At 34.9% G+C, this 138,810-nt stretch overlaps 2 long non-coding RNA genes and 2 pseudogenes across 3 annotated transcripts, besides 2 other annotated features; 2 read left to right on the forward strand and 2 right to left on the reverse strand.

Annotated features, from left to right (window-relative positions):
• Nucleotides 5,065–5,359: a silencer, noted in NCBI's record as "tiled region #9294; K562 Repressive non-DNase unmatched - State 24:Quies". NCBI's record gives its function as "represses a minimal TATA promoter and a strong SV40 promoter by Sharpr-MPRA in K562 cells {active_cell/tissue: K562}" and the evidence as "EXISTENCE:reporter gene assay evidence [ECO:0000049][PMID:27701403]".
• On the forward strand, nt 29,525–42,442 carry LOC124903238 (uncharacterized). Its single transcript, XR_007063924.1, has 2 exons — nt 29,525–29,893; nt 40,655–42,442. It is a non-coding gene; the product is annotated as an uncharacterized LOC124903238 (long non-coding RNA).
• Nucleotides 34,018–108,402, reverse strand: LOC105370251 (uncharacterized). Of its 2 annotated transcripts, none has more exons than XR_942050.2 (6): nt 108,220–108,402; nt 50,223–50,298; nt 48,355–48,467; nt 38,557–38,759; nt 38,024–38,435; nt 34,018–34,271 (listed from the first exon to the last, which is right to left on the reverse strand). It is a non-coding gene; the product is annotated as an uncharacterized LOC105370251 (long non-coding RNA). The 2 variants fall into 2 exon arrangements; XR_942049.3 differs by having other exon boundaries at nt 50,217–50,298.
• On the forward strand, nt 40,655–41,042 carry BCRP9 (BCR pseudogene 9; annotated as a pseudogene).
• On the reverse strand, nt 81,812–83,010 carry NPM1P22 (nucleophosmin 1 pseudogene 22; annotated as a pseudogene).
• Nucleotides 105,233–106,642: an enhancer, noted in NCBI's record as "VISTA enhancer hs575". NCBI's record gives its function as "enhancer in: midbrain (mesencephalon)[7/8]" and the evidence as "EXISTENCE:transgenic organism evidence [ECO:0001131][PMID:17130149]".
• Nucleotides 108,403–138,810: the final 30,408 nt, after the last annotated feature.

Consider the following 138,810-nt stretch of genomic DNA (forward strand, 5'->3'; position numbering starts at 1 on the left):
AAATGACTATCAAGTTAGTGCCAAAAGACTAAACTTGCCATATGAAAAGTATTTTGGAAGTTGGAAAACCTGAAACCTTGAAATCTATTTGAGCAATAACTTTAGTCTTTTGGGATACAATTATTTTGTGTGCTTATGTCACTATTCTGAAACTACTTTCATCTATTGCTCTCCAAAATTAACTTTCCATTAGGAGCTAAAAAAAAAGTTTATGTACCAATTCATTGAAAATAAAATTATAAAAAGTGGCAAAGCCAATATGTATTAATACTTTTCCAAAAATGGATATCTGTTTATCATTTTAGGAACTAATTACTTATGAATTGTATGCACCAAATTAATCAAAGATACCACTAAGCCATGTAATGATAATTTCACATTTGTGGGGCAAGATTAGCTTTTATGTAATTTAGTATGTTCTGGAAAGTAGAACTGGAAACTAAATTGAGATAAGCCCTCTAGCATATTCTTGGGAATTTCTAGTTTGTAGCAATGATGTTGAGTTAATATTTCTGTGAAAGTCATATACATTCAGTGTTAAGTAATTTGGGGACCACCTACATTTTTTAAATGAAATTCACTTTTTAAAAATATCTTTCTTATAACTCTATTTGACTCCATCATTAACTTCTCCTTTAAGAGGTAAGTATTGCATGACAAAACTCATCATTCCTGAAGTCAGGTTCCTAATTCTTCTAGACAAGTGGACTATCTCTTAAAAATAGAATAACCTGATGGGATGTATGACCATGAAAAGTTAGGACATTAGGCAGGTTCACAGGGGAGCGGGCTTATTCAGTACAGCCTCAGTCAAACGACTGAACAATGGCGTGAAATTGTGCAAGATTTATCATCATTATTACGTTTTACAGCAGGATAAGTCTATCTGTGGCTCAAAAAAATTAAAGACGCTTGCAGGAGAAGAGGTAGGTAGAACCCAGAGAGAGACAGAAGGTTGGCGCAAAATGAGAAAAGCACAATTCAGTTGTTTTTAATGCAAAGTTGATGTAAGTGAGAATGTTTCAATATAAAGGCATCCATGTTATCTGCCACACAAACTCATTTAAGTAAAAGTCAGCTAACCATGCTTACTGACAGTTTTATTTTTAAAGAAAATGATTTGTAAGGAATTCTATGTGGAAATAAAACTAAAAGGAAAGGAAATATCATATGCAAAAGAAAACTAACTACGAAAGTGGAAATTGAGAATTCAGGAACAGCTTGAACATAAAAACAGGTGGTGAGGGTAAATGTCAATCATTCTAGAATTCCCGTATTTATTTGTAAGGATAGCAAATTTCCTTTCAATGTACTGGATGGAGCTGATGTAATTGTACTTTAATCTTAAAAGACAAGGTGACCCCAATCATATTGAAGAACTTTGGGCTGATATTTGAATTTTTTTCATAAAATGATAACTTTTCCCAAATCCAGTTCTGCAGAAAATCATTATACCTGTTTCTAGCATATATGATTTTTCTGCTTACAGTGTTAAAAATATTATTTTTTTCATAAAATATTAGTACTTGCTAGTTGAATGTCTGGTTGGATAATATGAGAATAAAATTTGGCATCTGTTAATCTATTCACTTTCTTATTTTGTCATTTATTAAAAATAAAAATAAGTGCATATTTTATATTAAAGTATTGAAGAAATAATACAACAAATATTAAGGACTTACTAAACACAAAGAACTGCTGATAAAATTTTGAAGAAAATAGGCATCATTTTTGGTTTCATAGAGATCTTATTTGCTGAAAGAAACATTAGCCATATAGTAGAGAATAAACTAGAAAAATGCAACCTCGCTGAAAGCCACAAAGAAAATACTTATGTGATATGAAAGAATCCAATTTACAAAGTCAGAGAAAGCGTCTTCAAGTAAATTTTGCCTGAATTTCAATCTGACTGTTACATGAGAGGTAACTTATAAAGAAGAAAAAGAAGCACATTTGCAAAGGAAGGGACTGATAAGCATAAAGTTTTTGCTACAAGAAGGAACAGGTAGAATTTTCAGGACTATAAGACACACTGTATCGCTAGAATAGACACTGAAATAGGGCATGCGGTATGATGTATGACTATTGCTGCAGGGTAGTGGTAGAGAGCTCCATGCTGGGTCTTTCTGATCTTTTAAAATAATTTTGGCTTTATTTTAGGAGCAACTATGTATCATTAAAAGATAGATGTAGGAAAAAGATGTAAGGAAATGAATATGACTATATTTTTATTTTAAAAAAGCAATGACTATTTCCTACAGAATGCAAACTGGAAGTGTGAAACAGTGAAATCATCTAAGTGTCTATGACAGAAATCCAAATGAGTAAAAATAGTAACTTGATTATGATGCCTATTTACGCAAATAGCCATGGTAAATACACTCGAGGTAAATAGTTCAACTTCAAAACACAAAAGTAGATATTTGGAGGATTGGGTAAAAGAATGGGACTAGTGTAGAAAGACTTCATCTCTTCTTTCATAGGGTAGTCCATAGGTGTTAAAATCATTCAAATAACACAGGCATCTCTGCAAAAAGACAGACTGGGAAGGAAAGAACATAAATTTAGTTGGCACAGGTAGAATAACTGGTGGCTTTCAGCTATTTAAGAAGAGTTATTAGTTGGCAGTTGAACCTAATTATTTTATATGGAAGAAAGAGTCTTAGCTACCTGCCATGACTTCTGATGCCAACTACACGGATTTAGGCCAAACTTCACAGTTTAAGGGCACAGTCCTCCACAAGACTACTGTTCATCCAGTTGCTAGTTCAGTGGTCCACACTCCACTCTCACTTTGGACCAGCTGGCTACTAACTTGGGGTAAACCATGTCTCCTCAGGTCCAATAATTTAGTATCAGAGTTCACAGAACTCAGGAAAGTTCTAAATTTATAATTACAGTTTTGTTACAGGAAAACTATTCAAATCAGAATGTGCCAAGGGGAAAGGCACACAGAGCAAGGTCTTGGAAGTTTCCAAATATGAAGTTTCTGTTGTCTCTCCTCATGGGATCAGGACACATTAACCTCCCAGCACACTGATGTGTGACAATACAGAGTACTGCCAACCAGGGAAACTCTTCCAAGCTTCAGGATCCGGAGTTGTTATTGCAGTTTTATTACATAGGTAATGTTGATTGAATCATTTGTCACAGGGCTCAAACTCCAGCTCTCCTCTCCTCTCCAGAGGTGAGACTGATGACTCTTGTCTCAATGTCTCAATCCTCTAATCACATGGCTGGTCTTTCTGGTATGGCCAGGTCTCATCCTGAGTTATCTAATTTGCATAAACTATTTAAGGATCCACCCTGATTTGCATTAACCATCAAGTGTCTTCCAAACAGCTCATAATGAATAATAAAGTCACAACTATCAGTCAGGAAATTTCAAAGATTTTGAGGATGCCATCCAGGAACCAGGCACAATGGTCAGCCAGATATTTTATTACACACTAGCAACATGTCTGTGAAAAATCTACATCTAGGCAGTTGTTGCAGCTGTGGGTATAAATTTTCTTAAGTATTTGCATGCTGAGCTTGGGAATGGTGTTAAAACATATACTTGGAGACATCCAAAATTTAATGTTTAGGTTGAGGAAGGTGAGTAAATAAGAAAATGGGTTAGAGAAATAATGAGAACCCAGGGTGGATATCTCCAAATTGGAAGAGATCAGACACGGAACATTGCTGAGAGGTCTTATAAGAGAAGGCCTATTTTTTTTTTTAACTGACAGGTGTAATAATTATTTTAGCAATGTTGTTTTTATAGCTAGATGGGAACTGGATATTCAATGAGCAGATGGCTAAGTGGGATTCAGCAAATGCAGGCAGCTCCCTACAGGTATGTGGCTGTGAAAGAAAAGAACAGTGCTGGACAAGTGTAAAGAATCTGGGGTTTAGATTTAGTTGAGCTTGGTTTGGTTTTACTGAGGGCCAACTGAAAAGATTTAAAAGTTAATAGGAAAGAGTTAGTAAAGGAAAAGAGATTATTTTTAAAAGAAAAATTGTGTAGTTCCCAAGGATTTGGAAGAAAAAGAAGCAAAGCGCAGATGGAAGAAAAGCTTTACATAAGAGGGGAATGGAGTAGGATAGGCAAAGATAGAATCACTACATGCCAAGGCTTCATCTGAGCATTGGCACAGAGCAATAAACAAATCAGAATAACTATACCTTAATGGAGCCTATGGTCTAGTGAGGCAACTAACATTAGTTAAATTCACACATAATTACCAATGAGAACAGTGTTATTGAGGAGATAACGGTATCTGGATTTAGAAAACCAACAAATAAACTAAATCAATAAATGATTCACCTTACATAGAATATTTTGAGAAATGCTGAAAATTGATATTTAGATCAAAAGTTGGAAATGCTGTTACCATACCTAATGGGTTCACTCACCCAGCACAGTAAAGCCAGGCACTGACTGGAAGATTTGCAGTGAGAACAAAGGTCACTTATTCCAGTGTACTGAGCAAGAAGAATGGACAGCTAAGGCTTAAGACCCAAACTCCCCAGTGTTTACAAGCAAGAGATTTTAAAGGCAGGGATACATCTCAGGAAAGCCAAAGTTGTAGGCAAAGTATTAAACCAATACACAGGATACATAGGTTGAACATTGGTTTGGTCTATGGGTGTGACCCTCTTTAGGGCCCTTAGAAAGAAATGTAGAACAAAGAACTGCAATCAGAGTTGAGTAGTCAGTTCTCAGTTATCTGTGGTCTATGATATGGCAGTCAGCATTTTCCATCTGGTGAAAGTTTCTGAAAAACAGCTCAAGAAAACATGTTAAGAAAAAATTTTTTATTGCTGTGTTTTGCTTGGGAGACTATTGTTATGTGAACTCCCAAAATCTTAAATTTGAGATCAGTCTCAGTTAATTTAGAAAGTTTATTTTGCCAAGGTTTAGGACGTGCATGTGCCACAGCCTCAGGAAGTCCTGAGGACATGTGCCCAAGGTTGTTGGGCCACAGCTTAGTTTTTATACATTTTAGGGAGACATGAGACATCAATCAATATAGGTAGGAAGTACATTGGTTCAGTTTGGAAAGGCAAGGCAACTTGAAGCAAAGGCAGGAAGACTCCAAGCAGGGAGGGGGCTTCCAGGTCACAGATAGGTGAGAGATGAAGCGTTGTGTTCCTTTGAGTTTCTGATTAGCCTTTCCAAAGGAAGCAATCAGATATGCATCTATTTCAGTGAACAGAGGGGTGACTGAGTACAATGGGAGGCAGGTTTGCCCTAAGCAGTTCCCAACTTGACTTTTTTGTTTAGCTCAGTGATTTGGGGGCCCCAAGATTTATTTTCTTTTCCCAGTTACTATCTTCATTCTTATCAGATTGCTCATTTACTTTTCAAGACTAGTTAGGGGCCTGAAATTTCCCTGGAAGGGACTCAAGATCTTTCCTTTATTCGATGACTGGGGGACCTGGAAGCCCTTAATAGGAGTCTCTGCTCCATCTCAAGGCCTGGTTTGCAGAGGGATAGGAGTGGACAAAAGAGAAGGAAGAGTTCCTCACACAGTATTTACACCTTGTGCAAAAGCCCTACCCAGGGTACGAATGAGGTTGACATAGTTAAGAAAGGAAAGAGAACCAAGGATACTAAATTATAGTGAACAGAGGTGAGGTGGAGCAGTAGAGTGAGGTTATTTAAAATGCAGAAAGAAAAAAACAGTCTGTTTTATATACCCATGTATCTGTTCTTTTTATAATTTCTCCTTTCTTCCTGATGCTCCAAAATTATCATTTCCTGCCTGTTTGATATGGTTTGGTTCTGTCTCCACCCAAATCTTATCTTGAATTGTAGCTCCCATAATTCCCACACGTCATGGGAAGGACCCAGTGGGAGACAACTGAATCATGGGAGTGGGTCTTTCCCATGCTGTTCTCCTGATAGTGAATAAATTTCATGAGATCTGATGGTTTTATAAATGGGAGTTCCCCTGCACACACACTCTGTTTCCTGCCACCATGTAAAACGTGACTTTGCTCCTCATTCGCCTTCCACCATGGTTGTGAAGCCTCCCCAGCCATGTGGAACTGTAAATCAATTAAACCTCTTTCCTTTGTAAATTACCCAGTCTCAGGTATGTCTTTATGAGCAGCATAAAAACAGACTAATACACTGCTCAAACAACTTCCTTTAGCCACTCTATAAGAGTAGATCTGCTGGCAACAAAGTTTTAAAAATTTCCTTAAGTTGAGATATATTTATTTCCCCTTCATTCCTGAAGGTTAAACTAATATAAAATTTGTGGTTGACAGGGCTGGTTTTTCCTGTTTGTTTGTTTGGTTTGTTTTCTTTTTATTCCAGCACTTGAAAAATGTGGACTTCTTCTGGACTCCATGGTTTCAGATGAGAAATCTGCTGACATTACATTCTATATTCCTCTTTGAGTTGTTTCTCTCTGGCTGCTTTCAAGATTTATTTCTTTGTCTTTCAAAATGTTCAGAAGTTTGACTATGTTATCTCTTGGTATAAATTTCTTTGCCTGTAATGCCTTTGAATTTCACTAAGTTTCTTGTAGCTGTAACTCTGTGTGTGTGTGTGTGTGTGTGTGTGTGTGTATGTGTGTGTTGTAACCAAACTTGAAAAGTTTCCAAGCCATTATTTCTTCCAGTATTCTTTTGTCTCACACTCTTTCCATGTTCTTCAGGAAGCTGATGAAACAAATGTTATATCTTTTGTTGTCCCACATGTTTGTGCAGTTTTGTTCATCTTTTTCCTGATCTATTTCCTTCCTTTTGTTCAGGTTGGGTAAATTCTGAACTGGGTATATTCGATCAAGTTCACTGATTCTATTCTCTGTCTTTTCTAATCTATTCCTGAGTTGATCCAGCAAATTTTAAAAATTTGGTTAATGTATCATTCAGTTCCATAATTTCCACTTGGCTCTAAAAATTAACTTCTATTTCTTTGCTGAGATTCTCTATTTTTTCATTTATTTCAAGAAAATGTGCAATTGATTGTTGGATCATTTTATAATGGCATATAATTCCAAACATCTAATCTATCACAGTGTTCATGACAGTTTATCTTTTCTTATTTAAAGGATAATTTTCTTTGTTCTTGGTATGACAGGAGATTTAATTGCATATGGCGCATTTTGTCTATTATGTTAGGAGACTCTACGTCCTATTTCTTTCCTTTTAGAAGGCAGTTATTCTGTTAGGTTTAGCATTTAGATCCTGGCTTACTTTTGTGGATTCTGGTTCAAATGGCAGTTTAGTTTTCCAGTCTTTGTGGTATTATTTTGTGTGGCTTGGTTTATCTGATGCCTTTAGGGCATCTATTGTTCCCTGTTTGCTCCCTGACAGAGCAGAAGGAGTTTTTCTGAGCTGGACTTCTGGGTGTTTCTCTGTTGGGGAAGAGAGTCTCAGGTCCTGGGAGATGAAGATATTTCTTTAGTCAGAGGCTTGCTGTGTGGAATTTTCATACAAATGGCCCACTGTTGCCCCAGGTGTCTAGACAGAGGAGAGGATTCTCAGACTCAAAGAAACAAGGGGACTCTCTGGCCCAGCCTACCAGCTATGCCAGTTCCTCATACTCATGCCATTGACTCCCCATTAGAGGAGGGAGTATCAGGCCTAAGAAGACTCTCTCCAGGTATTTATTATAGGATTCCCTCTGCTTAGGAGGGATGAGAGCTAGGCTACTTGTTCCAACTGGTTCCTTCCCAGGCTTCATCCTGCTCACCCCAATATCACTAGTGAAGGGTGGGAAGGGAGGCTCAGGGGGCCACTGAGGCTTCTCAGCAAGGCTGTTGTTGTGGCCTCTCTTGGCAGTCCCATCTGCCTTGGTATTTGTTCCCGTACCATAGAGTCTCAGGCTTTGTAGTGAAGAAGAACGCTTCCCCTGGCCCCTTATAGTTACAAAGTTTCCCGATGTGTTTACAAACAAGTCTAGTGTTTTTGGAAGGGCTCCCATTCTCTCTGGGAAAAATAATGGACCTACATGGACTGCCTTCTATTTCAAAGTTGGGGTAGAGAAACACTGGCTCTGGTTAGCCTTCTTCTGGTGGATGAATGTATATGTATATAATACCTCCAGTCACTCCGTCGTTCCTCTAGTTTTGGGATGCAAAACCAGTTAATCCTCTTCCTATTAGCATTCCAACTTTTTTCTTTTCTTTCTTTCTTTTCTTTTTTTTTTTTTTTTTTTGGCTTGCCTGTAGTATTATTTCAAAGGTTTATAATTGTAGTTAGTTGGAAGAAAGGGCAAGTAAAAAAACAGAGGGCAAGTACCATCTTCTCTCTACTGAAAATTCCAACAAGGTTATTTACTATTTCTTGCTAGCAATATGAATCATAAATTGATTCATAAACATTCATAAAATTGATAAACATTTTACTCTCAAACTATGCCTGCCTGGACTATTTCAAGTTTTCATGTGGTCGCTTCTTTATCTATAAGAGTACAATGAAAGAATATAAACATTTTTTTCATATAGGTAAGAAAATTAATGACAGTATCAACAAGGTACTTTTAGCATTTGGAAGAGACTCATTTAAACTATGGTTCAAACCACATGAATACAGATGCTATTCAAATGTATTCACGATCTAAGGCATCTAAATCTGTTTGAAAATTTTTTTACATTAAATGAGTTAAGTAATTAGAGAAATACTTTAGAGCCTAACATGTGCTGGTCTCTAGTCTATAATAGAGATAAAACAATGAATTAAACAAATAAAACTCTTTCCCTCATTGAGGGTGTATTTTTGATAGAGGTACAGTTTTCAATCTCTGTTCATATTAATACAATTTTTGAACCTTCAGTCACATTTTAAAGTTATTTTAAACCAATAGAGCAAACTAGTCAAGTTTATATAAAAAATTTATTTAGATTATTTCATATTTTTTATGTTAGCTGCCTATTTATCAATCTCTAATTTAAAATTCTATTGTATACACACACAGATCTTAACTTTATCTTGAATAAACTTATTTTAAGTTTCCTGGTGGGATTACTCAACCAAAGGCATTTTAGGATGATTTCCTACTAAATTTGAAAATAATGAACTAGTCACTTGAGGTATCGTTGGTGCCACATTTATGCTTAAATAAGTAGAAGAGACAATTTTGCAGAATTTTTTTCATAGATATTCCAAATTCTTCTGTACTTTATCTTCAGATAAAATTGTTTGTGTTTTTCATTGGTAATAAAGCATATGTGAGTCTTCCTTATAAATAATATAATTTATAGAGGATGTATAAGCAATTAATAGTAGTTGAATTATCAAGACAAACTTAATTTTGCCCTTGGGCACTAAACGTTATTAGCAAAGATGCAAATGTGACATTTTTAAATTAAAAAAAAGTTCTAAGGAATTTGATTTTGTATTGGCACATCTACTTGCTGCCTCATAGGTTATGACACGCTCTAGCTACCGCCTTCTACACCATAATTTAACACTGGGAACTCACTCTTTCCTAATGACACCATCCTTTGAGCAATACACTAATAGATCATGGGCCGATGATGTTCATTAATGATGAATCACACTAATATATCATTTTCTCTGTCACACAGGTGTTTTATCAGATTAATTTCATCGGTGCAATGACCTGTGATGATGATGCATTGCTTAAGGATAGTGCAATTTAGAAAGAAATGAAATTTGGAATTAAACCTGTATTCAGCAGCTTTGAGGCCGTGTTGGAAAACTTGATAGAAACAATAGATGTGAATGAAATATGCATTCAAATGTTGAGCAGATATTCTAGTACTTATAATGCACAGAGCAAAGCCACTCATATATTTTGCCTTATAAATTTTAAAAATAAAAAACAACACATTAAAATTCTAATACCATATTTTCTAACTTCTTGACTGGTAGTTTCTATTTGAGTATGAAACCATCAAACTCATATCAAATAGCTTTTGTGTACTATTAAAATACTATGGCTTTCTCTTTTTCTATACTTAAGCAAAATTACTAAAGTCAGAAATTTATTTATTTTATTTTCCTCAATTGGGACATTTAGCAAAGTATGTACATTGTGCTTTACATATTAAATAAATAACAAAATATTCTACATAATAGATTTAGGTCAATGTGAAGAGGCCTTTGAAAATTCATTATAAATATCTAGTTTAAAAAATATATTCAAATGGTATTTTCTTTTCTTACTCTTTTCTATTCTACATGAATAAAAGTTTAAAAAATCATCAAGAGAGAATTTTAATTAGACATCTCATGGTGATAATGAAAAAAGTGTTAACTATATTCTTAATATTACATTTTTATTTTCAATTATAAAATTGAATCTCAATTAGTATCCTATTAAATTACTTTTATATGATTATTACCTACATGGTATTGAAGACATTTTTAGGATCTATTTAATCATGTATTTTAAAATTTTCTTTTACAGAACAACTGTTTTTCTTTTCTTCCAATTAAACTCTAGTACTCAAAGTATCATTTAAATGTATCTTTGTACATTACCATTCCTGAATTCAATTTTAACCCTTCAGTATTTGTCATAATGATCCAACTGATGTAGATTTATGCCTGATATCCATGACTTCTCTAACATCAGTTTACAAGAAAAGCCATCCATTTGTCCTATGCCTATTTAACATAAAAGATCCCTGCATAGTTAAATTATGAAAATGGAAAGGGAAAAAAGAAAACAATAACATTGATGATGTGTTAAGCCATCTGGTTGCGTTCTTAATTCATTTATTTCTTAATTAAAGAAATTGTTTGGGCTCCCTACAATGGGGTCAATATTCTTAAGAGGAAAGGGGACATCCCTGGCAGTAATAGTCTTCCCATCTGTATGTTCCTTCATTTGCTGTATCCTATAACTCGCTTTCAGATCACGTACCCACAGTACATTTTCACAACAATACTTTTGTTAACCAAATGGTTGCAAATGTTTGATCAATTGGCATGGTAGATCATACAATGATTCAGAGTAAGGGGTTCATTTTGCTGCAAAGAAGATGTGACTATGACCACATGATCATGGTTTCCACTGATCCTACCACAGTTCCCACACATCTGAAGGAACTAGCATAATATAATAGTGAAACAGCCTTTTAAAGGCTCAAATGAGACACCAGCTTAGGAATATCAATTTATGGATGTGTGGTATTTTGTCAATTGCTCATAAATGGTGATGGGTCCCTAAGGGCTAGAATACAAGAGTCTTAGAAATGGTATGTTCATTTGCATTACTGTAAAGGAATACTGCGACTGGGAAATTTATAAAGAAAAGAGGTCTATTTTGGTTCATGGTTCTGCAGGTTGTACAAGCATGGTACCAATATCTGCCTGGCTTCTGGTGAGGCATCAGGAATCTTACAACCATGGCAGGAGGTGAAGGAGGAAGCAGACATATCACATAATGACAAAAGGAGCAAGAGACAGAGGGGGAAGTTCCAGGCTTTTTTAAACAACCAGATCTTAGGTAAACTCAAAGAGGGAGAATCCACTCATTACCATGAGAACAGCACCAAGCCATTCATGAGGGATCTGCCCCCATGATACAAACACCTCCCAGCAGTTCCCACCTCCAGCATCGGGGATTACATTTCAACATGAGATTTGGAGGGGAAAAATATTCAAACTCTATCAACTGGATTATGGAAACATTATTGGCCCCTCTCACAATAACTTTTAATAACTAACTTAGGAAATGCTTTCTTCCCGCATTACATTAGGCTCTGCTAATTAGATAAAGGTCCTTGCTACTACTGGCAAGGACCAGTAAGAGTTCCACAGAAATTGAAGTTACATTATACTTGGCCACTTTGTGTTTCTCCTTCCAGTTAACTATTAGATAAAAAAAAGAGTTGCTACATAGAGGAAGATAATGGCCATTTACCAGAGGATCCATAAACTATATTGTTTGGGAGGGTAACAGCGAATGGGCAGTTGCAACAACCACAGAAAGACAAGGACAAGGCAAACAAAAGTCCATAAATTTTGGGGGAGAAGATCTAGGTCAACTCACCTAGTAAGCAACCTAGATCAGCCAAAATACAAGCCAAGAATGAAGAAAATCTATTATGAGTGATGAAAGAAGAGGACGATGACTATTAATTACATCCTTGGGGTTGTTTGCGGCTGCTGGAGAAGAAATTGTTGTTTTTTCCTATTAGTTGACTTGTATTATGCCCTTTAACAGATTGAGCTACAACCAAGAAGAGGCTCCATTGCTGACTGGCTTTAATGTAAGTATCTGAGTGGTGGACTAGATGACTTCATTGGACAGCTTTTGTCACTACTGTAAAGTCTGAGGGCCTTTTCTTGCCCCAGGCATTGATGAAGCCACAATTTCCAAGTAGTCTCCCGAAAAGTTTTGCAGATAAAATAGTTTCTCAACCTGAGATTCCTCCTGCCTTTTGCTTTAAGCCCTATAAATTCTCACTTCTCTGATGTATCTGTGTGGAATGTCTGTGGGAATCCACTTAGCACCTGTACATATGCAATCTTAGAGGTTAGGGGCTTAAAATGTGTAGGGTTTTCATTAACCGATAACGGAATAAAGGTAGAAGATAAAATATTTCCCCTCATGTCCTCACCTGGGATAATTATGAAGTGAATTTCAAAGATCCTAAAAAGGTCAAGCCTCTGTCACCCATTGCAATGGACAATAATAAGATATTTCTAAATGGTTTGTTTCTCTTTCCCAGTTCCTATCATCCAAATCCTCCTTGCAGCTCCCTGGGACTATGTACTAAATTATTTACTAAACTGGGGGCCTTTGTCTCAGGTTCTCCTGCAGGGGGTAATCCAGGATGAGAACATTATGAACAAGGTAATTCACTACTTTCTCCTTTGAAGAATATTCGGTTAGATGGTGTAAATAGGTTAAGGGTTTTTAACTGAATGATGGAAACACAAAGTCAGGGAGAAGATGTTTCCGCACTCACCTTAAATTTTTAACACAAACTAGGAGCAACTCAAATACAATACAATGTAACAAAACAAAACTAGGAATGAAGTGTTGGTTTAATATTAAATATCTTTTAAAACACTATTAAGTTACTGAATTTTTAAAAAGTCATTTAATTATCATGCCAGAAAGACATTTGGTAATATTCAGTATAATTCTTTATAAAGTATATTCCAGAGGTATAAAAGATTAAACCAAAAGCGTATCAAGAATGTACTAAGAAAGAATGTTTTTAATTGGGCATAAGCCTAGAAATGTTTTTCTAAGAGTGACCCAATTCAAGATGAAAAGCAACATAAATATTGATAAATTCAACTACATTTTAAAAATTACACATGAAAAAGGATACCGTGTACAAATAAAAAAAGACAATAATAATGTAGTGTATCTTATGACAAGATGCTAATTTGTATATGTGCACGTATATATACAAGTGTGCATATATATATATATACACACACACACACATGCAGTATAAATCAATTAAGACTAGAATAAAAATCCCTAGGAGAAATAGGCAATGAACAAGAATTAAATGGTTAAAGAAAAGAATATAGAAAATTAAAAAAATGGTTCAGATGAAAATACATGCACATTCTTACTAATTATAAGTTATATAAAAAAGAAAAGAACAATGAAATGCCATTTTGAAATATTAGGTTGGTCCCAGTGTTAGAGTACTATGGTATAATAAAAAATAAATCTGGTCTTTAACCCCATTCCTTGGCTCAGAAAGTCAAAAAAAAATTGGGAATTTCCTGAATGATTGAAGTTTATTTGTTAGGCTAATGAGGTGACTCATAGTGGACCCCTAAATAGTTTCAGAATAGGGACTGGTCTCCAGAAAGACAGCCTGTGATTAGAGGATTGAAACTTTCAGCTGCCTGACCTCAAGGTAGAGAAAGTGGTGTGCAGATGGAGTTCAATCACATGGACAGTGATTTAATCATTCATGCCTACGTAATAAAAGTCCATTAAAAATTATGGACCCAGAGCTCAGTGTAGCTTCCTGGTTTGTGAACACATTGATGGCTTGTGAACACTCCAACTCCAAGGGAGACAACACGGAAGCTCTGCAATATGGACCTTTTTAGCCCTTGCCTACGTGTATCTTTTACAATAAAACTGTAAAGTATTTCTAAGTATAGGGCTTTCCTGGGCTCTCTGAGTTGTTCTAGCAAATTATTGAAATTTCTGGATTTATGGCCACTCAGGACTCCATATTTTTATTTAACATTTTTAATAATAATTTTTCTGTGATACTTAACTAAATTCATTGCATTTAATTGGCTAAAATATCATACACTTATATTTAAATTTTATTCTATCTGTCATACAAAAGAAATTACACATATTATTTACTTTTTAAATATCTGTGACTTATACTTTGAGTTACTGTGCATATTTTTATATCATTTATATAGCCTGCAAGAATAATACCTATGGGAATAATTGTTAACTGTCAGATCATGGTGTATTGCTAATCATATTCCATCAGTGACACGTGTTTTACATTGTTAAGACATCCTGCCTGAAAAACAAAACTCTAAAATGGAATGTAAAAAGCCCATTCTTTTAGGTGATTTGAATTATTCATGAACACAGTACCTTGTCGGCACTTAGAAAGTAATCAAAATATAAATGATGCATGTGCATGTCACGTCCAAACTCCATACTGGGTGTTTCTAGGTTAAACACAAGTGTCACTATCTTTTAAAATAGCAAAGTAAACTTGCAACCATGTAAAATAGTTCTGTCAAATCCAATTAATTAAAATATTTTTTAGATTTAAATCCATCTATCATCTTAACTATGAACTATTCCCAGTGTCTCCACTAAAATGCAAATACGTTACCTAGTACTTAGTGAACTATTTAATATTCTTGTTTTATATCCTTTTTTAAAAAGTTTACAACACTTACAAAATAAAACTCGTGTCATTTAGAGGAAGAAAAATTGAGATACCTAAGCTGATTTCGTGAAATACCAAGGTATTGTAAACTGTAAACATATATGACTTCTTAAGTCATCCAGACATGAGTACCATAAAAAGCAATTATTGAGCTATCCGATGACTTAAATATCTGTGTAGGATAAATATAAGTTTTGATGTGCTGTCTTTTTATTTCTTTGGGGAGCTCTCATGAGGTTTTCTTCAATTTCACTTTATAACAATTGATTATCCAAAAGAAAATGCTATTCTATTTTACTATGTCTAGGAAATTTAAACAAAGAAACCCAACATTTAGATTGTAAAATATGAAGGCATAATTTCATATTAATTTATTCTATAAGTAATACATAGGATATGCTATATAGGTATAATGTATAGTAAAATTAGTAACTATATTTTATGAATATATGAACCTAAACTTTACATCCTCATTCTGGTATTAATTTTGGAACTAGATAGGGGTCTGTAATAGAAAATGTGATATGCACATATTCCAGTACATGGATATATATGTGTGTGTAATATGTATATGTGCAGATAGATAGAGAGATACAGAGATAGAATTGAGCTAAATGTTATATAGGAAAGAGAAGAATTCTGTGGCAAAATGGTTGTCATTAGGTAGTTTAGGACACATGCAGAGAACTGATTATCATCCTGGGAGGAAAAAAAAAGAAATACTGTAACAAGGAAAGTGATAATTGATGCTAAGATAACTGAAATAGGAGTTCATTATTTATTTACCTATTAATTGAATGTCTTTTATTAGCATTTCTTATATGCCAAATATACTGCTAGACAACTGGGTATGTCATGAAGAAGACAGAGAAAATCTCTGACCTTATAAAGATACTTCATGGCTAATGTTGTACTGGGTTACATAATAAATAGGTTGAATACAAGACACATGCATTAAACATAAGTACACAGGAATGTGAAAAGTATAATGCTAGAAAAAAGCAATAAATAAATAAATCTAAATTTGTATGTAGCCAATGTGACACTTTTACAATATTAATATATCAGGCAAAAAGAGCAATAACTGAAATATAGAGAAATACACAATCATTGTGAGATGTTTTTAGCACTATTCTAAAAACTGATAGAATAAGCAGACATAAAATTATTAGACATAGATGAGTTGAATAACATGATTAGCAAACTGTACCCTAATTGACACGTATAGAGCAATCCATCCAACAATTGGGGAATACATATTTTTTCAAGTACACATGAACTGTTACCAAAATTGACCATACACTGAGTCATAAAACAGCATTTCAACACCTTTCTAAGGATTTATATTATGTAGAGTTAGATCTCTAATTACAGTGAACCTAAGTAGGAAATTTATTACAAAACATATAATGAGAAATGTTTGAAAATTAGGTAAAATGTTTCTAATCTAACGATGGTTTAAAAAACAAATTTGAATGGAAATTATTTTAAGTTTAGCGATACTACAAACTTATTAATGATGAAATTATTAACAATAAAATACAACATGGAGTCAGCTGTGCCGGAATTCACCATTTTTACCATGCTCTCTCATTCCTCAACTGATAGCCCAGTTATGTACAGTTTCCCTCTTTTTGAGTCTCTTTCATCTGCTCCATTGTTTCCAAGGTCACTACCAACAAATCAGCTCAAGCTCTAATTATTTCTGGCATAGAAGATTTCAACTATTACTCAAAAGAATTTTTCCTTACGCTTATCTATCCTTAAAATCACTGCCAATAAAACCTTTCTAAAGCTGTGTTTGCATGTGGCTTTTCCATTTGCCTATACAAGTCCATTTAAACTGCTCTTGATTGATGTGTAACAAAGGTGTCAAACATACTGTGCAAGTATTCTGTGTTTATTTCTTTCAAATGTTTTGACTTATCCCAATACCCAATTGCCACTGTTTTCTTCCCAGCATTCTTCCTGGCCTCCTCTGAATGCCTCCTCTTCTCTCTGTTAACATCCTATCTGTATCATAGTTCTATTTCATATGTTACTTTCTCAAGAAACCCTGATTATTCACCTGAAAACATCTGTGATCTACCAATTTTTTGACCTCCTTCTACAGAGTGTATTTTATACTTCTCTGACAACACTTGTATGCTACCACAAAGTGAATTGATCATTCCTCTCATATATTTACTTCACTGTTCTTTGACATGAATAAATGATGTCTTACTTATCTTTGTGTCAATATAGTATAATACATAAGAAATAGATGAAAATATCTAAGTAAAAAACAGTGCACTAAGATTTATCCTCTATTGGCTTGACATATTGAAGGTCTTTTTTTGTTTTTTATGTCATGTAGGTTTTTAAATTGAAGCTGAACTTAGCACTGACTAATGTATGTATAAAGAAGAAAATATTATGTAATAAGTGAATTATTATTATTTGGAAATACAATAAATTAGTTTTAATTTTGATTCATTAGACACAAATGTTACATTATTTTTTCTTAAACTTTTTGATTATATAATTATAATTTTTATTTTCTTACCAAAAGTGTTTTGAAATTTATATTCTTAGGTTATGTTTGATCAAGCAAGCAAATTTCTTGCATAAAGTCTAAGTTAATGAAATTAAAGCTTCCACGAGAATACTGTTTTTTCAGTGAATTTCCGGTGAATTTGATAAACTGCCCATGTAACAATCATACTGTCCTGATTTAACTTCATGACAACTTAATGGAGTGTAGGTGGATACCAGAAGTTTGAAATAGGTTGGAAATTGCACATTTCCCAGGGATTCAAAATATATCTAAATGACTTAAATGAATTATAATTTCATTGTAGAACAATAAAATTCAAGTATTGAACATTTTCCCAGTTTGTACTTAATAAAAGTGGCTATAAATTTTAGCCTTTAATTTTAAGGCACTGCAAGTGTAATTTATGTAGCATATATTTACAAAAAATCAGTTTTAATAACGCACTTGCACATATTCATTAGTTTCCTCAAAAGGCTGGTAGGAATATTTTCTTATTAATTCTTGAATTGTCAACCTGAAAATATTATTACAAAAAAATTCACCATAAAAAATAAAATACAGGGTTTTAATGACAAAAATTATAGAATACCACAGTGACAGAATTTAGAATCAAAAGGACCTAAGTCAATACATTTGTTTAATTTTTATTTTTAAGTGACTAAAAGTAATTCTTGCTATTATTGTAGAAACACTGAAAATTTATTCTTAAGTAAATTTTTGTCAGTTATAATAAAATGACTGTTCTGTTTTTCTGCTAAGTAATCTACTTTAATTAATCTTATTTATTCCATTTAGGGGTGGTCCTCCATGAAACTATTAAAATGTTATTTATAAAGCAAAATAACCAATATCAGGCATTAGAATATTTTAATGGAGGTGATTCATTAAAAATATGTCTAAATAATTTTGTTTTTTTAAATTCACTTTTAATGCCATCAAAATACCTTGAGATTTCAACTTTGTTTTAATTCTATCAGAAAAAAAGTTGGGAATTTTCCCCCAGAATAAATTTTAATTACATTGAAAAAAATCAATTAAATTGAAAGCACACATTTGGTTCAAACTCTATTCTACTTCACAAGGGGATAGTACATCATCATGGAACATGAGACAAGAATAAAAGAAAAGAAAACACGAAGAGCATTAAACTAATGTCTCCCAATTTAGGTAGATAAGGTCTGTTTCCATGGGAAATGAGAGCTACAATACATAGCTGTAACAAATCTGGAAGAGAATTGACTTTTCAAAATCTTTCTACTGTGTTTTCTTATCAGATTTCTCTAGAGTTGCATACACTCAATTGAGTGATAAAGAAAAAAATGTCCCATGATCAAGAGAGACAAGGTGTAGATCTGAACATAGATGATGAGAAACATTACCAGTAATCTCCAAGTTGCCCTTCTTAAGTGTGGTAAAGAAGAAGAAACCCAAGTTAAACATACATGAAAAAATTATGAATGTGCTTGCCAAGTATAGCCAGGATCTGCTAGGATTTCCCGCAGTTACCAGTTCCTTTACTTAAGTGACTTGTTCATCCTTCCTACACCATGGAACAAACTGAAACTTGAGCAGTATCCCTCAAGAGGACAGTTTACTTCCCATGCCTTTAACTGGAAACTGTTTACTCATGCAGGTAACACCTAGAGGTAAAGTAGGTGTCCAAGGTCCTTGTGCTCTTTCAGATAACTGAAGGCCTAAACTTATAAAATAAAGAGAGAATTTAAATGTTGCCTAAACAAGAGTTTCCAGTGCACTCAGACAATTATAAGCATGCTAAAGCAGTAGGAAAACTATAACATCAATCAAAAATACCAAAGTGCCACTAAAAGGAAGATTAATACACAATAATTGAAAACTGGATGAAATTTTCTACCTCATAAGGGTTTATATAATGACATTATTATAATCTGAATAAACTTAAAGCATTTATTCTGAATTTCATAAAATGAAACAAACAATTACTAATAAAATTAATTTAACAGAAAATGAAGCTGGGTGCAGTGGCTCACATCTGTAATTCCAACAATTTTGGAGATTGAGGCAGGAGAATCTCTTGAGGCCAGGAGTTCAAGAGCAGCCTGGGCAATAAAGCAAGACCCCCTGTCTAAATGAAATGAAATGAAGTAAAATAAAATAAAATTAAATTAAAATAAAATAAAATTAAATAAAATTAAATTAAAATAAAATAAAATAGCTAGGTGTGGTGACACATGCCTGTGATCCTAGCTGCTTAGGAAGCTGAGGCGAGAGAATTGCTTGAGCCCAGAAGTTCCAGAATGCAGTAAGCTAAGACTGCACCACTGTACAAGCTGAGATTGTCCCTGGATGACAAAGTGTTATAGGATTCCTTCGGTGCCCCTTCGCCAGCTGAAAATCTCTGTGGCTGCCATTACCTCTGCCTGGGTTCTCACGCTGACCGACCAGGGTTGCTCTCCTCGCTCGGCCCTGCAGGCTGCACTCGACTCGTGCCACCAACCCAGATCCTGTGCCTGCTGTGGCTCTGCACTCAGCCCACGGGCTGGACCAGGCGTGCCGCCAGCGGCTTCCACCTTGGGCACCCGCATCTAGATGAGCGGAAGTTGGTGGTGCCTGAAAACAGGGATGCCAGCAACCGTGAAGCCTGGGGAGTCCTGAGAGCTGAGCCCCTAAGAAATGTTATGGCTGCTGTAGTTCAGCGAGCAGCAGGGAATGGCGCCCAGTGGCTTTTTCTCTCCTACTGCTTGGCGAGCGGGAGGGCGTGGTACCCGCAGCTTGGCGAATGGGCGCGTGTTACAGCTTTCCTGCTCCCGCTGCCCCACAGCTCGGTGAGTTCCAGGTTCTTGCCGCGTGACTAAGAAATATAAGATGAGCAGAGACCGGAGAGTAAGTAAGGCAAAGAATTTTACTGAGCGACAGAAGGAAAGCTCTGAACTGTGAGAGGGGACCCTGAAAGCAGATTGTCCTTGGCAGTGAGAGGGGGACCGAAAGTGGGTAGCCTCCTGTGAGGCTAATTCCAAGTTTTTTATGGGCTCTGAATGGTGGCGTGCATGCTCATTGGTCCATAGGTGGTCTTTGGAAAAGCAGCATTCTATTGGTTAAAAGGCGTCATCCAGAATAAACCAATAGGGAGAGAGAGGGTAAGATCGGGATAGAAGTTCTCATTCCGGTCATGGGCTCTATCTGGACCTGGCCCCTCTGTTTTCAGGCTGTAAACTGTCTTTGGCTTGAAGGTCGGGTTTCACCAGGGACCTGCCTTTGTCTGCCTAGGAATTTGTCTGTCTCCTGTTGCTATCAAAAGCATGCCCCTATCTCCTAATAATATAAAAAATAAAAATTTGAAAATAAAGCGGATGGTAATTTAAAAAGGGGAAAATGAACCCTCAAAGCTTCATCTAAAGAGAAAAATAGGAAACAAGTCCCCAGAATACACACGAAAGTAGCGAACAGATGAATAGGTAGATGATATATAGACATATACTAATTAAAATGTTTTTAAAAGGAATAGAATACATGGAAGAGAAACCACATTCAAAGGTGTTTTTAGAAGAAAATAACACTCTAAACTGAAAAAAAGCCAAGCTGTGAGAAACCCTTGAAAAACTGAAAAGTCTCATCATTAACTATGCTAATTAATAAAATCCAGTAAAGCTTAAGTATAGATTTTCAAAAGTCTCTTTACTATTAAGAATTAGCAATGAATCCTAATTGGCATATCTGAAAAAATGGGACAAAGTAAAAATTAGAATAAGTGAATACCAAATTAATAAAAGAAAAATATTCTTAAACTGAAGAAAGATATAAACAATAAATAAAATACCTAGCAGATTGCAAGCCAAAACTAATTTAAAGAAACAAATCATTGAAACATTTACATGAAAGGTATTGGTTAATTTGGATGCTTTTTCCTCCTGCTACAAACCTATACAAATATCTTATTAAAGGGAAAATCTAATATATAGCTGAACTCTGAAGAAAGGGAAATTCACAAGTGCCATTTTTACACATGAAGATGCAAATTAAAGCCTTACCAGTTGTCAGCTGATGAGGAGATGCCACAGCAGCCTAAGTAAATTTGGTATCTTGATATAGGCTTTATTAAATATACTTGAGGCACATATTAGTGAAACTGTAGACTCTCTGGCAGTATGTACAGATTTGCTCACTTAACCTTACTCTAACCCCTTTTGAATGACTTAATTCAGAGCAGAAGCAGGCATGCTAAAGTCTACTCTTTCCATTTTATCAGCTCAGGTTTGCAAGTGTTCTGGCTTTTACCAAACATTAGATCCACATGATATTTGGAAAGCAGGAATGAGTAAGAAATGTGCTTTTTCTCTTCCAGTTGTTTTTTTCTGGCAAGCACAGCCATGGATGAATTTGAGTTATCTGCAGCAGCAATGCATAGGACTCAATGTTTAGTTCTTACCTTGAGGTGGAGGGCATAAAGCAACTATTTTAATAGCATGGATTGTGTCTGTGATAGTGTGGCCCTGGAGCCAACAGTTAAAGTGGCCTCTTCCTCATCTCTAGCTCAGAGGGTTGCCATCTGTAAGTCAGAATATTAGAAAACAGATCTTCTGGTTTTCCACCTTTCCAAAATTCAATAGAAGTCTACAGTGAAAGAGGCTGAAGTACTGAACATTCTTGTGTTAAAAATATGATAAACAGATGTAATAAATCATGATGAGTGATCACGTTATAAGATCTTCACCCCACAGTTTACAGGTCATACTCCCCTATCAAGGCCCTGAAAATTACATGGGCAAAGGGATTGGTAAAAATAGTCAATAGGGTAAGTGCTATAATCAGAACAAATAAACACAGCAGCATTCCAACATCACATAGAAGTGGCGTACAGTCAAGTAGATGTTGAAGACACAATGTGTCCGGAATTGGTGGGTTCTTGGTCTGACTGACTTCAAGAATGAAGCCGCAGACCCTCGTGGTGAGTGTTACAGTTCTTAAACATGGTGTGTCCAGAGTTTGTTCCTTCTGATGTTTGGACGTGTTCAGAGTTTCTTTCTTCTGGTGGATTTGTGGTCTCTGGCTTCAGGAGTGAAGCTGCAGACCTTCGCAGTGAGTGTTACATCTCATAAAAGCAGTGTGGACCCAAAGAGTGAGCAGCAGCAAGATTTATTGCAAAGAGCAAAAGAACAAAGCTTCCACAGTATGGAAGGGGACCCCAGTGGGTTACCGCTTCTGGCTCCAGCAGCCTTCTTTTATTCCCTTATCTGGCTGCACCCACATCCTGCTGATTGGTCCATTTTACAGAGAGCTGATTGGTCCGTTTCAACAGGGTGCTGATTGGTGTGTTTACAATCCCTGAGCTGGACACAGAGTGCTGATTGGTGTATTTACAATCCTCTAGCTAGAGGTAAAAGTTTTCCAAGTCCCTGTTAGATTAACTAGACACATAGCACTGATTGATGCATTTACAAACCTTGAACTAGACGCAGGGTGCTGATTGGTGTATTTACAATCCCTGAGCTAGACACAGAGTGCTGACTGGTGCGTTTACAATCCTTTAGCTAGACACAAAAGTTCTCCAAGTCCCCACTAGATTAGCTAGACACAGAGCACTGATTGGTGTGTTTACAAACCTTGAGCTAGACACAGGGTGCTGATTGGTGCATTTATAAACCTTGAGCTAGACACAGAGTGCTTATTGGTGCATTTACAATCCCTGAGCTAGACACAGCTGTGCTGACTGGTAAATATACAATCTTCCAGCTAGATATAAAAGTTCTCCAAGTCTCCACCAGACTGAGGAGCCCAGCTGGGTTCACCTAGTGGATCCAGCACCAGGTCCGCGGGTGGAGCTACCCGCCAGTCCCGCGCTGTGCCACCGCACTCCTCAGCCCTTGGGTGGTTGATAGGACCGGGCTCTGCAGAGCAGGGGGTGGCACCTGTAGGGGATGCTCGGGCAGTGCGCGGGAGCCCACCGCGGGGCGGGGGCTCAGGCATGGCTGGCTGCAGGTCCTCAGCCCTGTGCTGCCGGGAGGCGGCTGAGGCCCGGCGAGAATTTGAGCGTGGCACGGGTGGCTGGCAGTGCTGGGGCACCCAGCGCCCCCTCCGCAGCTGCTGGCCGGGGTGCTAAGCCCCTCACTGCCTGGGCGGCCGGTCTAAGTGCAGGGGCTGCCAAGCTCACACCCACCCGGAACTCGAGCTGGCCTGCAAGCGCTGCACGCAGCCCCGGTTCCCGTGCCTCTCCCTCCTCACTTCCCTGCAAGCAGAGGGAGCCAGCTCCGGCCTCGGCCAGCCCAGAGAAGGGCTCCCACAGTGCAGTGGCGGGCTGAAGGGCTCCCCAAGCGTGGCCAGAGCAGATGCCGAGGCCCAGGAGGTGCTGAGAGCAAGCGAGGGCCGCCAGTACGTTGTCACCTCTCAACAAGAAAGTTGGGTGAGCTGGTGACTTAATTCTCAGCATGCCTTCTCTTGCTACATCATCATCCTGCTGAAACCACCATGCCTGCAAACCTATGGGAAGCCTCTGTGACAAGCTGACTGAAGCAAAAACATTGAATGAGGTTAAAAAACAAATAGTTCTGCGTGACATATTGGGACCAGCCAGAAGTAGACTACAATCACGCTCAGAAGTGATCCTGTAGAAAAGCAGGGGAAGAAATTTTTTGCTAGAGGACAAAAATGTTGAGAAATAATTTCATAGCTTACTTTACTTGATAATGGTGATTGCCTGAAGTCATATACATACTGCTCTTTCAACATGATTATGACTCTCTAAGTGGTCAAAAACTTGGGAAAAGCAAAAGTGGAAGATTTAGGAGAGCTAAATGAAGGTATGTGGATGGGCCTTTCAGATTAATGGATTTTGCTGCTCCTGTACCCACTGAAAAGGCTGTCAACAATAAGGTAGGCATTATGACCCACCCAGAGGATTTTGGTCAGCCTCTTTTCTCAGACACATTTGTGTTTGCTCAATAGGCTGATGAACCAAGTGGTTATGCATGGATGCAACAGCATACCTACCTCTTCTCAAGGCTATGGCTAAAACTGAGTGCCAAACTGGTTGTTAGCAGTGAACTATCTTTTGTACCTTGCAGATATTATTTTACAGGGTACAAATCTGCCACTAAATCATCTATTGGAGACAACAGTTTTTCTTCAGTACTAGAGATACAAATTTTGGAAATACATTTATCTTCTTCATAAGCCATTCTTTTCCAGCAAAATCATTCTTTGACTTACCTAATACCTCATTCTTCACTTTGGTATGCCAAACAATTTTGCTTCTAACTCTACAGCGAATGAAGTAAGGCAATATATACTAACACACACTGTATTCCCTGATTGTATCATGTTCCATATTGCCCAGAAATACTTGGACTTACTGAGTGTGAAATGGCTTTTTGAAAACTGAGTTAAGAGCCAGATTGGACATAAATCTTATGGTGCTTTCTTATAGGATGGTATATGCATTGAACCAGAATCCCATATGTGCTGCTGTTTCTTTTAACAGCCAAAATGTATTGTTAAGAGAATAAAAAAGTAAAAGATGCATTCCCAAATGTTTTCGTTGATTCCTGTAACATACATTACTTATATTCTTTGTTGAACATGCCTCAGGGATGCAATGGCTATCTTTAAATTTAGATAAAAAGAAAACATGTATGTACTTACATAAAATTTTAGTATGACAATTTTAAATGTGTGACAATAGAACTGAGACTTTATGTATAATTATAATGGTTGTCAGCTCTTTATATAAATGTGACATGTATAGAGTATAGGTCTATGATTCATCTAATTTGGATTAACTAATGAGGTAATATAAGTAATATTTACATTTCAATAACATAGAAAACAGTTACAATTTTGGCCTTGGGCTTACTGAATCATTTTATTTCTTCCTATTTATTTTTATTAATATAAAGTGCCTTTTTTTCTATAAAAATAATGTGGTTGGGAATACATAACTTTTTTGTGTAAATATTTTCCCACATCATGATGGACCTACCTTGTAGATTTATAAATCATTGCTTAGTGAAGTCTAATCTAAAGATGTTTACCTCCAACTTTCATAAATTTTGTGATCATTTCTTCAGCATTGATGCATGAGATCACAAAAGATCCTAGCTCTTTCATTCGATTACAGGACTTATCATAGTCTTTAGAATATTGGAAATAAAATTATATTTGCTTTAGTCTCTTCCTTCCCATAATCAATTGGTTTTCCTTTCTAAATATCATTGCAGTGTCCAAGGATTTTCTACTAAAGCTAATCTTTTTAATTCTGAAAGTAAGAGTACAAAGGACCTGTAGTATATAGCATTTTTCTTACATAATAAATTATATAATAAATGTATATATTACAGTCATTCTCTATACACATATCACACACACATATAAAGAATTAAAAACAAAGTGCAGCTGTTTCTTTTTTTGTTCAGATATTTTATAGCATTTTGATTATGTCCTTCAGAGAGGTTGCTAGATCTGTGTGTTGTTTTGCTTAATCATCACATTTTTTTGAAAGAGGCTCAGTTGCCATCACTGAGATAACTTAGATTTAGAAATTTTTGTTGAATGCCTTAGTGACAACCATTACAGGCTGCCCATGAATTTAGCATCTAGTACATTTTCTTGCTGGAAAAAAATTCATGAAGAAGAGGGATAGAATTGGACACCAATTGAAAATAGGAAAAGAGGAAGGTACTATGCCCGGCTAAGTGAACAGCCTTAGCAAATTCATGAATTGACATGAAATTTGCATGAGCACAGTACAATCCGGGGAAAATAAAACAATTTCCAATGGTGCATTTTTTTTTTCTAATTTCAGGGAAAGAGTATTTTTGGTCCTGTTTTTGAGGTTTGGGACAGTAACAAGAAAAGAAGCAATTTTTACATTTAAATGGGATGAGAAGTTCAACACAAATATCTGTAGCAACAAGGAAACATCTCGAAAAATTCTTATTAAAATTTATACTTACCGTTGAAACTACAGACATATGACAACTCAAAAATAAACCCAATTTGGACGTGGAATGTTTCTTTCAAGTAAGATAGAATGCAATTATATGAAAATTTTTTCCACCCTTGACCCTGTATCAAAGATCAGCCCAAATAATTTGTGAAGCATCCCAGAAGTGTAAATGAAGCCGGAGTTTCAGTGTTACAATCACAGAATAGGGTCTTTCATCTATAATTAAATTATGGATTATGATAACTTTATTACCCATCAACTTGGCATTAAACAGCGTGAATCACAGCATGGGGTCTCTCTTAGCTAAAACTCCTGGGATGCAGATTCAGATGAGACCATTAGAGCTGAAAATAAATGCTAGCTTCCAGATCTCTGCCAAGGAGATAATGTCCTTCTGCATTGTTTAAAGAAGATGAGAAGACCCAGAATACAGGAAATAATTTTCCCAGGGGAACAAACGTATTTGAAAACATCTATCAACTTCCTTAGATGCTAAAAAGAAAAAGTTTAATTATTAGATGTTAAATGTCTCATATTATTAGATATATTCAACATGAAACTTTCCCCTAAAGAGGAGGGTAATAAATGATGAACAAGAAGAGAACTTTCCTCAGGTTTTATGTCTGATATATTTGTAAAATAAATTAAATAACATAAATACAACAAACATGTCTCTGAAAGCCAACCACCAGAATTTTTTTCTATTAAATGCCATCCTCATTGGTTGTTAGTGAAACTCACCAATTTACTAAGTTATTAAAATAAAAACATTAAATGCTAATGATATCTTGAGACTTCTGCCTAAGCATGGATTTACTATTAATGACTTTTGAATAGTTTATGCCATAATTTATTAATGTTAAATAAGACTTCCTGAGAAATACTTTTTTTCAATAGATTAATATAGCTATAGGCTTTATGATTTACTTAGCGGTTTTGACTGAAGGGGGGAGAAGTGTTGCCATTTTACAGATAGGGAACTTAGAAGAGGAAATTGAGAATTTGAACACACAAAAGACATAAAAATAGTAGGCATTGAGAATGGAGCTCATCTGGCAATCCCGCAGCTGGGTATATATTCAAAAGAAAGGAAATCAGTATATGGAAGATATATCTGCACTTCCATGTTTATTGTGGCACTTTTTGCAACAGCCAAGGTATGGAATCAACCTAAGTGTTCATCAACAGATGAATGAATACAAAAATGTGCTATATATACACAGTGGAATATTACTCAGCCATAAAAAGAATGAAATTTTGTCATTTGCAGCAATATGGATGGTACTGGAGGTCATTAGATTAAGTGAAATTGGCCAGAAATAGAAAAACAAATATTGCATGTTCTTACTCATCTATGGGAGCTACAAAGGTAGATTTCATGGAGATAGAGTAGAATGGTGGTTACCAGAGGCTAGACAGGAAATGGGGAATGGTGGGCATGAACATAAGTTGATTAAGGGATACAAAAATAAAGTTAGATACAAAGAGTTTATTCTAGTATTTGATAGTACAGTAGGGAAATACAGTGATTTCTGTAAATAATCATTTATTTTGTATTTCAAAATAGTTGGAAGAATTGTAATGTTCCCAATACAAAGAAAAGAAAAATTTTTGAGATAGTGGATATTACAATTACCCTGATTTGATCAGTACACATTCTATGCATATATCAAAATATCAATGTACCCCCAAAATATATATGATTAGTATATATCAATGAAAATATACCAAAAATGGAGCTCAAACTAAAGTCTACAGATTAGTATCTGTGTAGTATTTTCTCTGTAATGCTGTTCATTTCTTCACTGATCAGTTTTTCTTGATTTGTAATAATCATGGGTAAATAATGATGCAAATAATTCAAAAGCCTAGGTTTCCTTTTTGTTGTTGTTGCTATTTTGTTTTTGACAAGAAAATGTTCACTGTGCATTTATTTTAAATATCTGTGTATGTGAGAGAGGCAAATGTTTGAGAAAGGAAAAAATCATAGTGTTTGATCTTTCTCAGGTAAGAACAGCATCAAAATTACTTTATCTTTTGACAAGCACAATTTTAAAATAATAATCACACAATATGCAAAACTTGAGGAAAATGTCAGTGGATAAGGAATGTAAGCTATAGTCAGTGCTGCTTCTGTATTTCTACATGTTTCATTTGCACAGGATTCAGATCCTTCACATGTGATCCAAGGTGATTAAGGCATCCTAATATCCCCACAGTGACTGGCGCCACAAAGGGAAGTTGCAGAAGGTCAAGTGAGAATTAGAACTTGTTAAGATTTATTACAATCCAGAGTTATCTGCATGCAAACAAATTACTTCCTATCCAGCACTTTCACCGATGTGCTTTGCCACAGCAAGAAACTAAAGAGCTCTAATAGCCAATTGGTATTAATAATTAATCCAAACATTTCTATATGCCTTACCTTTATCCTGTGATTGACATGTGACCCTGCAGTTTATGAAAATATACCACAGGCAATTAGGAGATGTCACTTTGATGCACCTTCAATTGCCCAGACACCACTTAATAAAGCCCTTTTAATACCTTTAATACCTTAAGTCTATGTAAGTTACACAAAACCCCACACCTTACTCTAAAAGGGTGGGGGAGAGTAATGTATCTAGAGTAGTTCAGTGTCCTTTAACTGCAAATGCCCTAACCACTTAACAAGAGCTGTAAAATGGAGGGAGGACAGTGAAGGATAAGTCCATTTCTGGTGCACAACTCATTAAGATTTAAAGACCCTGGGAACAGGAGTGGTGCATTTGTCTTCTACTCCTAGAGACTCAAGTTTTAAATTTACCTCAAGCAAAATGATTTTGCTAACCTCAGGCTTTCACAAAATCTGACGAGATCTGCTTCATATGAGGTAGAAGGAAATCTCAAGGAAGTGAATGAGTCATAGGAAAAATGAACTCTACAAATGCAAAAAACTCTGTGAAAAAATATGATTAATATTTAAGTTAAAAATAATAAATCACTTTATTATCAAGGTTAATGCATTGTTATATTGACTAGAACAGGATATACACATATATGTATATAGCTTTTCCCTATTTCACTGAGATTAATCATTTTATATTAAATAATATAAGCAATTGTTAGAATAATCTCTTTTGTCTTAATTGTCAAAGTAAGTTTTGCATTGTGATGGCTTATTCAGGATTAATTTATATCATAGAGATCTCATAACTGCTTACATAATCCTATGTAAAAAAGAAATGTCAAAAAGAAAAATTCATTTTTGAAAGGTACGTTATCTGACAGAAATAGCATGAGACAGTTTTTAATGCTTTTAATTTAATGATTTCATGGCACTAAAATTGCAGCTTCACTCAAACATATTTAATTTATTCCATAATTCCACACAATTATTGCTATTGCTTTTGATTAGGTAATGAAAACTGCAAAATTACTTGCATTATTAAACATTACAATTACAAACTAGTTAAACTGTTTATTGATGTCAAATCATACCTATTTAGAGATTTGGGTTCAAAATATATTTCAATTAGTTATTTTACTCCATATTTTCTGTGCAATTTATACTCAACACAGACTTTTCCAATTGTCCTTCAGGGGTCAAGCATCCTGTTCTGGTTCATTTTGATGAAGGTGAGTTACTCTACATCATCTGGAAGGAAACTTGTGCTATTCTTTGGTGCTATAACCAGCTGCATTACTGAAAGCAGGCTCTGTCCTTACACATTATAGATGGATAGCTTCAGATAAGAAAAAGCTATCTTAGTGAATGTTGGCCGGAATTTTGATGTTTCTGTCTAGTAGGTGATAGGGTTATCATTCACATCTCTAGGTGATTTGAGAAGATGGCTGTCTGGAGCAATAGATAAAGACTCATTGGACTGTTGCAGAGGAAAAGAAATTCAAGAGAAGCGTGTGAATTTATTACTAAGAAACAAGTGCCATAGTTTACAGGCTAAGGAAAAAAAGGATAGAACATGTGTGAAAAATCAGCTGCATTTTCTTTTTGATAGCATGATCTGTGCTATTGGATTATATAAAAGAAGTTAGCAGGTGAGGGATATATCCAGTTTATTGGTTATTTTCTTTTAATCAAGCAACATGATGACAAATTTGGAGTAAAGTTGTAAAATAGCTCAGGTCAAATGGCAAGATTATAGAGCATATACAATTATATGAATTATATAATATATACAACATGCCTTACAGTAAGTAGAATGAAAGAGGTTGCAGGTGCTAGGACCAGTTTTATGCTGAGAGAATTCTTTTCTCTTTCAATATATATTTAATTTTTAGTAGAATTATCTTAAAGAAATTATTTAATGGCTTTGGGAGATATGAATATTACATATATAACAGATAAGTGTAAGTTTTATTTATTTAGCACATATTTACTAAAATATAGAGAGGAGTTTATTAAATAAGAATACAAAATCTAATCTATATTGTGAATTCTAACAAGAAAACTTCTATGAATGTAATTGAGTTAAAAGGATATGAACTTTGAATTGGAAAAACATGGACTTTTCTGAGGACTCTTACTGGGTGTTTATGTTGGAAAATATACTTAATCTGCAACTCTTAGACTGTTTAGCAATATATGTATATTATACATATTATATATATATATATAAAATCTCTCCTTGACTCAATGTACTCATTTTCAAAAGGGGATTACACTACCTACCGCATAAGATTACAGAAAGGAATAAGGTGAATGAAAACCATCTATTGCAATATCCAAAGTAGCAGGCATTCAGTAACTGCCGGTTATATTCTTTTTTCTTTCTGGAAATTTTGTAATAATTTCTCCTCACATGTTTACTTACTATAGCAGGGAGAAGTTCCTAAAGTAAGCTTTGGGGGCATGTCAGATTCCAGTTAATTATCACTTCAAAGAATCAAAAAGTAGGTAATTGTAACCTCCTTGTTTTCTTAAAATCCTACTTCTGAAAATCTTGGTGACGTTTATATACAGTGAATTAGCTAATCTGTTCTTATGGTTAAATAAGCCTCAGGTTTTTCTTTTGGGGAGACCATTGCTTAAATTGTCTCTAATATTTATCCCCATTTTGGCTAATTCACAGTTTATCGATTATGGCTTTCTGGCATTTTTCTTGAATACTTACGCAATGCCAACCCTTCTCTACAGCAGTGGTCCCCAATCTTTTTGGAGACCAGAGACCAGTTTCATGGAGGAGACTTTTTTTACGGATGAGAAGGATAGTTTCAGGATGAAACCATTCCACCTCAGATCATCATAAGGAGGGTGCAGTGTAGATCCTTCACACGTGTAGTTCACGATAGGGTTCTTGCTCCCATGAGAATTTAATGCTGCCACTGATCTGACAGAGATGGAGCTCAGGTGGTAATGTTAGCACAAGCATTTCTCTCCACCTGCCTTGCAGTCCAGTTCCTAACAGGCCACGGACTGGCCCACGACATAGGGATTGGATACCCCTGCCTATAGTATTGTCTTCAATAGGATGACTTTACATTTGCCATTAATCATCTTCATTCTCTTTTTTCTTTCTGACTCTACTCTTGTAAGGTTGATTTAGAATTCTGTTCCTGTTCCCTTAGATTAATGAATGACTGGAGGATTATCATTATCACAGTCATTTCAAGGTGAAGATTAGGAGATTGTTAAAAATGTATGTTTTCACCTAGGCCTACTGAATTAATACCTCTAGGGACAGGTCCAAGTAATTTATATCTGTTTGTCTCTCAGGTGATTGGTGACCATTCAGTTTGAGAATTCTGTTCTAAGTGAAAATTTTCTGGGGTGTTTTCCCTACCATCAGCCAATTTTCCTATTCTCTAGATACCAACTGTGTCTTCAATAATTTAATTCAATTCTGATACTAACTACCTAGAGTTAGAGTCAGACTCCACAGGTTTAAAGGCTCAGTTCCATAAGACTGTCCTCACTCCAGAGGCCAGTCTAAAGTATCAGGCCCCCAGCTTACACACATTTCTGTTCAACTTGGCTACAAATCTGTAGGTTCTCAACTACCTCAAGTTTGCTAGAAACATTTTACTTAATGTTTACTGGTTGATTATAAAAGACACAAATGCAGGCCTGCCACTCTCCCAGCGTCTCATTGTGGTCATCTTAAGTATGAGTTAACACATAACTATTAGAGCATTGTGTATTGTTATTAAAAAGTCCTGTGCTTTCAAATACATTTTAATAATTTTTCTGTTTGTCCTAATGTGATAAGTGAAGAATTCTAAATGGATGAAGATTTATAACTACATACATTTAAAATTAGGAAGCATATTTCCCTTCTCATTTCTAGAGATTTGCTATATCCTCCCTTTTACTGGCGAGTTTCTTCAGGGCAGGAAAAATTGTGTATAATTGAATTAGCTAAAACCTCCATATTTACTTATATAGGCTGTAGTCTAAGAAAATGTGACTTCCCCCCCCAAATCAACTCATCATTTGTAATATGTAATTACTAGTGAGTTATCATTAAAAGACAGACACTTAATTGAACAGCATGTTAAAATAATGAAACTATATTCCCAAATTGGACTAAAAAGTAATATACTTTCCAGACATTCTCTGGAATCTTATAATCCCTCAGAATACCATTATAATCCATTCTATCTACTTTGAATTTTTGTTTTTTGTTTTTGTTTTTGTTTTGAGACCGAGTCTTGCTCTGTTGCCCAGGCTAGAATGCACTGGTGCGATCTTGGCTCACTGCAACCTTGGCCTCCAGGGTTCAAGCAATTCTCATGCCTCAGCTTCCTGAGTAGCTGAGACTACAGGTGCCCACCACCACGCCCGGCTAATTTTTGTATTTTTAGTAGAGACGGGGTTTCACCACATTGCCCAAGCTGGCCTCCAACTCCTGGCCTCAAGTCACCTGCCCGCCTCAGCCTTCCAGAATGCTTGGATTACAGATGTGAGCCACCACAACTGGCCATTCTATCTACTTTGTAGGTCACTTGCAGAACAAATGTCAGCTTTCTATAATGGATTCCCTGGAATGTGACTTAAAGTTAGTGGTATAATGTTCTAAGCTGTTAAATATTTGGAAATGAACTGGGAAAAATAGCACATACATTCTATCTACAATTTCTCTTTCCCGTACAGCTGATCTATTGAGTTTATCTCTATGAGAATTTTGAACAAGTCACACTACTTTTCTACTACGGCAATTCTTGCCAGATTTGAAATAAGGCTACAATGTTTACAATGTGTACTATATTATAAAAACAATATATATTCTCTATAAAAATGTAAAATGAATGTCTTACCATAAAGATATATCTACTCCAACCAAGCAAATCAGTTTTAATTTATATATTTGTGATTATTCTAGACCTAGTAATTTTGAAGTTAATTTTATAATACAAATACTTCCAGCCAATAAATTATTTTAGCCTCATATTTAAAGGTGCATAATATTTAAGGTGACCTTATGTTTTAGTTTGCCTGTCAGTTCCGGTTTATACCTGTTGCATAGGCTCTCTTGAAATTATCCTCATTAAAATTGTCTCCAATTGAACAAAAATTTTATATGGTCATTTAAAAAATATTCTTTAGAAAGAACCCCTATAGTATTTTAATTTTGTTCTATATTATCCATTTAGATTGTTTTCTAAAATACCAATTGTAAAAAAAATGCTAATATTTTAACATAGAATTTATTTTTCTTATCTACAATTATTATTTGATAAAATTTCTAATTATTATTTGGTAAAAGTTCTAAGTTAGTAGAATACAATATGCTATTTTCACACTTTTGTTGCATATTGCTGGTTACTGGTGCAATTTATTTTCCCAAGATGGAAGTGAGATCTTTTTCAACCAGTTTACTGCTGCATGTACTCTGTGTTCTCATGGCATCATCCTCTCAGCAAACACAAAACTCAGCACAAATACTTAACCATAAAAAAATTGAAGAGTATCTAAATTGCTTTCTCTTTTGTAGATGACAAGAACAATGTGGTTCTTCATCAAACCTCTGCAGCTCAGACATGAGTTAGAGATGTTCTTTAAAAAATGGAGATCAAAATAAATTTTAATATTTGTGTATGTGTAATGTGTTACACACACACATACTAACATGCATACACACACTTATGCCCGTGCACACACTCACCATCACCCACCCATATGTGTGTGTGTGTGTATAAATTGTAAGCTTTCCAAAGTGGCATAAGTAACTTTAGAGCAGAGATTACATTGTATTGTATCCAGTGTCAGATAACTAGAATAAATACAATTTAATTGTACGCTTTTGCCATAGTTCTGAGAAGGATCAGACAATACGTATGAATAGTTCCCCTTTTAAAGTAAATAATGTATAGATTTTTTATATTTTGATCAATGAGTTAAATACTATAAATAAATCAGCATGTGCTTAAAACTTTTCTTGGTGCTGAAAAGCTTGCTTTTCTTTATTAAAATAACAATTTTGTTTTTAAAAATTATTATGCTGAGCACGGTGGCTTGAACCTGTAATCCTAGCACTTTGGGAGGCCGAGGTGGGCAGATCACAAGGTCAGGAGTTCAAGACCAGCTTGGCCAACATGGGGAAACCCCATCTCCACTAAAAATACAGAAAATTAGCCAGGCATGATGGTGTTTGTCTGTAATCCCAGCTACTCAGGAGGCTGAGGCAAGAGAATCACTTGAACCTGAGAGGCGGAGGTTGCAGTGAGCCAAGATTACAACATTGCACTCCAGACTTGGTGACAGATCGAGACTCTCTCTATATCTATATCTATATCTATATCTATATCTATATCTATATCTATATCTATATCTATATCTATCTATATCTTTTTCTGTTCATTCTGAATTCTATGAATATCCAAAGCTCAATGTTAGTGACCTGATTCCTGATTAAAATTTTGATGATAGGTCATGTAGACATATTACTTTATTCCTTTGAATGTTTCTAAATTTTGTTTGTCTTCTATTATGATCTTACATATTTTATTTTGAAGTACAGCTATCTCTAAAAAGCCTCATTTTTTTGTTTACAAAATTCAATTCCTTCCATATCCCACTCATGTTCATTTACTTTGTATCATCTCATTTAGCTCTTTATGTAGTAGAGCCAATAGTGGCTTCTTGCACAAATAAATGGAACTAATAAAGTGATTATCAGTATTTACTGAGTGATAAGCATGCATTTAACAGATAATCCTTGATGAAAAGGAGACAAGAAGGTTCGAATGTGTAAGTAGAGAGACAGGACAAATAGGCAAAAAGAGCAATAGTCCAAATACCAGATGACTGAGACTTACTGCTTTTTCTACAATAGCCTATCTACATAAAATTGGAAGAGGCTTGAAGATCTTTTGGTGTCAGTTTCCTCATGTTTACAGTAGTAGGAGGCTACAGATATCTCTAAAATACTTCTGTTCTAAAAGACTCTGCAATTTTAAATGTGGATATATTTTATCACAAACATGTTAATGCATTTGCAATTTGGAGTAAAAAAAAAAAAAATCCTGAATGCTTTAGTCCCTAATAGTTAAGTAACTTTTCACGGAGCTTTGTCTATACATTTTTTTCGATATAATGTCTTCGGAAGATATATTTTATCTACTAAATAAACTAGATTCCATAAAATGTTTCTTATTAGAATTTGGTGTCACAGTATTTTTATCAATTATGTGTACTACTAAATAAAACAACAATAATCTTTGATGGAATTATTTTCAGTTTATCCACTAATTTGAGAAAGCCAGGTCCAAGAGAGTTATTTTATTTTGAAAAACTCTGATAGGAAAGAAGAATCTGTTCTTTTTCTGAGTATTAGAGAAGTCTGCAAAGACTGCAAAGTTAATCACAGATTGAAATCAGTAGTGATGACTTAAGGTTTTTCCTTTGTGTAAAAATACATAATTTCGGCCGGGCGCAGTGGCTCACGCCTGTAATCCCAGCACTTTGGGAGGCTGAGGTGGGTGGATCATGAGATCAGGAGATCGAGACCATCCTGGCTAACACAGTGAAACCCCATCTCTACTAAAAACACAAAAATTAGCCGGGCCAGGCATGGTGGCAGGCGCCTGTAGTCCCAGCTACTCGAGAGACTGAGGCAGGAGAATGGTGTGAACCTGGGAGGCAGAGCTTGCAGTAAGCTGAGATCATGCCACTGCACTCCAGCCTGGGCAACAGAGCGAGACTCTGTCTCAAAAAAAAAAAAAACATATATATATATATATATATATATACACACACCACACATATATATATATATATATATATATATATATATATATATATATATATATATAATTTCTACAAGAGTGAGTAGAGGAGGAAGGCATTTCAGAATGAGTTGCTTTACTAGGTTTCCTTCAATGTCAATAGAATGAAACCCATAGCAAACTTATTTCAGAAAATGTTGCATTTGTTCTGAGTGTATAACTTAGGTCAGAGAGCAAAACATGATATTAAGACAAAGTTATTACATTTTTAAAATACTATATAAGAATTGTTTTTAAATATTTATATTAAACACTATAAATGTTTAAACCAAATTGTATATATTATATAGACATCAAATTCTACACTAGGCATGTGAATCCCTCTGTTTAACTGTGTGTAAAAATTTACCTGCAAAATAATATTAAGTTCTGCACTTCTTCGTGTTAAAGCGTTTACAAATGAATTTTGTATTATAACCATCAGTACACTAGGGTTATAATGATCTATTTTTCAAATTTAAAATGCTAGTGTATGTATCTATGTATCACTATACATTTTAATGGAACAATTTGGCCACATTGATTTTACTCTGTTCACATTGGAAAAGTTGATTTTTTTATGTGTTGACTACTCTAGGAAACCTCTCTATTTAATTTTATATCCTTATCATGGATTTTGTATTTAAAAATTCCAAAGATTTGCAAGTCATGATGTATATTTCATAAGAGACCATTTCTGTCATGGTTTTGTTACACAAAGTTCTTTAGAAATCTTGTCAAAGTTAAGTTATAATTATGTTTTGTGTCTTTATCAATTGCATGGGTCTATAACTCTATTTGTGATAGGTTAAACAGATGAAAAATATTGGCTTGCAACAAAGCTTCGTTTTATCTTTTGACATATTCCCATAATTAATTAGTGGCTTTTGGGGAGCTAAAAAGATGATCCCAACTTGTTACAGTGTTATAATTTACTGAATATTATGATTGCCACCTTTAATGACACAACGTACAAAGGCTAATGATACATTAGACAGTATAAGAGTGCCAATTAAAGGGTAATGGTCATTCCAAAGGTTAATGCTTGTAACTCTTGAAAGAGAATAAATTGATCTAATACAATTTATTTTAAGAGAAAACTTCCCTTCTATGATGCTGTGACTAATTATCCTATTGGCAATTCAGTAGACATACATAATCATTCAATCCACTACTATCAATGTCTTAATAAAAGCTTTGGAATGTGGAAAGTGTGAAGCTTTTCACACGCAAAAAGGAACTTTACATAGATGATGATTATTTGACTGAGAGAAAAGGCAAGCTGTTTGAAAGTTTGAGAGAATTTAGAACATACCCCGTAAAAATGCCACAACCATATGATGATATTAAAATGTTAAGCAAATGCTATCACTATACGTGCTGTTCACATACATGCACATATTTATATATGAACACCAGTCAGAATTTAGTTTCCTTTTGAAAAGCTCAAGAGTTTGTAGAGTGACACAGAACAAAATTAATAGCTCTCTAAATAATAGGCTAGAAGAAAGAACTATCGTATCTGAGCATTATGAACCTTACCTCGTTCTGAAAAGGAGCTGAAGTAAAGTGAGAGAAATGGTCTGCTGGCTCCTAATTCGTGAAGTGACAATGATGAATGAATGGGAGTTAGCTCCAGCTGTAGCTGCATTTTAGCTCTTGCATACTTTCAGCTGCTAGAGACACTGAAAACACACACACACACACACACACACACACACACACACACACACACAATTTCCTAGTAGCAACACCAAAAAAAATGCCTTTTCTAAAGTAGTGTCTAAACAGTCTCCATGAAGAAGTCCGTTCATTCATCTGTGAGGGAACCCTTTTTTGTTAGCAGCTACAAAAACATCCAATGGCATGTAGCTCTTTCAAATATATATCACATAGATTGGAAACATTCTAATTAGTCATTTCAGTTTTTCCAAAGTTAAACAAGTTAGCCATTCTGTGGAGAGATAGAATACAAAAAATTGTTAGTTTATCTCTGCTCAAGATTGTTTGAAACAGAAAACATGCAAAACACAAGGCTAAATTTAAGGAGAAGAAAATAAACTCGTGATTTTTACCTGTTACCTTACTTTTCTCAGGTCCAACTTTAGCCCCAATTTTATATAAAAATCATTCCTTAAAAATAAGTCACCAAAATCTTACTGGAAAACCAAAAGTCTTTTCTCCATTTCTCCTCATTCATTTACTCAAGATTAAAGTTAAACTGTTTCCATATCCAGGAATCAATGTGCCCACAGTCACTCCGCTAGATCCATCACACCTGTGCAGTAGATAATCATAGAGACATGCAGAAGGGCAGAACAGGAGAACATTGCTTAATTTCTCTGAATTCAAATTATGCATCTAAAACATGGAAATTAAAATAACTACCACAAATTTAATTATGACTATTAAGTGAAAACATTTGAGAGTTGATAAACCTTAGCTACTCTTAATCTATATATAAATTTTTATCTGGCTTATTTCTTTAACTTTTTCTTCTCCTGGATATTAATTAATTTTGAATGCTTGTAATAATTCTGATACAGTCATGCACTGCATAACAACATTTTGGTCAATGACAGACCACATATATGAAAGTAGTCTCATAAAATTTTAATGGAGCTGAAAAATTCCTATCACCTAGTGACATTGTAACCACAATAATGTCCTAAAAAATGCGTCACGATGTATTCGTGATGATGCTGGTGTAAACAAACATATTTGGATACCAATCATATAGAAATATAAGCCCATATAATTATGCACAGTACCGAATACTTGATAATAATAATAAATGACTGTTACTGATTTATGTATTTATTATACTATACTTTTTATCATTATTTTAGAATGGAATTCTTCTATTTATGAAAAAAACAGCCTCAGGCAAGTCCTTCAGGAGGTCTTCCGGAAGAAGGCATTGTTATCATAAGAGGTGACAGCTCCACGCATGTTACCGCCCTTAAAGACCTTCCAGTAGGACAAGATGTGAAAGTAGGAGACAGAGACACTGATGAACCTGAGCTTGTGTAGGCCTAGGCTAATGTGTGTGTCTGTGTGTTAATTTTTAACAAAAAGCTTTAAAAGGAAAAATATAATTAAATATAAAACAGCCTTATAGAATAATGATATAAAGAAGAAAAATATTTTTGTACAGCTGTACAATGTGTCTGCCTTTTCAGCTACATGTTATTACAGAGTCAAAAAGTTAGAAAAAAATAAAAATTTATAAAATAGAGAAATTACAGTAAGTTAAGGTTAACTTATTGAAAAAAATTCTTATAAATTTATTGTAGCCTAAATGTACAGTGCTTATAAAGTCTATGGTAATGTACAATAATGTCCTAAGCCTTCACATTAACTCACCACTCACTCACTGAATCATGGAGAGCAACTGTCAAACTGGAAAGCTTCATTCATGATAAATGCCTTATATAGGTACACCATTTATTATCTTTTATATTGTATTTTTGCTGTACCTTTTGTATGTTTAGATTCACAAATACATACCATTGCATTACAATTGCCTACAGTATTTAGTAAAGTAACATATGGTACAGGTTTGTAGCCTCAAAGCAATAGGCTAGAACAGATAGCCTAGGTGTGTCGTGGGCTATCACATCTAGGTTTGTGTAAGTACACTCTATGATATTTACACAAGAACAGAATTAACTGACACATTTCTTAGAATTTATCCTCCATCATGGCTGGGCGCATTGGCTCATGCCTGTAATCCCAGCACTTTGGGAGGCAAAGGCAGACGGATCACTGGAGGTCAGGAGTTCGAGACCAGCATGACCAACATGGTGACACCCCGTCTCTACTAAAAATACAAAAATTAGCCAGGTGTGGTGGTGGGTGTCTGTAATCCCGGCTACTTGGGAGGCTGAGGCATGAGAATTGCTTGAACCCAGGAAGCGGAGGTTGCAGTGAGCCAAGATTGCACCACACCATTGCACTCCAGCCTGGGCAACAAGAATCAGACTCAGTCTCAAAAAAAAAAAAAAAAAGGAAAGAAAAGAAAGAACTTATCCCCCATATCATTAAGCAACATATGACTGCAGTTATAAATTAAATTATGCATATGTACGTTTTAATAACCTCTTTTTAAATATCTACCTATTTATAACCTTTTCAAATACATCTTGCTTTCCCTCTCTCTCTTGAACATAGACAATGGCAGCAAGGCCATTGAGAGTCTAAAGAAGAATATCTCCAAGCAGGAGTCGCTCCTCAGGGCACATAACCTCAACGACAAGAGTTACACATTCCTGATTTCCTCTGACTATGAATATGTCTAACAGAGGGAGAACTTGTGGAAGCAGCAGCAGAAGTATTTCAAAAGCTTTTCTCTGATGTTTGTGGAGCTACAGATGTTGATCAACATGTCTGTCAAACTTCAGACTGCTCACAACATTCTAATGACTGTCAACAAAGAAGATGGTGAATCTCCTGAGTATTACAGGTTTCTGAATATTGTAGTCCACTCCACCACCAGACTAAAGCAGAGCTTATGTCTGTACTGAACCCTGGAGATAGATTTCTATTGGTGTTTTGTCAATTATATATACTTAAAAATTTGAGAAAGGTAATATTTCAAATAAACAACAAATATATTGCCTATTGAAGATGCAACATGCATGCATATACATTACTTAATATAAGAAATAAAATATATTGTGATCTTTCTACTCCTTAGCTCAGCTGGGTCCAAGTTTTTGTCTCATGACCCGGAAGAATTAGGCACATGGACACTGGAGTGAGTGGAGTAGAATTTTTTAAGCAAAAGGAAAGCTCTCAGCAGAGAGAGTGGTCCTGAAAGCAGGTTGCCAGTTACCCCCTTCACGGTTGAATACAGGGAATTTTTTTTATAAGCTGATGAGGCTGGGTTCGTTGTTTGTAACAAGGTGCAAATTCCTGGCAGCTCCACCCCATCCTTCCAGTGCACATGCGGGCTCTTAGTCTGAGCCTGTCCATATTTATTTATTTCCCTTACTGCTCATGTGCTAAGGAATGAAATTTTCCACTGTAGGCCTGTTTAGGCAAGCCTCTTGTGCAAGTTCCCTTAGCTGCATAAAGCATCTGGTATAGGCTAGGCATGGTGGCTCACATCTGTAATCCCAGAACTTTGGGAGGAGGAGGCCAGTGGATCATGAGGTCAGGAGATCGAGACCATACTGGCTAACATGGTGAAACCCTGTCTCTATTAAAAATACAAAAAATTAGCCAGGCATGGTGGCACGTGCCTGTAGTTCCACGTACTTGGGAAGCTGAGGCCAGAGAATTGCTTGAACCCGGGAGAGGGAGACTACAGTGAGCCTAGATCACACCACAGAACTCCAGCCTGGGCGACAGGGTGAGACTCCATCCCCCAAAAAAAAAAAAAAATATCTGGTGTAAGACTTGTGGGGTGCATCAGAGGTTCTCCAGGGACCCTTCTTTTACTTTCTGCATAAAACAAGTTATTTAACTCTCCACAATACTTTATCAATAAAATTGTCTTCTGTACATGCCTCTCAATTCCATTACTTTCTTCCTCCACCTTAGCTCCAAAAGAAATTGCTAATCTTAGTTTAAAAATAATTTCCTTTTTAAATTTTTTTCATCCACGATATATATTCATAACACATATCCATAATATTTTATTATTTGTTTTAAACTTAAATAGTATTATAACATAGACATTTGTCTAGGGATTTTGTTTTCACTTGGTATTATGTTGCTGAGATTCATTCATATTGCCATATGACATTACACATCTTCCAATTATCTCTGAAATTTCTCTCTTCCTTCCTTAAACCTACTTAAGCCATGTTTATCACCAAATACTCTTTAGCTAAATCTCTTGTACAATGTACAATACATATAACTACTTATATGTACACTAATATATGCATTTCCAAGAACACGGGAAAGCTATACTCATTTTACAAATTCTGTAAATAAAAATAATACTAGCAACTTCTCTGTCTAGTGTGTTCTCTATTCTTTTGTTAATTGACCATAAAATAGTAGTGAAGATGGAGTAATGGAATATGATAATTTGTGGTGGTATTTAATATGAGAACATATTTTCTTATTGTTATATAAATAAGTTTGAGACATAAAATGTTATTTACATATTCAATGAGAAAACTAATTCTAAGCCTTTGGCTTTTAAATGTTTTCTGTGACCTTTGTTGCATTGTGACAGTTGTAGCAGATATTTCACACATCATACAATGTAATTGGCATTCTGCCACAATCACTAAGCTCAGCAACAATTGTTAGCTCTAGGGAACTGCCAGGATGGAGTAAAGCTTTTTTAAACTCCATGTAATTAACAGAAATGTTTACACAGGAGAAAAAGTGGCATACTGTATCAAACTTTCCTTTTAAACATTAGTAGTTAGATTTTGAACTTGCTCTACATTTTAATATCTTAACAGTTGTAAAAAGATTCTATGTTAAAAGTATGTTCTTGTTTTATAAACCCTGTCAGCACTTAATCATTTAGCAAGATCATGTAAGTTATATCTATACACAGAATGACATTTAAGAAAATATTATTATACCCTGCATAAGTGTATATGGAGATGTGAAGGGCCAGAATGATTGAATTAAGTATAACTGGGTCAATTTAGAAGTTTAAAGTCATGTATGGAAGAAATTGTTGGTGACAAGACTGACTTTTTCAAATCTGGGTTTGGATTACTGCCTAAGATAAAATGGGCAAAAGCACATTGTAACTGTTCAATTGGGTAGAGGTTTCAGGGCACAAAGATTATGCCTGATCTCTTCAACCTCATATATCATTTCTATCTTCCTCAATTCCTAGAAAAATAAAAGATACCTGACAGTTCTGATTGCTATCTGATGTAGGTTGACTACAATTAGACTCAATAAAGAAACTCTGCTCAAAATTTAATAGATGCAACCTACTAAGTAAAAAAAGTGCTTCATTATTTAAAAATTCTTCAATTTTGTATAAATTAAAATCTATAGAAGTTTGAAAGTATTCACTAAGATTCCAAAGTATTTGAAATGCCTATGAACTTTCCAGTGAACTAAATGTGTCTTCTTTGTTTAAAGAAACATTTCTTATAAAAAGCTTAAATCTGTTTGAGTCTACATAGGTAAAGTATAAAAGAATACTTTGTTCATTAAATAGAACTACTTTATAAATGAGCATGTAATTAATAAGGAAACTTTATTTTTCTTTTTGCTTAAAATAGATGAATATAGTGAGCATTTCTGAATTTAGTTTCTAGTTGAGAATTCTATTTTATATATTTATATATCCGTATCTATCTCTCTATTAATTAATTGATATAGAGACACATGTGCTATTGTACCAAAATATTTATATGTGGAGATAAAGTGAATCCTTATTCATCTACTAAGATTTCTTTCTCTAGTTAATGTTTCTCTCAAGTATAGACTAAAAACTTGATCAAAATTGATTGCCTGGTCATAGTTTCCCACATAAATAACACACTTGTTTGTCTTCAGCATATTTTAGAAGGCACTTCTTTGGTTTAGACTCTTAAAGGACATTGAATATAAAATTACATACCACTGAAAAAAGATTGCCGAAAATGTTGAGTTCTCTGTGCTCCCAGTATAAAGAATACCATTATAGAGAGGATGTCATATTTTTACAGGGCAAATTACCAAGGCAGACACTAAACATTCAAATCATTATGTTTAAAATGCCTATCTTTTATCAGAGAAGCAGTAAAGAAATATTAGAGGCCAGTTCTCTTATTTATTTATATATTTTATCATAAATTAATCAATTATCAATTGTCAGGAACTGTTCTGGCCTGTCCTCCTTCCAGGAACATTAACAAAAATTAATTTTTCTGAGTCTATTATCATTTTGGTAATTTGGAAGCACCAATAATAATATAGTACAATGCAATATAATACAATATAATATGGCATAAGGCAACAGAATAATTTAAAGGAAAGTTTACATTCCAGGGGAACAAAGAACTTGGATGTGCAGAGGACATTAAGGAATGTAGGGTCAAGTAGAATCAGTTTTGTTGATAGCTGACAGAGGTGAGCGACCAAGAGTAACGGTAATCTGTAAGTTGATATAGGCATTGCATTGTATGTTTGGAATAGACAGATAGAGGACAGCTCCGTTATTGTTGCTTTCACTGTCTTATATCTGATTCCAGCATTCTTTGCTATCTTCAGAGAAAGACTATTTATCAGAGGAAGCCTAGAACTTCACTGGGCATTGTCATTTTGTCAAGAACTAAGGCAAATTCTACTAGGCTCCTGGAACAGAATGTTAAATCATTAGGAAAAATTTATTTGACACACAGAATAAACTACAACTGTATAGCAAAAGTCTGGTACACAATATGAGACTATTTTGAGAATGTTTATCCAAGGAAAATAAGACACATTTTTAGATGAGGCTTAATTTTTTCACATTGAATCACTTAAAAATATTCTTAATTCAATGTACTATATTAGCTGCAATTTGTGGACTGCTTAATTTAAAGGGAGTGGTCCAGGTTAGGGAAGTTGAGATAGCAGAAATTTTCTATGTAAGAGAAAACAAAATTATTGGGATGCAGGAATGCTACCTTGAAGTTAGAATGCTTGAGTTAAGTTCCTTTTTGGCTCTGCCAAGTACAAACTTGATAATATAGTTAGCTATGATTGGAAATCATGTGAAATGGTGCTTGATAAACTTTAGTGTGATTAAAAATGTCCTGGAAAAGATTGTCAAATGTGTTAATCATTGGTCTGTATCACCACACCTTGCTTCGCTAGGTCAAGATGATTGTGATGCAGTGGAGAGCCATATCAAAATTTGAAGATTAGTTTTTTTATGCTATACTTATTTTTTTTCTCTTTTGAGGAAGCAGATCCATTTTGAATTATTTAAATATCTACTAAGTCAGCTGCTGAAGGAATTGCTCTTGGGAAAAGTAGATTTATACTAAAAATATAGTAATGCTTCCATCAGCAAATAGTAATAAAGCAAAAAAATTATCTTGGACGATTTGTATTGTATGAGTTCTGCATACAAGAAACTCAAAATCTATGGTTTGGGAGTATACCTTAGCCTTTTTAGATTAAATTTTCAATCAGTATTTAATAGAATATTCTCTATGTGGAATGCACATTATTAGGCATGATGGGAGATATAACAGTGAGGCAAACTCATTATTCTTGAGGGGTTTTACAATTATGTTATTTTTATTAAGAGCTCAGAAATATGTTCTAGGTTTGGGATTTTGAAGTGGTACCTTTATTCAGTAGCCTAGAGCAGTAAACTACGAATTAGATTCTTGTATCCCCAAGGTAGAGCAGGAAACTATACATTGTGATACCAAAACAAAATCTCTCTCTCTCACACACACACACACACATACATTTAATAACATGAGGATATTAAGATTTACTAACATTTTGCTCATAGATTTATATTGGTACCCTCTCATATCCTATCAATAGAATATGATATATCACTTACGGTAAGCATAAAAGGGAAAAATTTTCACATTGTCGAGGCGTTTATTCATTGGCTTTCAAAATTTTAGACTTGTTATGTTTCTGAGAATTTACAGATATAACATGTAATTAATCTAATTTATAAAATCGGCAAAAGATTTATAGAACTTTTCCAATAAAACCATCTTTGAAGATAAGCACGAAAAATAGCAAAGCCTGACAATCTTGAAATTTTCATGACTGTATCATTGGCAAAATTATAGGATAAAAGTACTGAAAATTTATACTGTGCTACTCAATAAATGTTTTTAAAATGTTTTATCTTCATAAGATTTAGATAGTATTTCAAAATATGAATAACGTAATAACAAGATTTTTAAGGAAAAAATACATTTTATGAAGAGAGAGAACTTCGAATAGAGTTGCTTAGACTTTTTTTTTGCTATTTCACTTTGTTTTCTACAATGATATTTGTGTCACTTATAATGGCTCTCTGATATTCACATATTTAACAATTATCAACAAAAGATTTTCCATTTATTTAAAAATCTTCCAAAGAATGGTGTACTCTAAATGTAAAAACAAAAAAGCATTGTATTTTAATTAGTTTAAAAGAATAATTGAATGGCATTAGGGAGAATAAAAATTTACAAGCTGAACTTTAACCAAAGCCTTGGCATAATGGGTGGATTGATTTGGAATGTGATCATCGCAATTCAGGAAGAACAGCTAATCATGTACTTTCATTTGGATATATTATCTTTGAAATATGTTTTTCAAGTATGGTAGTCATCAAATAGAATTATCCAAACAAACCTCTGAAGTGTAAAGTTTTATACCCAAACTTTAAAAAATAGTAAAGTATATTTAATCATATTTTCATTATTTATTTATAAAATCCACATACATTTGGAGATAAATTGGAATATATGTACAGAATGATATGTGGAGTATAATAAATCACATCTTAATCCAAAGCTTTAAAATTCAATAAAATTTTTATGATTGGAAAACAAGCAACTTATATAATAGAAAATATTTAAAAGTTCTATTACTTTTATCTCATCCACCTTAATTTCTATTTTTGATTATCTTTAATAACGTAAAAAATACTTTAGCATAGCATTCAAAGTATAGGGTAAAAAAATTTGAAAAATAAGCAAATGAGTAGGCATATTTTACTGTTGTAGCTTAAGAAATTTTATGGATTAAAGATAAAAGTTTGAAGTCCATTGATTTTTGGTATGAACTTCTTTAGTTTGTGACAATGATTCAATAATCAAAAGTTATTTTCTAGGTTTTCAACTAACAGACATGACTATATAAAAACACACAAATTATCAGTATACAGGATTTGGTTTGCTTTTGTGATCATAAACCCTGAAGGTACACACAATATAAAATAAATGTTCAAAAGTGAAATAGACATGCTTCTGAACTAAATTAGCCTGTTTAAGTACGAGCATTAAGAACATAATTGAGAAACTGTTTTCATGCATTGGTACCTATTTTGAATATTGGTAGACAATGATTAAAAGGCACTGGAGCATTCAGTGTGAAATATCACTGTTAAAATAAAGTGATTCTAATATTTGGCTATTTCCTACAGCATACTGAAACATAAAGAGACTTTGGCTAAATTTCTTTATCTTAATGCCACCATAAACTAATTAATATGAATACAAATAGATACAGCAATATGCAGAGTATCTGTGAATGTGTAATCTGTGTTTTACATGTAAGATATTTTGACTGATTTACTTTTCTACATATCTGTATTCCTATATGAAATCTACTGATTTCTTTACGTCAGCTCAAACCTTTAAGATAAGCTAAAGGACAAACAATATATTCTGTTGACTGCATTTATTTCATGAACATTAGTTTGTGTTTTCATGTGAAGCCTCTTAAATTACTCATTGATGACATTTTTCTTTTTGTGGAAAAGTAGCAGAAGTTTTTACATCATTTGCAACAAACTTTTTCTCCAAAGTAAAGGCTGAATAGCTGCTTAGGCAATGGGGGTATCATACAGGGACATTCCCCTGTTATTGGTCAAGTGGGGTGAAATAAAGAGTGAAGGAGGGAAAGTTTTCCCAGGTAGCTCAGAAAAATCCCAAGAAGAGAAACTTGCTGCAAGTGTGGTTGTCAAGTTATAAATATGGTAAAGGCCTATTTCAACTCTACCTAGGTGTGTAGTTATAATATCCTTACAATTTATTTCTTTCACTTTAACACTTTTCCAAATCCATGAGAAAGTGACTCTTAATTAGTACAGAAAGGATATAGGATGAGGTGAAAAAAGTATCCACTCTGAAGATGTATACCCTTAAGTTTGAATGCCATTTATTAGCTACAGGGCCTTAAATAACACATTAAACCTCAATAAGTTCCTATTTTATTACCACACCTACTTTTCAGGTTGTATTGTTATGATAATGATGTGAAGTCTCTGCACCCCTCAGTGTTGATAAGGATCCTTGATGAATACTTGTCTTCTCCCAAAGAGGAAGGCTTATTTAGATGCCTATAAAAACTCAGATTTTAAAACAATGCACATTTAAATACTATTAGGACATATATACAAATATAGATATTGGGAACAAATAGTCAAATTTTCTATGTGACCAAGATAGAAATGTAAATGATGAGAACATACTCTGTTTACTTACTCTCATTCATTGTTCCCGTGAATGTAGAATCCTACAGCCACTGTTGAAGACAGTTTGTCAGTTTCTTAAAAAAGTAGACATAATCTTACCATAATGATGCAGTATTATGCTCTTAGATTTTACCCAACTGAATTGCAAGTTTATGTCCACAAAAAAACTTGCAAACATATGTTTATAGTAGTTTTATTTATAATATCCCCAAATTGGAAGCAACCAAGATATTATTCAATAGGTGAATGAATAAATAAAGTGTAGTGCATTCATACAAGTGTACTATTCAGTAATAAAAAAAAAAATGAGCTCTCAGCCCATGAAAAGACATGGAGGAAACTTAACTATATGTTACTAAGTGAAGGAAGCCTATCTGAAAAGTCTACGTACTGTAACGTTTTAACAATATGCCGTTTTGGAAGAGGCAAAACTCTACAGACAGTAAATTTTTCATTGATTGCCAGGTGGAAGGGAGCGGGAAAGAGAATTGAATAGGTGAATTCATAAAGTGTATAATGCCATTTTGGGATGTTTTACTGCTGACAGTATTTAGGCTTCACCCCACCTTCTTCCCCTTCTGCCCCACATCTGGGTACACTGATAAGAAAATGCAGATGTTTTCTCTTTGACATCAGGGAGAATTTCATACAACGAAATCCTTGCTTTTGGGAAATACTCATTCCTGCCCCATCGTCTAACCACCATAAAAACCTCAATGCGGGCCGGGCGCGGTGGCTCACGCCTGTAATCCCAGCACTTTGGGAGGCCGAGGCGGGTGGATCATGAGGTCAGGAGATCGAGACCATCCTGGCTAACAAGGTGAAACCCCGTCTCTACTAAAAATACAAAAAAAATTAGCCGGGCGCGGTGGCGGGCGCCTGTAGTCCCAGCTACTCGGGAGGCTGAGGCAGGAGAATGGCGTGAACCCGGGAAGCGGAGCTTGCAGTGAGCCGAGATTGCGCCACTGCAGTCCGCAGTCTGGCCTGGGCGACAGAGCGAGACTCCGTCTCAAAAAAAAAAAAAAAAAAAAACCTCAATGCATTTTCCTTATCCCTCTCTCTCAAGCCATTTTTTGGCCTGCTTGGGAGCCTACCTTCTCTCCCTAGAAAGCCTCATCATGTGAGTAATGAACCTTTTTATAATCTATTGTTATGTGTATGGCATCATCAGTCTCAACATCCAAACCAAATTTTGGGTGGCAGTGAATTCTATATTTGAGAAATGTTCACAATAATTGTTGCTACAAGCAAGATGTATAGACAATGACCACCACTATTTACAAAAAGTCTTTCTTATTTGTTTGTCTTGTTAAATGGTCTGCTGCCTGATGGCAAACATGCTTTCTGAGCTACCGCTTGATAGCTATCTTGTCTTTTGGGCTGTGCTGCTTTATTCTGCATTTTCTAAGTTTTGTCTAGATTCTGTTTTAACTGAAATAAGTTGAAAGTTCAAAAATTGGCATTTAGCAACAGTTGTATAGAGTTTTGGTCCTCCTTAAAGCGGTCTAGCATTGTGTGTCTTGCCCAAGACCTATCTGTGTCTTAGATTGAACCAGGTCTGCTGGTTCATGGATAAACCATGACTGAGGCTGGGTTCAAGAAAATAAGTCTCACCTTTACCTTGTGACTGCTGGTGAGCAAGTCGACCATTGTCATAGGGTTGTCCTAAGCCCTGATAATACTTAGTTGAGTTTTTCTGGAAGAAAAAAAAAAAAAACCCTGTAAATATGAGGAAGGTGGAGAAGAATCCCCAAAGTCTATTTAGTAAATGCCAAAAATAAAAAGAAAAAAGTAAAGAAAACTGAATATGAAAATTCAGGTTAAAAAACTACCTTAGCAGAAATCCATAATTTTACCCAATAGATTATCCAAAATTTGCTAAAATAATTTATGTAGCAAAAAGAAAATGGGGCACAACAGAATATTGGTAAAATAGACACTATGTGGTATAGCAGACCTCTAGATCTTGCCATTTCATTTAACTGAAACTTTATACTGTACTCACTGAACAACTCCTCATTTCCCCCTCCCTCAACCCCTTACTTTGTGTTTCTGTGGGTTTGACTATTTTAGACACCTCAAATAAGTGGAGTCATGCAGTAATAATCCTTCTGTGACTGGCTTATTTCACTGTATAATGTCTCCTAGCTTCAGGATAAATCTCATGTTGTGTTCTTACAAAAAAAAAAGTGTGGCACAAGGAAACTTTTGGAAGCTATGAATATTTTTATTACCTTGATTGTGGTTATGATTTCATGGGTTTGTTTATATGTTCAAATTCATCAAATTGTATACATTAAATGTATGCAGGTCTTTATATGTCAGTATCTCAATAAAACTTTAAAAAAGGATGAAAGAGTGCTCATTGGTTTTTTCCTCCTCTACAACCCAGGTTCTGAATTAATTTTAAATCTGTTAACGTTTACCAAATTGCAAACTTTCATTGCCTTATTTAAAACTGAAGCTCCAGTCACTGTTATGTCTGGGGATCTCACAAAATGTAACCAAAGTAACTTCCATAGTATTAAGAGATTTAGTGAACCAAAATAGAGGATAAAATGGTCTGCCTCAATTTAACCATGCAAACAATTTCCTTGTTTAAATTTTCCCATGGTCATAGCACCCATTACCTTAAAAAAATGGGCAGGAACCTTCTGATCCAATGAATAATACGTTAAAACAAAATTATATCTTTGATGTTTATATAATGGATTTTTTTTTTAAAAAGTGACCAATAGACATTATTTTCTTCTGCCTCCACAGTTAAAATAGGAGTTTTTATGAGTTAATGCAGTCATATATAATTTAAAACGGGTCTTCAAAGACTGAAATCTATATACAAGACCTATTTAATAGAAGCAGTGATAATCTCCACTGCTTTAGCCTGTTCTTAAACTGGGAAAGAATGAAGGGTGCTTTACTGTGGTTTATCACACCTTAATGCTATTATTTCAATCATTCAGGCCTATACACACAGTGTTTTTAAATGAATGTCTTCATGCAATCATCCCCTGACTAATATTTTGAGATTATAGAGTTGGCTAACATGCTATGACCAGTGCCTATTTTAACAACCTCTTAGCTGCAGTTTTGCCTTTACGTTCAAAGAGCACAATACACCTTTTTTAGACACCCTAACTGCCATACCATCACACACGAACTTTTCAGGCAAAATCTTATTCTGACTCAACTCTTTACAGAGGTATAGATGTGACATCACACTGATAGTATCTTCCTCAGAAGAGACACATTTGACATTTATTCAAGACATGCAAATACTTACAAAGGACCTTACTAAAAGTGACCCTTTATGTCCTAAAACTTAAGAGGAGCACCGATGGTCTGTATACAGCATGACCTATTTTCCAATAAAGAGTTCCAGTCAAAGTGATGCTCTACATATTTAATGAACAGAAGGCAGGATATATTTTCAGTGTATGTAGCTGTGGAAGCACCTTGGTTAGTGGTGCAACTTTCTTAAAAAGAGGAGTGTCTTGGCAACATAGTTACTGGCACTAACTTCTTTTTTTGTTAAGCAAATTCAGACCTGCTCAGCTACTAAAAGAAAAAGGATATGGATCTCCAACTATAGCATTACTCAGTTCACCCTATAGCTTTTGAGAACTCTGTGTATATAAACATCTGATTTAATTGATCATCAGGTTGTAAAATGGTTTTTGTGTCCTAATAGAGAAGGCTGTGCAGACTTTCTGAGAGTTAAACATCAATAAGATCCTCAAAATGCTAGAGTTAACATTATGAATCAATGTTGAAACAGTTGTGGGAGGCTGTTTTTGGTAGCTCCTCCACACCTGTGAAATAGGGAAAGTGGGACTTATTTGCTCCTTCAATCTCACCCTCCCTCATGGTCTGTCATGTTTATGTTTAACCTGTTGAAGTCTGTTATCCTCCCTAGTGGAGGATATCCCTCTCAAGGATAAGCCAGGCCTTGCTTTTCCATTAATTTTTTTTTCTAGAGTGTAGAGCCTCACAGGGAGCCGGGAGTCTCAAATTCATCATCATAAACAACTTCTGGGTGCAGAAGAAGGGCCTCTAGCACCATCAGAAGAAAAGTCAGTGTCCAAACTCGTATTTTTCCAGGACTTCCTGATCTGAGCAATGTGAGCTACCCAATATTCCATAAGGTTATATGAATGACAATCCATATGCTCAGGTCAATGCAATGAAGGTCAGGTGGGGGTGGTGGAAAGAAAGAGAGAGAAAGAGAGACAGAGAGACTTTCAGTTACCTGAAAGTTCATCCAAGGCAAGAAGGCAGGGTCATATCCAGTACAAAAATAAATACTGTTAAAATTGGGGTTCCGATGAAGGTCATTGCTAGAGAAGCTTGTATGGTTGTCAAAAAGTGCAGTCTGTGGGATAACATGGCTCCCACACACGTAAAAATAATTTTCCACTGGGCATTAGAGTCCCTTAATATAGTTGGTTTTATTATTAATCCAGTGGGCTATAGAGATAATGGTCACAAATATTTGATTTAGCTTTGTCAATCCAAATATTTTTCTTTAAGTGTGCTCAAGTTATAAGAGAATGTACGGCCCAGCGTGGTGGCTCAAGCCTGTAATCCTAGCACTTTGGGAGCCGAGGCGAATGGATCACTTGAGGTCAGGAGTTCAAAACCAGTCTGGCCAATATGGTGAAATCCTGTCTCTACTAAAAAAAAAAAAAAAAAAATAGCCAGGTGTGGTGGTCACCTGTAAACCAGGTGTGGTGGTCACCTGTAATCCCAGCTACTTGGGAGGCTGAGGAAGGTGAATCACTTGAACCCAGGAGGCAGAGGTTGCAGCGGAGATTCGGCATATGAATAGGCTGTTTATCTGTTTTCATAGGGAGAAACCTCATGTGGGTGTGTCTTGGTAATTCAATGCCTGTAGATCCATTGGCCTTTTTGTGCAGTTAAGCTACTTGTCAATCTGTCTTGGGTCATGTGTTCCAAAGATAAGAAGAACAGGTGATATTCAGCCGACTAAAGAATTCAGTGTTTGCTCTCAGCAATTATTATGACGGATGGCTGCAGCACGCCATTGTTTTGTCTGCCTCGGAGGTGGTCGTGGCAAGACTGTCTCTGCTCCGGAGGGGTGTTTAGCTACATGTTTACAAAAGTGGCTAAGGCCTTAGGGATTAGATTTATCTCACAGTTAAAGGCAGCTTTTTCTTTACAAAGTAGAAACTTTAGGGATTTGTCCTAGACTATGCGATTTTAAACAAGAGAAGCCTAATTTCAGGATAAGATAGTTAGGTTGAAAAAATTATGATTTTTTTTTTTAAAGGAGGCACCAGGTCTCCATTGAAATCATCTAACATCCCAGTTAGTAACTACTTAGCAAAGTTAGGAAGGCCTGGATTCCACAGACACAAAGGCTGGACAAATACCAGTTGGGTCTTAGTGGCAAAAGTTCTAGTCAACTGTGGGGTTGGCAACTAATAATATCTGCAATTCCACAGAGACTAAAACAAGTTAATATACTGCAAAAAAAGAGCTTAATTTACGTTGTCTGGACTGTATTTAAAGGTTCTTGGTCTCAAGATTTCATTCGATTTGGACATGTGTCTGTTTATTTGATATAATGTTTGTAGTGCATTCCCAGATGTACAATATGCTATCTTCAGTTTTCAAAGAGGCTAATTGGTCTTGGGCCAGTTTATCCGTAGTTGGTTCTGAAGGTTCAGCAGTTTATCTTCAATAGAATATCCTTACTTCTACCAGTAGTTTATGTGGTACTAGGGTTTGCACAACCCACTGATGACAATTGTTGGCATGCTAAACCAAATACAGGGAATCTTCTTTTTGCTTCCTTTTTTCAGGAGGGTTATAAAAAATAAAGCATTGGAAATACCCCTCCCCCAAACTAAATGCTAATTGCAGCAGTGATAGCATACTCACAAGTCACAAGGGTCAATACTGTCTAATCCTCTACAGTCTACAGAATGTGCCAACAACCACTGGCCTTCAAGGGCCAGCCAGTTATTACACTTGGATAATATATTGAATAGCATTATAGCTTTAATACATATTTTATGTGAAGATCAAGGTCTTTATCTTCTGTCTATGGTACTGTTTCAATCGTGCAGTTTTGGGAGGTTTTATGGATACCAAACATTCTTGGCTGAGGATAAGATTGACTTTTGTGGAAGCCAAAGATATGGGTAACAATGCATGTATTCAATCAGCATGTCCAGATGGATGGCCTGGAAGGTTCTCTCTCCTTTTTCTGTGGCTTCACAGAGAGCTGGTTCAGCAGGTCTAAGTTAGTTCAACAAACAAATAGGTTAGTTTAAAATACTGAGCTCCTGAGTCTTCCCAGTTTTAACAAGGCCAATTCTCTGACTAGGCAATTTCCATTCTTACATGGTTACATGGATAGTCTCTGCTCCCAACACTAAAAATATATACTGCATTATGTGTATGGAAAGCCTAGGTACTGAAACTTGGCCATGACTTTTTATAGACCATCTGTGCTCAGCCTAAACAGAGGATAATGAGAATTTGGAAGATTAGGTGAGCTTTGCTTGGACTTTTTTCTTATAAAGTCCTATATTTTTATATCTGCACTACTTGGTACTAGAGGAATGTGCCCATGAACGTTTTACATGAAAGTATGGCAAGCTCTGATAACCTGAGGCAACATTTAAGTCAGGTGTATACTAGGAAATTTTTCTCAGTATGGGAATAACTGCTTGCCACTGTTTTGTTTGTTTGTTTGTTTGTTTTTTGTATTTTGTTTTGTTTGTTTTTCCAGAAGTAAACTCCATGGTTCTCTTATGTAGTCTTTTTCTCTAGTATTTCACACATGGATCAACTGTTTTAAAAGATGAGTCCACATGTTAAGGACTTTTAGTAGCCCATATTTGAATGTTAGTTTTATAGGCTTTATCCTCTTATTCACTGCCAATCCCTGCTATTTGTTTTCTGTATTGTCTAGAGTAGCGCTTCTCTAAAATCTTGGTAGGAGCTAATTTTGCATGTTATAAAAGAAACATTTGCAATGTGTAAAGCCTTGATCTAGTTAACATATGCTGATTTATAGCTAACATACACTGAGAACTTTTTTACCAGTTGTATTAAACTCATTACAAGGAACAATTCAGTAAGTCATTCAATAGCTCTATGAGATTTAATATATAAATGATATGCCTATAGTACACAAAAATCTAGCTAAATGAATTTAAAAGTTTGATGGAAAAAGTTAATATATGATGATAAAAATATTAATGTATATGTATTTAATCTTTGAAACAGTCCTTTCTAAGTATAAGAATTTTAAAAGTATATACATTAAAAGAATAGCATATTTGGACAAATATTTAAAAATTCTATGTATAATAATACTGTGAAGAAGGTAAATGTTGAACAGGAAGAATCATTGTTATACATATGACAAAGAAATTATAAGCTTATCATAAAAATCTCTATTATGTTGAGAAGAAAATTAGAAACATCATAACAGAAAGATATTTAAAATACTTGAATATCTAACTCATGAGAGATAAAACAAATAAATGTATTATTAATGATATTAAATAAAAATATCAAACACTTTTTGAGCATTTGCTTTGAGCCTGACAACACACTCAGCATTTTACAAATCTCACTGCACTTAATCCTCACTAAAACTTTCTAGGAATTAGAGTCACACAAACTTTAAAGATGAGTTAACTGAAGCAGAGAAAGGCAGAATGATTTGACAAAAGATATACAACTAGTAACAATTGTATTCCATGGCAATAAAAAAAGAAAAAAATTGACTTTTGTTTTGGCGAATTTAATTACCATGTTTTTTTTGGGAGTGAAGGGTCTGTATTTTCTGACACTGGTGATGGAAGAGTAAATTGTAAAGCATTTTAAAGGGCAGTATGAGATCAAATGTTAAGGGCTTTATCAGCATTTATAGTTTTGATCCAATAATCCATTTGAATTAATGTATTGAATTAAAGAAGGGTTTCAATAATTTTTAACTATATGGGAAAATGTCTGTAAAAAGACAATAGATACATATGCATTTATATATATATGCTTGTGTGTGTATGTTCACACATATTTATATAACATATAACATTAAATATGTATATATATGAATTATATACATATAAATGCAGCATAACCATGATCTTTATATAAAATGTATTTCCAATTTTGTTTATAAAATGTAATCACACACCCATACATAATTAAAGAAATTTCTAAAATATTTTAAGGTTTGCAACATTGTGAATGTGGATTTATTTAAAAAAATTTACATTCTTAATTTTTTAAAAATAAGTAATTATTAATATGAGAAAATATAAAGTGACTATAATGACTTTATCCTCTTGCATTGGATACTAATTTAAAATAATTAAGCTTGTCAAAGCACATGTAACTCTGAAAATTCATATAATTCAAAATGAACTTTCAGGATTTTTTTTACAGTTTGGCATTAATGATGCCAATTAATGGCCTCCCTGACTGTAACTCTGCAGTGCCCTTTTATTCTATGGGCTCATGAACATGACTTGTTTTGGCCAACCACATATTATCAGCAAGCATGACACAGCAGAGGCTTAAGAAGTATGTGTATGTGTTCTCTTGATCCCTACTGCATGACTTGGCTTGCTTCCTCTTGGGTCCCTGCCACAAGGATGAGAATATGGCAAGAGTGCTATAGGAATATGAGGAATACATGGAAGAGGGCCCAGTTGTCCCAGCTGAGACCATTCTAGAGCAGCCAGCCATATCCAAGTGCCAACCAACCTAAAATGCATGAACAAGCCCAGCTGAGTTCTATCAAAAATGACCCAAATCATCACAACTACTCTTCTCTCCTATTGTCTCCAAAAATATAATAAATTACTTTTTTAAAGTCATTATGTTTGGGTGGTTTTCTATGCAGCATTATTTTAGTAATAGATAACTGATCTTCCTTGTATGGGAAGTTTACATTGGTCAATACAGCTGATACATTGGATTTTTCTGTTTACAGAAATCAGGCAGAGAAACTAAAAATCTTGAACACTGAAGTTACATAAATGGGAATATTAACATCTAGAATAGATACGTCATCTCATTTTCAAATAGCTAGATAGTGTTCATGTTTTTAATTTCCAACACAGTTTTCCATAGCTTATTATATACGTGTGTATATATATATCCCTTTCATGAGAAATGTAAATATTATATATATTATTTGAATATTTTGATATGTTGCATCGTTATTTTAGATTCTGACATAATACTTGGTAGGAGCAAACTTTTTAGTATTTAAGGTAGATAATTGGCTCAAAAAACTATACATAGCTTTCACAAATTTATGTTGACAAAAGATTGTTACATAATCTCCTAAGATAAAAACCTGTGAAATCATTTTAAGTCATTGCTAAAACACAACATCATGGTGAAAACTCAGGATAACGTTTAATGTAAGATGCAGGAAAAAAAAAACAACTTTAAAAACAACACATGACTGAACGTAAAAGCTTTTAACTTACGTCTATACGTTTCAGGACTTATATTATTTGTCTGATAACAAAAGCACACAGTCGGGTTAATAATATACCATGTACTTTTTGAAGCAGTAATAAAAATTATATTTTACTTCACTAACAAGAATCCATAGGCAATAGGAATAGCATTGCTAATTCATCAAAAATATTGAATCCTGAAACACCTGGAGATATTTAATTCAATCTGTTTTACATTTGATGTAATATGCCTGATGTCACACTGCTGGTTTTTGGCAGAGCTTGGATTACTCCTCGGGTCTCTTGGTTACTTATTTAGTGATCCTTGTGCTAATCTCTGTTTAGTGATATATAAGAGCTAAACCTAAGGCAATGAAGTAAAATTATGAATACCCCCTTAACAATGGGCTATGGCCACATCTATATGTTAATGTACCACCAATCAAACAGGAAAATAAATTCTATATGCAGACAGGTATAATTGGTGCATATAGCTATGCTCATTTTACTAAGATCTGCCTAAAAATCACTTTTTTCCCAAAATGACCACTGTGAGGGGCTATCTCTTCATATTATTTAACTGGTGAAGAGGGTGTACCTCTAATATTACTTCCCTACTCCTACCTTAGTTGTCTGTTTATAATAAATGTTTGAATCCATTTGCCCAACATCATTTTCTGTAAGGGATAAAATGTTCAGTTCATTGAAATGTTTGGATACTGGATGGTGATTCACGTACCATGTGTTTTCAGGGCATGTGTTTTCAGGTGATAGTGAAATGCATGTTTGAATCAATGGATGAATAAATGATTACAGCAGTAAATAGCTACTAAGTTCCCTAGTGGTATAAAATTCATCTAGAGGGCCATGTGTTATGATTTCTCAATGGCAGCTGTTTTCAAAGGTATAATTATGACATTAAATTTACTTTTAATAGGACTTGCGGAGTTGACAAATTCCTAGTGTGTTTCTTTTGAAAAGACACTGCTGTTTTTCCTTTTATTATTGTCTGAGAGAACACTGAATTCTGCCTCTACCAACTCCCTGCTATTGATCTCTCTTCCCCTACTTTTCCTCAGAGCTTAAAGAGCATCTTAATTACTCACAGCTGCTAATTAACTTACTAGTTTAGTTTGAGATCCAATTTTCTAAAACTACAAAGGGCAAATGGAATTATTTATATAATTGTGCATTTGATGAAATGTTGCATTTAATTTTTTTTTAAAAACCATGTAACAAATACTTACACAGTACTTACTATGTGCCAGCTCCTGTTCACGTGCTTAAAAACTGTTAACTCATTTAATTCTTACAACAACCATATGAAGGAGGTACTGCTTTTATCCTAATTTGACTTATGTGAAAATTGAGGCATAAAGAGATTAAATAATTTGCCCAAGATCATGCAACTAATAAATAGCAGAGCTTGGAGAAATCCAGGCTGTCTATCTCCAGAGACTGAGCTTTTATGTTTCTTCTCAGCGACCTCTGAAATCTTACTCATCTTACCCAACTTTTGGCCTGTTCATATTTCTCTAGAGCATCACTTTGAATTGTACTTCAAGGGCTTCAGAATTTAAGATTATTTTTCAAAATTGTTTGGCCAGGTAAATATTTTCATTCGAAGTCAAGTTTGAAATGGTTATATAATGCATGTTCTTAATTTTCTGTTATGGTTCTTTTTAATGAATGGGCATTTTAATAATTTGCTGCAGATTTTATTTTCGTCTCTACTTACCATTACATTGCAATTTATTAATTAGTTACGTTAGAACATTTGTAGAAGTTCAAAGGTTAATAAAGCGTAACAGCTGTTTAGAATATTAGAATAATATACTGGTATCACTGTGCAGATTATTAGTAACATTTGTTGCAACTTAACAGACAAAAAAAAATCTTTCTGAAACTTTGACCACTATGGTAAACTCTAAAATTGTCATTGTCACCATCTTAGATCAAACCCATTCTGAAGATGACACTGCCTCTGGAGTCTATTAATGTTTCTGTACAATAAAAGGTGAATAGAAACTTACTCATCACTCTTGGGAAGTTATGTGTTTTTCAAATAATCTTACATTTATAGGAAGAGAGAAGAGCAAGAGTAAGACAGAGAGAGGAGAGAAATAAAGCAGATATACTCTTTCATATTTATAAAGCAACTATGGTAAGATGAAAACAGTGAATTGATAAAACATCTCACTTTGGTTTTATAGAGTATCTGTCTTAGGCTGGCACCAAGGTTATTTAGAAAAGAAGCTTTCCATTTCTTAGCAGAAATAACTTGTATTTTTTTGTGGATGCTTCTTTAGGGTTTATGGTAATAGAGACTATAAGTGCTACCACAGGTTACTAGAAGTTATAGCTGTATTGGAAGTATGTTATGGCAAGAATATCATAAATATGATAAGAACAATGAAATGTTCTTGATTTACATTTACATAGTATATTGCAAATGCATTCAAATGCATTTTACTGAATTTAATGTTGGTTGGGGAAAGACTGGAAAAATGCAGAAGTCATTTGGAAATTTAAATGACTATAAATTCTTCCCAATAGGAAGTTGGCATTCTATTTAGGTTTACCTAGTGAAAAATTTCTATCTGTTAAAGTAGAAAGGAAGGAATGAGCAGAAACAGAATTAAATGAAATAATCATTGAGACAGCCAACTTTACCTTGTCTGGAAACATAATGCATTATTTTTCAATAAAATAAACATAATATCTGTCAAATTTATAAAACCATAGCTATTGAGCATATAAATACAACTTACATTAGTTGCTTTTATTTAAAAAACATTTTTACCTACTTTTTATACTCAAAAATTGTGTTAGTACTCTGGTACTAAATCTGGATGCTTTAGTGTTAGGTGAGAAAAGGGTACTCTTACATTTCTGTGTTGGTACTCAGGGTTATATTAAAAATAGCTTATGAGATTTAATTTGGAGTCAATTGCAATTATATATCATATATTGTTACATCGTATTCCAATAATTGTCTTACAAATCTTTGTATTGACAACTTTGGCATAACATATTTACAGAGCTCCAACTACTTCAAGACAATGGTAATTTATAATGAACAATATCTTTCAAAAGATAAAACAAAACCCTTTTGCTCTATTATTTTAATTGTCATAAAGAACATATAATATTAGAAGACCAAGAAAAGTGTATGAAACTCTGCTTTAATATGTTTAGATTTTTTTGAGAAAAAATTTAAAAAAATTTAGAAATTGGGTTATTTCTTTGATTTTTGTATACTTTTTTTATTAGGTTTTTTTTACTGTGGCTTTAAATTTAATCTTTTGTTTTAGGGATTTCTTTTGTTTGGTCTTTTGATAGATGCTGTAAGGATCACATGCTGTAAGCCTACCATATAGAGTTAATAGAAGCCTACTTTACTCAAAGTATAAGGTATTTGAAATGGTATAACCCATTTGCCTCACATCCTTGTGCTCTTATTTCCATATACATTATATCTATCTACTAACTTTAAACCACAATGTAGTTATTGATTCAATTAGTCTTATGCTTTTAAAGAGGAAAGTGACAGTATTTTATAGTTTAAACACAAACTATATCATTTCTTGTGCTTGATATTTCTTCCTTTATATTTGACATTCAATTTGCCTTCAATTCCCTTCAACTTGAAGAAATTACTTTAATATTTTGTATCATATATTTGCTGCTGATAAATTTCTCCAAGACTTAATTTTTTCTGAAAATATCAGAATTTCATTCTTGTATTAGTCTGTTCCCATACTGCTAATAAAGACATACCTGAGACTAACTAATTTATAAAGGAAAGAGGTTTAATTGACTCACAGTTCTACATGGCTGGGAAAGCCTCACAATCATGGCAGAAGGTGAATGAGGAGCAAAGTCATGTCTCATATGGTAGCAGGCAAGAGAGTTTCTGCAGGGGAATTCCTATTTATAAAACCATCAGCTCTCATGAGACTTATTCACTACCACAAGAACAGTATGGAGAAAATGGCCACCATAATTTAATTATCTCCACCTGGCCCCACTTTTGACATGTGGGGATTATTACAATTCAAGGTAATATTTGGATGAGGACACAGCCAAACCATATCATTCTGCCCCTGCCCCCTCCCAAATCTCATGTCCTCACGTTTAAAAACCAATCATACCTACCCAACAGTCCCCCAAAGTCTTAACTCATTTCAGCATTAACTCAAAAGTCCATAGTCCAAAGTCTCATCTGAGACAAGGCAAGTCCCTTCTGCCTATGAGCCTGTAAAATCAAAAGCAAGTTAGTTACTTCCTAGATAGAATGGGGGTACAGGCAGTTGGTATATACACCCATTCCAAATGGGAGAAATTGGCCAAAATGAAGGTGTTGCAGTCCCCATGCAAGTCTGAAATCCAGTGGAACAGTCAAATCTTAAAGCTCAAAAATGATCTCTTTTGATTCTTTGTCTCACATTCAGGTCACACTGATGTAAGAGGTGGGTTCCTATGGCCTTGGACAGCTCTGCCACTGGTCTTGTGATGGGAAGGGCTGCCATGAAGCTTTCTGACATGCTCTGGAGACATTTCCTCATTGTCTTGATGATTAACCTTCAGCTCCTTGCTACTCATGCAAATTTCTACAGCAAGTTTGAATTTCTTCCCAGAAAATGGGTTTTTCTTTTCTATTGTATCATCAGGCTGCAAATTTTTCAAATTTTATGTTCTTCTTCCCTTTTAAACATAAGTTCCAATTCCAAACCATATATTTGTGAATCTATAAAACTGAATGCTTTTAACAGCACCCAAGTCACATCTTGAATGCTTTGCTGCTTAGAAATTTCTTCTGCCAGATACCTTAAATCACCTCTCTCAAGTTCAAATTTCCACAAATGTCTAGGGCAGGGGCAAAATGCTACCAATCTCTTTGCTAAAGTACAACAAAAGCCATTTTTGCTCCAGTTCCCAATAAGTTTCTCATCACCATCTGAGACCACTCAGCTTGGACTTTATTGTCCATATCACTATCAGCATTTTGGTCAAAACCATTCAACAAGTCTCTAGGAAGTTCCAGACTTTCCCGTATTTTCCTGTCTTCTTCTGAGCCCTACAAACTGTTCCAACCTCTGCCTATTACCCAGTTCCAAAGTTGCTCCCACATTTTCAGGTATCTTTACACCAACACCTCACTCTTGGTACCAATTTACTGTATTAGTTTGTTCCCACGCTACTAATACAGACATACCCCATACTGGGTAATTTATAAAGAAAAAAGGTTTACTTGATTCAGTTTTATGTGGCTGGGGAAACCTCACAACCATGGTGGAAGGCAAATAGGAGCAAAGTCACATCTTACATGGCAGCAGGCAAGAGAGCTTGTGAAGGGGAACTTCGATTTATAAAACCATCACATCTTGTGAGACTTATTCACTATGAGGAGAAAAGTATGGGGAAACGGCCCCCATGATTCAATTATCTCTACCAGGCCCCACGCTTGACATGTGGAGTTTATTGCAATTCAAGGTGAGATTTGGGTGGAGACACAGCCAAACCATATCAAGTCTTATTTTTAAAACATTTTTAGTTGGGCACAGAATTTGGCATTAACCGTTTATTTCAGCATTTTTTATTGTCATTTGATCCCATGTCCCTAGTGAAAATTCGACCATCTTTCTTACCATTTTTCCCATTTGTGTAATGTTGCATTTTTTTTTTGGTTCCTTTCAATATCTTCTCCTTTTCATCTGTGGTTATCAGTAATTTGGTTATTATGCCTAGATGGGACTTTCTTTTCTTTTTTTTTTTTTTTTTCTTAATTCGGCTTGGGGTTAACTGAGCTTATTGAGTTTGTAAATTGATTTTTTTTTTTTAACCATACGTGAAGAAATTTTCATCATTATTTTTTCAGATATATTTCTATCTCAGTTTAACTCTCTTTCTGATAATCAAATTACATATAAGTTAGATACATTTATATTGTCTTATAGGAGCTTGAGTCTCTACTTAAAATTATTTTCCTCTTTGTTCTTCAGATCCAGTAACAACTATATGTCTATTCAAACTCACTAAAAATGTCTTCTGTCTTTCTGTACAGTTACAGCTGTTTATTGATTTTAGGTTTATTTCAGCTACTATAATTTTTATTTATAAAATTTTTATTATATATATACTTTTTTTTGAGACGGAGTCTCGGTCTGTCACTAGGCAGGCGTGCAGTGGCACAATCTTGGCTCACTGCAACCTCCACTTCCCAGGTTCAGGCAATTCTCCTGACTCAGCCTCCTGAGTAGCTGGAACTACAGGCTTCTGCCACCAAGACCAGCTATTTTTTGTATTTTTAGTAGAGACAGGGTTTCACCATGTTGGCCAAGATGGTCTCAATCTCTTGACCTCGTGATCCACCTGCCTTGGCCTCCCAAAGTGCTGGGATTACAGGCATGAGCCACCGGACCTGGCCATTTTTATATCTTATTTTGCTCACAGAAACATGCACATGATTTTTTATAGTGGTTTTATTCATAGTTGCTCAAAACTGGAGGCAACCAAAATATCCCTCATATATAGACGAATGAATAAGCACACTGTGGTACATTCACAAAATAGAAATGAGCTATCAATGATAAAAGGATAAAAAGATGATAAAAAGAAATGAACTATCAATGTACAAGAAGATGTGGAGGAACCAAAAATGCATATTGCTAAGTTAAAAGAAAAGGTCTGAAAAGGCTATATAATGTATGATTTTATCTATATGACATCCTGGAAAAGGAAAAATACATATGGATCAACAAAAAGATTAGTGGTTGCTAGGAGTTGTAGGGAGAAAAAGGAAGGGATAAATAGGTAAAATTCAAGAAATTTGGGGACACTGAAACTATTCTGTGTGAGACTTTAGTGGTGAATATATGAAATTATGCATTTGTCAAAACCAATAGACCTGTACAACAGAGCGAACCCTAGTGTAAGCTACGTACTTTAGTTAATAATAGTGTATCAATATGGGTTCATCAATTTTAACAAATGTACTACAATAACACAAGATGTTAAGAAAATGGGGGGTATTGTGAGAGGGGTAAGGTGGTATGTGGGAAATCTCTGTACTATATTCTCAATTTTCCTATAAATGTAATACTGCTTTAAAAGTTGAAGTCTATTAAAGTGAGAGGATCATTTTCTTTTTTTGTTTGCATTTTTCTGCAGAGATTCCAAATATGTTTATTCAAATAAACATTTTTCAAGTCCTTGAGTATAATAGTTATTTTTAATTTATGCTAATCTCTATGAATGATTATATTCCATATTTTTAAACTCTTTTTCTTTGAAAAGGACACATCATAGAGATTCTGGATTTGTTCCTTCTCTGAGGAGTGCTGATTTCTTTTCTAGCTAGTAGTTTACTTGACCTAATTTCTCCACTCCAAATTGTCTTGCTTAATATGGGCAGCAGTTGAAACTATTCAATTCTTTTAAATTCTGGCTGTAGCTGTTTTGCCTGGACGATTGGAGTCTCTCCCATGCTTGCACACTTCTGATGTTAACAAAGGACTAGAGAAATGTTTGAAGGCAGAACATGGGGTTTCTTCCTCTTGTTTCAATTTCTTCCTTAGTTTTTTCTCTTACTTTTTAGATTCCCTGGGAATCTTAAATTTCATCCTTTGGATCTTTAAACAAGTAATAATGTTGTACTTTCTTCATCTATACATCTTGTATTGCTTGGTTTGGAGAGCGCCTTCAAGCAAAGTGCTGTGTAAAAATTTTACCCCGTGCAGTTTTCTTTCTGTCACGGTGGAGTCCTTTCTGGTTTCTCCTGCATTAATTTACTCTTAGTCACTTCAAATAGTTGTTTCTATCCAGAATTTGCAATTGTGTTTGGCAAAACACAATTGGTCTGATATAAAATGTACCCTCATTATTGGGAGTAGAAATTTTTATTTTTTCTACTTTTATTTTTTCTGGATTTATTAGAGGAGTTTATTATTTGATGACTTTTATTAGTAGTATGTTATTATTTTATTATTACTAGTATTAATACAACTTTATTGGCAATCCTTAAAATTTGGCTTTCTGAGACCAGACAAAAATATCAATCTATAAATAATTTTGGAACTAAAAATCACAAGCAAGATAAAAAATGTGGTGTATCAAATCTGCCTCACAGTTATACATTTTGACCATGATATATTTAGGTCATAGTAACTTCCCTCTACCAATAATTTTTTTAATGAACTCCCAATTTCAACCCACAAGGTCATGTCTGCGCACAGGTTAAAACAGGAGAAATGGTGTTGATTGAGCCATTAGAAGAGACAGAAACAATCAGCATATAATTGCAGGCACTAACTTTTGCTCTGAGGGTTTCCTTCCTGCTTCAAAAGTAAGCTCCTGGCATTTGGTCCTTGCAACTCCACAATGAAAAGTTTTAAAAATATATAACTGGGTTGAGTAATTATTCTTCTATTTATTAGCTATGTAAACTTTGAAATATTGACTCCTGTTAGTCTCAATTTCTTCTGACCTGGGATTTTGTGAGAAGAAAATACTATAATTTAAATAAAATTCTGTGAAATAAGCGCTCAGTCAGTAAAACTTGAAAACTTTTTAAGTATCCAGGGATGTTTCTAACACATAATGGAAAGTATTTGTTTATTCTCTCCCTTCCCCAGAGATGATTGCTGACCACATGCTATCCTATAATTTGGAGACTACGACGTGGATTTCTTCATGTTAGCACTAAAATAGAAAAAAAATTCCCATAAAAAGTTTCCCCTTGCCTTTCCTTTAGTAACAATTGTATTACTAAAGATCTGCTTTTTAGCTAAGACTTGAGGACTAGAAAGTAATTAATTTCATCTTATTTGCATTGCTCTCTTATTTTTCTCTCTTATATTTTGGATAATATCATGTCATTATGTCTCTTTTCCCCCCATTTCATTTTCAAATCATTTGCTACAAGCCATTCTGCACCTATTCTTTGACAATTATTTTAAGACACTTTCAGGGCCTCTGAAGCTAGTTTTTGAAGTATATTATAGACTAAAATATGGCAAGCTAGGTAAGGAAAGCCAAGAAGATATGTGTTAGTCCTTATCTATTTCCAATTTATATGGTAAACTTTGACAACAAAGCCCTAGTTTGACATCATCACATGTTCTCATAAAAATGCCTGTCTCACTGGATACATAAAGAATAATTATAAGCCAGTAAAATTATTAGACTCTTCTGCTGTAGATACAACAAATTATCAAGTATTTTGAGAAAATATCTATTTCACTATTACTTTTCCACTTGTAACCTTTTCATTGGTATCAAAATTAATAATAAATTCTGTATTAAGAACATAAAATGTCACAACTTTAACACAATTCTTCATTTTGGGGTTGAGTTTAGTTGAATATTATGTTTTTAATTTTTATTGTATGTTTTTTAATTTTATTTTTTATTGATGAATAGTAATTTTACATATTTGTGGGGTACGTGTGCTATTTTGATACACGTATACAATGTGTAATCATCAAATAACCTCAAATATTCATTATATCTTTGTGTTGGGAACATTTCAAATCTTCTGTTTTAGCTATTTTGAAAAGAAATGACTGTTAACTATAGTCACCCTACTGTGCTGTCAAACACTAGAACATATGTGCCAAGAGAAAAGCCGCATCATAATTGGAGTTTGGAATTTTTTTATTTGCACTTTGGAGAGCTTTTGCCAGAGCAGTTAATCAGATATTGTATCTGGCAGGAAGCAAATGTTATGGAAGAAAGAAAAAAAACTATAAAAAAATTTTTAAAATAAAAAAACTGATCAAGATATTGTTTTAAAATTAAAAAATATAAATACTTTTATTCCATATAAACTAAATAAATTATATAAATACAAAAATGACTGAATAATATTATAATCCACCAAACTTCTTTCTCTTCTTTACTGTAATTGCCACAATACTGTCAGCTACATATCTCCTTCAAAACACTCACATCAAACATGGAGGTTTCAACTTGGTTAAACCCAATAATTTCCAAAGAAAAATATCACATTTAATTGATTTTATTGTAATGTACTTTGAGTTCCGTGTGATGTTATGACCTTCAGCTATAGTCTTATTGCTGTTCCCTATTATCAGTTTGAGGCACTAGGTTAAAATATGACCTTTAACAATTACCAAAAGGAATCATCTGTGTTTTCTCAACTTGAGAAGTTATGGGTTCTTTTAACCTTTTGAGGAAAGCTTTTATTCATCTAGCGTTATTTAAAAACCCAAATGACTTTTTGAGACACTTTCAATTCTGAAGAAAGAAGACATTTAAAGAAGGACAAGATAAGTATTAAAATTAAGCATTTAGTAATCAGGGTGTGGATTCTTTCCTGTGATGTATTCAAAAGCATGTGAACATTCAGTATTATTGCAACTTGATGTCAACCCTATTTAGAGAACCAAAAACCTTGAAAATCTTTTGAGCTTCTGAATATGACTGAAGAAGTCTCTGGTGATATTGCAGTTTGTCTGACAGTGTATAAATTCAAAAATTTTGAAGTTTTACTTTCCACATAAGTTGTCAGAGACTTTGATTTAACATTTATTTATTTAACATTTTCCACAGATTAAGAGCATTAATTAACAATTAATTAATAAAATGTGAAAAATATTGTCATAGGGAATGCTTGGATTCCATCTCAAATTAACTGGTGAGTTGAAAGAACTGAGTCACTACCATAAGGATCTAGTCATGTATTTCGGTATATTTTATGTTGACTGTAATTTTAAGGCAGAGGACAATTTAAGTTTGACAGAAGGGGGCAAGTTCTTAAAAATAAGAGGAGGCATATAGACATATCTTGTAGCTCTGGAAGACAAAATTATGTAAGAAATTGTCCCCTACTTTTACCTATGTATAATAGATGGAAATACAGTGTTAGCTATCCTAAATAATATAGCAAAAGAAGATAGTTAAGTGCTACATCAGACATAATTGACAATGTTTTAAAATATATAAATGAAGAAATTAAAAGATATGTGAATACGAAAGATAATTGTGAAATCAATATCAGAGTGAAATTAAAGTTAAAAATATCAAATAGTATAAATAATAATATGTTGTGATAAGAGATGTAGATTTTGAGGATATTAGAACACACATAATATAATATATGTAGAAAAACACAGATGCTAAATATCTAAAATAAAAATTTTATAAATGCAAGATTTTGATACATTTTTCTAAGAATTTAAGAAACACTGTACACAAAAAGAAAAGAAATGGAAGGATTTGACAATATAGTTAACTGATTGTTTCCTCTAGTTACTTTCTTATGGAGAAATTACTTGAACAGAATAATCAACTTCATCAAAAACCCATGGGAGATTTATGATAAGTCAATTAGATAGTTATAAAAAATGCAACAAAATTAAAAGAGAGAAAAATAGTGAAAGAGTCATCTAGTATTCTAAGGTGTTTCTCTTTGACTATAATCCAACATAATTAATAATAAACCAAAACATAATAGATGTATGTAAAAGATGCCAATAGAATTTCATGAAGATAGAAAAATCTTTATAAAAACATTTAAATGAAACAACTGGATCATATGGTTAAGAAAATGTACCTCAACCCATACTTCAGGAAAAATGCTATAATTTCTAGAAGAAAATAGAGGAAGAAATCTTCACCACATATGGCAGACAAAGATTATTTAGACAGAATACAACATTAACGTTTTAAAATGATAAACTGAACTAACATAAACATTCAAACCACCTGCTTTTCAAAAGATACAATTTTAAAATAAATGAAAAGACAAGTCACAGCCAGTGATAAACCTTCTCCATACATATATCTGTTAAAGGACTTGTGTCCAGAGTACATGAAACATTTTTATGGCTAAATATCAGTAAGTGAAAAAAAAACTAGGAATGAATGAAAGACTTGAACCAATAACTACAAAAAATACATTACGAATAAATGTCCAGTAACCAAATGAATGAATGTGTAATATAAATTATATAAGGGAAATGCAAATTAAAAAGCAATAAAATATCATCTTCATTCATTAGATGGCAAAAATTAAAAATTCTGATGATAATTGTTTGCTTGCATGTGGAGCAACTAGAACTCTCACCAATGTAAAAGTAAGTAGACAATGACATGAGTACTTTGGGAAACAGTTTGGCAGATAGGACCCAGCAATTGCACTCCTAGGAATAATTTTTAAAATGAAAACATTTGGCCAAACTATACCTATGCATAATTATTTATAAGTTTTATATTTAACAGTTGAAACTGGAAACAACCTAAATAACAAAAATAACAAAGGAATACATAAGCCATGGTATATTAATATTGAGGGATGCTAATAAGCCATGAATAAAAAAAACGAACTACTGATACACAAAACTAAGTGTCTGAATTCCAAAAGGAATACGCTGTGTAAAATCTACCAAGATTTTATCTTGGTAGGATTATCTTTTCTGAATTTCTGTAAGTAGATTTACTTAACTATGGTAGAGATCCAGTCAATGGTGTTTGAAGTAGAGATTGGGGATGAAGATTTACTACCAAAATGTAAATGAAAACTTAATGTGTTGATGGAAAAGTGTTATAACTTGATATAATATAACCCTGGTAAATAAATTTTTTCAAGCCCACTGAACTGTTACACACAATATGTGTGAATTTTATTTTAGGTAAATTGTACCTCAATAAAGTCAATAAAAATGAACCAAAATGAGTACAATTTCCTGATTATTAAGAAACCAGTACAGGTAACGCAAGACAGCATGTAATATACTAGTTTCAAGCAGAATTTATTATCTGAGTATAATTTGGTTACCTATCAGAAATCTATCTGTTTATCTATTTCTCTCCAACAATTAAAGATGAAAATTCATATGATAATAAACTCAATAATGCAATTTGACAAAGATAAGCTTTCTCAATGAATGAACTATGAAAAATAGGAATAGAAGATTATCTTCCATAAGAGTAAAAAATATTTATTGTAAAAAGCAAAACAATAAAATGATCTGTTACAATCAGAAACGTTTGAAGGTTGCCTCTAGTCACAATAACAGTAAACAGGTTCGTCAGTATTATAACAACTTTGGAAAGGCTAAAAAAAAAACTATCTCATGCATACATTAACAAAATAATCATTTATGCTAATATTAGAATCATATAACTACACAACTCAGCAGACAAAGTTTTTTTTTTTAAATAAAGCAATAAAATATTTCATAATATGGTTAGGTAATTATGAAATATATATAAAAAACAGGTAATACATTTCTATTACAGGAATAATTATCTTAAAGACAAGGAGGTAATATTGATACCAGTATATTATCAACGGCAAAGCTAAATAATTTCAAGTAATAAAGTAAACACAAAGTCAAAGGAAAAATAGTTTATAAAATTATATTTAGGTACATAAATGGCACTCAAAATTCTGTAATGTTTCTCCAAGGAGTGTATGTGAAAGAGGAGAAAAAGACACACACACACACACACACACACACACACACACTGGGGTGCTGTTTGGAGGAACATAACAGAATCTTATGACTCTCCAAAATATCATAAACAAAATCCAGATACAATTGACAGAACTCAAATTGCAAACTCCTGACCCTTGTGAAGTGAGTGGCAGCAAAAATCTGTTTTGTTAATTAGCCTTAGCTTTATCTGGGTTGCTTGAAACTGCCATAAACATGTGTGACTGATTCATAATCTCAGGGATGGACTGAATTTATGCTCAGAATTTGGAGTGCCCCTCTCTGTTTACCTCCTATCTGGCATTTCTCTCTTATGTTTCAGTGAGAAACTCAACTTTGTTCTCTAGTACTCCAAAAGCAAGACCGCTGATTTTATATCCAAGTTTTAGCCACCCACATGACATATTCTGGGTTGTAGTTTAAGACTAAAAGCCATTAAAAAAATAAAAACCACACAAAAATATATCCAGTGATGTTTTCCTTCTTCGAGGTTTCAACTTCCTTCCAGTATCTGCCTTCCCTTGGTTGCTGTCCAATGCCCTTAGACAGCTGTTTGTTTGTCTGGAGTTGAGATGTTATCTACAGAATGATTGGTTTGAAAGGAGATACTTGTGTAACACTAGGGGCAGAAACTTCTTTTTTTAATGTTTCCAGAAAAAAATATTATTTGAGCAAAAAAAAAAAAAGTCCAAATTTACCAGTTCTTGAAATGTTAATTTTAGAGGTACTTACATGATTGTATGAATTGAATTCAAGTTCATATAGAATTAATGTAACTTATTTATTGTGAAATTGAAAGAGAATGAGAGTAAAAAAAGTTAAAAACCAATGGAGAGAAGACTTGATTTGCAAGATACTAGAATGTTTGGAAATGTAATCAAATAAATATGAATTTGTTATATGAATAGATTATCAGAACAGAAAATTCAGAAATTAATTATAGTACTAAAATAAGATACTACAAACAAGGCATTTCAATACAATGAGAAAATAATGTGTGATTTATTTAGTGATTTTTTTGCACAACTTAATATTTACCCAGAAAAAGGTAAAATTTTACCTATCTATATATATAGTTTTTAAAATACAATTTTAAATGTATAACATAAATATTTTAATAAATCTATGAGTGGTTGTTTGAGGGTGGTGTAAGAAGGAAGATCTCTTATCCAAAACCTGAAGCCTAAAAACTGTAAAATAAGAAGAAAAAAATATTTATTGTGTACAAATTTCAACTTTAGTTTGGTAAAAGATAGCATAAACAAAAGCAGTATGTGAGTAATAAACTTGGATTAAAAAATTACATATAGTACATATTCATGCAAAGAGGACAAAATCTATAATATACAGAAAGCACTTACAAGTTAATAAAAGAGAAGACAAAATTAAACATAGAATGGGCAGCGCTATGACTAAGATACAGAAAGGCAATCCATCTGGCCATCAAACATAAGAATAGAAAATTTAAAACATTTAGACAAGAAAACAGTCAGATTAGCAGATTATAAGAATGAATAACAAACTTTATTTTGCATAGTGTGAAGATGGTAGGGGGTATATTTATACATTGCTACAGGGAAACTAAGTGTTGGAAAGCAATTTATTAAAATCAATTAAAATATAACAAGTTTAATTTACTGATCCCACTTGTAGAAATCTACATCATGGAAATAACAGACAAGGCCTCTCTTTGCAAAATAGTTTAGAAGTAGTATAAGAATATGACTGAGTGACCATCCACACAGAGAAACTATTCTTTTCTTTTTTTTTTTTTTTTGAGACAGGTTCTGGCTCTGTTGCCCAGGCTGGAGTGCACTGGTGCAATCTTGGCTCACTGCAACCTTTGCCCCCTCAGTTCAAGTGGTTCTCTTGCCTCAGCCTCCCAAGTAGCTGGGATTACAGGTATGTGACACCACACCTGGCTAATTTTTGTATTTTTTGCCATGTTGGCCAGACTGGTCTTGAACTCCTAGACTCAAGCCATCTGCCTGATTCGGCCTCCCAAAGTGTTGGGATTACAGGCATGAGCCAGCTTGCCTGGCCTCTTATTAATATATTTTTTTCCCTTGATATGTATCAAAACCAAGTATTGACTTTTTTTTTTTAGTTAAGTGTTTTATTTCATACAAATGTTGATTCACACACACTCGTGAAAAATGTACAAAGGTCCTTTGTACTCTTTACCCCATTTCCTCCATGGTAACTTCTTTCATAAGCATAATACAAGATTACAACCATGATACTAACATAGAAACAACAAAGATACAGAACATTTCCTTCACCAGAAAGATCAGATATGTTGTAGTTTCTTAGTCACACCTGCTTAACTCCCATCCACACACCTTGTTTGACCCCTAGCTGCTGTAATTGGTTTCTAATTTTTATAATTTTGCCATTTAAATTTTTTTCTTTCTTTTTTTCTTTTTTGAGGTGGAGTTTTCCCCTAGTAGCCTAGGCTGGAGTGCAGTAGTGCGATCTCAGCTCACTGCAACCTCTGCCTCCCGGGTTCAAGCCATTCTCCTGCCTCAGCCTCCCGCGTAGCTGGGACTACAGGCATGTGCCACCACGCCCAGCTAATTTTTGTATTTTTAGTAGAGACGGGGTTTCACCATGTTGGCCAGGATGGTCTCAATCTCTTGACCTCGTGATCCGCCCTCCTCGGCCTCCCAAAGTGCTGGGATTACAGGCATGAGCCACCGCACCCGGCCTAAAAATATTTTATATTCATGGAATCGTATAGTTGTTAAACTTTTGGGGTTGATTTTTTTTTCTGTCAGCATAATTCTCTGAAGATCCATGCAAGTTGTCGTATCACTAATTCCTTTTAAAGCTGAGTAGTATTCCGTGATATGGATGTACCACAGTTTATTGGAAAGACATTTGGGTTGTTGCTAGTTTTTGAACTACCTTTGTTATAAATGAAGCTTCTATAAGCACTCAGGTACAAGTGTTTAGGTAAATATAAGCCTTCATTTCTTTGGGATAAATGCTCAGGAGTACAAATGCTGTATTACATGGTAGTTGCATGTTTAATGTCAAACTGTTTCCCAGAATAATTATAACATTTTACATTCCCATCAGCAATATCTGCGTGATCAGTGTCTCCATATAGATGCTGGCATTTAGTATTGTCGTTGTTTTTTACTTTATCTGTTTAGGTAGGTGTGTTGTGATATTAAATTTTGGTTTTAATTTGCAATTTTCTAATGATTAATGATATTGAAGACCATTACCTGTGCTTGTCAGAATATCCACTTCTAAAATATCTGTTCATGTTTTTTCTCATTTTCTAACTTAAGTTTTGCATAGTAAGAATTTGTAAAATATATACTAGATACTAGTCTTTTGTTGGCCATGCGGTTTCTATGTCTCTAGGTAGTCTTTTCATTTTATTAAAAGGGATTTTGCAGAGCAGAGTATATAATTTTGATGTTCAATTTGCCATTTTTTTCTTTTTATGAATCATGTTTTTGACATGATGTCTAACAGCATTGCCTGACTTTAGATCCTAAAAATGCTCTCCTATTTATTCCTAATAGATATAATTTTAAAATTTTATTTCTCTCTACCAGTATCCAATTTTAGTTTTTTAATTTTAATTTTAGGTTCATGGATACATGTGCAGGTTTGTTATACAGGTAAATTATGTGTCATGGGAGTTTGGTGTACAGATTATTTCATCACCCAGGTAATAAGCATAGTATCTGATAGGTAGTTTTTTTGATTCTCCCTCTCCTCCCATCCTCAACCCTCAAGTAGATCCCAGTGTCTGTAGTATCCCCCTGTGTCCATATGTACTCAATGTTTAGCTCCCACTTATAAGTGAGAACATGTGGTATTCGTTTTTTTGTTTTTTGTTCCTGTGTTAGTTCACTTAGGATAATGGACTCCAACTCCATCCATGTTGCCGCAAAAGACATATTTCTGTTTGTGGTCAATTTTGAGTTAAATTTTGTATAAATCATAAAAATTAGGTTGAGGTTGTTGCTGTTATTATTGTTGCGCTTGGATATTCAATTGCTGTAGCATCAATTTTTGAAAAGATTGTCCTTTCTCCATTACATTGCTTTGGCCTATTTGTCTGGTCCATTTTCGGGTTCATCCTGCCTTGCTCCCTGTCTTAGGGAGAAAGCATTCAGTTTTTCACCATTAAGAATAATCTTAGCCAGTTTTCCCAGCACCATTTATTAAATAGGGAATCCTTTCCCCATTTCTTGTTTTTGTCAGGTTTGTCAAAGATCAGATGGTTGTAGATGTGTGGTATTAAATGGGATCTAATTAAACTAAAGAGCTTCTGCACAGCAAAAGAAACTCTACCATCAGAGTGAACAGGCAACCTACATAATGGGAGAAAATTTTTACAATCTACCCTTCTGACGAAGGGCTAATATCCAGAATTAAACAAATTTACAAGAAAAATTCAAACAACCCCATAAAAAAGTGGGCGAAGGATATGAACAGACACTTCTCAAAAGAAGACATTTATGCAGCCAACAGACACATGAAAAAATGCTCATCATCACTGGCCATCAGAGAAATGCAAATCAAAACCACAATGAGATACCATCTCACACCAGTTAGAATGGCAATCATTAAAAAGTCAGGAAAGAACAGGTGCTGGAGAGGATGTGGAGAAATAGGAACACTTTTACACTGTTGGTGGGACTGTAAACTAGTTCAACCATTGTGGAAGACAGTGTGACGATTCCTCAAGGATCTAGAATTAGACCCAGCCGTCCCATTACTGGTTATATACCCAAAGGATTATAAATCATGCTGTTATAAAGACACATGCACACATATGTTTATTGCGGCACTATTCACAATAGCAAAGACTTGGAACCAACCCAAATGTCCATCAATGATAGACTGGATTAAGAAAATGTGGCACATATACGCCATGGAATACTATGCAGCCATAAAAAAGGGTGAGTTCATGTCCTTTGTAGGGACATGGATGAAGCTGGAAAGCAATATTGTGAGCAAACTGTCACAAGGACAGAAAACCAAGCACCACATGTTCTCACTCATAGGTGGGAATTGAACAATGAGAACACTTGGTCACAGGGTGGGGAACATCACGCACCGGGGCCTGCCGTGGGGTGGGGGGGAGGGGGGAGGGATGGCATTAGGAGATATACCTAATGTTAAATGACGAGTTAATGGGTGCAGCACACCAACATGGCACATGTATACATATGTAACAAACCTGTACATTGTGCACATGTACCCTAGAACTTAAAGTATAATTAAAAAAAGAAAAAAAAAGAATAATCTTAGCTGTATGTTTTTGTAGGTGCTTTTCATTAATTTGGAAAAGTTATCCTCTATAGTTCACTGAGTTTTATCATGAATGTGTGTTGAATTATGGTTTTCTTTATCTTAGAATTTCTTGATTTTCTCTTTATTCCTGAAAGATATTTTCGCTGCATATAGGATCTGGGTTGACAGTTATTTCCTTTCATCATTTAAAAAATGTCATGCCATTTCCTTCTAGCCTCCATGGTTTCTGATGAGAAATCCTCTGTAATTTAACTTATTTTTTTCCACTAAAGGTAAGCTGTCATTTCTCCCTTGCTACTTTCACGATTTTTTCTTTGTTTTTAGTTTTCAGAAGTTTGACTAATAAGTGCGTTGGTGTGGATTTCTTTAGGTTTATTCTGTTTGGGTTTTGTTCTGATTTTTGAAACTATAGGTCTATGTCTCTTTCAAATGTGTGAAATTTTTAGCTGTGATTTCTTCCTATGCTTTATTGTCCCTGCTCTTTTTCTCCTCTCCTTTAAGAACTGGGATGACACAGAAGTTGGTTTTTTTTTTTTTTTGGTTGTAGTCCCAAAGGTCCAAGTGTCACTGTTAATTTTTTTTTTGGCAGCAGAGCAGGGGATGGGGGAAGTGAAAGGTGGTACTGTGTTATGAGACTCTGGATCTTAAGTAAAATTTTAATTTTAGCTGCCTTCTTTTGATAGCACATTGGTAGCAGGTAGAGGGTGGTGCTTTGTTAATGCTGAGGACAGGTGGAATTCCTGGTTCCCTACTCAGCTTCTGTTGACATTATAAGTGATGGACTTTTCATTATTTCTGGCACAGTGTGAGTACTCCTCTCCATGAAGACTTCACTGATACCTCCCTGCCTGGAAGACACCTTGTTACTATTTCCCATGTGGTCTCCACTGATTCCACAGTGGGGGGCTTCATTACACATTTGGATGATAGTCCTGACTCCCTACTTGATTTTCTCAGATAACGCCTTGGTTTGGGAGGTAGGGCGAGGAGTGGTTGAGTGTCTCCTTGAAATGTGGCATGGCTGGAAATCTAGCCTCAACACTTGACATTTTGTGGTGAAATTGAGTGTAGGACCACTGTTATTTCTGTGGGCTTTGGCTGCTGGAAAGCAATTATGGTCTAAAGGTTTTGTATCTTGTTAGATTACCCGTTTTCTGTTCTTTTGGCTGGAAAGAGTAGACTTATGTTTAGTTGGCTGTTTGTGTGTGTGTTTGTGTGTGTGTGTGTGTGTGTGTGTATGAGTGTGTCTGTAGCTATTATTGTTCCAGGTTACTGGCTTCTCCAGCATTTATTCTATGATATAGTAGTAAAAAGAAAACTCAGAGGCTTCTCTGCCATGCCCATCTTCAGATTTTAAAGCTCCTAGCTAGTTTTATTTTTTTTACCTTTCAAAACACTACTACATCTCCCCAGCAACAGAGTTAGGCAGTGGGATATTTTGAGAGTAAAAAAATGCAACTTCCACTGTAAAATTAGGCTAGCATGTACACACAAATACATACAGCCACCCTAGTAATGTGGAATAATAGAAAATAATGTCAATGCTAATCAATGGAGGAATGTATGTTTTTAAAAGTATGACACATTTCACAAAAGGCAGCCATAGAGAGATAATGGACCCCTTAAAACCATGACTAAAAGGTTTTAGAATTGACTTGGAAGGATTCCAAAGGTGTTACTAAGAGAGAAAAAGTAGGATTCAGAATAGTGTGCATACTTCTCATTTTTTAAAAACAATGACATAAAATGAACCTTGTATATGTAGATGAGCATCCATCTTTGTATGCTTATGTGTGTATATGCATATTTACATTTTGAAAATTGTTAAATAGGTTAAGGGACAGGTGTAGGGAAAGTGATGATTTGCTTGAGAGGAGAGTGAGAAATGGGAGAGTCAAATAAAAATATAAAGATAAAACTACAATTAAAAGAAACTCATTTTGTATGATATGATCATATTTATGCATTTTTACAAAATTGAAGGGGCACATAAACCTGCAACCATGAAGGCTTAAAGATAATGATATCATCATTCTCTGCCTGAGGTACTATTTCTTAATACTATCATTTAAAAGAAATGAATATTAGTTATTTTTTTCTCTTCCATTAATTCCTTAATTTTTTTCTCAGTCCAATTAGCGACAAGACAAATACAGTCATTTGTCGCTTAATGATGGGGATACATTCTGAGGAATGCATCCTTAGGTGATTTTGTCACTGTGCACACATCACAGAGTGCACTTACACAATCCTAGATGGTATAGTTTGTCACTCATCTAGGCTATATTGTACAACCCATTGCTCTTAGCCTGCAAACCTGTTCCACATGTACTGCATGGAATATTGAAGCAATTATAATACAATTTGTGTTTGTGTATCTAAATATGTATAAACATAGAAAAGATACAATAAAAATACAATACAAAAGATACAAAATGGTACTACTTTATAGGACACCTACCATGAATGGAGCTTGCAGGACTAGAAGCTGCTCTAGGTGAGTCAGTGAGTGAGTGGGGAGTGAAGGTGAAGGCCTAGCACATTGCTATACACTACTTCATTTTGCCTACACTAAATTTATTTTTTTAAATTTCTTTCTCCAATAGTAAATTAACCTTAGCTTACTTTAATTTTTTTTTCTTTATAAATTTGTTTTCTGTAACTTTATTTATTTATTTATTTATTTATTTTGTGACAGAGTCTCATCCTGTTGTCCAGGCTGGAATGAAGTGGCATGATCATGGCTCACTGCAACCTCCACCTCCCAGTTTCAAGCGATCCTCCTGTCTCAGCCTCCCAAGTACCTGGGACAGGCATGCAACACCAGGCCTGGCTAATGTTTGTGTTTTTTATATTTATTTATTTATTTATTTATTTTTGAGATGGAGTCTTGCTCTGTCAAAAGTCTCACTCTGTTGCCCAGGCTGGAGTGCAATGGTGTGGTCTCAGCTCACTGCAACCTCCACCTCACAAGTTCAAGTGATTCTCCTGTCTCAGCCTCCCCAGTAGCTGGGATTGCAGGCATGTGTCACCGTGCCTGGATGGTTTTTCTATGCTTGGTGGAGATAGGGTTTCACCATGTTGGCCAGGCTGGACTCAAACTCCTGACCACAAGTGATCTGCCAGCCTCAGCCTCCCAAAATGCTGCGATTACAGGCATGAGCCACCGGGTCTGGCTTTTTTGTGTTCTTTAGCAGAGACAGGGTTTAGCCATGTTGCCCAGGCCAGTCTTGAATTCCTGAGCTCAAGTCTTCTACCCACCTCAGCATCCCAAAGTGCTGGGATTATAGGCATGAATGAGTCACCGTGCCTGGCCTTTTTTTTTTTTTTCTCTAACTTTTTTGGCTCTGTTATAATAATACTTCACTTAAAACACAAATACATTGTACAGCTGTACTAAAATACTTCATTTCTTTATATTCTTATTTTATAAGGTTTTGTCTTTCTAAATTTTTATTTCTTTTTAATTTTAAACTTTTTTGTTAAAAACAAAGACACAAACACATCTTAGCCTAGGACTACACAGTATCAAGATAATCAATGTCACTGTTTTCTAATTCCACGTCTTGTGTCACTGGAAAGTCTTCAGGGCCAATAATATGCATGAAGCTGTCATGTCCTATGATAACAATGCCTTCTTCTGGAATACCTCCCAAAGGACCTGCCTGAGACTGTTTTAAGTTAACTTTAAAAAAAAAAATAGTACAAGGAATACCCATAAAATAAAAACATAAAATATGACAAATATATAAACCAATAACATAGTCTCATTATCATCAAGCATTATGAATTGTACATAATTGTATGTGCTATATATTTTATAGGACTGGTATCAAAGTAGGTTTGTTTACAACAGCATGATCACAAACATGAGTGATGCATTGTATTAGGACATTATGGCTGTTACAGTATCACTAGGTGATAGGAATTTTCCAGCTCCATTATAATTTTAGGGACCACCATAGTATATACAATCTGTTGTTGACTGAAAAATCATTATGTGGTGCATTCCTCTGTAGAAAAATGTCTCTATAGACTCCCTCTGGGCACGAATGTATATATTTTTCTCTAAGTCACCCTCTAAAAATATAATTCAGGCTTTGTTCATTTCTCATCCACATAGTTACATGTTTAGAACTTGTGTGTCAATTTTGTGACACACAAGGTCACAAACGTGACCTAGAGAAAAAAATATATACCCTTCACCTCTACCACAATCTCCATACTCTAAAACCTCTTAAATATCTCATGAAATACATGGAAAAAATCTAATTACTTGCCATGAAATAGGAGACCTTTCATGGCATTATTCTTGTTTATTTAAGTCCTAAATTTATCATATATTTATGAATTAATAAACACTGCATACACGTGTTGGTAAAACTTACCACACTTAAATATAGTTTTAAACAAATATTCAGATTTGTGCATTAAGCCCAGAGAATGATGGGTCCCAGAGGCTGGAAAGGAGTGTGGAGAGCAGGGAAAAAAGAGAGGATGGTTAATGGGTACCAGGATTCAGTCAGATAGAATGAATACCTAGTGTTTGGTAGCACAATAGACTATGGTTAACAATAATTCATTGCATATTTTAAAATAACTAATAGAGTGGAATTACAATGTTCCTAACACAAAGAAAAGAAATGGTAATACTTGAGGTGATAGATACTCCAATTATCCTGATTTGGTTATTACACATTGTTTGCTTGTATCAAAATTTCACAAATACCCCATAACTACATAAAACTATTATACACCCATAATAATTACAAATAATTTGCATATCTTTTGACTCTGGCAATAACTTTTCAGCAAGTTAAAACCAACATCTAGTTGAAACAAATAATTCTGCCATCACACTTTCTTTCCTTCATTGCTTACTGCCAATTTACTTGTGGCTTCATTTCTCATCTGTGACAAAATTTTCATTTTCAAATAATTTATGTTGTTTCTTTGAATTGTTTGGCATGGTGATTAAATTTTAAAGGTAATACATTGAGTTTTTCTTTTTAATACTGAGTTTTATTTCACATGTATATTTTTGTCTCCCCACCATTTCCATGTTTGACTACCACTACTACTATGTCCTATCATACCACTCCATACATACTTAAAACCAAGCAAAGGGTGGAGTTCCATCTTTAAAAACTAAACAGGCATTTTGGACAACACATCCTTGGCAGTAGAATCTGGACAACATTTATCAAACATGGTAGGGAAAATTCTCACTCTGCATTATAAAAAGGACAGCCAGATATCAACTGTTACAGAAATAAAATAAGAGGGAAAACTTTAACAAATTGTTTGAACTATTTTCTTAAAGAGACTTCCTCCACTGCCAGAGATCTTGAACAGCCTCCTCCTCAGTCATCCGGAAGCAATTCTTCACATAAATCATGAACTTGGCTTCCACTTTGGGAAGGGAACCACTTTTTCTATACTTGCTTGCATTTTTGCTTTAATGTCCTCTACAGCACTTGGTTCTTTTGGTGTTTTAGGAGTTCTTTCCCGTTTTTTGTAGGATTTTTGTTCTTTGATCTTGGTGTCGATGCTGGTTTTGAGTCTTTTCCATTCTGATTTGAATTTTGTGCATTTTTGGCTGGAGTATCTCATATAGATTTCTTCACTGGCGCTTTTTCTTCAGTTTCCTCATCATCAAAATCATCACCATCATCTTCATCATCATCAGCTTCATCATCATCTTCATCACTAGCAAGTTTTACTTTTTTCTGTGGAAACTTGCTACCACCTCCAGGGGGAGAAGGCTTTCCAGATATACTTAAGAGTTTCAAATCCTCCTCCTCTTCATCTTCTGACTCTGCATTTTCCTCCCCAGCTACTAAGTGCTGTCCACTAATATGCACTGGCCCTGAACCCCACTTCAACCGTAAGAGCACTGGTGGTGTTATTTCAAAGCCCCCAAGGGAAACCATTGGATGTACAGGCATTGTCAAAGTTGTCAGCGTTACTTTAATTGGAATCCCTTCGTAATTCATGGCCTCTGCTTCAACAACGTGCAATTCGTCCTTTGCACCAGCTGCTAAACTCACCGTTCTTAAAGATAACTGGTGCTCATTTTCATCATTATCCACCTTAAAGTGATCATCTTTGTTGGCCTTTAGTTCACTACTGAAAAGATAATTCTAGGGCCTCAGGGGGGACATGTCCATGTCCATCGAATCTTCCATCGCGTGGCGGCACGCACTTAGGTAGGGGAGAAGGCAGATGGAGATAAACGACCACTGCTCAGGAGAACAGTCGCTCAGGACAGAATCACATCAGGGACATTGAGTTTTTAATATCGCATATTTTAATCTTATATAAGCTTATAAAAATTGATTTTTAAATTGTTTCTTTCCAAGTGTCTGAATTAGTTCTAAGAAATGTGTGAACAGTTTTGTCCTTTTTCATCAAAGCAGAAGAATTTCAATTGTTTAAATACATGCTTTCAGCTCTAATTACTCATTAGAGAAAATAAGTTAAAAATGTGTGGTTTTAATATTTATGTTAAAGAACAAAATCAAAACTTTCCCTAATATATGGATTAACTGGTACAATTAACTAGTAATGAATGTAAATTACTCTGTGGCATATCTCATTATGGTGTTAGTCTAAATTTAAATTTACAATTTAAATTTATAATTATATATATGCATATATAAAATGAAAGAATTGCATGTAAATCACTTATAAAAAAAGACTTTATGAAATGAGGTTAAAAAAATCCAAAGATAAATCAAGCTACTTCCCTTGGAAAGCTGACACCTTTCATATGATTTTATTAAATTTTGACCCATTTAAGTCATACAAAATAGTGGACTCATATTAAATGAAGCACAAATAAAGAAATATCCAAACAACAATTTTATCAAGGGGATATGTCAAATTACCTAGAAATTACACTACCCTTTTGCAAGCACTATCCTAAATAATTTGAGAACAGAGATGACATTTAAAAGTAAAGAAGAAAATAGGAAGAGAAGATTGTAGGAGGAAAGATGTATTTCCTTTGCTGATATTTAACACTATCATTTTTCTTAATTATTCTTGACATTTCACACATTTCACCCATTATTCCCTGAGCTCCCCTAAAGCACAGCTTTTTTTAAAATGTAGGGCTACTTACTTTTGAGGACAAATTGTACATTGCTGTTCTTTAATAAATTCAACCTTTTATTCTTGATCCTATTCCTCATATATAAGCAGATAGCACCACCTGTCTTATAAGCTGGTGCCTTTATAGCATGGATTTCTGTAAACATGCTGCTAAAAGTAGAATTAATTTCTTAGATTGAATGAAGTAGGGAGGCATTTGAATATCTAGCATTTAGAATAAGTAAACTATTGATAATTAAAATTATATACTCTTTAGATATTTACATTATATATTTTGAATTTTAAAGAACATCAAAAGCAATGCAAATTCTTAATTAACATTGATAGTATAAATATCTTTCATATCTTGAACCTACAAATTCAAGAGTCTAGCTATATTCTGTTATTCTTTAAGCAAAATAACCGTGTTTATTACTTTACTTCTTTTAGTGTTTGTCCTTTAGCCACATATATCCATATTAATTATTTAAAGTACGTGTATTACTTTAAAATTTGTTGTGATACCTTAGATTTCATGTTTGCCTATATAATATGCAAAATCATATACTGACATCATATTGTAAATGAGAGCTTTATCTTATTCTCCTTTATATAATTTGTATTTCAAGAAGTATAGATATTTTAATTAAAATTAGTCTACTTTAATATCCATAATCTTATCTGTATTATATGAAATTTACTGAAGAAAAGCTAAAACCAAGTAATTGGCCATTTTTACCTATTTGAGATTTCAGAAAATCATGCTTTCTAAAACTTAGTAGGATTTTGGTAAAACAAACCAAAACTATAGATTAAGACATTGTCTAGCTGAACTGGATTAAAGAAAAATACAAATATTTGTATTGGTACATCTTCAGTATTCACAAGGAGAGAAAGCATAACAGCAAGTAAAAAGAAAAATTAAAAGAAACTAATGTTATCACCTATTTAATGTTACATAGTAATACTGTTGATGAATAAATATTTCTATAAAGTATCAGAAATTAAGATTCCAGCATATAGCTAGAAGAATTACTTTTAATAATACATATCTATGTGTATATCAAGCACACTTTTTTTTAAAAAAAACTAAAGATATTAAAAGTAAAGTGTCCCTTAATTTATACTCAAATATTTTTGGGAAAAAAATATAAAAATCTACTTTTTTCTTAAATGATTGCTTGTCTTTAAACTTTTTATTTTATAAGTTAATTTCTTAAGCATAGAAAACTTTTTAGTAGCATGCATTGCATTAAGTCTTACAAGTACATGCAACAAAACTAGTGGATTTCAAGATTCCATTTTCGAGGCTTGAATGCTATGTTTAGTAGTGTAATGACACTCACTACTGAGTGAGTGTCAGAAATCTGGTGTTGTTTTCTCTAAAGCATAGGGACAATGGGCAAAACAAAACTAATGATTCTGTGACAATGTAATTGTATTACCATTATTATACATAAAGGTGTATTTTAAACTGTAATATATCACAAGCAAGTTTTTACACTTCTATCCATTATTTGATCGGTACTTTCATTGAAATTTGTAACATTTACAAAACTTATTAATTTGAAAATATGTTCATGTACTTACAATTGCATTAAATTATAAATTAAATAATACTTCAACATTTGAATTATAATATTCAAATGAAAGTTGTGAAGAAAGCAAATGCCACGTATAATTGCCATGTATATTGATATGTGAATAGAAATACATAAGCACAAATACTCAAAAAGAATAACATACTAAATTAATTTCATACAATACTGCAGTTTTAAGTTGTATGTTTGCTGATTCATTAAAGGAACTTTTGAATAAATATACAAAAATCGCTAGCATCCCTTGACACCAACAGCAGTCAAGCTGCGAACCAAATCAAGAATGCAATCCCATTCACAGTAGCCACAAAAAGAATAAAATACCTAGGAATACAGTTCACCAGGAAGGTGAAAGATTTCTACAGTGAGAATTACAAAACATTGCCCAAAGAAATCAGAGATGACACAAACAAATGGAGAAACATTCCATGCTCATGGATATGCAGAATCAATATGAATAAAATGGCCATACTGCCCAAAGCATATTACAGATTCAATGCTATTCCTATCAAACTACCAATAACATTCTTCACAAAACTAAAAAGATAAAACTATTTTAAAATTTATATGGAACCAGATAAAGAGCCCAAATAGGCAAGGCAATCCTAAGCCAAAAGTATAAGCTGAAAGCATTATGTTACCCAAGTTCAAACTATACTACAGTGCTACAGTAACCAAAACAGTATGGTACTGGTACAAAAACAGGCACATAGACCAATACAACCGAATAAGAGCCCAGAAATAATTCTGCACATCTACAGTCATCAGATCTTTGACAAAGCTATCAAAAACAATAGGCCAGTTATCCCAGCACCATTAAAAAATGTGATGTGATTAGTGCTCAACATCACTAATTATCAGAGAAATGCAAATCAAAACCAAATTGAGATATTACCCCACAGCTGTTAGAATGGCTATTATCAAAAAGAAAAAAAGTTGGAGAAAACTGGACAAAAAGGAACCCTTGTTACTGTAGATGAGAATGCACAACCATTATGGAAAACAGTATTAAAGTCCTTTAAAAATTAAGACTAGAACTACCCTATGATCTAGCAATTCCACTTCTAGGTATATATCCAAAAAGGGAAAAGGAATCACATACTTGCAGAGTTATCTGCACTCTCGTGTTCATTGCAACATTATTCACAATAGCTAAAATATAGAAACAAGCTATGTGTCACACAACAAATGAATGGATAAAGAACACAATGCATTGTTATTCAGCCTTAAAAAAGGAAATACTGCCATTTGCCAACAACATGGATAAACCCATAGAACATTATGTTAAGTGAAATAAGCTAGACATAGAAAGAGAGATACAGCATGATATCATTTGCACATAAAATCTAAAAAAGTGTTAAATGCATAAGTAACAGAGAGTAGAATTTGGGTTGTTAGGGCCTGGGATGTGGCAGAAAAGAGAAGATATTGGTCAAAGAGTCAAAGAAACTTTCAATTATAAAATGAATAAGTTCTGGAGGCCTAACCTACAGTGTAATAACTATAGTTAATACTGTATTGTATACTTAAAATATGCTAAGAGAGTAGATCTCAAGTGTTCTTACTCCCCACTCCCCAAACATACACATACATACAAAATAGTAATTATTGAATTGATGGATGTTAATTAACTTTATTGTGTTAATCATTTTGCAATGTATATGTATATCAAAACATTGTTATACATCATAAATATATTCAATTTTTATTTTTCAATCATACCTCAGTAATACTGGGAAAAAAGCACTCCAGAAGGAAACAATGAGGGGAAAAAGAAATAGCTGATATGTTTTTCCATTAAAAAAATCCAACAGTGAATAAATTTGCTAAGCAAAAAAATAAAATGTTCATTCTGTGGTATACCTGTTGGCTTTTTGTTAGTCTTTGGAGAAATGTCTATTCAGGTCCTTTGCTATTTTTAAATAAGTTTTTTTATTTTTTTTTATTTTTTTTGCTATTCAGTTGTATGAGTCCTTTGTATATTTTTGTTATTAACTCATCAGATATATAGTTTACAAATAGTTTCTTCCCATTCTGAAGATTGCCTTTTCATTTTATTAACTGTTTTCTGTGCAGTAGCTTTTGAGTTTGATGTAAGCCCATTGATTAATTTTGCTTTTGTTCCTTGCGCTACTGGTGTCATACAAAAAAATCAGTATCAAGATCAATATCAGGGGGACTTTTCCATATGTCTTCCAGGGCTTTTATGATTCAAGCCTTTAATTCATTTTTAGTTGATTTTTGAGTGTGGTGCAAACTAAGATTCCAGTTTTACTCTTTTGCTTATGGACATCCAGTTGTCCAAACACTATTTCTTGAAGTGACTATCTTTACCTACTATATGTTTTCAGCACCTTTGTAAATGATTAGTTGACCTTATGAGTGAGTTTATTTCTAAATGCTCTATTTTGTTTCATTCATATATGTGCCTGTTTTTATGCCAGTAATATATTGTTTTGAGTGCCATAGCTTTAAAGTATAGTTTCAAATCAGGAAATGTGATGTCCTTAGCTTTATTCTATGTGTCTAAAGATTAATTTTCCTATTTGGATTTTTTTTGTAGTTCCAAATTAATTTTAGGATTATTTTATTCTGCTTTGTGAAAAATGCCATGGGAATTCTGAAAGGGATTGCATTTAATCTGTAGATTTATTTGGGTAGTACATCTTATAGTTTTTAGAGTACAGATCTTTTATTTCCTTGGTTAAATATATTTCTAAATATTGTATTGCATTTTATGCTGTTTGCAATGGGATTGTTTTCCTTATCTCTCAGAGAGGTCACTATTAGTGTTATTAGTGTATAGAAATACAACTGATTTTTGCACACTGATTTTGTATTCTGCAATTTTATTGAATTATTTTATTAGTTCAAACAGATTTTATTGTGGAGTTTTTAGAGGATTCTATATATGAGATCAGGTCATCTGCAAATGGAATAACTTTACCTTTGCTCTTCTCTTTTTGATGTCTGTTACTTCTTTTTCCCACCTAATTTATTTGGCTAGGTTGTCTTGTTGAATAAAAATGGCTACAGTGGGCATCCTTGTCTTGTTTGGGATCTTAGAGGAAAACCTTTCAGCGAACTTTTCACTATTAAGTATGCTGTTAGCTGTGTGCTTGTCGTATATGGCCTTTACTGTGTTGACGTACATTTACATTCCTTCTGTAACTAATTTGTTGATAACTTTTATTATGAAAGGATGTTAAATTTGCACATTAAGATGATCATACAATTTTTATTCTTCAATATTTTAATGTAGTCTATTACATTTTCTGATTAGCATATGTTAAAGCATCTTTGCATCCCTGGGATAAATCCCACTTGATCTTTCTGGATGATCCTGTTAATGTGCTACTGAATTCACTTTATAGTATTTGTTGAGAATTTTTGCATCTATGTTCATCAACGATATACGTCTGCAATTTTCTTTTCTTGTAGTTTCCTTGTCTGGCTTTGTTATCAGGATAATGCTAGCCTTGAAAAATAAGTTTGAAAGTATTCCCTCCTCTTCAATTATTTGGAAGAACTTGAGAATTAATATCTGTTTCTTTAAAGAATTGGTAGACTTCATAAGTGAAGCCATCTGGTCCTGGGCTTTACTTTGTTGAGAGATTTTTTCATTTCTGATTCTATCTCCTTAGTCACTATTGGTCTATTCAGATTTTCTACTTCATTATGATTTAGTCTGGTTAGGTTAAATGGGTCTAGGAATTCATTCATTTCTACTAGGCTATCCAATTTTACGTGTATTGTTCACAGCAGTTGCCTATGATTCCTTGTATTTCTGTGGTATCATTCATGATGTCTCCTCTTTCATTTCTGATTTTATTTATGTGAGTTTTTTCAATTTTTTTCTTAGTTTAGCTAAAAGTTTGCCATTTTTGTTTATATTTTTAAACACCAATTTGTAGTTTCATTGACAGTTTGTATTGTCTTTTTAGTCTCTATTAATTTCTGTTCCTATGTTGATCATTTTCTTCCTTCTGCTAACTTTGAGCTTAGTTTTGCTCTCCTTTGTTTTGTTTCTTGCAATGTAAAGCTAGGTTTTTCATTTTTTTGAGTACTTTCTTTTTTCTTCACTTAGGTGTTTTTCACTATGAACCTAGCTTTTAGTAATATATCTGCTTTTCCTGCATCTCATAAGTTTTGGTATGTTATGTTTCCATTTTCATTTGTCTCAAGACTTCTGTTTATTTCCATTTTGATTCCTTTTTGACACATTAGCCTTTTGAAGCATGTGGTTTAATTTCCACATATTTGCTTATTTTTCAATTTTTCTGTCTGCTATTGATTTCTAGTTTCATACCATTTTATTTAGAAAGATGCTTGATATGATTTCAATATTCTCAGATTTCATAAGACTTGTTTTGTGGCCTAACATATGATCTATCTGGGAAAATATTCTCTTGCTTTTGGAATATTCTGTATACGCCTGTTAGGTTCATTTGGTCTGTGGTGTAGGGTAAATCAAGTGTTTTCTATTGATTTTCTGTCTGGATGATCTATCTATTGTTGAAAGTAGGGTATTGAAATTCTCTATTATTTATTATATTGCTTTGAGTCTGCTATTGATGCTCTCATTTTCTAACTCAGTTGTATTCTGCAGCTCAGAAATTTGTTTGCTTCTTCTTTATGTTTTATTTTTTTTGTTGAACTTCTCATTTTGTTCTTTTGTTGTGTTCCAGGTTTTGTTAAATTGTTAATCTGTGTTCCCTTGTAGCTCACTGAACTTCTTTAGACCTATTATTTTAAATTATTTGTGATGCAATTTGTGAATCTTCGTTTCTTTTCTTTTTCTTTTTTTTTGTTTTGTTTTTTTTTTTGTTTTTCTGTTTTTTTGTTTTTGAGATGGAGTCTTGCTCTGTCGCCCAGGCTGGAGTGCAATGGTGTGATCTCGACTCACTGCAACCTCTGCCTCCCAGGTTCAAATGATTCTCCTGCCTCAGCCTCCTGAGTAGCCGGTATTATAGGTGCCTGCCACCAGGCCCAGCTAATTTTTGTATTTTTAGTAGAGAAGTGGTTTCACTATGTTGGCCAGGCTGGTCTTGAACTCCTGACCTCATGATCTACCCGCCTCAGCTTCCCAAACTGCTGGGGATTACAGGTGTGAGCCATGATGCCTGGCCAAATCTTCATTTCTTTGGTGTCAGTTATTAGAAGTTTACTGTGTTCTTTTGCTGGTGTCATGTTTTCCTGATTCTTCCTGATCATGGCCTTGCATAGGTATCTGCACATTTGAAGAAGCAGTCACCTCTTCCTGACTTACGGACTGGGCTTGGTAAAGAAAGACCTTCAACTGCAGGGGTTGGGAGGCATGCTAGAGAGTGCTATAGCACCTTATACCATGTGTGGAGGGATGTGGTTGCTTCTAGGTCTGGAGGAACATGGTGCCTTGTCAGCTCACGCAACTGATGTTTATGATGTTGGCAACTGTGAGGTCCTTGTTGGTGAGAGCTATGGAGGGTCTGTAGGGAATGTGAGGGCTGTTGGAGTCCTCCACAGTGCCTCTGGGCCCAGCAGTGGAGAACTAAGGCTAAAGGCAAGAGTGGCTTGGATTAGCAGTGTGCATGAACATGGTGGCAGGGGCTGGGGCCTACTGTAGGTACATCCATGGAGGCAGATGCCAGCAGCAATCATAACCATGACTATGGGGTTTGGGGCTGAAAATGTGTATGCAAGTGCTTGCAGGGACCAGCTGTAGGCCAGGGCTGGTGGTGTGGGTATGAGCCATTTTCAGGTGCATAAGCAGTGGCCATGCTGAATCTTGAGGCCAGGGTATCTGTAGTGGCACCAGCTGGACAGCTCTTGGGTAGAGTAAGGAAGAGGCATGGAGGCTCAGGCAGCTGGAGCCTGCAAAGGCAGACGACTGGATCTTTTGGTGGCAAAGCTGTGGTGGTTGATGCTGCAGAGTCTTTAGTGGTGAAAGCTGCAGAAAAGTGTGTGTTGCAGCCCAACCGCTGTCGATGTTCTCAGTGGTGAAGGCCGCTGGCGTCCTGTGCAGAGCAAGTCACCAGGGACCACGGTGGCACCCTCTTGTGGCTGATACTGATAGCCCTTGTCCTTCTTCTTTGTTGCAAGCCATCTCCAGATGTCTCAGCTATGCTGATCTCCCCAGCAATCCGGGTGCCCTGAAAGTGAGGCAGGTTCTTTGGACAGTGCCTTAAAAGAGTGGAAAAGCTGCTGATCCATTTGCTCTCCCTTTCCTTGCAAGGAAAACCCACAGAACAGGACTTTCCTTTTTCATGCTGAGCAGTGCCAGTCTGCGGGATGGCATAATATAGGTAAAATGAAAATTTTCATCTGACTTACTTTTAACAGCTATTCCCAGGTTTTTTGCTCTACCATGCTGCTGCAGCTTCTTAAATGGAATCCTGAGCTCTCCAGTGCTGTTTTTGTAAATACTGTCTAGCTGTTGTCTTCTTGATGTTGTTGGGGGACAAAGCTGGGATCATCTACTATGCCATTTTGCTGACAACATTTATCCCAACTATTACTTAATTTATTTATGCTCCTTAATCTCCTCAGAAGATTCACCAATTCTACTAGGATTACTTTGCTAAAAATAACTGCCTTATTTCTCTAGATCTTCATAAAAATATCTACTATTAACACAGAAATTCTAATCTAAGTATTTTTCAATAAACGCTTTATATATACAGATGAATTGTAATACTTCAATGAAACTGATTGATTCTAAGAGGGAAAAAACATTAAAAACCCTACAGATAACTCAATAGTTAAGAATATATACCAGGAATTTTATAGTGGCCTATTTATATTGTTTTGAAAAGCAAGTAATAATAGAAAGCGTCCATAAATGCAGTTAAAATGCTATTATGTCATTAATGCAAACCAATAAAGTTTCTCTAAATATTATAAACTTCTGTAATCCAGGAAAATTATCTGCTGAGCATTTAGTAGTAAATGTGAACAAAAGTATTTGTTAATAAACAAAATTATAACATTTATATTTATGGTGTTAAAAGGAAACCATATAATTTACCACATACATTATGAATGGTTTTCCAAATATTAAAATAATTAAATATTAAATCAAAATGACAGCTGTGAAAACTTATAACTACTTTAATGTGTTGAATGCCTCAAAATTACATATTAATACATACATACACACACACATATGGAGTTATCTCTTGGTATCTGTGGGAAATTGGTTTCGGGACCCCCAATGATACCAAAATTCATGAATGCTCAAGTCTCATATAAAATGGTACAGTGTTTGCACACAGCTTACATATATCCTATGCTATACTTTAAATCATTTCTAGATTACTTATAATACCTAATATAATGCCTACACATTACTTCAGTCTCATGGATTTAACATAGCACTCTGGGTTCAACAAATTTAACTTTTGCTTTTTGGAACTTTGTGGAGGGTTTTTCTGAATATTTTTTAGTTAATATTTGGTTGAATTCATGGATGTGAAACCTATGGATATGGAGGGCCAACTATATACACACACACATATACATATATAAGCATGCGTACAGATACATATATACTCTGCATATATATATTACAAAATTATATATAAACATTTATTGATGTGGTAAGCAGAGTATCATAAGTACATGAAACAGTTTAAGTACTTTCTTTGTAATGAAAATCAAAGATTGGGAATGGCATTTTATAAAAAATAGAGTGTAGCAAGTCCACAGATCCAAAGAATACAACAAAAACCTGAGTAAAATTAATGAGCTTATTAATTAGAAAGCTCTGTTTGGGGAGCCAGGTTACTTAAAGACTCTTTCCTTGCTCCTTTTTCATAGAAGCTAAATTTTTTAGTTTGAGCCAGAGCTCAACGCCAGGTAGATATTGAGTCTCTGGGTTCCCTGTATAGAAAGCTAAGTTATTCTCAAGAAAATAACATTTTTTAGAAAGTTTATGTATTATATATCAAAATTACTCTGGAATTTTAAAAATAAAAGCATGAGGAAAATAGCGCTGGCAATTTACAACAATAAAAACAATGGAAAATAACCCCAAAAAGGTATTTCAAATTTATGTAAGATCAAACACCACAAGGAAGACATGTAATCTGAAATAAAAAAAAATCCACTGACCCTCATGGCTTTACAGTGTATAAAGCAAGCACTATTGATTAATATAAGAATAATAAATTCACAATTCTAGTGAAATAATTTAACTTATTTCTTTTAGAAATTTAAAGATTAATTTGATGAAACATTAATTAGGATATGAAGTATTGATTGAGATGATGAAAATGACAAGTTCAAATTAATGGACATATATAGCATTATTCCCAAGACAGTATACACATTTCATTTAGACTCTCAAAGAACATTTAAAAGTGTTAATTAGGTAATAAGCATTTAGGAAAAAAATTGCAATGTTAAAAATCTTAAAAACAATTAGGAAAACTAGTAATGTAAAAACACAGTAGTCCTGTTCAAATCTTCTGGTGAAATTAATAAAAATTGTTTGGTAAAAAAATTTTAACTTATTTTAAAAGCATAAAACTAGCAAGATAGTGAGTAATTATCAAGCCAAAAATATTTGTGATAGTAGCAACCAAGAGATATAAATATTACTGAAGCTGTTTTTTTATGAAATTATTTTACAAAATAAGGGAAATGGAGCATTGATGTTTTTCTTTTTCTTTCAGTTTTATTAAGGTAGAACATATATAAGAACGAAACATATTTAATGTGAACCATCTGATGAGTGTGGACAAATGCAAACATTTGTGATAGCACTACCACAATCAAAGTAATAGACATGTCTAACACCTCTCAAAGCGTCCTTTTGTTTTTTATTTTGTTTTTGTTTTTTCTTGTGGTAAGAGCACTTAACGTGAGATCTACTCTCATAAATTCTTAAGTACATGTTGTCTATTGTTAACTATAGCCACTACGTGAAAGAGCAAATCTCTACTTTTTCATATAGCAGAACTGGAACTTCAGAGTTATTCAAAAACAACCATTTCTCTTTTCTTTAGGCCCTGGCAACCACTATTGCCTTTTCTGCTTCTTTGAGTTTGACTATCATGGATACTTCTACAAATATTGATTTTCAAGATCAGGAAAAATACCGGGACCAGAAGACAAATTTCAGAGCCACCTAAATTGTGGAGTCTAATAAAAGATTCCTTTCTCCTAATGATGTGACCATCCAAAGGATACACTCTCAGTGTAAACGTAAACCCAGAATAAAATTTTATCATCAGCCTTCAGGGAATGTGGCTTTAAATTAAGCGGAAGTCTCTTTGGTGCTAAGCAGAGCATGGGGAAATGATGTTGAGAAAGTGTAAATATAGCGCCTCTCTGGCAGACACTGAGCTGAAGTTCACCATACCTAGGTGGGGAAAACCATCCAATCATTGATTTAGTTTAAAGTAGATCCTAAAATTAGTGCCTTCTGAAGCATAGAAGTATACACAAATACCTGCTAGAGTTACTCCTTCATTCTGAGCCCGAAAATGGTCTGACACAAAAATTTTTTGGAAATGAATCACTCACTCAAAAGCCATTTGGCACAAAGACAAGGAAGAAAATAAATAAATGAATATGTATGTATGTGTGTCTGCGTTTCTGTGTTCACATATAAATGCATATTCATTTATATATTAATATATGTAGGTGTATCTGCATATAACAACAGGAAGGAAAGAAAAGACCTTCTGCTATTGGAATTATCAGACACATGTAAAATAAAAATTCATAAGAGTGAAGTAATATAGTCAATGTAATAATATAAATAACTCCAGACTTAGAAATCTATACACAGAAAAATCATCCTCAAAAACCAGGAGAAATTTGAAATATTTTCATAAAACAAAAGTTGATAGGTTGTACTACTGGCAAAAAAAAAAAAAACAAACAAAAGAAATTGTAACAGATATGTTTTAGGCAATAAAATACAAATCACAGAATGAATACCTGATATGTAAGAGATGAATAATACAGGCTCACACCTGTAATTACAGCACTTTGGGAGGCTGAGGTGGGTGGATCATGAAGTCAAGAGATCAAGACCATCCTGGCCAACATGGTGAAACACCGTCTCTACTAAAAATACAAAAATTAGCTGGGTACGGTGGCGGATGCATGTAGTCCCAGCTACTTGGGAGGCTGAGGCAGCAGAATTGCTTGAACCCCGGGAGGTGGAGGTTGCAGTGAGCCAAGATCGCGCCACCATGCTCCAGCCTGGGTGACAGAGGGAGACTCCATCAAAAACATAAAAAACAAATAATACAAAGTAAATACTTAGATCTATATAAATAAACATTGTTCACTAAAGTAATGCTGTTAATTACTTCTGATTTTAAAGAAAAAATAGATAAACTTTAAAAAAAAAAAGCTAGCAGAAGGCAAGAAATAACTAAAATCAGAGCAGAACTGAAGGAAATAGAGACACAAAAAACCCTTCAAAAAAATTAATGAATCCAGGAGCTGGTTTTTTGAAAATTTCAACAAAATTGATAGACCGTTAGCAAGACTAATAAAGAAGAAAAGAGAGAAGAATCAAATAGACACAATAAAAAATTATAAAGGGGATATCACCACCAATCCCACAGAAATACAAACTACCATCAGAGAATACTACAAACACCTCTATGCAAATAAACTAGAAAATCTAGAAGAAATGGATAAATTCCTCGACACATACACTCTCCCAAGACTAAACCAGGAAGAAGTTGAATCTCTGAATAGACCAATAACAGGCTCTGAAATTGAGGCAATAATCAATAGCTTACCAACCAAAAAAAGTCCAGGACCAGATGGATTCACAGCCGAATTCTACCAGAGGTACAAGGAGGAGCTGGTACCATTCCTTCTGAAACTATTCCAATCAATAGAAAAAGAGGGAATCCTCCCTAACTCATTTTATGAGGCCAGCATCATCCTGATACCAAAGCTGGGCAGAGACACAACCAAAAAAGAGAATTTTAGACCAATATCCTTGATGAACATTGATGCAAAAATCCTCAATAAAATACTGGCAAACCGAATCCAGCAGCACATCAAAAAGCTTATCCACCGTGATCAATTGGGCTTCATCCCTGGGATGCAAGGCTGGTTCAACATTCGCAAATCAATAAATGTAATCCAGCATATAAACAGAACCAAAGACAAAAACCACATGATTATCTCAATAGATGCAGAAAAGGCCTTTGACAAAATTCAACAACCCTTCAGGCTAAAAACTCTCAATAAATTAGGTATTGATGGGATGTATCTCAAAATAATAAAAGCTATCTATGACAAACCCACAGCCAATATCATACTGAATAGGCAAAAACTGGAAGCATTCCCTTTGAAAACTGGCACAAGACAGGGATGCCCTCTCACACTGCTCCTATTCAACATAGTGTTGGAAGTTCTGGCCAGGGCATTTAGGCAGGAGAAGGAAATAAAGGGTATTCAATTAGGAAAAGAGGAAGTCAAATTGTCCTTGTTTGCAGATGACATGATTGTATATCTAGAAAACACCATTGTATCAGCCCAAAATCTCCTTAAGCTGTTAAACAACTTCAGCAAAGTCTCAGGATACAAAATCAATGTACAAAAATCACAACCATTCTTATACACCAATAACAGACAAACAGAGAGCCAAATCATGAGTGAACTCCCATTCACAATTGCTTCAAAGAGAATAAAATACCTGGGAATCCAACTTACAAGGGATGTGAAGGACCTCTTCAAGGAGAACTACAAACCACTGCTCAAGGAAATAAAAGAGGATACAAACAAATGGAAGAACATTCCATGCTTATGGGTAGGAAGAATCAATATTGTGAAAATGGCCATACTGCCCAAGGTAATTTATAGATTCAATGCCATCCCCATCAAGCTACCAATGACTTTCTTCACAGAATTGGAAGAAACTACTTTAAAGTTCATATGGAACCAAAAAAGAGCCCTCATCACCAAGTCAATCCTAAGCCAAAAGAGCAAAGCCGGAGGCATCACACTACCTAACTTCAAACTATACTACAAGGCTACAGTAACCAAAACAGCATGGTACTGGTACCAAAACAGAGATATAGATCAATGGAACAGAACAGAGCCCTCAGAAATAATGCTGCATATCTACAACTATCTGATCTTTGACAAACCTGACAAAAACAAGCAATGGGGAAAGAATTCCCTATTTAATAAATGGTGCTGGGAAAACTGGCTAGCCATATGTAGAAAGCTGAAACTGGATCCCTTCCTTACACCTTATGCAAAAATTAATTCAAGATGGATTAAAGACTTACATGTTAGACCTAAAACCATAAAAACCCTAGAAGAAAACCTAGGCAATACCATTCAGGACATAGGCATGGGCAAGAACTTCATGTCTAAAACACCAAAACAATGGCAACAAAAGCCAAAATTGACAAATGGGATCTAATTAAACTAAAGAGCTTCTGCACAGCAAAAGAAACTACTATCAAGGTGAACAGGCAACATACAAAATGGGAGAAAATTTTCACAACCTACTCATCTGACAAAGGGCTAATATCCAGAATCTACAATGAACTCAAACAAATTTACAAGAAAACAAACAACCCCATCAAAAAGTGGGCGAAGGATATGAACAGACACTTCTCCAAAGAAGACATTTATGCGCCAAAAAACACATGAAAAAATGCTCACATCGCTGGCCATCAGAGAAATGCAAATCAAAACCACAATGAGATACCATCTCACACCAGTTAGAATGGCGATCATTAAAAAGTCAGGAAACAACAGGTGCTGGAGAGGATGTGGAGAAATAGGAACACTTTTACACTGTTGGTGGGACTGTAAACTAGTTTAACCATTGTGGAAGTCAGTGTGTCGATTCCTCAGGGATCTAGAACTAGAAATACCATTTGACCCAGCCATCCCATTACTGGGTATATACCCAAAGGATTATAAATCATGCTGCTATAAAGACACATGCACACGTATGTTTATTGCGGCACTATTCACAATAGCAAAGACTTGGAACCAACCCAGATGTCCAACAATGATAGACTGGATTAAGAAAATGTGGCACATATACACCATGGAATACTATGCAGCCATAAAAAATGATGAGTTCATGTCCTTTGTAGGGACATGGATGAAACTGGAAACCATCATTCTCAGCAAACTATCGCAAGGACAAAAAACCAAACACCACATGTTCTCACTCATAGGTGGGAACTGAACAATGAGAACACTTGGACACAGGAAGGGGAACATCACACTCCGGGGCCTGTTGTGGGGTTGAGGGAGAGGGGAGGGATAGCATTAGCAGATATACCTAATGTTAAATGACGAGTTAATGGGTGCAGCACACCAACATGGCACATGTATACATATGTAACAAACCTGCATATTGTGCACATGTACCCTAAAACTTAAAAGTGTAATAATAATTAAAAAAATTTAAAAAATAAATAAATAAATCCGAGCTTCACAACTTAAAAAAAAAACAAAACAATAAAACATCACACCTTCCTGAGACCAGAAGAAGAGGCAATTATTCCAAATTACTTTACAGGATTATAAAAACTAGAAATCAAAATCTAATAATGGCAATAGTAGTAAGATTGTTAATAGGCCTACCTCAAGTATCTTAACATATTAGCAAAGAAAAATCCAGCTATATGGAAAATTGTGTTTATTTCCAATTAATAGAATTTAGTTTTCTATAAACTAATCTTGGGTCAATTTATTAGTCCATTTTTAAAATGCTGATAAAGACATACCCAAGATGGGGCAATTTACAGAAAAAAGAGATTTATTTACAGTTCCACATGGCCTGAATAGCCTCACAATCATGGCAGAAAGCAAAGAGGAGCAAGTCACATCTTACACACATGGTAGCAGGCAAAGAGAGGGCTTGTGCAGAGAAACCCCCATTTTTAAAACCATCAGATCTCGTGAGACCCATCCACTATCATGAGAAGAGCATAGGAAAGACCTGCTTCCATGATTCAATCATCCCCCACTGGGTCCCTTCCAGTGGGAGCTACAAGATGAGACTTGGGTGGAGACACAGAGCCAAACCATATCAGTCAATTATATATTGGGTTTAATATCAATTATTTTAATCAACTGCACTAAAAAAATAACATTTAAAAAGCCCACAAAATTATTAATATTGATGGTGTAATTCCCTAGGAAACTGACTCTAAAATGGAAATGTGCTGCAATTCAAGCTTAATGGCAGCCTTTATCAAATCCTTCATAGTTGTCCTGGGTTATACCTCATGGTCATTTGATGCTGGTTGCTTCCAGAAGCTCTCTGAAGCTGAGGCATCCATGAAAAAGCTATAAGCTGCAGTTGCCTACTGACAGCCCCCTCAGATTTGATGTTTTCATCCGGGATGCCCATAAACTCCACACAGCATCTTTTTCTATCACTTCCATTTCTAATGGCACAGTGTCTGAAATTTATGGATCAAGCTTTGGAGCTGCTTTCACTTTAGCCTGGTCCTGATGCAGAGTCCTTTCCTGCTCTGTATCTCACACAAACCCGGCAGCTTTTCAAATCACCCAATGTATGGTGTGGAGCAGCGTCCCCAGATGTTGCGTATGCTGCCTCCAGTGCTTGAATAGGCTACCAGGCACTACTGCTTCTTCATGGTGTAAAATGTAAAATATATTAATTTTTCCTTTGGAAGAGTATTTCAACATGCCTCTGACCACTGGTCTCTTGATAATTTAACTGATTTTGTAGGCACATCAGCATAGGGCTTATTTTACACCCTCTGAGGCTTGGGTCATAATAAGGTCTCTAATTTAGCAGTCCTTTCTTATTCATTTGGACCAATTAACATGATATGAACAGTAAAGTGGATCAATGTGATTTTCAGAAGAACCAGGCAGTGCAGCTCTCTATAGACTTTCTTAATACAAATGGTAAGAGAGTAAGCATACCCCTGATGTTAATATATAGCATATACTATTTTCCATTCTATGTGAACGTAAACTGCTTGTGATCCTTTTTTCTGATAAGGAGATAAAAGCAAAGATAAGCAAGCAAGCCAGAAAACAAACAAAAAACACCTTCAACAAATGAATGGCCACATACCGTTTACCTGAGGTTGTATTTGTTAGTATACTCTGGCAAAGGCACTGCATCTGGCATCGTGGCTGCGATTGGGGATGTTATTTCGTTATGACTGTGATAATCTACCATTATTCTCCGGGATCTGTCTTGAATATTAATTGAGCGTATGTCCAAAACTATAATGCCTACATTCTTTCATGGGCGTCCAGTCTTTGGGCATCCCCAGGCCACATTGGAAGAAGAATAATTGTTTTGGGCAACACATAAAATATGATAGCACTAGTGATAGCTGATGAGCTAAAAAAAATATATAGCAAAAAAAGTCTCATAATGTTTTAAGATATTTTATGAATTTATGTTGGGCTGCATTCAAAACCTTCCTGGGCCACACGTGGCCTACAGGCCATATGTTGGACGAGCTTGCTTTATATACTTAAAAATGGTAATAAATTTTATGCTCTTAACAAAAAATATATATTTGATTTTTTTATTGTTGTTTTGTTTTTAATTTACTTATTTGGCTGAGGCTGGGGGCAGAATTATTACAGGCTTATACTTTCCCTTTGCCATGCTGATATCATGATCTCATGCCATAGGCCAAAAACCCTGTGCCAGCTACCAATTATGTCTGTTTTGATTATACATTCATAAACCAGGAAACTGATCACTGGATGGATTCAAGAACTAGTGGAGACAGCAGGAGTCAAACCTGGGACAAGACTTCGCTTGTTGCATGTATTCCAAATCCCCCGATCTAATAAGAGTGCCATTATGATTCTCCATATCCTTCATTATTAATGGCCCCGTATCCAAGACACATCCAAGTATTTCAAGATTTCCCTTTCCTCAGTACATATTTATCTTTGATTGGTGCTGCAGGACATTTCAACCTGGGATTCCAACACTCGAAGAGTCTGGAGATTCTGGGTCAAAAAACATTCTCAGTACTAAAATCTAGGAAAAAGGTGCTGACTTTTTTTTACAGTGACATCCCTCAGCCTCCTGGTCATCCATTTTTGCTTTCATTAAATGATTATAAATGAGTAGGTCCCTTTTGCTTAATGCCCAGTCATTTTTCCCCTGAGGTGCCAATTTCTATAATTAGGGATGCCGTTTCTTTAATTTGCTACAAGTGAGGCTCCCCATGTGCCCTTTTGACCTTGCCACATATCACAATAACTGCATCCAGTTGACTGTCAATAATCAAGTACCATTGTTTCAGAGTCCTACCGTCCTGCTGGCTGTCAATAAGCCTAGTTCCCTAATGGCTTCTCATACTGTCAAAAGTGGCTTACACAGAGGGCCACCATCAAACATTTCCTGGTGCCCCCTCACTAACATATTCCTAGCACACTTGGTAAATGGCATATCATGTGATATTCCCCTGCAACATAATCTGACACATTCTAAGCCCTTATATAAAATTGCCATTCCAGTAAGCCTATTTCTGAGTATTTTAACCCATTGCTTTACAGTGTGCAACGGCAATACTGACATTTCAATGTCACTTAGAGTAGTCCATTGATTTTTCCCTGTTTCTACAAGTCATTCTAGTAGCAAGTTTACCTCATGTCCTGGAGTTTTTTACAAGTAGCTAAATAGTTTATTTCAGGTCAGTGCTCCAAAATCAATAAATTTTCTCATCATCAAAGGACTTCAAAATTCAGTCCCTCACACTCTTGTTTTCTAGTGGTACATGCTAGCTAGGTCTTTCGGATCCTTTGATTTTTTTTTTTAAGTCTCTTTTCTCTCTCTCGCTCTTTTTTTTTTTTCATATCTTCAGCAGGTGTAACTTAATTCTATAGTAGTAGTGGGAAGTGGGAGCAGATCCTGGTTGGAGAAGGAGTATTACAGTCCTGAAACAGAATTTTGTAACATCTCAAACAAGAAATGTGTGCCAATGCAAAATGTGGATGAGTGGACCATTTCTGCAGGACCAGTAAGTTCAGAGGAATCTGAATATACAAAATTTCAAAAAAAAAAAATCAAACCAGATATTCCTATCACATGGATTAAGGTCACATTATTTCCCAGCCAAAAATCAGACCTTCATACAGCACGCCAGCCTTCTTTGGAGCTCAACTATTCTGACAATGAAATCCTCTGCTTGGTCCTCAGCTTTGTTTGCATTTCCACTGCTGCACATGGGAGCCTCTTTGCAAACTGTCTATAAGACTGGCCTTTGAGGATGGATGCAATGGCTCATGCCTGTAATCTCAGCACTTTGGGAGGCCCAGGTGGGAGAATCACTTGAGCCCAGGAATTTGAAACCAGCCTGGGTAACATAGTGAGACCCTGTCTCTACAAAATGTTAAAAAATTAGCTGGGAGTGGTGGTGCATGCCTATAGTTCCAGTTACTCGGGGGTGGGGGGACTGAGGTGGGAGGATCAATTGAGCCCAAGAGGTCAAGGCTGCAGTGAGCCATGATCCTGCCACTGCAATCTAGCTTGCGGGACAAAGTGAGACACTGCCTCAAAATAAGGAAAAAAAGACTGGCTTTTGTAATTTAAAACCAAGATTTTGACTCTCTCATTCTCTAAATCTACAAATAATAATAATAAATTAATAATGACTCGCACTTTTTACGAAATTACTATATGTTAAGCATTTCTGTAAGCACTTATTTTTTTTTTTTTTTTTGAGATGGAGTCTCGCTCTGTCGCCCAGGGTGGAGTGCAGTGGTGTGATCTCGGCTCATTGCAACGTCCGCCTCCCGGGTTCAAGCGATTCTCCTGCCTCAGCCTCCCGAGTAGCTGGGACTACAAGCACGTGCCACCATGCCCAGCTAATTTTTTGTATTCTTAGTAGAGACGGGATTTTGCTTTGTTGTCCAGGCTGGTCTCCAACTCCTGAGCTCAGGTGATCCGCCCACTTCAGCCTCCCAAAGTGCTGGGATTACAGGCATGAGCCACCATGCCCTGCCTCTAAGTACTTTTAATGTAGAAAAAGTTATTCTGACAAAAATGAGATTATTCTATTGTGTACATCCTGGTCATGTTCCAGAGAATAACTCTGATTGATCAGCTTACACCTACTGCTCATCTCTGGACTAAGCAACTATGTCCAGAGTTTCATCAGGATGTAACTGTTCCTTGTTGTTGCCACGTGATTGGACTTTGAGTGTGAGGTGGAGAGGACAAAGAGTCTTTAAAGGAAAAGATTGATAATGGATAAATGTAATTTTCAAAGTCCAATTATTTATTAATAAGAGAAGAACAAAGGGCAAATGGGATTGCAAATAATTATGTTTACACATTTTAACTACTCAAATTTTAGATTGGTGCAAAGGTAATTGCAGTTTCTGCCATTAAAGTAATGACCAAAATGCAATTACTTTTGCACCAACCTAATAAATATATTCTAATTTGAATTCATTAAGAGTCTAATTATTCCGAAGCAATAGGGTTAAATAATACTACACACATTAAAGAGGAATCACAAATTCTGAGAACACTTATATTTTTAACACAAAAAACTACCATTTTAATGCAGTTATTAATAATAAATAAAGGACATACATTCCTTAGAATATATTTTCTAAAATATCCTAATTGGTAACCTTGTTTTCAGTGAGTAAGCATCAAGAATTATATATTTTCATTAGTGAGTCTACAAACACACAAACACACAGAGGCATGCACAAATACAGACTTTTTCACAATTTTAACTTTGTTCACCAATTCAGAATTCAGATTTAAGAATGTTTGAGTGTTTTTCATGGAATCTTCAACGTATATTTATTTATAAACCAAACATTAGAACATTTGAAGTACTAAAGGATTCTGCCAATTTGGAAAGACTTTGAATCTTTCTATGTCATTATTGATTAGAACAAACATATGTGCAGCTTCTAAAATTTTACCTTCTTCCTTCATAATCCTCATTTATGTATATATAATATGGTTCTGATATTTATACATAAACTTGATTAGCTAATGCAAATGATCATTGGATATGGCTTTGAAATTAAAAAGTAATTATATTACTTATTACTTTTCTATCTATAGTAGTTCTATTGTGACATTTTGATACTAATATCATTTCAAGAAAAATACAAATGAAAATTTGTGGCTATTAAATGTAGCCAATATATTTTAGGTTTCTGTTGAGTTATTTCTTCGATCTGTTAACTGGAAGCAGTAGACACACTGAGTTGTATAACACTGAACACTATTGGTCAATTCATTAATCTTGATAAATGATAGAATAGCACATTCTTCTCTCCTTTTCTTTTTATACCTGTATCTCTATATATACAGATATACACCAAGACATACATGAACACACATACAGAGAATACTTGGTGCAATGAGACTTTTAAACTGTAATATACATATTATAACTTCCTCAATCTATATCAACTACTGCCTTGAAAAGGAATGAAGTTTAATTCATTTACTGTAGATCATCTTAGAATGCAAACAAGTGAAGCATATGGCCCCATCAATGTGAGTTACTTTCTTTAACTGTTATTAATAATAAGTAAATGATATATATCTTCAGTTCCATGAGAAATAACTCAATGAAGTCATGCAGGCAGTAAGGCAGCCATTGTACTAACCCTTCAAGAATTTAGGACAATAATATGAGTAGAGGACACACATAAACCAACAAAATTCAGCTTTGCTTCTGTTTTGTAAATGAAGTTCAAAAATACAATTTTGAAATTTAGGAGAGATAGTAACTATGTTAAAATATGTGGACATTTGACCACATCACCTAGTGCCCTATTTTCTAAGCTTCCAGCATTGAACCGAAAGTGCTAAAGTGAATCAGATGAAATACCTTGATGTCAGTCAAAGGGAATAGCCTGATTGCTCAGCCATCCTTTACAATCTCCCATTGAACCAAGGAGAGGTGAAACGATGTATATAGCAAAGTCATGAAGATTGATGGCGCCCGCTGCTTCCAAATGTACCCTATCTGCATGCAAACCACTTGACACATGAACTGATAGAAAACAAAGAGTGTTTGCCCAGGAAAAGTGCTTCAGCAAGCTTAATTTCCATAGCCATTTGCACAGCAAAAGCAAGATCTAATAGGTCCCAGAGAAATCAGCAAAGCCATGATAAGAATTCAAAGCCACAAACTAAATAAAAAGAGATTATTAGCTACATTGCAGTAGGCAAACAGTAAAGACTTAAGTGATCAATACTTGACAAGACACATGCCACAAGCTTCATGTATAGGTCAGTCTCACACACCGTTTTTTAAATAAATCGACTGACTTTTGGACAAGGCACATAAAATGTCACTTTTTATCTCTCAGTTGATATTTTCCTCCAAGAGGGAAAAAACTTATCTATTCACCTCCCTAAGAGATTTGATCGAAAAGATAGTCACTCCTGATATAAGGTTTAAAGGGGAAAACTGCAATCAAGTGGAAATTTTTGTCAGTACCTTAATCTCTGATTTGTAGAAGGTTTTGCTTTGGGATATTTGGTATGTCTGAGGATTGCCACCAAAGAGCCCTTCTGTTCTTTAATGGCTGCACTAAATCTTAACAAACGTGAGCATGAAAACTATTGTGCTGCACTCGTGAGACATATATCAAAGTTATATTTTTTAAAGCTTGGGAAGGCAGTTGAATCATGCATGCTCTTTATGGTGCTCTGATCAGGCTGATAAAGGCAGTTCAGCTTCAATAAATGCTTTTTAAGTGAATGTTTTGGAAAGTGAATAGGAAATTCAAAGCTCAAACTGTTGCCAAACTGCTCCCACAGCACTTTGATCACTTTGTTTCTGACATTTCGTTGAAAATGTCTTGTTTTTATTAAAATGTTGGCATCTAGAGACCGAGAAAGTTAACTGTAGTCACCAAAAATATAATATACAGTAAATCATGGGATGACATGACTTATTAAGTACTTTGTACACATTCCTTAAAAAGAAAAATATTTCCCTGTGGGGTCACACACAGCATTGCACTTGTCTGGGAAAAAGTTCATATTGTTAAAAGAAAAACAAGTACAGAAGATAAATCAAATACTAGCACTTTGCCTCAGGCAAAAGGATAAGAAGTTATACAACTCTGCTATCAAAAAATTAGTAATTTTATTATATAAACATTTGAAAAAGTATAGAGACAAATGTTGAAATAAGCCTGATGCATTTGTATGCTACCTTTAAATTATGATCACAGAATGTATCTTTAACTAGAAGGACAGAGAGGATATTATGACCCTTTCATATTTTACATGCTGGAAGAATGTTTCAATAATTAGGGAATGCAGATTTCTCTGATCACAAATGTCACAGTTTAAACTGTGTGACTTCTGCAATTGAGGTGTTGAGTTAATCTGAAGAGTAGGGTATATGTGCAAACCAAAAATAGTAACTAGAAAATTACTCAAATATAGACACAAACATTAGTATTAAATCTATAGGATGTTCTTAATATATTTGACATACATAAAAGGCAAAGCATAACATTCTATGCTGATGTTGCTAGCAAAATAATAATGATGATCATGACTTGAAGAATAAGCAGTACATTGCTTTCTTCCTTGTTCTAGTTAAAAATCTAATCTCTCCAACATTTGCTTCAATTTTACCAGCTGTAATTTTTAATACCTCTTTCCAAAATTTTCATTTCATTATCTTGTTAACTAATGATATCCCTTTGAGCCACTACATGAAGTTGTGATAATTTTCATAGTTTTCATGTACTCTGCAGTATCAGGGAACATAAAGTAAAATGATAGTTCTGAAAAACTGAGAAAAGAAGTCAGTGAATAGAAATTAAACTCCACATCAAACTACCAAGAAGTACCAATAATAGGAGATATACATATATACATATGCAGGTATATACATACACATGCATATGTTTTATATATACATATGTAGTTATATATACACACACATGTTTTATATATACATATATACACACACCCATGCATCACTTAACAATGGGAACACATTTTGAGAAATGTGTCATTAGACAATTTCATCACTGTGCAAACATCATGGAATGTACTTTCACAAACCTAGAGGAAATAGCCTACTATACACCTAGGTAATATGGTATAGCTTACTGCTTCTAGGCTACAAACCTGTACAGTATGTTACTGTTATGAATACCAAGGCGAGTGTAAGTCAATGTATGTATTTGTGTATCTAAATATATCTAAACATAGAAAAAGTACAGTCAAAAATGGCATCATAAACATGCAACCACTGTTCTTGGCTGACTGCAATGTCATTATGTGGTACATGAATGTATGTAGAGCTTTCCACCCAGAGAATTAGAGCATTATTACTAAACACAGACCTGGATGTTTAAGTCAATATATTGATATGTGTCACTATTTCAAAAACTTAGATTTTTTTGATTAAATAATTATTGAACCAGAGATTTGATTGAAGATTCATAAAGCCAGGTCTCTCTTTAATAATAGTGAGTGAGTAATTTGGGTCATGGTCTGCCTGGAGATAAACTCGTGCTGTTGGCAGGGCATGGCAGGAGCCAGACCGGCCACACCAACTGTGAGGGAGCTGGGTGAGGCCTACTGCTACCGGCTTTCCCCCACTTCCCTGGCGACAGAGGCAGCCACATTTCCCTCTGAACCCCATTGGCTCAAGAACCACCCCTCCATCCCGCACAGTGACCGTGGCAAGCCCCACCCAAGGATAGTCTGAGCTCAGATCCCCCTAACCCCGCCCCCACCTGATACTATTTCTCTACTGCCCAGTACCTGAACACAGAAGACATAAACTCTTGGGAATTTTCTGACCTCGCCCATCGTCTGAGAAACCCGAATGCTTATCCTGGCCATCTTGGGGCAAGCTTATATCCCCCTTCCACTAACGCAGCTGGTGCTCTCTTAAAAACGTCACCTCCTGGCTGGAAGCCAACGAACTCAGGACGTTACAGCATCTCGTAACAGAATAACCCTGCTCCAAGGAAGGAGAAAAATAATGGTGAGTGAGTAACGTGGAACAAACCTCACTCAGGATTGCTGCTGAACAGCAACAGCAATAGTAATCTCCCTGAATAAGTGAAGGCACAGGCAAGTTAAGAAGATAACAAATAATTACCAGACAAGGAGCCAGGAAAGGCTCAAAACCAGGGAGTGAGCCTGGCAATAGAGACTCCTGAAGCTATTTAATTATGGAGGTGGCAGCTGAAAGTTAGGAGGTAGAGTGGAGCATTGATAGCCTTCTAGGAAGGTGGGGAGAAGGATTTGATTCCATGTCTTGCCAAGGAAGGATAGCCTGATGAACCCTATCACAGTGGCTGGAGATACTGAAGCTCTGAATTCTATGAGAAAGGTTAATTCAGAATAATCAGAGACTGCAGTGCACCTTCAAATCATTCTAATCTTAGACATTGCGTTAGGATGATGCTGGAGTGATTGTGCCCTCTATCTCCTTGGAAGAAAGAAAAAAAAAATCCCCAGAGGGTGATATTATTATAATTTTCAAAATATTTCTAAAACAATTTTCTAAATATAACTTCCACACACGAACAAACATAGCTAGGTACAAATAAATGCAGGTAGACAACATGTAGAAAAATCAGTGTAACAAAAAGAACCTACAGAAATTATGTGTAGAAATAAATATAATTTCTGTATGCTAGACAATAAAATAATAGATAATTTTGTTAGAAATCTAGAAACTCTTAAGCAAAACTTAATAATATACTGACTAAAATGAAGAACAGAAAGGATGGATTTAATATAACATTAGAAAAGGTGAAGGGATTTTTCGTTAAATAGAATACTACCCATAAGTAAATATTTAGACTAAATTACAAAAGGACAAAAAGTTTAAAAATCAAAAAAGGGCCGGGCGCAATGGCTCAAGCCTGCAATCCCAGCACTTTGGGAGGCTGAGGTGGGTGGATCACCTGAGGTCACGTGTTGGAGACCAGACTGGCCAACATGGTAAAACTCCGTCTCTCCATCTCTACTAAAATACAAAAATTAGCCGGGCCTGGTGGGGGGCACTTGTAATCCCAGCTACTCAGGAGGCTGAGCGCTTGAACCTGAGAGGTGGAGGTTGCAGTGAGCCAAGATCACACCATTGCCCTCCAGCCTGTGCAACAAGAGTGCAGCTCCATCTCTAAATAAATAAATAAATAAATAAATAAATAAATAAATAAATAAATGACATGGTATGATATATAGAATACAGTGATATGGTTTAACATATATGTAAGTAAAGATCTATAAAAGAGAGAGAATGGACCAGAAACTGAATTTGAAGAGATTGTGGTTGAGAATACATAACACTGATTCAAGACAACACACAGATGCTAGATTAGCATACCTCAAGCAGAAAAAATAAGAAAGTAATCCACGTGTAGAAACATCACAGTATACCTTCTGATAAATCAAGACAAAAAGCAAATCTTAAAAGCAACTGCAGAAAAAATTCAAGGTTACCTTTCAAAGTGCAAAATGCAGGATGAAAATTGATTACTCAACACACACATGTACACACACACACACACACACACACAAATAGAAGCCAGACTACAATATTGCTAGCCTAGAATTCTATGTCCTTCAAAAATTAAGCTGAAATGAAGACATTTGCAGACACAGAACCCATTGGTTGGCATAGCCCAATAGTTTAAATACTATTTATATGTTGATTACCAAATACCTATCTCAAACTCCATGCTCTATTCAACACTTTCACATCTCTATTTGAATGTTTCATAAATATTTCAACCCCCTACAGTATCTTCTATTAAAAATGAACTCTTGATCTTATTGCCAAAATCTGCTCCACCTACAGCCTTCACAGATGATAGCAGTTGCGTGTGCCTGACAACACTCTTTCCTATATTCACTAGGCAATCACTATCCGTCACTTTATTTTTTTTACCAAACATATCCAATAAACTGCTAAGCCATAGCAGCAAGAATTATCCTTTCGCAACCTCATTCAGATCATGTTACTCTTTTCCTAAAAACCTTCAATGACTTCCCATTTCAATCATTAGAGATATATTTTTCTTTCCAATGGACTATAAAATGCTGCATGATTTGTCTTCCTTCTTTCCATTTCCTTCCTCTTTGACATTATTGTCTAATACCCCTCTACCAAAGCAACAATTGAGCTGGAAAGAGAGATTTACAATTAAGTAATTCAGAACAGTGATACCTGCTTAAACACTTACAACAACAAACAGAGTATTGGATGAAGGGAGAGGTTCCTACACGTAGGCAAAAACGTGGCATGCATAACCAAGCTACCATTTCCCATTCCTCAGTATATAACAAAAGCTCAGGAAGAAGGAGTGGCCTGCACTTCAGGAGCAGCTGGCCTGTGCCAGAGCAGGCAACTGGATTCATGTTCTCCGAAACTTTGGGATTGTGCACTTTAGTGGATATGGCAGTGCCCTGAGGAACTGGCATAGATTTTTGCCTTGGTTTTAGTCCTCTAGGACACCATAGCTTTCCCAGATACATTGATCAAGAAGATTTAAAGGACCAGTGTACCTTTGTTGTTTTGTAGTTTTGTTTTTTTTTTTTGTTTCTTGGAAACACATTTTAAAAAATCTTAGTCACCGGCCGGGCACGGTGGCTCACAGCTGTAATCCCAGTGCTTTGGGAGGCCAAGGAAGGTGGATCTTGAGGTCAGGAGTTCGAGACCAGCCTGGCCAACATAGTGAAACCCCATCTCTACTAAAAATACAAAAATTAGCTGGGCATGGTGGCACACACCTGTAGTCCCAGCTACTCAGGAGGCTGAGGCAGGAGAATCACTTGAACTCGAGAGGTGGAGGTTGTGGTGAGCCAAGATCACGTCACTGCACTCCAGCCTGGGCAACAGAGTGAGACTCTGTCTCAAAAAAAAAAAAAAAAAAAAAAAAAAAAGAAAGAAAAAAAACATAGTCACCATTAGACTGCAGAGACAACAGAACAGAAACTTCAGTGACTGCACACAGCAAGGAATACACATCTTACAAAAATAAAAATAATTTGGAAAAGTAAAAAACTGCTTCACATGTCACCAAACAAAAAATCAGAAATCCCAGAGGAGTTAGAGAATCAAATTTCTAGAGTTACTGCATAATAATACTGAGAATGTCTCTGGCTCTTTTTTGGTTCCACATGAATTTTAGAATTTTTTTTCTAATTCTATGAAAAACGATGTTGGTAATTTGATAGGAACTGCATTGAATCTGTAGATTGCTCTGGGTAGAATGGTCATTTTTGTGATATTAATCTTTCTAATCCATGAGGATGGAATGTTTTTCTATTTGTTTTTGTCATCTATGATTTCTTTCATCAATGACTTGTAGTTCTCTTTGCAGAGATTTTTTCACATCCTTGGTAAAATATATTCTTAGGTATTTTTTTTTTATTTTTTTGATGACTATCATAAGTGGGATTGAGTTCTTGATTTGATTATCACCTGAACATTACTGGTGTGTGCAAATACTACTGATTTTTTTACCTTGATTTTGCATCTTGAAACTTTACTGAAGTTTTTAATCAGGTCTAGAGTCTTTGGGGAGAAATCTTCAGTGTTTTCTAAGTAATGAATAATGTAATCCACCAGGAGATATTTTGACTTATTTTTTTCATATTTGGATGTCTTATTTCTTTCTCTTGTGTGATGGCTCTGGCTAGGACTTCCAGAACTATGTTGAATAGGAGTGGTGAGAAAGGACACTTTTGTCTTGTTCCACATGTTAGGGAGAATGCTTTCAACAAACAAGAACATGAGGAAAGAATACCCTATTCAGCAAAAGATGCTGAGAAAACTGGTTAGCCATTTATAAAAGGATGAAACTGGACTCCTACCTCTCACAATATATAAAAATTAACTCAAGATGGATTAAAGACTTAAACGTAAGACCTCAAACTGTAAAAACCCTCGAAGAAAATCTAAGACAAACTTTTCTGGACCTTGGCCGAGGCAAAGAATTTATGACTAAGTCTTCAAAAGCAATGGGAACAAAACTGAAAATTGACAAATGGGACCTAATTAAACCAAAGAACTTCTGTACAGGATAAGAAACTATCAACAGAGAAGACAGACAATCTACATAATGGGAGAAAATATTTGCAAATGATGTATCCAACAAAGGAATAATATAAGAAATCCATATGGAGCTTAAATAAATAAGAATAAAACCATTAAAAGTGGGCAAAGGACATGAACAGACACTTAGAAGAAAACACATATGTGGCCAGAAAACATGAAAAAAATGCTCAACATCACTAATCATCAGAGAAATGCAAATCAAAACCACAATGAGATATCATGTCAGCCAGAGTGAGTATTATTAAAAAATAATAAAAAAATAGATGTTGGCAAAGATGAGAAGAAAGGAAAATGCTTGTGCACTGCTGATGGGAATGTAAATTAGTTAAACCCCTATTAAAAACAGTATGGAGATTTCTCAAAGAACTAAACATCTCACTCAGCAATCTCACTACTGGGTATATACCCAAAGGAAAAGAAAGTATTTTATTTAAAAAAACAATACAAAAAGAAGACACCTGCACTTGTATATCACAGCACTATTCACAATAGGAAAGTCATGGAATCAACATAAATGTCCATCAATGGTGGATTGAATTTAAAAAATGTGGTACATATATGCCATGGAATACTACACAGCCATAAAAAAAGAATGAAATCATTTCCTTTGCAGAAACATGGATACAGTCATTATCCTAAGTGAATTTACTTAGAAAAGCAAATACTCTGTTCTCACTTATAAGTGGGAGCTAAACAATGAGTACACAGGGACATAAAAATGGAAACAATAGCCTCTGAGGACTCTGAAAGGGTAAGGAGAGTGGGTGACAAGGCCTGAGAACCCACCTGTTGTGTAGTATGTTCAGTCTTTGGTGATGGGTTTACTAGAAGCCCAAATGCCAGCATCACTAAACATACCCATGTAACAAGCCTACACATGTACCCTCTGAATTTAAGATAAAATGAAAATTAAAATATCAACTGTCTCAAATACACTCAATGGGATGAAAGAAACCATAGTAAAGAGCTAAAGTAAATAAGGGCCAGGCATCGTGGCTCAAGCCTGTAATCCCAGCACTTTGGGAGGCCGAGGCATGTAGTTCACTTGAGGTCAGGAGTTCAAGATAAGCCTGGCCAACATGGAAGCAACATCTCTACTAAAAATACACAAAAAAATTAGCCAGGAGTGGTAGCACATGCCTGTAATCCCAGTTACTTGTAAAGCTGAGGCAGGAGAATTGCTTGAACCTGGGAGGCAGAGGTTGCAGTGATCCAAGATCGTGCCACTGCACTCCAGCCTGGGCGAGAGAGGGAGACTCCATAGAAGAAGAAAATGAATTAAAAGAGGCATAAAATAGCTGAAGAATAATAGCCCAAAACTACTCAAATCTGATGAAAAACATGAATACACATGCCCAATAATCTCAAAGCCCTCCAAGCAGGATAAACCCAAAAATGCAGACCAAAAAATATAGTCTGACTGTCAAAACCCAAAGACAGAGAATTTTGAAAGCAGCAAGAGAGAAGTAATTCATCATGTACAAGGAATACTCAATAAGGTTAATAACTGATTTCTCATCAGACTATGGATTGAGATAATATATTTAACCAGAAGGCAGTGGGATGGCATATTTAAATTCTTGGAAGAAAATCAAAACAGAAACAAAACATCTCAACCAAGTTTTTAGTATCTGAAAAAACTATTCTTCAAATATGAAGATGAAATTATGATATTTCTGGACAAACACAAACAGAGGGAAATTATTACTAGTCAATGTGTATTACAAGGAATGCCAAATGGGTGTCTTTCAGCTTGAGGTAACAGGACACTAGACAGTAACTTGAAGCCATGAGAAAAAACAAAGAACACTGGTAGAGATAACTGCATAGATTAAATATAATTACCAGTATTATTGTATTTTTGATATGTAGCTCCTTTTTTCTTATATTATTTAAAAGGCAAATGCATAAAACAATAATTATATATTTATCTTAAAAGACAGACAATGTATAAAGATGTAATCCGTGACAATAAAAATATGAAGGCAAAGTGACAGAGATGTATAGGAGCACAGTGCTTGTATATTAATAAAACTATGATAGTATTATTCAAACTATGTTGCCATAAGGTCAAGTTATCAATGGTAATGCACAAGTTAATTACTAAGAAAATAACTAAAGCAATACAGAAAAGGAAAGAAGTTAAAATAATAACTAGACAAAATTAATGAAATACAAAAATAATCAGTAATGGAGGAAATGAAAAGTACAAAAATGTCAGACAGAGAAGCAAATAGTTAAATGACAGAAGTAAATTTTTCCTTCTCATTAATTACTTTAAATGTAAATGGATTAAACTCTCCTTTAAAAGGAAGATACTAGTAGATAAGACTTAAAAAAAGATCTATCTATAATACAAGAGACTCACTTTAGATACTAAGACACAAAGAGTTTGAAAGTAAAAAAGAAAAAAAATGTATTTTATATAACATAGCCACCAAAATACACTTCAAGTCCAAATAAGGTAACAATGAGCAAATAAGAACCTTACATATTGATAATAAAATTTCATTCACCAAGAACATATAACAATTAGAAACATATTAACAACAGACCCCCAAATGTAAAAGACAAAAATTAACCAAGTTAAAAAGAGTTAAACAATAATAATTGGAGAATTCTAAACCAAATTTTTAATAATGAATAGAACAAGCATACAAAAAGTCAATAATAGAGAACTTGAAGAATAGTGTTAAAATATTAGACCGACTAATTATTTGTTGGAAAACTACTCAACAGCAGAATACATATTTTCCTCAAGTGCACCTGGAATGTAAGATAGATCATATATTAGTCCACAAAAAGTCTGATATTTTAAAAGATAATACACATATAAAATATCTATTTTGACTATAATGGAATAAAATGGAATAAAATGGAACAATGAATAAGTTTCAACTTTTTTTAAAAAGAAATATTAGAAATACCTTGAAAAAATACAAATAAAAGCACACTTTACAAAAAGTTATGAGATTCAGATAAATCGGGGCCAAGAGGAAAAAATGTAGCTTTAAACACCTACTAAAATCAGAAAGATCTAAAATGAACAACTTTATAATACACCTTAACAAATTAGGAAAAGAGAAAACTAAGTCCAAATCTAGCAAAAGAAAAGAAATAAAGTTTAGAGCACAGAAAAATACAATACAGAATAGAAAAACAATAGAATTAACAAAACAAAATTTGGTTATTTGGAAAAATCAATTATGTTATCAAACTTTATCTACATTAAGATAAAAAAAGATACATATTACCAACTTAGAATAGAAAATGGGATAATACTAATAATTTTAAAGAAATAAAAAGAAATATAACAGAATACTACTAACAATTATATGTCAAAATTGGAAAACCTAGATGAAATGAACAAATTTCTGTAATCAGAACTGACTCCGGAAGAAACAGAAAATCTGTACATACTTATAGCAAATAAAGAGATTCAATCAGTAACTGAATTCTTCCCAGTAAAGACAAGCCCAGGACCACATGACTTCACTGGTAAATTTTTTCAAATATTTGATGAAGAATTGAAGTGAACTCCTGTCAAACTCTTCCAAATAATTGAAAAGAAGGGAACACTGACTAACTCATGTAATGAAGCCAGCATTACCTTGATATAAAAACCAGACAAAGGTACTACAAGAAAAGAAAACTATAGGAAATGGTCATTTGTGACTATAGATGTAAAATAAACTCAGGAAAATAATAGCAAATCAAATCTAGCACCATATTAGTATCATTATACACCACGAAATAGTTTTACCCTAGGAATATAAGGGTAGTTAATACGGTTTGGATTTGTGTCCCCACCTGAATCTCATATCAAATTTTAATCCTCAGTGTTGGAAGTAGGGCATGGTGAGAAGTGACTGGATCATGGGGGCAAATTTCCCACTTTAGTGCTTTTCCTTTGATGGCGTTCTTATGAGACCTGGTTGTTTCAAGTGTGTGGCATCTCCTCCCTCTCGACTCGGTCTTCCTCCCATTCTGGTCACATGAAGCACTCACTGCTTCATCTTCTGCCATGTCTGTAACTTTCCTAAAGCCTTCCCAGAAGCCTAGCAGATGCCAGCATCATGCTTCCTGTACAGCCTATGGAATTATGAGCCAATTAAGCCTCTTTTCTTCATACATTACCCAGTCTCAGGTATCTATTTATAGCAATGAGAGACTAAACTAATACAGCAGTTTAACATACAAGAACCAATCAATGTAATACAACACATTAATTGAATGAAGGGGGAAAGGAGCACATGATTATCTCAACTGAGGCAGAAAAAAACTTTCAAAAATATCTAAAACTTTTTCATTACTTTTTAAAAAACTCAATTATGATTAGAAAGGAATTTTTGCACTATGATTAATGGCTTATATTAAAAATTCACTATTAACATCATATAAATGGTGAAGGACTAATAGTGTTTAATCTAAGATCAGGAACAAAAAAAATACCCACTATTATCACTTATATTTAACACAGTGCTGCAAATTTTAGTCTATGCAGTTAGATTAGAAAAATACATAAAGCATTCATTTTAGAAAAATAAAAATAAAATGTTCTCTCTATGCAAATAACATGATCTTAGCTTTAGATACTCTTAAAGAACACACATACACATGAAAAGAAAAGAAAACAAAAAATTACTAGAGCTAAAAAACTTAAATTTAGCAAAGTTATGGAACATACAAACCAGTTGCATTTGCATAGTCTTGCAGTTGATAGTAAAAAAGAAAAATGTTTAAAACACGCATTTGCAATAGCTTTGAAAATAATAAAATGCTTAGAAATAAATTTACCCAAGGAGGTAAGACTTATAAATATTGCTGACAAACATTAAAGAAGACACAAATAAATGGAAAAGAAAAACACATGTTCTCGGTTAAAAGGATTAAAATTATTAAAATGTCAATACTACCCAAAGTGATCTATAAATGCAATTCAATGCCTATGAAATCTCGGTGAATAATTCTTTTCTGACATAGAAAAATTCAACCCCAAATTCCTATGGAACTCCAAAAGATCCCAAATAGCAGAAACAATCTTGAAAAAGAGAAAAGTTAGAGGACTCATACTTCCTTATTTCAAAACTTAATGCAAACCTATAGTAATCAAAACTGTCTGGTACTGGCATATAGACCAATGGTGTAGAATAGAAAGGCTGGAAACACTGACATCGGTAGTCACTTGATATTTGACAAGAGTGCCAGGGTCATTCACTGGTGAATGGATGGTCTTTTCAACTAATGAGTGTTGGGGAAACTGGATATCCACAGGCAAAATAATGAAGTTGATCTCTTACCTTACACCTTGTACACAAATTAATTCAAAATAGATGAAAAACTAAAAATAAGAGCTGAAGCTATAAAAATCAAATGAAAACGTAGGGAAAAATACTCATGATGTTAGATTTGACAATGCTTTTTTGGAATATGACACCCAAAGAACGGGCAACAAAAGAAAAAAATAGGTCAAACTTTTTTAAAATTAAAAATGTTAGTGCATCAAAACACACTATGAAGAAGGTGAAAATAAAATCTATAGAAGGAAAGAAAATATTTGCAAATAATATATCTGATATGGAATTAATATGCAGAATATATAAACCTCTTTCAGCACAATACCATCAGCAACAACAAAATGCACTAAGCGCTTATATAGATATTTCTCCAAATAAGATATATAAATGGCCAATAAGCACATGAAAAGATGTTAAACATCATTGGTCATTAGAGAAATGCAAATTAAAACCACAATGAGATAGCACTTCACTTCCATTCAGTTGGCTGTTATAAAACAAAACCAACCAAACCAAACAAAACCCTGAATATTCTGTCTGTTGGAGAGGCACTGTGGAAAACAGTTTGTGGTTCTTCCAACAGTTCAGGAATACCGCATTACCAGCAATTCCACTTCTAGGTGTATACCCAAAAGGATTGAATCAAGGACATAAAAGATATTTATACACCCATGTTCACAATAACATCATTCATAGTAACCAAAAGGTGGAAAGAAACCAACTGTCGATCAACAGATGAGTAAATAAACGATGGAATAATATTCAGCCTTAAAAAAATGAAGTTCTGATATGTGCCTCAACATAGATGAACTTTGAAAATATTCTAAGTGAAATGAGTCAGTCATAAAATGACAAAGGTATAATTTTACTTCTATGAAGTATCTCGTCTGGGCAAATTCATGAAGACAGAAAGTAGAATTGAGGTTATCAAAGGCTTGCGGAAGGGGTAATTGGGAATTATTTTGTAGTAGTTACAGAGATTCTGTTTTGATTGATTAAAAACTTGGAAATAGAGCGTGATGGTGGCTATACAAGATTGCAAATGTACTATAAGTCACTGAATTGTACATTTTAAAATGGTGCAAATGGTAAGCCTCTTTTTTTGTATATTTTACCTAATGGAAAAAAAAAAAGAACTTTCCTCTAGCTGTTCCTTCTGTTTCAAATGTGTCTATTTGACTAACTCTCTTACTTCTTTCAAGTCTTTCTTGAAACTCTATTTCTTACTGAAGCCTATCCTGACCTTCCTATGTATAATTTCAAACTTCAACCTGACCATAACACCTACTTTTACTTCCTGACTCCCCTTTCTCTTTATTCTTTTTAAAATAACTTATCATTTTTTAATACATTATTTATCTCTTTTATGTGTATTGTTTGTTTTTTAACGAGGTATAAGCTAAGTTTCCCCAAATTTGTAATCTCTGTTTTACTCAAATACAAACAGCTATGCCCAGCACACAGCTCATGCTCTATCAATATTTGTTGAATGAATGAGTAAATGATTAAAATCCTATACTAAACAGCACTTTTCAGTGGAAGAATGCTGGATTTTATTTGAAAATCGCACATGGCAATATGTTGGGGATTTTTGTGATTAGGCTTAGTGAAAGAAGGCAGTTTTCACACTTATTTATGCTTGTTAGTCTTTAACTTATTTCATACTTGTTAGTCTTTCCTTTTGTTACCATAAATGACTATGACTAAATAATATAATACCATTTGAGGAATATATACTGGTTTCATTCAATAGAATGCCCTTGTAAATATGCAATATATGAACAAGTTTAACTGAAGATTTTATATTCTTCAATGTTTTTCTTGTCCTATATTTTCTGACAGTCCTGCCACATAGGCTGAGAAACATAGGCATTGATCTAGTTATCTCTGGAGTAATCATATATTTTTTAAATGCACATTGGCTTTTGGGAAATGCCTTTTGATACATCATACAAGAACAAAATTGTATCAAGGCTAACGTTAAGAAAAGAGACTCGTTTACCGAATCAAAATTAGTCTCTGTGGGTGTGGAATTGAAATCAAATTTCTGTTAAATAGGGCCCCAAGAAATCGGTTGTAACCAGCAGTTAATGACCAGCTTGCTAACAGCTTGAGGCAAAGCCAAGGGCAGTTAACACTCCAACAAATTAGTTGTTAACTGTGTTAATGACTGATTTTGCAGGGATTATTGCTATTATAAACAGTCATCAATCTAGCTTTACCACTGAGTCTAGAAAAATTTGCAGCCAAAAAAGATTTTTATGCCCTCAGTTTGATACTCTGGATTCTAGTTAATATGATGATCTAAAATCATAAAATGCCAGATTTCCTGCTTTGCTGAGAGTAAAACTCATAAAAATTTACTTTTCTTCTCCATATTTGTAGTATAAATATATAAGATAATTAGTCATGAGAATCAATAAGAAAATATAATACAAATATGCAAATTTATTCTTATTTTGCATGTATATTCATGCTTAATTTGTTAAAGTATGCATTTTAAAATCACAGGACACCATTAAAAAAACGGTCAATGATAGTAGTTTAGCATCTCTGGCAAAATTTTCAGTCAAAAATGGCAAACAGAAAATATAAAATAGATTCATATAAGATAAAACTAAATTTTGGAAAGTTAAGTCCAAAATTATTTAACAACAAAATACATACATATGAGATCTATATTAATCTTAAATTGTGGATATTGTTTTAAAGTAAATTTCTTGTTTGCCTGTGAATAAATTAGAAAAACATGAGAGTATTTTTAAACTGTATTTTAACCAAAAACATACTATGAGACTAACATTTAATTTTATAATATTTTAAAATTACTTGATTTTAATTAACTTTTAATTCTAATCCATTGCCCATATCACATTTTGTAATATATATTTTTAACATAGTGAAAGTGTATATTGTTTTTTCCGTGGTTTAACTCTGTGGTTTATTGTATTGTTGAAGTTATTTTAAATGCAATTTCAGAAGTGTCATTATTTACATATTTGAAATAGCTTCCTGTATATATTTTATAAGTACAGATATAGCCACTGGAATTTACAATAATAACGTATTTTTATTGTTATAAATGTATTTTTAAGTAAATGGTTATAAAGATAAGTTATTAATGGTTTTACTATACTCTCCACATCCAAGTTTCTGCAATTAAAGTTGCATTTCAAAGTATGTAACTATTTGCAAAATTAAAATACACAGTGTTCTGTTTTTCTTAAACTATAATGGGTAAAGTTGGTTACTTTTGTAACATAAACCCTTTATTTCAGAAGCTATTTTTCTATTCGACTAAAAATTTATTTGCAATTTGTTATATTAACAAAATACCTAGAAATAACCTGTGATGTTAAGAAAATAAAAATCAAAGCATCTAGTGCCCACATAATTAAAGGTAATTACTGAGTTTGTGTAATCATCTTAAATCTCTAATTTGATATGGGTACTAGAAATAATGGAAATGATGTTCATCTTGAATGAATCTATTTTCACTCACTACATTTCAATCTGTTTCAATCTTCTATTAATGTAAAATTTGAAAAGTTCTTTGCAGACTTTTTACAAAATTCCCATTTATTTTATAATTGTCTCATGAATTACCTTTTTAAAAAATATTTTGTAAGCAATCTGTGACCTTTAGACTGCTTGAGTCTGTATAACATTGACATAAACTCTGTTAATTTAGTAATTATTTCAGCATATTTCCAAGTGTTTGATTTATATTTATTCTCAGTTAAGTTTATAATCTTTCAACATAGAAAATTTATGTATATGCATTTTATCTCCTTAATAAAGATATTCCAACCTTCTCTATAACATGATCAGTTTTAATGGTCAGTTCTACTTTTTCTTTTTCTGTTCCGCTATGTATGATAGCTGTTTTCACATTTGAATTCTGCAACACATATCGAAGTAGCAAACATGGATGGAATGCCTACACTCAATGCTGGCCTTCACATCAAGATTACATATTTCATATTTTAGAAGTTTAATATTTTAATCAAGAATTTTAACTCACTGTTTTACTCTGGCCTTTGATAATGTCAGACTCTTTTTTTAAATTGTATGCTTTTAAAATCCAACAATTTAATTGAAATTTTGTTGTTTTTCTTTCCTAGGGAAATATATCCTCTTTTGTTCTTTTGATCTATTATTTTATTCTAATAATCTTTGGTTTGTCTTATCTTTAGTACCTGGTTCTCCCAGAACTTTTGTTTTATACTGATTACTTACAATGCTGTTTATGGCCTACATATAATTTACGCTATTGAAATTATTGTCCCCAATACACTCTAAACACATACAAAAAAAATGAGGGACTTGACACCAGAAGGACATTTAGTTTTTCTTATGCTATTACATCTTTCTTTGTTTTACTTAAGAGAGAGTCAAGTTTTAACTGTAATCTTCTTTCACCCATGATGTCTTAAATGTAACTAGATGTCTAAATAAGCTTAATTCTTATTAAAATTTATCTGTGCCACACAATTTATCACTGTCCAAAGTTATTAACTTTTTTCTTATGTTTATTTCACTTGTTTTCTTAACTAATTTTAAAGTTTTTGTATATAAGAAATTATTCCATATTGTTTCTTGATATTCTATACCTTTATTTGGTGTATTATATTAAATAGAGGGTAAATGCGTATAGTATGAAATTTAGGCCAGGCACAGTGGCTCTAGCCTGTAATCCCAGCACTTTGGAAGGCCAAGGCAGGTGGATCACTTGAGGTCAGGGGTTCAAGACCAGCCTGGTCAACATGGTGAAACCCCCCTCTCTACTAAAAAATACAAAAATTAGACGGGCTGTAATCCCAGCTACTAAGGAGGGTGAGGCAGGAGAATCCGTTGAACCCAGGAGGCAGAGGTTGCACTGAGCCAAGACTGCGCCACTGCACTTCTGCCTGGGTGACAGAGAGGGACTCCATCTCCATCTGGAAAAAAAAAAAAAAAAGAAATTTAATGAATTAGAGGAAAACTCTTACACTTAACACACATTTTAGGTTACTAAAATTAACTATTGGACTAAATTAATTCAAGGCATCTTCAAGTTAGAATTGTAGCAAGTCAGAAGAGATTGTCACTCCCATCCTAATGATGAGATCTACTAGATAAATTGCAAAATCATAAAAAAAAAAACATATTGGGCAGTTGAGAAGTCTAAACAAGCCTAAACGAACTAAAATTCAGAAAATGATGAGCCTTCCCTCCAGTGGCATATTTTATAGCTTCTTTCCTCCCTGGATGACATGCAGGTCTTGGAAGATCAAATATGGATGAGAGTAAGGAGGAACTGATTACGTTTTAAATAACTTTAATGGTTGCATATCAGCTAGTGTCAGGGATTAGAATTTTGTGGGGTCCTAACTGCAACCCAACAACTCTATCGCACAATCCCTTATAAGATCTCAGAGTTAGTACATCAAACAGCCAAAGAGCTCGTTTATATTCATATCCCTTTAAATTATCCCAGGACTTCACAGATTGCAGGACATTGGCTGCTGAAGATGAAGGTGGGCAGTTATACTGTGATTCTTACAGTGTTTTTCCTATGGGCAAAGCTGTGGTTCACAGAATTCAAGGAGAAGGGCTGGAGAGCTAAAATAAATTGAACTTATTTGCTAAAATAATTAAATCAAAATGCTGAACTCATTTGAAGGGTTTTCTTGCACCCTGGACACAACTAAATAAAGTGTCAATGACTATGAAAAGAGTTCACTGGAAATTATCCAAAATGGAAACAGAGAAAAATGAAAGAGAGATAATAGGACAAAAGAAATATCTGGAGAGAGAATGCAAAAGGCTTAAAGGTAACAACTCACAAAGGATCTGTGATCAATTCACAGATCCAAGAAGCTCAGCAAACCTCAAGCTAGATAATACAAATAAAGCCATGCAAATCAGAGTCAAATGGTTGAAAACCATGGAAGATAGTTGGCTTCTTAACAGAAACAATGGAGACCAGAAGACAATGGAATAATATTTTTTAATTGCTAAAAAAACATGAAGCCTAGAATCTGTATGTTGGAGAAATTACACTCAAAAGTAAAAACAAATAGATTTAGCTGGCCAGAAGCTGAAATAACTAGTTGTCAGACAAACTAAGCTGAAAGAAATGTTATAAGAAATGTTTGAAGCTAAAAGAAAATAAAAGAAGATAGAAGACTGAATTTGAGAAAAATAAAATAATAAATAATAAAATTTTGTATTTTGCAGCCCCTTTTCTATAAAATTGAGTAAAATAATAAATAATTGTGGTAAATATTAGCAATACCAAAGAACCTACATATTGTATAGGCTTTTGAAGAAACTTGTTCACAAAGCATCTGTTTTTGACCTTTCAGAAATTTCCTTCAGTGCCCAAGAGCTGGGACAATTTCTCTAAGGGCTTTGAGGTATGTAGTACTATTTTTTCATGTATTCATCAATAATCTGTTATATTAATTTAATTAAAATCCTATTGTATTTACTACTGTCATTATATCTATTTTACAGCATATTTATATAGGAAGGAGCCTCTTAGGTTATCAGCTGCTTACTGAGAATATGTAATATTATATAATGCCCCAGGGTTTCCCTAACTCAGGGGTCATCAAGCCACAGGGCCACAGACCAGTGACAGTCTGTGACCTGCTAGGAACCAGGCCACTCATCAAGAGAAGAGAGGAGCATGGGCGAGGGAAGCTTCCTCTGTATTTAAGCCACTCCCCATCGCTTGCATTAATGCTGGAGTTCCACCTCCTGTTAAATCAGCTGCAGCATTAGATTCTCACAGGAGCATGAACCCTAAAGTGGACTGTGCTGCAAGGGATCTGGGTTGCACGTTCCTTATGAAACTCTAATGCCTGATGATCTGTTACTGTCTCCCACCACCCTCAGATGGGACTGTCTAGTTGCAGGAAGACAAGCTCAGGGATCCCACTGATTCTACATTATGGTGAGTTGTATAATTATTTCATTAAGTATTATGATGTAATAATAATAAAAATGAAGTGCACAAGAAATGTAATGCACTTGAGTCATCCTGAAACCATCCCTTCACCCACATCCCAGTCCATGGAAAATTGTCTTCCACAAAACCCAGTCCCTGGTGCCAAAAAGTTTGAGGACCACTGCCCTAAATGTATTAGTTGTTTGACAAGATACATGAAAACTCAATGCTGCTGCCCCCTCCTTTTATTAACAAGATCTGTTATATTAAAGACATTCCCATCAAAGGATCTCTAGATGCAGGTACGAAAAAAGAGATGAAAAACATCATCATCATATATCATAACTATTTTAAGAATATTACCTCCTTATTAATTTATGCCATTTAATTTTACAAAAAAAGAATAACTGCATTTTTATGTAATATTTGTTCCACATTAAATACTTATTCATGATACCTTTCTTTAACTGTCACTTCAGGGACTAAAGCATATATTTGGGCATCTAACATCACATTTTGAAAACAGCACTACTAAAACATTAGGGCAGATTGTCACTATAGAAAAATGGATTATCCACCCAAGTAATAGTGTCATTCATCTAGATTTGAGGTCTGTTGAGGTGTTCATGAAATAAGAGCTAATTTTTTCTCCCTGAGACACCAAACATCTAGATTAAAATGAGGGAAAAAATGGCTACTGATTCCAATGCATCTAAAGGTAGAGACACTTTATAAAATTCAGCATTCCTCCTTGGCTCAGGAAATAACGTATTTTAGAAAAATAATTGTATACTTGGATTAATTGGAAGTCTACAGTTTCATTGAACATTGTCAATCTCAGGAATTAAAATATTATGATATAAACTAAAACAGTAGGATTTTCTTGAAAATAATTGAAACCATACTAAATCATGTGTTTTTCTGAATATGCTTTTAGTTATATTGTGGCATCATAATAAAATCTTGTGCCATTTTACAGCCTGTGTTAGAACAAATTACAAAATATCTGCCAAATTTGTGCTGAACTTAAAACTTGTATCAGAAATTATGATTCCCAATAACTATTTAATTAATTTACGTTTGGTGACCTGAGTAAAAAACATGTATACGTAATAATGTTTAATATTTATACTTATGATTTATGGAGCAACTGCTAGTCCTGACTTTATAGGAATCAATAATTTGAACTAAAGATATTTTGCTGTCTGATAACCTCAAAATTGACATAGTTGCTGTTTTGAATTTTACACACGTAGAAGATCATAGTTTAGTTGTCGTATCTTTTACATAGTTAATCCCTACTATTTCAAACTTCAGTCATTATCCCCTCGGGTATTCAAATTTTACCAGATGTACCTATATTAGTCAGAATATTGATGCTCAAAGATGTACAAACCTAATCCCCAGAAACAGTAAATATGTTACATTACATGGCAAATAGAAATAGGATTGCAGATAGAATTAAAATTGCTTACCAGCCTGGCACAGTGGCTCACGCCTGTAATCCCAGTACTTTGGGAGGCCGAGGGGGGCAGATCACGAGGTCAGGAGAGCGAGACCATCCTGGCTAACACAGTGAAACCCCATCTTTACTAAAAATACAAAAATTAGCTGGGCGTGGTGGCGGACGCCTGTAATCCCAGCTACTCAGGAGGCTGAGGCAGGAGAATCGCTTGAACACGGGAGGCGGAGATTATGATGAGCCAAGATCGCGCAACTGCACCCTAACCTGGCGACAGAACGAGACTGTCTCAAAAAGAAAAAAAAAAAGAAAAAGAAAAGAAAAAAATTGCTTACCCAGCTGTCCTTAAAATTTGGAGATTATTTTAGAGTATCTATGTAGGCTGGGTGTAAACAAAGGGACCTGTAAAGTGGAAGAAGGAGACAGAAGAGGAGGTGAGAGTAATGTGATGTGAGAACTGGACCCACTGTTGCTGGTTTTGAAGATGAAAAAGTGATCATGCATGTTAGTGACCTTTGAAAGCTGGAAAGGGCAAGGAAATGGATTATTTCTTAGAGCTTCCAGAAGGAATGCTGCCCTAACGAAACCTTGACTTTAGCCCAGTGAAACTCATTTCAAACTTCTGACTCACAAAACTAAGTTAAAAGTTAGTGTTATAATCCTCTAAGATTTGGTAGTGTGTTGCACAGCAGTAGAACACTAAAAGAGTACCATAACATTTAATTAGTAAACTTGGAGATATTTTTGATGGTTCTATTGCTTTAGAAAAGCTAATGTCTTTTCTCTATGAATTGTTAGGAGCTTTGTGATAGAGAATTTTTATCTTTTCTTTATCTTCACCCTACCATGTGACTTGTACAGAGCAGGCCCCTGGCAGATATTTTTTGAAATGCTTTACATAATGTGACTGTGAAACTCGATAGAACTAAAAGTTATACATAGTTTAGAAGACAAGTTTATTGGTATATTTGCCAAAAACTGCCTGAGCAGAAACAAATGAAATGCAAGTGGTAAGTCATGACATTCGACCAGTATTTTTTCTTTCCCTGTGAATACATTTTAAAAATACACATCAATATTAGTTCACACATATAAGTTTTTACACTATTATATAAAATGAGATGATTTTAATTATATTCATGGCAGCAGCAGCCCTTCTTAAGTGGCTGCTGCCATGATGCCATCTGCAGTGGCGGAGGTGCAGCCAGGGCTACGTGCTCCACGGCGCTGGCAGGAGCCAGGAACAGGTGGAAGCCCCACCCCCAACCAAGTTGGGAGGGTGGAAGCTTCAGGCTCCCTGGCACAGGTGCAGCCACCCAGTCGTGACTCTGGACCCAGGCCTCCCTATGCTATTGGGGCCTGGGAGCAGGCAGGAGCCCTTGCCTCCTGGGCACAGCTGCAGCTGCCCAGCTGCTGCTGCAGACTCAGGAATCCCTTCACCTCTGCACTCTTGGGGGCCTAGGAAGCCTCCCTTCCCCCACAGTATCAGAAGTGCCTAATCCTGCTGCCTGGCCTCTTCCTGCTCTTGGTGCTTGCTCCGATTTCAGAGCAAATTGAGGCCAAGCCTGGGTGCTGTTGCAACCCACCAGGTGTGTGCACACTCAGAGAAGGTCTGACATGCCAGCTCTCTGCCACTTCAGCCCCCTCTGGATGTTAGGTACTGATGAGCATGAGAGGGAGGCTAAGGGGGTGCTGAGAGCCGCTTGGTGTGGGTCTGCAGGCACCCCTTGGCACAAACAGCCTAGGTGCCATGGGAATATTGGATGGCAGGTTAATGGTGGCAGGAGGGAGACAGGCTCCTGGGCAGAAAGGGACAGGTCCCTGGTGAAACCCCACCTTCAGGCCAGAAAGGGCCTGAGGCCTGCGGGCCAGGCTGCCAGTTCTGTGGGCCAGAGTGAGAACTTACGGTGCTTTTTCTGGGCGTGCCCATGGCTGCCCATAGACCAATCAGCATGCACTTCCTCCCTTCTGAGGTCCATAAAAATGCCAGACTCAGCCAGACTCAAGCAGATGATGGGACAACCTGCCTGCACAGAGGAACTGCCCACTGTGGGTCTCCTCTCTGCTGGGAGCTAGCTACTCACTAGGATGACCTGCGTGCAGGGAGGAGAAGACCCACTGCAGGTCTTCTCTGAGCTGTTTTGCAGTTCAATGAAGCACCTTTTCACCTGGATCATCTCACTTGTCTGCTTACTTCATTCTTCCTAGATGTGGGAAAAGAACTCAAGACTCGCCAAATTGCAGGGCTGAAAGTGCTGTAACACAAACAGGGCTGAAACAGGCCCCTTACTTGCCACATTGTAGGCGACGAGAGAAAGAAAAGAGAGAAGAGCTGTGACCCTTTGGGGAGCCCAGACCTAGCAGCTCCCCAAGCCAGGGCTGTGACACTCTCTTTGGGGCTCTGCAGTTCCTGGCATCTCCAAGTTTCTGGACACCACCACGTTCCCTGGTGCTTGCAATGGAAACTGCTTGCTGTATTTCTGGTCCAGCCACAGCATCAAAGGGAGGTGGCACCCATGCTGGTGCCTGGAGCCGCCCACCCTGCCACAGCCAGTGTACTTGACTGTAAGCAGTGACCAGACCCCACACTCACTTGCTCTTGCACCCCTAGTCGCTCCACGCCTGGCTCGCCCTTAGCAGGCATGGGATCTGGGCAGGTAGCGCAAGCCAAGTGCAACCTGTCAGAGCAACTGGGCTTAACGAGCCCAGTGGGCCTGAGCAAAACTTAGGCAAAGGCAACACTGGCCACCGAGGTATCTGGCTGGTGAAGTGACAACCCTAGGATCCTGTGACCATATGACCTGTTGATTTGTGCATCATCTCTTCTATACATCCTTCATAAAATAAGGATACTATTACTCTTGCTGACTTACTTTTTTATACTCACTGATGTTGAAAATTTATATATAGCATTATGAAAAGCCACAAGTTAATATTAACCAGCAACAATTATTTATTTATTCAATTCCCCTTGAAATGATTGGCTGAGTTTTTTCCTAAATATATCTAAATAAACATAACTTACCTTCAGCTTAATTTTGCCTCTGCTCCTGAAATGTGCTCTCATGTGCAACAAAATAATTTTGATGTCATTTATCTGAAATATTTGATACATTTTCATTATTCACAACTTATAAAAACAGAAAAATAAAATGACAGAACCACTTCTATGCTATATGCCTCCTCTCACATTTGATCACTTCTTCAATGACTTCCTCTAAATCTTTCTTCGTAATTCCTCTTACCCTCTTGTCTGAGTTCATTTGGGCTACTATAACAGAATACCATAGGCTGGCTAGCTTATAAACAACATAAATTTATTTCTCACAGTTTTGGAGACTGAGAAGTCCAAGATGAAGGTGACAAAAGATTTGGTGTCTGGTGAGGGACCACTTCAATGGCCATCTTCTTGCTGTAACCTCACATGTTGGAGGGGGCAGTGGAGTTCTCTGGAGTCTCTCTCGTAAAGGCCCTAATTCTATCTATGAGGGCTCCACGCTCATGACCTAATCACCTTCCAAAGGCCCCACCTCCTGATACCATTATATTGTGGGTTGGGATTTAAACATATGAATTTTGAGGGAACACAAATTTGCAGTACCTCCTAAATATTTAGACTTTTTCTCTTACTTTCAATATTTTGCACTGCACAGTTTTAAGCATATTTAGTTAACGGCAAAATGGAATTTATTTCCTCACATTTGCCTCTTTTTTATGTAATCATATCATGATATCATCTGCTTTGTTTATGTAGAGAAGAATTCTATATACCCTTTTAGAAGATACTGAGTGGACTTAATCAGTACAACTGTGTTGCATTAACTTTTATATAAGCCAAATTCCTGAAATTATATATGTGCATGCATACATACACACAGACTCTTACAGCCTTTGAGGAACGGTTGAACATATGGACATGTCATTCCGAAACTCGTCAGACCTGGGAATAGAAATTGTTTTACAACATTGTTGTCTTCCTTTCTTATATCTATAAATATTATAGAGTTAGTAGTGTTAACTCTTTCATGTAAATTTTTATAACCATAGTTTAGTATAAATATGGAAAAAATTCTGGTTTTTTAAACCAAATATAGCTTACTTATATACTTAAACTAGGCAGAGAAAACTTTACTGAGAAGTCAATCTTGTCCACTCTCAACTGCTTTGATAATAATGTGTGTCATATTAATAACAACTTGCTTTTTGAGTATTCACTTTAGTTATTTCAGTGTTACCTGCATTATCTTGGAAGCACATGGACTATAATCACTCTGGGGGACTTAACTCCCTGTCTTTACCGGATTTAAATGACACTTCACTTACTTCCCTACTTTAAATTTCATTTATAATGGAGTTAACATCGGTGGTCTCATAATTATATAACTTCTTTATACCCATACTCTGCTTACTGACCATCAATATTATAACATTCCTTTACTGCATTCACAGTTATTTAAGAAATGGTTGCTGAATTTCGGGGTCTACTTAACTTTATTTCATCACTGTCAACCTCCTCAAATACCTAGTCAATCCCACTTGGCCTATTTGCTAGACCTCCTGGGCATGAATTTCTTTCATCAAATTGGCTACCATGCCCTCTGCAAGAAGGTATACTGACATGTAATTTGTTCACTGTCCTCTGTTGTCATGTGCTAATTTCAGAGAGTGTTGCTCTACTTGTCCTATATGGCCCCACAGCTCAGAATCTAAAAAAGCTATAGAGCTGGCTTCACGAATGTGTGACCTTTGCAGTTGTACTGTGCTTGATTTAATGCTCTGTTTTTGCTGCTTTGAATTTCTTAATTGAATTTCAGTCCAATGTCTTAATTTCTGGAAAGGGTCTTTGTCTGAACAAAGGCAATGGATCATGTGCATGAAAGGAGGTGATCCATGTAACATCCGTGTCTCCCATTCCTTGCCAACCCATTCAACTATAGCACTTGTGACACCCCATAACCAGAGTTTTGTAAGCACTCAAAATGTTTAGAGCTTGAGCAAGCCACAAAGCCAGTAAAAAGTACAAGAAAGCCTACATTTTCCACTCAAATGATAACTTTTTCCAAACACAGAAAGAAAGTGATAGCATTCTACCAAATGTGAATCACCAGGCAGCTCTACAATATTCTTTCTTACTTGTGCTACTTCCTTGGATAGCCTATGACTTATATTCAAAACAATGACATGGGAGGGGAAAGATGAGGAAATCCATAATCCCTTTTTTCAATCATTCCTTAATCATCAGTAAGTTTGAAGTAGAGAGAGTTGGTAGAATATGCACGTATCATAATTACAAGAAGCACAATTCAGCCAGTGTTGTGCAGCATTTCTGCTGTTTTGTTAACAATAAAGCAGATAGTTGTGTTTGAGCTGTGAAATACTAATTATGGGCTGGGTGTAGTAGCTCATGCCTGTAATCACAACATTTTGGAAGGCCGAGGTGGGAGGATCACCTGAGCCCAGGAATTTGAGCAGCCTAGGCAACATAGTGAGAACCTGTCTCTACAAAAATAAATAAATAAATGAATAAATAAAATTAACTGGGTGTGGTGGCACACGTCTGTGGTCCCAGCTACTCTGGAGGCTGAGGCAGAAAGATTGCTGGAGCCCAGGAGTCAGAGGTGAGGTGAGGCTGCAGTGACCTATGATCACACCACTATACTCAGGCTTGGGAGACAGAGCAAGGCCCTGACTAAAAAGGGAAAAAAAGAAAGAAATATGAATTGTATATTTTGGGTAATTTTGCATACAAGTTAAGTATTTTATATTTGCCTTTAAAATTGCATTGTACGATATAAAAATAAATGGCTAATTCAAGCTAATAAATAAATTTTTATTTTACCTTACTTAGAAAAATATTAAATCACAATGAGTCAAGAAGGAGCCAATGAAAGAAAAAACCTTTATGTTTTAATATTTTAATAACACTATTTTTGCTTTTTGAATAAGATATCCCAATTTTCAGTTTGTATTATTTCCTGCAAATTATCTAGCCACCCCTGAATGGCAGTGTACTATTACAAATGGAGTTTGCTTTTAGAAACATCAAGACTTAGGATTGACTCATAGCTTGTCTCTGTGGTTGTGTGTACATCGATAAACTACTTAACTTGAATACCTGGGTTATTCTTGAGGTATTCTTGAGGTAGAGATAATAACAATCTCCTTTAAGAGTCTCTGTAATAGAGTAAGATGCATGATTTTCCTAACAGAGTGAAGATCAGGTGCACTCTTAACTGGATATGTTTTCTTACCTCTAGTTTGTTTCTCTGGGTCTTCTGAGTATCATTCACTTAAGAATTGACCCAACAAAATCAAGTTGCATTCTAATGTTTAGTGATGTAGGTGTGATGCATGAGAAAAGTCCCATCAACCTACCTTGCTCTCTACTTTCAAAAGCAAGAGGGAACTAAACCTTCTATCATGAAATGAGAACAACAATAAAAGAGCCAGATTTCTATCCAGATTTCTATTGGGTCTCACTCCTTTGTCATACTTCAGGAGTCTCTTGTAATAGAACAAGGACAACACAAATGTGACCTTTCTCTCCTGTGCTCCCAGCACCAGATATGTGTAGATTTTAATGTCAGACATTTAAAAGCTATGCTTCAGTTTGGAAAGCTGAAGCCAAATACTTTCATCCTCAAAATATGTTCCTCTCTACACACTACTTCCATCTTTCTAGAGCTTACCCAACATAAGGGCTTTCTCTCATCTCTAAGCAAGATTGTGTTTACATTTATATAGTCTTTCACCTCAATGAAATAGAAATTCAGCATTTTAGGAAACAGATTAAGCTGAAAAGATTTTGTTTCCTATCAAATATGATAGCAAGGAACATTCAGGTATTGATCAATCTTCCCTTGCTTTCTGCCTACATGAGAGATTCTTCAACTGTCCAAATCCTGGTGAACTCCACATATGAATGTATCTTTAGGAAATAGAGGTTGACCTTGTAGAAATTGTCTATTATGCAGGTAAGACTATACCTCTGAAGAACATTTGGACAAGTTTGAAAAGTAGGAGAAATGTAAGTGCTCTGGCAACTGTGATCTCAGAGGAAGAGGGCCATTTTACTGATTATCTGAAAACATTGTATAATCATTTCTCTTGTTATCAATATATAATTTAGTTTGAAAAGGAGTAAACAGAGCTAGGCATGCTTGAAAACATCAGCCTCAGATAATTGAGCCCTTCCTCTGCCCCCTTCCCAGCTATTCTATCCCTTGCCACTCTCTTTGCCATGCCCTCAAGCATGGGAACACAGCAATACCAGGAATCTTAGGCCTTATAAAGGAGATTCTGTGGGGAAGACTTTTCATAAAATCCTCATGTATTTCTCCTCTATTACTAGGTTCACAACCTTCCATGTCTAATCTCCACCAAAGAAAAATGAAACATTAATTATGGATAATAAGCATAAGTAGGAGCCAAAAATATTTGTTAATTATATTAAGAGGTTGTTCATATGTTGTAAGAAATAAAATAACTCATGTATTTTCAGATATAAATTTTCATATCATATGCTGTATATAAAGAAACTAAAATATAATAATAGAAGAAGGACATTTTATCCATGATATGGTTTGGGTGTGTGTCTCCTTCAAATCTCACATTGAGACATGATCCCCAGTGTTGAAGGTGGGACCTGGTGGGAGATGTTTGGGTCATAGGGGTGGATCCCTCATGAACGGCTTGGTGTCGCCCTCATGGTAATGACTGAGTTCTCATTCTGCGTTCACATTAAATCTGGATGTTTAAAAGAGTGTGGCACCTCCCTCCTCTCTCTGTTGCTCCCTCTCTCACCATGTGATACGCCTGCTCCCACTTCACCTTCTGCCATGATTGTAAGCTTCCTGATGCCCTCGTCAGGATCAGATACCATCACTATGCTATGCCATCACTATGCTTCTTGTACTGCCTGCAGAACCATGAGCCAAATACATCATTACCCAGCCTCAGGAATTGTTTTATGGCAGTTTCAAACAGATTAATACAATCCCAGTTGGCCAAATCAGCAAAATCAACCCAAGCAGCCAAATATCTCATGTTGAAATGGTACTAAAATTTAGTTTTTCTGATGTAGGGCTTGGTTCTAAGTTTGAGATAATGAATATCTTGAGTCATATGTATGAATACATATTGGTATAGACACATTGTACAAATATAACATTTGATTTTATATTTTAAATCTTTGTTGATTTGTGTATACAACATTTTTTAGTATGTGAAAAAATTTGACATATACGAAATGAAACTTGCATGTGCCAATGAGTGCTAAAAATACAAGACTTTTTAAATAAAAGTGTATCTTTCAGGAACAGTATACGATTCCTTTCACGATCTTCAATTAAACTACCAACAGAAATTTTCTGAGATGTTAATGTGCCAGTTTCTCTTATCTTTTGTTTGTGCTTTCAAGTAAGACTTTATTTTCTCTCCTTTAGAATGCCATCATGAATGCAGATATATGAAGACACTCAATTTTGAATCAAATATGTCAAAATATATTCTATTAACTTTGTCTTTCTCTCATTTTAGAAATGATGTATGACTTTTACTCTGAGGGAATAATACATCATCATTCCTCAACATATCATATTATGTGTTTTCTATTAGGTTAATTTTTGAATAATAATATGAAGAATAAAATTAAAATTTGAGTGACAACAGATGTGTAAATAATAGCCCAGTACCATCATGCAATATTCCATCTGGCAGAAAATTGGTATGAAACAAGTACTTTTAGAGAAAACATGAGCTTGTCAATCAGAATGCCTTTCCTGTTTCATGAGAAGCCTGTTTTGGCTACCTTAGAAATCTTCCGATATACAAGTATCAGTCTACTAATTTTAATTTTAACAAAGCTCTAGAAAGTCTACTCAAAAGATACATATATCATCAGTATCAAAATTATATTCTCAATATTATGTAGGTACTTTTCTGTCAGATTTGAGAATTTGTTGCAGACTTCTGTGGAAAAATTGAGATCGCCTTGAACTATTGAGCAGGTTTGTTTTAGGAAGGTACTGCAAAAAAACACCTTTTTCCTCCCTAAATTAATAGAACTGACATTGATAGGCAAGCAGAATATTTTAAAAGCCAAGAATAGCAGTGCCTAAAAACTTTGATATTATCTAGCACATCATTTTAACTTCACAGAAAATAAAACAGATTCACAAATATAATGATTAACCCAATACCAATCACCTAGTATGGGCTCAATAAATATGATTTGCTAATATTTTGAAAATTTCACCAATTTTCACATGTTAAAAGTAATATGCAGAACACTGTGCTGTGAATTCTGGGGGCTACAGAGGAAACAAAGCAATATCTATTTCCAAGAATGAAATGACATTTACATAAACAACAGAATATTAAGTCATCAAACAGACACCTATTGTGTCCTTACAATGTAGTTAGCATTGTGTGAGTTAATGATGGAGTGATAGTGAACACAGCAGTCATGTGCATAGTTTTCTGGAATTTAGAGCCAATTGAGAGAAATTTGGTTAACAACTGAATATATAAAAATATGTAATTACACATTAAGGTAGGTGCTTTGAAGAAAACATGACATAAGAGAACATATTAAAGGGAACGTAAATTATACTAAAGTTTAGGGAAGCTTTCTTTCAAAAATGATCATAGACTTTTACCTGAAAGGGGTCTCAATCCAGACCACAAGACAGGGTTCTTCAATATTGCACAAGAAAGAACTCAGGGTGAGTCGACAGAGTAAAATGAAATCAACATTATTAAAGAAGTAAAGAAACAAAAGAATGGCTACTGCATAGGCACAGCAGTTTCGAGGGCTGTTAGTTGTCCATTTTTATGGTTTTTTATTGGTCATATGCTAAACAAGGGATGGATTTAAAAAGTTAAAAATTTTAAAAGTTACCTGTGTGGTCTAAAAAGGAGACACCTTCAGTTCTGACAACTCCCTTTAAAAATGGGTGGGGAGTTCCCAGAACTGAGGATACCTCCCCTTTTAGACCATATAGGAGAACTTCCAGACATTGCCATGGCATTTGGAAACTATCATGGTGCTGGTGGGGGTGGCTTTTAGCATGCAAATGCATTATAATTAGCGTTTAATGAACAGTGAAGACTGCCAGAGGTTGCTTTCATTGCCATGTTGGTTTTGGGTGGGTTTTGCCTAGCTTCTTTACCACATCCAGGTTTTTTTTTTTTTTATACAGGGTCTTACTCTTTCATCCAGACTGGAGTGCAGGGGCATGATCTCAGCTCACTGCGCAAACTCCGCCTCCCAGGCTCAAGTAATTCTCCCGCCTCAGCCTCCCAAATAACTGAGACTACAAGCCCGCACCACTACCGCCCAGCTAATTTTTGTATTTTTAGTAGAGACGGGGTTTCACCATGTTGACCAGGCTGGTCTCGAACTCCTGACCTCAAATGATCCGCCCGTCTCAGCCTCTCAAAGTTCTGGGATTACAGGAATGAACCAACGTGCCCGGCTCATCTTGTTTCATCAGTGTGGTCTTTGCGACCTATATCTTTTGAAACCAGTCCTGCTGACCTCCTGTCTTAACTTGTGACTAACAAAGCCTAGCCTCCTGGAAATGCATTTCAGCAGGTCTCAGCCTCATTTTTACCCCGCCCCCTATTCAAGATGAAGTCACCCTGGTTCAAATGCCTGACAGACTAAGATCTAAAACAAAACAAAACAAACACAGGTATGATCCTGAAACAGGAGAAAATGTTGTATGCTTTAAAATTTATAAAAAGATCAATGTGGCCAGATCTTAGAAAAACATGAAGAGGTTGACATGAGATGGGGATGGAAGATGGATGGGGATGGGGAGAGTTTACCTAGGGCATATCCGTAGCATGAATTTTCTTTAAGTTCAAAAACCATGACGGATGATCTTAATCCAACTCATACTTTGTTGTTAAAAAATATATCACTATTACGAGTTTCAGTATTTGTTTTTTCCATCTTTCATCTGGCCTTAGAACTCAGCCTTAATGCTAGCTCAGTTCTGTTCTTATACAGATTTGGGAAGACTTCATAGAGCAATCAGATGTCAAGAACTAATCCCCCATTCCTCCACACACCTACACACTTTGATATCTAAGTGAAATAAGACCAAAATAAGTTTTACCTTTAATTTGTCATTTTGGTCAGGCTAGCCCTGCCTATTGTTACCTCAGTCTAATCTTTTAAATTTGATGAATTTATCAATATAACATACTAAGTAACTACCCAAAGTTGAAAAACAATAATGATTCTTAATATATGTTTTGAAATTAACACAACTCATTGATATTGAGGTGCTATCTCATGTAGTAAAGCCAGAGATGCCAGGGATATGACTCTTGCATTGGCGGAGTTATCTCTACTTCTTAATAGATATCTTAGCAAGTGTTAAACATAATTGATTTTTTAAAAGTATTGTATTTGTCTATTTTCACATTGCTATAAAGAAATACCCAAGACTGGGTAATTTATAAAGGAAAGAGGTTTAATTGACTCATAGCTCCACATGGCTGGGGAGGCCTCAGAAAACCTACAATTATGGCTGAAGGTGAAGGGTAAGCAAGAACCTTCTTCACGTGGTGGCAGAAGAGAGAAGTGCAAACGGGAAATGCCAGATGTTTATAAAACCATCACATCTCGTAAGAACTAGCTCACTATCAGGAGAACAGCATGGGGGAAACTGTTGCCATGATCCAATCACTTCCCTCCCTCGACATGTGGGGATTCCAATTCAAGATGAGATTTGGGTGGGAACACAGAGCCAAACTTATTAGACATCAATCTTATTATTTCTGGGCCTGGTTCCAACACTCCCATGCAAATTGTTAAGCTTTGATAGAGTATTTTAGGCTGATGCCAAAATTTGCACTGAAATTTTTGTAATGATCTTCATAGTTCCTTCCACACTCGTGTCCTGATTTATTAATACAGATAAATGGCATTCCAAATTGGTATTTGGCATCATGGTATAACAGAATATTTATGTGAGGAAAAAAGCCATGGAGGGTAACAGTCATCTTACTGATTCAGTCATAGAGAACAACTTTGAAGATGGGGGAGAAAGCCACAACCATGCACTTATCTGCTTCCAATGATAGTTCTATTCATGAGCAAGCAAAATCTTATCAATGCGGAGGTGTCAATAAAACAGTTTTGAAGGTGAGTTTGGGACAATTAAAGAGAGAGCTCAAGAGCTTGATTGTGACTCCTCTCACGGAGACCTATGTTAATACACCTTTAATTCTCTGTTAATCCACCTTTAATTCTCTGTTAATCCATTAGGATATGTCTTAAAATTCTCTCAGATTTTATTCACATGCTTGAAGGTCTCTGTTTCTCCAGCCTACAACTTCCAATATACTTACAAAATTAGCAATATATCATCTTCATTTACTTTATTGTACTATAATTAAAATTAATAAAAATTAGAGTTTTATAGTTAAATTAAACAATCCGAAGTTTTATAGGGAAAAAAGTCAAAGTACCACGCATTTCCCATCTATTATCAATCCAGTGTACAGATTACATAGGAGTGAACGCTGTCAATATTTTGGTGTGTGATGATGTTGTACTTTGAAA

Source organism: Homo sapiens, chromosome 13, assembly GCF_000001405.40.
Source record: "Homo sapiens chromosome 13, GRCh38.p14 Primary Assembly".
Taxonomy (NCBI): Eukaryota; Metazoa; Chordata; class Mammalia; order Primates; family Hominidae; genus Homo; species Homo sapiens.